A 118,018-nucleotide genomic window follows, 5' to 3' on the forward strand; every position below is an offset into this window, starting at 1 on the left:
TCGATGTCTTTCCAGTCACCACATAAGCTTTGTCGTCATGTGTGATGGAAAATCCATCCAATCCCTTTCATCTGATTGACATCAGAGGTATCTATTTCTAAGGATTATTCAAGGATTACCCGTAAATCTTCAGAGCCCAATCCCAGTGAGTTTTAATCTCTGCTGCATTTGGCTTAGATTTTGGTTTTTCTTTAAAAAACAAGCAAACAAACAAAAACCCTTCTATTCTTTTTCTATCTATCTTACGATTGATGTTATCTTGTTTAACATTTGGTCAGCCCTTATGTTTGCAATCGCATGGATAAAACAGATCTGTATTGCAAAGACCAGGCTAGGTAAGCTGTGGGGCTTTATTCGAAAACAGAGAATTACTCAAAATAGAGAGCTTGTCCTACCTTGAGCTTCAAAAACCGAAATTTAAATAAAGTTTAAAAAAGACAGCTTTTATCACTGCTCCCAAACCCCATGGGAGAGAGCCCTCACCAACTAACTGGTCAGGTGGGCACTCCTGAGACTGCAGAGCGGAAGAGACCACCAACACTGCCCACCCCTGCCCACATCCCTGGCCCAAGAGGAAACTGTATAGGGCTTCTGGGTTCCCGTGGGGGAGGGCCCAGGAGCAGCAAGTCCGATGCGTCTGAGACACCACCAGAACCTGAAGGGACCGATCAGATAAACAGTTCTCTGCACACAAATCCTGTGGGAGAGAGAGCTAAACCTTCAGAGAGGCAGACATGCCTGGGAAACCAGAAGAGACTACACTCTGCCCACATCTCTGACTCCAGAGGAAAACACCAAACACCATCTGGAACCCTGGTGCACAGAAGCTCCCGGAAAGGGCAGCACAGATCTTCCTGGTTGCTGCCCCCACAGAGAGCTCATAAGCAACACCCTACCAGCAAACTTGAGCCTCGGGACCACAGGTAAGACAAAACTTCCTGCTCCAAGCGACCTGCCTGGTGAACTCAAGACACAGGCCCACAGGAACAGCTGAAGACCTGTAGATAGGAAAAACTACACATCCGAAAGCAAAACACTCTGTGCCCATAACTGGCTGAGAGAAAACAGGAAAACAGGTCTACAGCACTCCTGACACACAGGCTTATAGGACAGTCTAGCCGCTGTCAGAAATAGCAGAACAAAGTAACACTAGAGATAATCTGATGGCGAGAGGCAAGCACAGGAACCCAAGCAACAGAAACCAAGACTACTTGGCATCATCAGAGACCAATTCTCCCACCAAAGCAAACACGGAATATCCAAACACACCAGAAAAGCAAAATCTAGTTTCAAAATCATATTTGATCATGATGCTGGAGGACTTCAAGAAAGACATGAAGAACTGCCTTAGAGAAACATAGGAAAACATAAATAAACAAGTAGAAGACTACAGAGAGGAATCACAAAAATCCCTGAAAGAATTCCAGGAAAACAGAATCAAACAATTGAAGGAATTAAAAATGGAAATAGAAGCAATCAAGAAAAAACACATGGAAACAACCGTGGATATAGAAAATCAAAGGAAGAGACAAGGAGCCACAGATACAAGCATCACCAACAAAATACAAGAGATAGAAGAGAGAATCTCAGGAGCAGAAGATTCCATAGAAATCATCGACTCAACTGTCAATGATAATGTAAAGGGGAAAAAGCTACTGATCCAAAACATACAGGAAAGCCAGGACTCAATGAGAAGATCAAACCTAAGGATAATAAGTATAAAAGAGAGTGAAGACTCCCAGCTCAAAAGAACCAGTAAATATCTTCAACAAAATCGTAGAAGAAAACTTCCCTAACCTAAAAAAAGAGATACCCATAGGCATACAAGAAGCCTACAGAACTCCAAATAGATTGGACCAGAAAAGAAACACCTCCCAACACATAATAGTCAAAACACCAAATGCAGGAAATACAGAAAGACTATTAAAAATAGTGAGGGAAAAAGGTCAATAACATATAAAAGCAGACCTACCAGAATCACACCAGATTTTTCGCCAGAGACTATGAAAGCCAGAAGATGCTGGACAGATGTCATACAGACGCGAAGAGAACACAAATGCCAGACCAGGTTACTGTATCCTTCAAAACTCTCAATTAACATAGATGGAGAAACCAAGATATTCCATGACAAAACCAAATTTACACAATATCTTTCTACAAATCCAGCACTACAAAGGATAATAAATGGTAAAGCCCAACATAAGGAGGCAAGCTACACCCTAGAAAAAGCAAGAAACTAATCGTCTTGGCAACAAAACAGAGAAGAAAAGCCCACAAACATAACCTCATATCCAAATATGAATATAACAGGAAGCAATAATCACTATTCCTTAATATCTCTCAACATCAATGGTCTCAACTCCCCAATAAAAAGACATAGATTAACAAACTGGATATACAATGAGGACCCTGCATTCTGCTGCCTACAGGAAACACACCTCAGAGAAAAAGACAGACACTACCTCAGAGTGAAAGGTTGGAAAACAACTTTCCAAGCAAATGGTCGGAAGAAGCAAGCTGGAGTAGCCATTCTAATATCAAATAAAATCAATTTTCAACTAAAAGTCATCAAAAAAGATAAGGAAGGACACTTCATATTCATCAAAGGAAAAATCCACCAAGATGAACACTCAATCCTAAATATCTATGGCCCAAATACAAGGGCACCTACATACGTAAAAGAAACCTTACTAAAGCTCAAAACACACATTGCACCTCACACAATAATAGTAGGAGATTTCAACACCCCACTCTCATCAATGGACAGATCATGAAAACAGATATTAAACAGAGACGTAGACAGACTAAGAGAAGGCATGAACCAAATGGACTTAACAGATATTTATAGAACATTCTATCCTAAAGCAAAAGTATATACATTCTTCTCAGCTTCTCATGGCACTTTCTCCAAAATTGACCATATATTTGGTCAAAAAACGGGCCTCAAGAGGTACAGAAAGATAGAAATAATCCCATGCATGCTATCAGAACGCCATGGCCTAAAGCTGGTCTTCAATAACAATAATGGAAGAACGCCCACATATACGTGGAAGTTGAACAATGCTCTACTCAACGTTAACCTGGTCAAGGAAGAAAAAAGAAAGAAATTAAAGACTTCTTAGAATTTAATGAAAATGAAGGTACAACATACCCAAACTTATGGAACACAATGAAAGCTGTGCTAAGAGGAAAACTCATAGCGCTGAGTGCCTGCAGAAAGAAACAGGAAAGAGCATATGTCACCAGCTTGACAGAAAACCTAAAAGCTCTAGAACAAAAAGAAGCAAAGGCACCCAGGAGGAGTAGAAGGCAGGAAATAATCAAACTCAGAGCTGAAATCAACCAAGTAGAAACAAAAAGGACCATAGAAAGAATCAACAGAACCAAAAGATGGTTCTTTGAGAAAATCAAAAAGATAGATAAACCCTTAGAAAGACTAACGAGGGGACACAGAGAGTGTGTCCAAATTAACAAAATCAGAAATGAAAAGGGAGACAGAACTACAGATACAGAGGAAATTCAAAAAATCATCAGATCTTATTATAAAAGCCTATATTCAACTAAACTTGAAAATCTGCAGAAAATGGACAATTTCCTAGACAGATACCAGGTACCAAAGATAATCAGGAACAGATAAACCAGTTAAACAACCCCATAACTCCTAAGGAAATAGAAACAATCATTAAAGGTCTCCCAACCAAAAAGAGCCCAGGACCAGATGGGCACAGTGCAAAATTCTATCAGACCTTCATAGAAGACCTCATACCAATACTATCCAAACTATTCCACAAAATTGAAACAGATGGAGCACAACCGAATTCCTTCAATGAAGCCACAATAACTCTTATACCTAAACCACACAAAGACCCAACAAAGAAAAGGAACTTCAGACCAATTTCCCTTATGAATATCGATGCAAAAATACTCAATAAAATTCTCGCAAACCGAATCCAAGAGCACATCAAAACAATCATCCACCATGATCAAGTAGGCTTCATCCCAAGCATGCAAGGATGGTTTAATATACGGAAAAACATCAATGTGATCCATTATATAAACAAACTGAAAGAACAAAATCACATAATCATTTCATAAGATACTGAGAAAGCATTTGACAAAATTCAACACCCCTTCATGATAAAAGTCCTGGAAAGAATAGGAATTCAAGGTCCATACCTAAACATAGTAAAAGCCATATACAGCAAACCAGTTGCTAACATTAAACTAAATGGAGAGAAACTTGAAGCAATCCCACTAAAATCAGGGACTAAACAAGGCTGCCCACTCTCTCCCTACTTAATCAATACAGTTCTTAAAGTTCTAGCCAGAGCAATCAGACAACAAAAGGAAATCAAGGGGATACAGATTGGAAAAGAAGAAGTCAAAATATCACCATATGCAGATGGTATGATAGTATATTTAAGTGATCCCAAAAGTTCCACCAGAGAACTACTAAAGCTGATAAACAACTTCAGCAAAGTGTCTGGGTATAAAATTAACTCAAATAAATCAGTAGCCTTCTTCTACACAAAAGAGAAACAAGCCTAGAAAGAAATTAGGGAAACGACACCCTTCATAATAGAACCAAACAATATAAAGTACCTCGGTGTGACTTTAACCAACCAAGTAAAAGATCTGTACAATAAGACCTCCAAGACTCTGAAGAAAGAAACTGAAGAAGACCTCAGAAGATGGAAAGATCTCCCATGCTCATGGATTGGCAGGATTAATATAGTAAAAATGGCCATTTTACCAAAAGCGATCTACAGATTCAATGCAATCCCTATCAAAATACCAATCCAATTCTTCAAAGAGTTAGACAGAATAATTTGCAAATTCATCTGGAATAACAAAAAACCCAGGATAGCTAAAACTACTCTCAACAATTAAAGTACTTCAGGGGGAATCACTATCCCTGAACTCAAGCAATATTACAGAGCAATAGTGATTAAAAACTGCATGGTATTGGTACAGAGACAGACAGATAGACCAATGGAACAGAATTGAAGACCCAGAATTGAATCCATACACCTATGGGCACCTGATTTTTGACAAAGGAGCCCAAACCATCCAATGGATAAAAGATAGCATTTTCAGCAAATGGTGCTGGTTCAACTGGAGGGCAACATGTAGAAGAATGCAGATCGATCCATGCTTATCACCCTGTACAAAGCTTAAGTCCAAGTGAATCAAAGACTTCCACATCAAACCACATATACTCAAACTGATAGAAGAAAAATTAGGGCAGCATCTCGAACACATGGGCACTGGAAAAATTTTCCTGAACAAAACACCAATGGCTTATGCTCTAAGATCAAGAATCGACAAATGGGATCTCATAAAACTGCAAAGCTTCTGTAAGGCAAAGGACACTGTGGTTAGGACAAACGGCAACCAACAGATTGGGAAAAGATCTTTACCAATCCTACAACAGATAGAGGCCTTATTTCCAAAATATAAAAGAACTGAAGAAGTTAGACCGCTGGGAGACAAATAACCCTATTAAAAAATGGTGTTCAGAGCTAAACAAAGAATTCACAGCTGAGGAATGCCGAATGGCTGAGAAACACCTAAAGAAATGTTCAACATCTTTAGTCATAAGGGAAATGCAAATCAAAACAACCCTGAGATTTCACCTCACACCAGTGAAAATGGCTAAGTTCAAAAACTCAGGTGACAGCAAATGCTGGCGAGGAGGTGGAGAAAGAGGAACACTCCTCCTTTGTTGGTGAGATTGCAGACTGGTTCAACAATTCTGGAACTCAATCTGGAGGTTCCTCAGATTATTGGACATTGAACTACCTGAGGATCCAGCTATACCTCTCTTGGGCATATACCCAAAAGATGCCCCAACATGTAACAAAGACATTTGCTCCACTATGTTCATAGCAGCCTTATTTATAATAGCCAGAAGCTGGAAAGAACCCAGATGCCCTTCAACAGAGGAATGGATACAGAAAATGTTGTACATCTACACAATGGAATATTATTCAGCTTTCAAAAACAATGACTTTATGAAATTCATAGGCAAATGAATAGACCTGGAAAATATCATCCTGAGTGAGGTAACCCAATCACAGAAAAACACACATGCTATGCACTCATTGATAAGTGGCTATTAGCCCAAATGCTTGAATTACCCTAGATAATGGAAACATAGAACACATGAAACTCAAGACGGATGATCAAAATGTGAATGCTTCACTCCTTCTCTAAAAGGGGAACAAGAATACCCTTGGCAGGGAATAGAGAGGCAAAGATTTGAACAGACACAGAAGGAACACCCATTCAGAGCCTGCCCCACATGTGGCCCATACTTATACAGCCACCCAATTAGACAAGATGGATGAAGCAAAGAAGTGCAGGCTGACAAGGGCCAGATGTAGATCTCTCCTGAGAGACACAGCCAGAATACAGCAAATACAGAGGCGAATGCCAGCAGCAAACCAGTAACTGAGAATAGGACCCTGTTGAAGGAATCAGAGAAAGAACTGGAAGAACTTAACGGGGTTCAAGACCCCTTATGAACAACAATGCCAAGCAACCAGAGCTTCCAGGGACTAAGCCACTACCTAAAGACTATGTATGGAGTGACCCTGGACTCTGACCTCATAGGTAGCAATGAATATCCTAGTAAGAGCACCAGTGGAAGGGACAGCCTTTGGTCCTGCTAAGACTGAACCCCCAGTGAATGTGATTGTTGGGGGGAGGGCGGCAATGGGGGGAGGGTGGGGAGGGGAACATACATAAAGAAGGGGAGGGGGAGGGGTTAGGGGGATGTTTGCCTGGAAACCAGAAGGAATAACACTCGAAATGTAAATAAGAAATACTCAAGTTAATAAAAAAAAAAAAAGACAGCTTTCTGTAAGCTTCATCCGTGAGAATTCCTAGAAAGTCTTTTCTTTTTCCTTTTTTTCCTCCATTAAAATTTCTTTTGGTGATTTCTTTTTTTTTTCCTTTATCCTTTATATGCGTTGGTGTTCTTTTGCTTGTCTGTCTGTGTCAGATCCCCTAAAACTAGAGTTACAGACAGCTGCTAACTGCCATGTGGGTGCTGGGAATTGAACCAGATTCCTCTTGAAGCTCTTGACCTCTTAGCTCTCTTAACCTCTGAGTCATCTCTTGAGCCCCAGGAAGTTTGATTGTTCTCTGGCAGCCATCCCTGTGAAGCCTGTCAATCATACATTCTTACCCCACCCCTCTGAAGTTTCTGTTGTCTTCTGGTTCTCTCCCTAGTAATGCCTTTCTACTTTGTTGGGAATGGAAACCATCGACCCAGGGGACCAGATCCTGCAGCTGTCTTTCCATCCTGTCCCTGTCATTTCTTTCTGTCATTTCCCCTTCATTGTTCAGTTGATGTCAAATCAGACACAGGAAAGCTGGCCACTGCTTGTTTAGGGTCTCCCCCTTCCCCAACAGGGTTTTTCTGTGCAGCCTTAGCTGTCCTGGAACGAGCTCTATACACCAGGCTGCCCTTGAATTCACTGAGATCCACCTGTCCTTGCCTCCCAAGTGCTGGGATTGAAAGTTGTGCCTCAACTGCCTAACTGTTTTACTTAGTCTTTCAAACATGTTTATTTTCATGTAGCATGTGTGTGTGTGTGTGTGTGTGTGTATGTGTGTGTGTGTGTGTCTGTGTGTGTGTGTGCCTACCTGTGTGTTTTTGCAGGCACAAGCACGCATGAGGAGGACAGAGGTCAGGTCTCAGGAGTTCCTGCTCTTTTTTCCTGGGTTCTGGGCCACTGAACTCAGGTTGTCAGGCTTGTGCAACAAACACTTTTACCAGCTTTGCCATCTTGACAGCTCTTGCATTATTCTGTTTATTTTTTAGTTTTTTCATTTGTTTCTTTTATGTGTATGAGTGTCTTTTCCACATGTAGGTCTGTTGCACCACGTGGGTGCCCGGAGGCTTCAGAGGTCAGATGACAACCAACCCCCAGCCCCAAAGTCCTTCCAGAAGTCTCTAGCTCTGATTCTCCAGCAGAGCACTGGTTCATACAAAATTCTCTTCCCTTTTGCACTTTTTACTGAACAGTATCTCTTAGAAGTCATTGCAAATCCATGGAGACAGCAATAGTTCCTCATCTTTAATCAGCAGACAGGACTTTCTTAGCATTTTTATCGTTTTGTTATCTCTGACTTCATCCAGCCTGTTGCAAAAAAAAAAAAAGATTAATTAAATGGTCTGGATCGGTGCTTTCCTCTCTCTAGCTGAACTGAATGATTATGTAGATGCAGGGCAAAGGGAAAGTGGCCCCTACCTTTTCCACTGACTTGCTGGAATGAAGCAACAATGAGAGATTAATAGGAGAAAAAGATAAACACATCTATTAACATGCTTGAGGAAGAACCACAGAAGTGCCATTACTCAATGAGGTCTACATAATTATACTGTCTTCTTCGTGGGAGGGAGATGGGGAAGATGACCAATCTGAGGAGTCGAAAGGAATATTAGAGGAATAAATGAACCCCAGGCCTAGACAGCAGTTAGTGACGGAGTGTGTTTGGGAATTGAATGGGCCTAGGAGATAGTCCATGGCTTGTGAAAAAACTGTCCCGTTGTGATTACATTCTTTAGTCTTGATTCCCGACTATATGGGGTTAGTTAATGAAACCTAGGGAAGGAAGCAAAAATAACTGTGTTCTTTGGAAATCTGGATTTAGGTAGATGAAGGAATGTCAAAGTAAAAGTGTCCTCCCAGAGCAGCTCTTCTCGAGGGATCTCTAGTTTAAATAATTAGCTTGTTAAAATGCCATATTTCAGGATCAGCATAGATGTTATTTACATTCTTATAAGCACAGTGACTGTTAGTCGATGTTACTATATTGCTTTCAAGCAGATTGGACTGGATCCTACTGCTCCCAACATAAACACAAGCACTCTACTACAGTAGCTGCTGCTGGTGTTAATTTTTTTCTCCCTAATAACTACAGAATGACATCTCATTCCCTGAACTTCCATTTCTAGGATGCATCGAGTTTAATGCATTGCCTTTGAATGAGAATTTGGACATTTACATTATTTATTTTACCACTGGATAGAATGTCTAAGAAATTTTAGGGAGCTGGGGCTACCAGTTAGTGGCACAATATATGTTCAGCATGCATGAAGCTCCTGGTCCAATCCTTATCATCATAAACATATAGTCAAAGTAACTACTTACATTTAATTAAAAACATTCCATCTAGGGACAGGCAGGGTGGAGAACACGTTTAATCCTAGCACTCAGGAGGCAGAGGCAGGAGGATCCCTGTGAGCTTGAGGCCAGCTTGGTCTACAAATCAAGTTTCAGGACAGCCATGGCTGTTATAGAGAAACGCTGTCTCAAAAAACAGAAAAACAAACAAATATGCTTCTATATCCTATTTAGACTCCATAACCAAGTATACTTCCTTTGCTTCAAATTTTGGTGAAAAAGGTCATCATCACCATATCCAGAAGAGATTGTAAAATCTAGTGATATATATATATATATATATATATCATATTGTATATAGTATATCATGTACCATACATCATACATCATATATTCTATTCTCTTTATAGCCCTGGCTCACATCTACCCATGACCCCAGCTCCAAAGAACCCTTATATCTCTGTGGACTCCAGAATTCACTACACACACCACCTCCCCTGTTAAAATTAAAATAGATCTGAAAAAATATTTAAAGATTTACAGTGCCATTTTTGTTGTTATAGCTTTTGGATACAATTTCTATGATCTGATGAGCTTTCTTCTTATTAAAAATAGAGAGAATTTAGGGGAAATGGCTTAGTGGGTAAAATGCTCACCACAGAAGCCTGAGGACTTGAGTTCTCCATATTCACATTAAACAACAACATCAACAACAACAACGAGTACAGCTGTGATCTCAGTATTGGAGGTACTGGGTAGAGGATCCCAAGATCCCAAGATTGGCCAGTTATTCTATGAGCTTTCTGCTCACTGAATGAAGGTGGGTAAATGCTCTTGTTGCCAAACCAGCATGTGATCCCTGTGACCCACATGGTAAAAGAAAAGAATCAACTCCCAAAAATTGTCCTCTAACTTCCACACCAGCATCATGGTGTGAATATCCCTTCCCCAAATAAACAATGTAATAATTGTTCTAAAAAGGTAGAAAGTGATGAGGAAGGTACTTACTTTTGACCTCTGGCTTCCACAAGTGGGAGTACACACACACACACACACACACACACACACACGCGTGCACACACACACACATACACACACACACACACACACACAGAGAGAGGGAGAGAGAGAGAGATTCTTTTGAAGATTGGGGCATGTGTATGTGTGTGTTGAGAGAAAAAGAAGGAGGAGGAGGAAGAGAAAAAGAAGGAGGAGGAGGAAGTGAAAGAGAGAATGTGTTTATATGCAATATGGGCATACAGGTGCCTGTAGAAGCCAGAAAAGAAAATCTGATGTCCTGGTGCTGGAGTTACAAGACACAGTGAGCCACCCAATCTGGGTGCTAGGAGCTGAACCCCAGGTTCTCTATAAGAGCAGCAAGTGCTTTTAACCACTGACTCATCTCTCCAGCTCCTAATATCTTTGAGTGTCCAGTAAAATTGAGGCACGATCTAAGAAATCTTAAGTCTAAATTGTATTGTAAATGGAGATTTAATTCTAAACTATTTTTATAAGTCCCTTAGCTTATTATAATTCTCAGAAATCTTAAGACAGCACTCTTGCCCTCTTAGGGGTAGAACATGCCTTAAAATGCACATGTTTATAGCAAGCAGCTTAATAGTGTTCGGGATCTGTACACATCGTGAATCTGTCACTGCTGTCAAGGAAGTGAGCACACTTATCCCTAGTCAAAGTTTTCTTCTGAATTTGTTTAGTCCTTCCCCTGTCACCCTCACTGCCCAATCTCTGACCTGTTTCTTATCACTACTAATCTGTTTACATTTATTTATCTAATAGAATCCTGCAGTGAGGAACATTGTGGAGTCACGCTGGCTTTAGTTACCATCATCATTTTGAGGTTAATCTTGGTATTGCATACATAAACGTTCATTTGCCTTCGCTGCTTAAAAAGCACTGTGTTGTATAGCTACATAACTCCCTTTTAAGTGTTCATCAACATCCCCATTTGGAGTTATTACAAATAAGACTTTCAAATGTTTAGTTATTATTTTCAAATGTTTATTATTTCTTTTATGTGTATGCCTGACTGTATGTCCTGCACCATGTGTATCTGATGGCCTAAAAGACCATAAAAAGACTCCGAATGCCCTAGGACTAGAGTTACAGATGGTTGTGTCACATGGGTGCTAGGAACAGAAACTGGGTCATCTACAAAAGCAAACCATGTTCTTAACCCACCTCTCCTTCTCTAAAACCCTTATGTATTGAGACGGGATCTCACGATGCCCAGGCTGGTCTCAGCTCCAAATATAGCCAAGGATGACCTTGACTCCCGATTCTCCTTCTACTTCCCAAGAATTGGGATTACAGGCATGTGTCACCCCACTGGGCTACAATCAGACTTTTATAGACATTCATATACATGCCTTTATATGGACATGTACTTTTGTTTCTCTTTTGAAAATGTATATATAGTAGCAGGCCTGGGGCACAGGGAAAGTGCAGGTTTAAGAAGTTGCTAAATGGGGGCTCACATAGATGGCCCTGCAGCTGAGAGTGCTTCTTGCTCTTCCCTGGGACCTGAGTTTGGTCCCCAAGCACTCAAGTAGGGTGAATCCCTGTTGCTTTTAATGCCAGTATCAGGAAAATCTGGTCAGCTGGGGCAGCTGTACTCACATGAGCATTCACACACACACACACACACACGCACACACACACACACACACACACACATACACACACACATACACACACAGACAAACACACACACACATACACACACAGACACACACACAGACACACACAGACAAACACACACACACACACACAAACACACACATACACACAGTCACACAGACAGGCTCCTAAAAATAAATCTTTTAAAAAAACTTTTAAAAGGTGTCAAGTGTTTCCTAATCTGTCAGGCCATCTCATGTTCCTCTGGTAGGGTACTCTACCTTACCTGCCCCGAATCTTTCTCGGTATTTAACATGACCAGTCTTGTGGACATTTAACAGGAATCTCTCTGATATTTCCCAGAAAAAGAACTGGGCTTATTTTTATTAATTGCCAACATAGACTGTCTCTCTGGAGAAACCTTGGTGCACGTATATTTTCTGTGGTGCTCTGTCTGTCTCCTTTGCATTGCTTACTGCCAAGTCCTTGCATGGTTTGGTTACTTAGACTTGTCGAAGAACGGTGAAGGACGGAAGACAGACAGATGGGCACATAGACAGAAAGCTGGGATAATGTGGTCCAGACTCACTGCTGGATAAACCTCAGCACCCTGGAAGCTCAGTCTGTTTAGTATAGAGTTGAAGAGAGGCAGGGTGACTGCATTCAGCTGAACAAGGACTGGGCTATTGTACACAGATCAAGGTGGCATGGTTTATGGGTTGCGGCTGTATCAGGCAGACAGGTTTAGCTAGTCTTGGTAGGAGTACTCTCTGTAGGGGAGCAGTCTTCCGGCTATAAATATCCAGGGACAGAACATTATGGTGGACATTTTCTGAATATACTATTAATATCCACATACAGATACTAATGGAGGGATTTGCCATTTCCCTCTGAACCTCACCCAGGGCTGGAGAAGGTTTTGACATTTTTCCATGGGTTTGGGGCTCTGGGTCCCTAAACATGGCTGTCACAAGTCAACACCACTCATTCACTCAGAACTGCACACACTTGGGGCTTCCTCCCCCCACACACAGTTTGTGTGAAGTCCATCTTTCTGGTTCTCTATGTGACTCCTGTATATCAAATATCCTGAGTTTGAATTCCCATGTATGTCTCCTCTATCCAGGAAATTTGCCTATCCGCACCCCACCCCCGCCATGCACTGAAATCTCTCTAATTCTCTGTCTCTCTCTTTTTTAAATTTATATATTTTTATTATGTGTATTGGTTTTCTGCACGCATGTATGTCTGTGTGAGGATGTTAGATCTTGGAGTTACAGACAGTTGTAAGTTGCCATGTGGGTGTTGGGAACTGAACCCAGGTCCTCTAGAAGAGTAGTCAGTGCTCTTAACCACTGAGCCATCTCTCTAGCACCCCCTCTCTAATTCTAATTTTTGGTTGCTATAAACAAAAGTCTTGTGAGCATCCATGTATGAGTCTCTAAGGGTCTCAGACCTTCATTTCTCTGGTTAATGCTTAAGAGTACAAGGCTGAGGTAACACGAAGTGATCAATGAATCATTCAAGAAGATGCCAGACTTTCTCCAGATCGATCTTGAAATTCATATAAAGTTGAGCTGCATCGTAGAATTGTACACCACTATGTAATTTAACTGTATGAACATCTCTCCTCTGTGGCTTTCTGATTTGAACGGGCCCAAGGCTCTTATCTTTATACTCTCATCCTCATACTCTGTGCAGATTCTTTTAGGAATTGTTTTTATGAAACAATGTCTTATTTATATAGTCCATACTGTCTTCCTGCCTCAGCCTCTCCAGAGCTGGAATTACAGGCATGAATCACATGTCTTCTCTCTCTCAGAGGGGAGCATAGGAAGGGAGATTCCCTTGGAGATGGTACCTGGAACCCCATGGTGCTAGCTGAGAGCTCCCCATCACTGGCTGGATCACAGCACTCCCACTTCTTTCAGATGGCTCCACTCCAGATCTTAGAAGTCTACAGAACCCTGTAATGAAGCAAGATTTGGTACATACTTATCTCTGAGGGTATCTTCCTTGGCTTTAGATCTCTCTCTCTCTCTCTCTCTCTCTCTCTCTCTCTCTCTCTCTCTCTCTCTCTCTCTCTCTCTCTCTCCCCTTTCTTTCTGACAAAGTGCCAGAGCTACAAGCCTGTGTCACTGCACCTCATAAAGGCAAGACTGAGGATCAGGAGTCTGTGGCTTTGTGCATTCTAGGTGAAGGGCCTCTGGTCACCTCAAGTATGGCTGTGAGCATGGCTCTGGCAGGCCTTGCCCATCTCCCCAATTCTCTGTGCTTTGCAAAAACCCCTTAGATTGCATTCCTAGAGCTGGCCACCAAGGCCTAGTTCCTTATTTGGCCACTTCGTCCTCCTGAGGCTGACTATCAAAGTCAAGCTATCAAAGTATTGAAGTCCAGCATTAAAAAGCCCCCCTTGGCTGCCCCATTAACACAGCCCAGTACAACTAAACACCTCATCCTAACACGAGGGAGTTCCCCTGGTACCTTTATAAACTGTCATTGTCTATGGGCCTCTTTTGTTTCCTCTCTATCCTTTATCCCCTAGGACAAATAGCCCTGAACCCTTCCATCTCCCTGTCCCTTCAAAGTGAGCTCCAGCTTCTGGGTAAATTACTTTGGGTCTCTTTTTCTCCAGTGAAAATGCCTGACCCCAGAACCTCATTCAGGTGAGGCTGGTTCTCTACCAAGGAGTCCATCTGTAGCAATCTCTTTGCTTCTTATTTTGAGACAAGATCTCACTCTGTTCTTAAGGCAGGTTTTGATTTTACTCTGTAGTTAGAGCTAGCCTTGAACAAGTCGTCCTCCTTCCCCAGGCTCCTGAGTAACTAGAATGGCAGACCTATGCCAGGAAGCCTTGCTAAATCTCTTTTGAAAGAGGAGCCATACTGTCCTCTAGTGGGGGCAGGATTGGGAGGGGAACTTCCATATAAAATGGGAGGGGGAGGGGCTAGTGGGATGCTGGCATGGAAACTGGGAAAGAGAATAACAATTGAAATGTAAATAAGAAATACCCAATTTAATTAAGATGGAGAAAAAAAGGGAAAAAAAAGAAAATAAGGAAATGAAAAGGATGAGGACAGGAGAGAAAGAAAAGAGGTAGAAGAAAAACACCAAGGGCAAGAGAAAGAAGAAGGAGGAGAAGGAATTAAAAAGAAGAAGAGGGAGAAAACAACATGCTAGAGAATTCCCCATAGTGCCCATCTATAGAATGTGTGGTGTGGCTCAGAAACACAGGAGCAGATCACAGACCTGGAGTGGATCAGCTAAAAATGAACCCACACATTAAGAGACAACTAATTGTATACAAAGATGGTGGTACAAATCTGTAGGAAAAGGTGCACCTTGGTCAAGAAATGGTGCTGGGAAAAGCAAATTTCCATATATGGGAGATTGAAGTCCCTCTGACCACACATGAAGATTATTCCAAATCAATCATGGCCACAAAGTTAAGACCTGAAATGCTTCAGAAAACACAGCACACAATAGCACATAGCCAAGGGAGCCTAAAACTGTGAAAGTCATATTCTTAAGGTGGGAAATGTTCTCAGGAAAAAAACATGAGGGCTTCCGTGAAAAAGAACAACATAACTAATCTACGCTTTAAGAACAAAATAACCAATCAGCCCTTTGACAGGTTAGGGAGAGTGTGGAGACTAAGAAAGATATCTCCAGAGTTCACCTGGCTCATGTGCTGTTCTGAGATGGTGAGGAAATAAAGAAAGAAGACAGGCCCTCCGCTCACTGCTTCTCCTGTCCACCACCCCTCTCTCTCTCTCTCTCCTTCCCTCTCCCTCAGCTTTTGATTCCCCACGCCTAGTCTAGTGGTATCTGGAATGATGGGAAGAAAAGGGGCTTTGGATAACTATGATGTTTCAGAGGAAGCAAAAAGACCAAGGTATGCAGGAAGAGGAGTGTGCCCTTCAGTTGGATCTTGATCAACTCTGCCTCCTGCATTTGTGGGAGCCTCAACCCCCACACCTGGTGCCTGTGATGGTGTAGGACTGGGAGTTGGAATGGCAGAGGAGTGGGAGTGGGGATGGCATCCCTGAGCAGTCGACAGACCCTGCCCTGCAGGCCCTCCACCCCCCACCACCACCCCAGGCAGCCAGGACTCCAGATTTGTGGAGGTCAGGGCCTCCCAGACAGCAGACCCAGCTGTGCAGAGGATCCAGCAGCCCAACACCACCAAAGGGCAGAACACAGCAAAGCTCGGAATGGACAAAGATGCAAAGCTTTGCCTTAAGGCCACCAGCAACACCAAAGCGTGCATTCCAGTGCTCACATCTGAGCGAGTGGAGGAGATCGTAGATAGCCAAGGATGATGGATTAAGGCTCTGAGGGCCAAGACCAATACCCATATTGAGACAGATGTGTGAGATGAGGAGCCAGTGTTCATGGTGACTGGGAGGCAGTAAGAAGTGTTCACAGCCTGGCAGGAAATCATCTCCGAAGTGTGGCTTTAGTGTGCCCCCTGCTCTGCCAGGCCAAGCGATGATCCCTGTATGAGCCCTACCATGTGGTGATGCTGGTAGTGTGCCCAAATTGTATCCAGCAGCAGACCAACACTTACATCATAACTTCCAGCCAGGACTAAGACCTGGTGTTTGAGGTCAACAGTGCCTGGGTAACTTGGAAAGTAGACAGCACCGCAAGGAAGGAGATAGCAAGGTACATTACGCCACACACTGGCAAGATTCTTGAGTAGAACAGGGATGGTGACTTCCTGGGTGACAATAAGATTGACTTCATGGCTGTCAGACTCCATGCAGCCCTGGATAGCCTCTACTCAGATGCCTGGCCCGTGTTTGCTCCAGGCTGTAAGCCACTCTCCACCTTCAGGCACAACAACCTGGGCTGTATATTTGAGTGTGGCATGAACTCATCTTTGAGGCCCAGCACTTAGGCTAGCAGGGCAGGGACATCAGCTAAGGTGGATATCTGTTTCCAGCAATGGTGTGGGCAGGCAGGAATTGTACTATGGAGTGAGAGGTAAGCCTGCCCACCCCCACTGCTGATGGAGTTCTTACCAGGAACTCCATCTTCACACTGGTGCACTTCTCTTCTGCCTCCTACTACTTTTCTTCAGCCAAAGCATATGCAGAACCCCCAGGTGAGCATTGATCTCCTGCCACCAATGAGGGGTCCTGGACAGGCTCACATAGATGCAGTCCAGAGAGACACAAAGAGTTTCTCTAAAGTGGGAGTAGGAAGGCCTGCATCCTCTGCTTTGAGAGAAAAGTGACAGCAGCCCTGGTGTCCAGAGGACATAATCTTGTCTGGATGGAGGGTGCAGTATGCATCTGTGAGAGGACAGACCAAGATTGTCCTGTCTGTCACATCACTGCCACACAAGCTATCTGAATATTTTTCCAAGTTCCATGTCCCTGGAAAATCGGTCTGCTCCCTAGGGTACAGCCATGGACCTGCAGGGATTGTAGCAACTACAGGGTAAGTTTCTAGGCAATAATCATCTCAGTGGGATGGAGAAGGAGAGGAATGAGTGGCTACGGGTGGGGCAAAGTCCAGAGCCTCTGGTTACACTTTGGGAGTGGGCTATAAATTTTACTAATGTTACAACTCTGATACATCAACAGACCCTTAAATCAGGAAGCAGTTAAGAGAAGCTTTTCTTTAGCTTGAAGTGGCCACCAGGACAACCTGACCTTTCCCTTCTCCCTATCTATGTGACATTAGGCATCTTCCTCTGCGCAGTAAGAACAGGGAGAATTGCTGTCTGTAGCTAGAGGTGCTCTTAGTGATCCCCAGTCATTTGGTTCTGACCTCCGATCTCGTAACGTGACCCCTTACCACAACCCACCCTTTTCCTGAGTTCCCAACAGATAAGGAGAGGGGACCTAATAAGGTTCTACGTACATCTTCTGGGAAGGAGCAGGATGTCAATCAACAAAGGGCTCACAACTCACCTGTCTCACACGGCTGGGCTAGAGATCTGAAGGAGGCTTCTCTTTTCCCTCCAACTTTTTGCTTGTCCCTTCTTCAAATTTTTTGCTGTGGACTTGCCCATTCCTTTTTTTGTCTTTGTTCTTTTTTCCTATCCCTTCTATTCCCCTTTTCTATCCAGCTGTTACGTGCAGTCCCTGGTTCCTCTTGCCTCTTCTAGCCCAGCTTTGGGCATAACATCTTCCTGGGAGAGAAGTCTAGAGAACATTTTGATAGCCCCCTTCCCAGGTTCTGATCCTGTAGTGGACAGCCCCTTCCCCACTCCTGCAAAGACTCAATTCCAATTCCTGATGGAATGTAGATTTAGATCCAGACAGTTTGAGACTGGAAACTAATAATGGGTACATAGTGGAAACTAGTATCAGGGTTCATAAAAGTTTGGAAACCAACCTTTATCTTCTGTGGGCATTATGCTGAGGGTGCAGCATGTACGTATCACAGATCACCTGCCCGAGGGAAGGGGAAGCAGATTGTAGGAAATATCCTGGATCTGGAGAGGTGTGGTTGGGAAGTGTCCCCTCCCGCTCCCTAGCAGTGGCCCACCCCTGACCTCTCTGCACCTAGCTGAACCACTATTGAATCCTGATTAAACACAAATCATTATGCTATGTCTTCCCCACTGCCTGAGGAGAGAGCTCAGCTTCTTGGTGATGGGTTACGCCAGGGCAAAGCAGGGTTGGGGTGCAGTGGAGCCTCTTCCAAGAATCAGGCATTGTGATAGGTCTAGCACCCTTTGTGCTCCTCTTGCTCATTTATGTCAGTCAGCAGCCTCCTACCCTCCTGGTTCTGCTGGCTGGGCCAGGAGCAGGTGGGAGACCAGGAGGCCAGCAGATGCTTGTATGTAATAGGGAGGGAATACTCTGAGCTCTAGCTCAGGAGTCCCACTCTTCCTGGCTGGAGAAGGGATGTGGGAGGAAGGCAGACGGAGGTCTCTCTCTTTTGCCTCTTGTCAATTAATTTACCTCTCCACAACCTCACCCTCTAAACCACCAGCCTGAGAGGGGAGATGCAGGAGGTCACAGCCATTTCACTGACAGGAATGAGTTCCAGTCAGGACCTGTCTCTCTGTATGGCTCTCTAGAGTGGGAGGTCAGAGACATAAGCTTCTCTCAGAACTGTGACAGACAGATCCCATCCACCTAGTGAACACTGAATTCCATCCTTCAATCCTCCAGCTGCAGGCCCTCCATTCTGCTTCAAATAGGTCTTAATACAGCAAGATAATAGGAACAGCCAGCTGCTTCTAATGCTTAGACATTCTAGCTCATGTTCTGTCTCTGATGACATTTCACCTGACCCTAGCACTGCAATTTTTATTTGTATGGTGCTCATGTGTGATAGTCAACTGGTCAACATCAATAGCACAAGAAATCCAAATGGAGGAAAATGTTACTGAGTTAACTCCTGTATTAATAGCCTATAGGAAGGTATAAGGGGAGTTTCTTCATCAGTGACTACTATGGGAGCATGGTGTCCCATCTGGAGATGTGCCATTAGAAGGCATCATTATCTGAGCAGGAAATTCAGGTCAGCATGCCAGTCAGCAGCTCTCCTCTGCCACTCTGTCAGCTCTCTTTCACTTCCTGCCTACAGGATCATGCCTCGTCTGAGTTCCTGCCTTGACTTCTCATCACAGATGGACAACGGTCAGGAAATAGGAGCCACATTAAATCTTGACAATGGTCAGGATATAGGAGCCACATTAAATCATTTGTGCTCCTTGTTGCTTTTGGTCATAATGTCTGTCAAATCAATGCAAAGTAACTTATGCCAGACACACATTTTTGTACACTGGTCCACATCAGGCAGTGGTTGTTTTGTGGCAGAGCAAGAAGAAAGGGAGGCTGATAGACCCTCCCCCCACTTTTAGAAAGGGTATTGTTGGGCAAAACCTTGGGGGATGGGCAAGCCCTAACTGTCAGAAACTGTAGTTTAACTTACATTGCCTACTTTACTGCCAGATATGAGGTACTCAGATACTCTGCCTTTATCTCCACAAGAGGTTTCTCACTTTGGAGCATGGAGGTCCCAAATCAAGGTTTCTCTGTGTAGCCCTGACTATCCTGGAATTCCCTCAGTACACCAGGCTGGGAAGTAACTCAGAGATCCACCTGCCTATGTTGCTGGAAGTAAAGGTGTGCACATCCACCACAAGGCTTCCTCCTGGCATTTGCAATCATTCAACTACCAAATGTGGAGGGTCTAGTGACCATGCCCAGGCACCAGGCACAGGGATAGCAGCTAATGGGAAGCAGGCCCAGTACCCAAGCGAACAAAGTTCAGAGGGGCAGGAGGAATACATTTAGACATTCTACACAGTAGAGTGATGGTCTTGCTACAGCAATCTCTCCTAAGGTGATCAGAGGAAAGGATTCCTTGGCCCCTAGCACCTAAAGTAGACAGCATGGATAGCCATAACCCCATGGGTTTGAGGGACGTGGGAAGGGAATCAGCCATGTTTGGATTCTTTTCAGAGTTAAATCCTAATGGCTCCATATTCTGTGTGCAGGCCCCAGCCTATTGGCCTCCACAGTTGAACAGTGAAGAGGCAGGAAGGACTGAGGCTGCAGTTGACCTGGCCCATGGTGAAGTCCTGCACTGGATAACAGTCACTGAGAATACCTTGGGAAGGAATATGAAGGTGTCCTGAGGAAGCAGATCTAGGAGTGCACTTTTCCTTTCTAGAAGGCTGTCAACAAAACTGAAACAGGACTCTGGAGACATTCCTGTCTCCTATGATTTAGATGATGGAAACTGAGTGTACCAAATAATGAATCTTCACTAAGAGTCTGGACAGAAGGTGGCTTCTGTACCAGGTGTCACCACACCAGTCACAGAATGCAGGGGAAACAACATCAGGTCTTTGACATCAGGCTCTAGAGAGTAAGGCTGTAAGGTCAAGTGAAAGAATGCTGACATAGGTGTACTGTCCTACCACCCAGAAACACAGCTGTGACTGAGACATTTCTAGTGCCCAAAGTTTTGATTAATGCACAGCTCCATGCCTCTGAGAAATGTGATACCTCTGTCCATGGGAGGGAGTCCTGGCTGAATTGGACAGCTCCCATAATCTGTTTTATGGGAGGCCATATGCAAGCACAGACTTAGGACAGTCATAGTGGCCTCAGAAGATGAGGGAAAGAAAACACAGTCCTCAGTACAGCTGGATCAAGATACATCCATGTGTAAGGAAGACATTTAGGATGTCTTTTCTGTGATTATGAATTTGATCCTGGCAACTTGGTAGTCCTTAATAAAACTAAAATTCTGTCTTATTTGGCCCTTTCCAAGTACCCAGAACTTCTTTTTTCCTGTTCCATGCATGGGTCATAAAAATCAACCCTTCCTTGAGGCAGAGGCTTACAGCCAGACCCTGAGGCTGTGTGACGCCTCATTGGCCTTGGTAGAGGTCACACAACAAGTGAGATTTCTGGGATGCTAGTGGTATCCTACGTCTGCTGGGCCTATAGAGGGAGGGAGGAGTATCTCAAGGAATGACAGAAAGGTGTGTTTTCCTGATTGGCTTTTGCCTCCAAACAATGGGGTGAGGACATATCACTTCTAAGGAGACATAGGCGCTCCATCATGAGTTCCACTATAGGTTTCTCCCTCAGGAGAACAATTAACCATCAAGGCAGGATGCTCCCCATTTGGAAGAAGACAGACAGAAAAGCTTTCAACATCCTCTGAGGCTTGCCCTACAACTTTCCAAAATTACTTCCCATAAAGGGATAGGGCAGTGTCCCTGAAGGAAGGAGGGAGCACTGACATCGGATCAGCCCTCCAGTTCATCATATGTTCCACAGCAAATATTCATTCATTCATTCATTCATTTATCTGTTCATTCATTGTGTCAGTCATTCTGTTTCTCTCCCACCACAATCCTTCACTCTTCCCTGAAGAAAAATGTGCCTACAATGTCCCTAGTGGCCCCTGCCCATGAACCAATTTTCCAAATAACACATTTGGTGCTTCCAGAGAACGATAGCAGGATTCTTTTGGATTTAGTTCTTTGAACTCAATTCTCTGTCATGACAGTCACAGAAACGTTGGCAGACGGCTGCCTCCCAGAGCACCCAACTGCCATGCAGTATGTTTACCTCTTCTGCACTTGAGTGGTCATGGGTTCTTTTCTTTTGTTGGGATCCCTATTCTGCAGTTGTGCATTGTTTCTCCTTCAGTGAGCCATAGACATCATTAAATTCACTAAGGTCCTATTGTGCTATACAAAGACCCTGGAAGAATTGCTAAGTGAGTCTTCACATATTACTGAGAACTTGAGAGCTTGGAATAGCTGGGACGCCTCAGGAAAGCAGACAAGATTTTCTTGCAGATTGCCCTCTCTAGACATGAGGAGACTCAAGCTGTATTGCAAGGGCAGAAGAGCAGGGCCTCCTTGTGGACACCTAGGAAGATACCAAGGTCAAAGATCCCACTGTACTCAGGGTGTGCCCAAGAGTAGTGATATTAGTCCCTGAGAATCCTTTTACATGGGTCCAGGTTTAGCCCTCATAGAGGATGACATAGGGACACTCAGGAAGAAGTACAGGGTTACACTGAAAATAAAGGGAGGAAGCCTGCCCTGAAATGCTGTCTCTTAGCACTTGTAGGACAAGAGGGAGGAGGGATTACTTAGAGTCAGTGAGTGTTTAGGACTGAGCTGGGCACTTCAACTTCTGGGTTTGAGTATAAACACAGATACTCAGAGACATTCTCTGACTTTTATGTTCATAGTCCACCATAAAGAGATCATTGACATTGCTCTACGAATTTCAAGGGAGAAAAGCAAGCATTTTTGAAGAGTAATGTACATTCTAAAAAGTGCAGGTTCTGATCAGTGTCTGGGTAGAGGTCACACAACAAATGAGATTTCTGGGTCTCCTCATTCAGCAGCCTGCTGCCCCCTTTGATCTCCTGAATCAATTATTCCTCCCATTGCATCTTCCCAATTCTCTTTTAAAGACTCCATACTGTCTCTGGACAAATCTCTATTACCATATTGTCTACTGCGTTCAGGAGGCTGCTCATACTCCAGTATGAGATGGATGTGACTTAAAATGCTATTTTAATCAGTTATGATGTGTACATGATATGCTAGGATGTAAGCCTGGGAACACTGCTTTTTCAAAGAGAATCTGTACTTTTCCCTAGCTAGAGTCTGACTTATGTCCACAATAGAAATCACTTTGTCTGTGGTAGGCTAGTTTTGTAGACTGAAGCACTTTTTAATCTCTATAGGACTCCTTCTGAGTGTGGGTGGGCTTTGTTCAGGCATCTTTTTCCCTCAGGTTTTCTCCAGGGACCAGAGGAAAATGCATTTGCAATTAGTACTCATCAGGTGACACATGAGCCGATGCCCAGGGACATCCCTCTCTGGACTACAGAGGCTGTCCTTCTCTTGGTTTTCATATGACGGGGGCTTCATTCTATCAGCACTTCAGTGCATGCTAAACTCACAAGCTACACACAGGAGGCCTGTCTCTAAACACAATTCCTAGGTGTGAAACGGTTTGCCATTTCAATCTTTGGAAGAATCAAGATGGAACTCTTTTGAACTGCAAGAGGTAAAACAACCCTGAGAGTCCTGCCTTCATTCTATCCTCTGCAGTTTGCAAACAGATTGCAAGCACCTTATTGCCAAAACGGCAAGGGATCTGCTCCTGAACTTTGCTGCGGCTCGCATAAGGGACAGCCACAGAGTGACACTGGGAGGCCTCACTGTATCTAGGGCTCCCATTCATGAGACAGCAGAAGAAAATGTTAAGCATGGAGACAGTTTTCCCCATGACATTTCTTCAGATAGGTGTGGTTCTAAACACAGCAGCCTGAACAGGCATGAACAGAATCAGTGCTTCTTAAATTAATGGGAAAAATTGAAAGAGAAAAAATTGTGGGGATAGAAATGTATGGTCATGGACAAAGTCTTTGTGAAGGCCTTCAGCCTACCCCACATTTATGGCATGATCCAGTAGTATTAAGTATGTCTCCATTATTTTCTCATACTGTCACTTCTGCACATATGATATGTGTGTAATAGAAGTCACAGCATGTGGAATGCTGAGGTGATGTGGGCTGCATAGTTCTCACTTGGAAGAGTCTGTGACTTTTCCTCACTCATATTTGGTTTCTCAATATCTTCTAGCAGATGCCTTCTCTGGGGCAACTGTCAAAATTGGTACATGAGAGGGTTTATCTGGCAAGGTAAGGGACATGGAACTTTGTTAGGATGTTGTCCTGCAGCTCACCCTGTTCCCTATACAGAGGATGTGCCCTGTTCTCTTATCCCAGAGAGCTTCCTGCCCAGACTGCACTCAACATTACCATTGCATGACTCCCTCAGGACAATGTCTGGGGCCCAGAAGGGTTCAGGTTCACAAGTTACGGCTCTAGCCTTTGGGAAGGACAAAGTCAAACACTTGATACTGCTGTCTACATAAGCAGCTGGTTTGGGCTTTGTTTGGGGGTTGGGGATAGGATTGAATGCTACTGCAGTCTCTTCAGATAGTTTCTGTTCCCTTTCCTCACACAGTTAGCAAGGTTCTTCTGCCAGGATTAATATTCATTTACTTTTTTTAAGAAAACAGATGTTCTCATGCCACAACCCTTGAAAGTTGAATTCAGAGATACTGGAGAACAACAATATCAAAACAATGTAGTAAGATGCTTCTCTGTGCCTTCCTCGCAATATATTTATGCTTTTCAGGTCCCTGCAAGGCCATGGTAGGATAATTTACAGAGTCAAGCCTTCACAGCTATACAGGAAAGCAGCATGTACTGAATGCCTAGGTTCTTCTTTCTGAAGAGGATGGCCATCAATTGAGGTTGAGTATTTTCCTTGACCTCTGCTGAGATATACAGGAAAAATCCCACCATATGGACTTGAAATTGAGCTAAAATAGGTACATAGGAATCATTTGGTTTCATGGGAAAAAAAAAAAACACGTCTCCCGGGACTATAGGGACCAAACCCCAGTCCAAAGCACAAACATATTCACAGAGTGTTTTCCTTTTTTTTTTCCACTTATAATTCCCTCATGAATGATCCATGAAAACAGGACCTGGAGAGGTGGAGAGTGTCCCTCTCAATACCTCAGCACAGTACCTGTCTTGACTGTTGCCTTCAGAGCCTTTTTCTTCCTAGTGAAAATGATCAGCACCTATGTAGGAGATTGAATTAGGTTGGTCCCCCTAGGGTCATGTGCTTCAATACAATTCCTAGTTGGGACAACAGTTTAGGAAGAATTAGGCAGTATAGTCTGGGGAAGAGCTGTGTTCCTGGCGCTGGGTTTACAGGTATCAAAAGCCCAGGCCATTCCAACTGATTCCCTCTCTGCCTCCCACTTGTGGTCCAAGTGACTCTCAGCTGTTCTGTTCACAATGGTTTTGATGATCCCAGTAGATACTCAACTTGTAAATGAGTTTAAAGCACACATTCACTTTATACGTTTGCTGCCTGGGTCCTGGTGTCTTTTTGCAGCGAATGTAAGGAACATGCAGACCTTAGTAGCTATTGCTTTAGTGGATCCAATGCACTGAAATTTACTCATTCAAAAGTCAAAGCCAGTGGATATTTTAGTGCCCTTTGCTGTTGAGTCTATACCAACATTTGGGAATGCTAAAGGCATGTTATTGTAGGGAAGGGCGATCCACTGTCCTGGACACTTGGAGTACTTATAAATCTCAACAATGAAAAGCATGAGCGGTGATCCTGCTATCAGAGGCTACAGAAATGCAGCTTATCCAAGCTGAAGCCAGTGCTGGCTGAAGCACATAGAGAACAACTGCCCGAGTAACCCCTTCTTCTAAGTGACCCCACACGCTTTCCTGAGCATGGAGCACCTGTGAAGTCAATGTTGAATAAGATAGACTCAGGTAGACTAATTCTGTGGTCTTTTGCTGATTCCACATCTGGGTTACACAGGTATTTGTTTACGTCTTCTCAGGCAATGCCACCTGGGTGCACATATAATGCTTTAATGTGAGAAGATAGAGGAATATTAATAAGAATATTTGATTTTGATCCTGGTAAACAAGCACTATTACCTTCATATATCAGTCTGCAATTTGCAAAATGTATTGATGTTTAATGTCTCAATAAACAATGTCAAGATAGTGGCAATACTTTATGTCTGGCACTATCTGCCCAAATAAAATTCTTTGACTCCTCCTCTTGCAGCAGCCCCTCCTCCATTCTGAGGTCAAAGAAGTTTCCCGCTGGAACATACTGAGTATCTAGCTGGAAAGGATTTGATGTTACTAGGACCTAGAAGAGGTTAATGGTAATAGGATGGTGTAGTGTACAATGTCAATGTTGTGATGAACACTCCCATACAAGCATACCATTTCATTTCCTACTGCGTCCTCCCTGCTTTAGAGGACCTAGGTTCTTGGAAGATATGGGTGGGTGGGGGGTTGTGGTTTATCTTCAGAGACTTTTGAAATAACAGAAAAGGAAACAGGAAACAACAGGGAAGCTCTCTCTTATGCCCATTCTGATGAGACACCCAATTTTCTGAGAGGGTGATGAAGGTTTCCTTGTCCAAGTCTTCCTTAGGCGACAGTGGAATTTCCTGTTCTGATGTGCTCATGTGTTCACAGGGGCGGACCCATCTACAGAATACAGGGCACAGGCAGTATCTGCTCCTCCTCTTGGGACAGTGTAGAGCAATGGAAAGCATGGGAGCTCTTCTTGCCCTCCTGTGCCCTGACAGAGTCAGGGCAGCAGGTCCATGCTCTCATGAGGGCTGGTAAAGGAGGAGGGCACAGTTGGGCTCACAGGCCCTTCCGTTGGGTGGAAGACAAGACATGAAGTGGTGTGCAGGAGTCGGGGTGGTGGAGCACCTGGATCCACAGGCTTGGATGAAGTCTTAGATCCATGCTCACATCTTGTGTCTGTTCTTCTAGAGTAGTTAGGGCCCCATCTTTTCCATTTACTTTTTTGGGGATTCCAGTTCCTTGACATGAAACTCCATGATTCAAAGCCTGTCCATAATGTTAGAATCTGGAGAAGTCACAGTCTTCATATTAACTTCACATTTCATTGCCCAGGAAAGTCCTTCAATGTTTTCTATGGTGGAACTCAACTTTGGGGAAAATGTGAGTGTCTGGGGATTTAGATTTCAATTTGCCAAGAGAAGTGAGTTGCAATGTTATAGGTCCCTGTGACAATATTTGTCTCTTCCATGGTGTTTACTCTCAGTGCCTGTGAACATGTGGTCAGGTAATATAAGAGCATGCCCAAACTGTCCGCATCTGCCTTTTTTGCCATCAAATGGCTCATCTAGTGTGAGGTCTACAGCATAATTCCCTTGGACCCATGCTGCCTTTTCAGGAAGATGCAAAGTCTGCATTGAGGTTCAGGTCATCTCTGTCTATTTCTCATCAACCTCTGACTCGCTGAGGATATTCTGGTGTTTTATGTTTGCATAGACAAAGTCAATGGTGTTTCAATACTTTATGACTGTCACTATTTGCACAAATGTTTTTGCCCCGTCTTCCTGCTTGGGGACTCCTCCATTATTAGTTCAAGAAGTCCCCTGCTGGAGCACACTCAGTATCTACATGGACCCCCTTTGATGTTAGTAGGCCCTAGAAGAGGCTAATGACTGTAGCATGGTATAGTGAAGAAGGTCAAGAAGTGATGCACAATCTTGTACTTGCCTAGAAACTCATGGGGTTCTGGGTCCTGCTTCTTTCATAAGATCCATATTTTTGAAAGTTATATACTAGGCTTTCATCTTCACAGACTCCTTAACACAACAGATTCTTGACAGGAAAACCCTGATACTCTTGTCTAGTCCCTTGAAGCACTCAATCCTCTGAGGGTTTACTTAGAGCTCCTTGTCTAAGAATTCCTTAGATTGCAGGGGCATTTGCTCTTCTGGTATGCTGATGTGGACTCAGTGGGTAGACACATCTCCAGAATGGAGGGCACAGGCAGTCTCTGTGCTCCTCCTCTTGGGACACTGTAATGTAGTGGCAGGCATGGAAGCACTTCTTGCCACTACTGGCCTTATTGTGTCAGGGCAGCAGGCCAATGCTCTCCTAGGGCTGGATATGGATGAGGCCAAAGTTGGGGTTACTCCCCTTTCTCTTTGGTGGAAGAAGAGAATAAAGGGATGTGCTCATGATTTGGGTGGCATAGGGCATGTAAGCCCAGTAATGACAAAAGTCTTAGATCCATGCTCAAGTGCCCTCTGTTCCTGTTCTTTTAAATTTAAATATGTCCCCCATCATTTTACTGTAGTTTTACTTGTTCAAGGATTTAATTTCCTGCAACTATAAAATTCCATACCTCAGAGCATGTCTACAGTTTGAGAATCTGGATAGGTAACAGTCGAGCTAAGTACTTCACATTTCCTCTCATTACACAAAAATGTCTCAATGTTCTCAATGGAGGGCCTCATCTCTGGGCGACCTGTAAGGATTTGGTGGATTAGGTTTCCGGTTGCCAGAAGTGAGTTGCAATGTCATAGGGCCCTGTGACAATCTATTTCTGATCTCTTTCGTGGTCCTTCCACTGAAGAAATTGGACCCTGTGGTGATATAATGGAGTAGTTGGCCCATACTCTACGCATCTGCCTCCATGCCATCCTGTGGCTCTCCTAGTGTGAGCTCTGGAGCATAAAATCCTTGGTCCAATGCTGCCATTTCAGTGAGAGGCAGTGTCTGCATTGATGGGCTGGTGAGGTCTATGAACTTTACATTATCCACTGCATCTTTGTGGATATTCTGGAATTTTATGTGTGGATGGACAGGTTGAATTTTTGTGGCAGTACTTTATTGATGCCCATAAGTGTCCAAGTATTTTCTATGATCTTCCTTCTGCAACATGCCCCCCTTCCACTCTTTGGTCAAGGACGTTTTCTTCTAGAGCATTCTCAGAAAGTAGATGGATCTGAATTGACGTTCCTAGAACCTGATAGAGGCTCTTGATATTAGAATGGAATAGTGTTTTCATAGTTTATATTTGTGACTGGATCCTTCCAATGAGATATTTGATGACCTCTATAGTTTTATAATCACTAAGGCCTGTGTTTTTATGTGGCAGGCAGGATTCATGATCTCAAATGCACCCTGGCCAATTGGAAAAAGTATCATGTACTGACTCCTGAGTTGTTTTTTCCTGTGGTGCTGGCCGTAAGGTTAGGTTTCTTGGATGACTACACTATTTAACCCTTGCTTCCCACGCCTTCTTCCTGCTCTATTAATTTTTCAATTATATATGTTCTCATCATTGAACTTTGCTCATTTGTCAGACAGGGTCCCTCAGAACTGGACATAATGTAAAGATTCTATCAGATACTCCTATCTCTACACAAATATCTCCAAGTCACTACCTGACATACCCCTACCTAACTTTGTAAGAAACTGGGGATAATTCTACCCTGATTTAATCAGACTGAATTTTCCTATCTTCTACTGTCTTTACAGTTCATCTGAATGGTTTAGAGAGATGTCAATTTTGAGATATTGGTTCTGGGCCCCAAGACTATTTTTCTTCCACTTAAGAATTTTAGATGCAGTCAAGGGATGCAATTGCTCAGAGTTACTCTATGTCCTCGGAGGAAGGCAGGTTTCGAGAGATGCCCTCTATTTGCGTAGGAACGTAATTGCAGATAGACAGTTTATGTTCAAAAAAGATGGCAGTTGACATCAGATTCCATATGTACAGGGAGGTAGGCAGTTGGAGAGAGATTCTCATTGTACAATAAAAAGGCATTTGGAGAGAAATGCCAATGTACTGATAGGATGGCAGTTGGTGTCAATATTGTATGTTCTGAAGCTCTTCTCAAACAGCTGGGCTCATCCAGAGGTCCAGTGGTGACTCTTGGATTGTTGCTAAGTTTGTCTCACCAATGGAGGCATCGACCAAGGAGATGGGAAAATACCCGTGGAGAACTGCCACATAGTAAAAGACTTACTCCCACTTTTAGGAGCTAAGTGCCCTCTGTATTCAGATATTCCTAAATTAACCCTCCTAATACACATAACCTGCTTTAGAAATCCTTCCATGTTCCTGTAGAATGTTTTCCATTAGACAGACACTGGGACCCCTGAAGACCTCAGGGAATATACAGGTCTGATTTTCCTTGCCTGAGTTTAAGGGACTCAAAATGTATTGAGTAAAGTTCACTGACAATTCTGACCACTCATTTCCAAACATTTGAATACATGAACCGACTCTTTATGGAACCATAATATAAATGATGTTCATTTTGAACCACATCCCCCCTAGGCAGGCTGGGGCCTCCCTTACTCCAGCAGAAATAGGCTTGAGGGGTTGCTGGACAAGGCAACATCTAGTGCTCCTGTTCTCCATGGGGCCAAATGGCTGCATCCTTTATGGAGCATGAGCTGAGGCCACAGTATCTCAGCTCCACGTCTCAGGTTACTGCCTTACCTACTCCACCCCAGGGTACTTTACGTAGCCTTGTTAGAACTGAGAATGGAGAGACACAACAGTAAAGAATGGCAACTGCAGACCTCAGCCCCTGTGAACAGGGCCCATTAGGAATAGAAGGGTAAACATGGTGGACAGACACAGATGGCTCAGCAGAGTGTTTACTTTCCTCCTGCCATTTCGGTCACAGTGAAGAGAAGGTGACTGAGGGAGGACAACAACAGGTGAGCTAGGGATATTTCTCAACAACAACAACAACAACAACGACAACGACAACAACAACAACAACAACAACAACAACAGCAAGTGACTTTGTGATAGGCAGAGGACTCTGAAAGTATGGCAAGGCCTGTCTGCTGAGGCTAGGGTACATGTATTGGCTCTGGCATCTTCTCAGCTGGCTGAAGAAACAGGATATGGTTAATTGAGGAGAGAACAGAGTTCATGCAAGAAAGATCCAAATCCTCCTGGACTGGGACAGGAAATAAAGCTTGAAATGTGACCATCGCTGCCTGTGATGAGACTGAAAAGACAATGAGAGCTAACTGCCCCTAGAGAGGAGAGCAGAGTATGTGTGTCTGTCTGGCAAAATGTCCAGCAGCCTTCTATGTTGGGAGAGGGGATTACTGGAAAGACAGAATAAAACTCTCAGAGACAAAGGTTACCTCTACTGGGCATATACACAAAAGTCCCCTACATATAGCAAGGACACATGTTCCACTATATTGATAAATCCCTTATTTGTAACAGCCAAGCTGGAAACAAACCAAAAGTCCCTCAGTAGCAGAATGGATGCAGAAAATGTGGTCCATTAACACAGTAGAATACTAGTCAGTTATTAAATACAATGACTTCATAAAATCTCAGGCAAATGGATGGAGCTAGAAAATATCATGCTGAGTGAGGTAACCCAGTCACAAAAAAACCCACACACTTTGTACTCACTGAATAGAGGATATTATCCAAAAAGCTCACAAGAGCCATGATAAAACCCACAGACCATATGGAGCTAAGGAGGAAGGAAGACCAGGGTGTGGATGCTTCAGTTCTGCATTGAGGAGGTTACAGGATTATTGCAGGAGGTGGAGGAATAAGGGGACCAGGGAGGGAGACAGGAGGAGGAGGAAATAAGGGGGCAATATAAGATAGTGGAGGAGATGGTAAAGAGGAAGAGAGGTTTAGGAAATAGATAAAAATATGTAACAGGGATTACAAACTGGAGATGGCCACCAGAGGGTCCCACAGACCAGGAAATGAGAGGCTCCTAGGACCCACTGAGAATGGCTTTAACCTAAATGTGCAGAGAAGAGGGACATAGATCCTGAAGAGACCACCTCCAGTATATAGGCACAGTCCCCAATGGAGGGCTGAGCCTGCCCATCTCAAAAGTATTTTACCCAGAAATGTTCCTGTCCAAAGGAAAAACAAGGACAAAAAATGGAGCAGAGACTGAAGGAAAGGTCCTCAAGGAACTTTCCTACCTGGGAATCCACACTGTGTGCAGACACCAAACCTGAAACTGTTGTCTTTGTCATGAGGCGCGTGATAACAGAATCCTGGTTTGACTGATTCTTGGGAGACCTGGTTATCAACTAAGCAATGCAGATGTGGAAGCTTGGAGCTAACCATCAGACTGAACTCAGGGACCCTGGTGGAGCAGCTGTCGCAGGGACTACAGAAGGAGAGGGTTATTGTAACCCAATAGGAAGAAAAACATTGGCCTAACTAACAACCCAGAAGCCCCTGAGTCTTAATCACTGAACAAGGTGTGTACAGGGAGAGATCCATGGCTCCAAATACCTATTTATCAGAGAAAAGAATTGACTGACAGCAAGGGGAGGGTAGCCCCTTGGTCTTCTAGAGGTTTGATTCCCCCAGCACAGGGGTAAACTTGAGAAGTGGGAGGGGGTAGGGGGGTGGGCGAGCACCTACATATAGACATAGCAGAGGGCTGTGAGGGCAGATGTGGGATGGGGCTTATGGAAGGGTAACCTGGATGTGAGATAGCATTTGACATGTGAATGAATAGAATGCTTACTAAATAAAATAAATTAAACAAAGAACAAAATGGTTAGGGCTGCTCAGTCCATACTACATGAGTTTCCAGGTTCTCCTGGACTTGACAATAGTCTATAGAATCATGGGGAACAAAGTTCCAAGCCCACAGAGACAATGCCTTATATATATTCAATATTACTTAGCATCTCAAGGCTCATCTATTCCTTTCCATTCCTTCCTCTAACATTAACAAACATTGATCCCCTCAACATGAGCTTCAAGTGTGTCCCTCATAACCTTCCATGTATCAGCAAATCAGGAAATCTGCTAGTAGACCCCGGTCTCACTTGACTCTACCAGACAGTCAGGCATTCATAAAAGAAGGCAAAATGACTTCCCACAAGGAAGATGGGTCTTACCTCAGAAAAGGCACAAAATTCCTGCTGAGACAGCATCTTGTATCGAGACAGAAAGCTAAACCAGAGCTGGGCACTATGGTAACAATCAGTCTTGGGGTATGAGATGCCCTCTTGGGTTCTGAGAATACATTCTCACCCACTAATCTGTGTCCTATCCCTTCTCCAACTTTCATGACCCCCTGGATGTCACTATGGAGTTACCACTTGGAATGGTTGCTTTAGGTTAAGGATCCAAGCCAGGGTGAAGAGCAGAATACAAAGCAAATCATGGCTTCCTACTTCTCTATATACAGAGACAGATGGAGATGTTTTCCAAATAATCTAGCAAAAGAAGACAAAGCCCAAGCAGTCCATATGGTTACTGACCCTATGGATGCCTTAGCAGGTAGAGCCCAATCCACTGAGCCCTTGCAGACATGTGGATAGAATACCTACAGGCCCAAGTCTTCAAAGAGGGTAAACTCTTCACTCAGACTCTGTTTAAAAATAGATTAGAACAAAGCCCCTGTAAGATGGCCTTCTGAGTGAGTGCAGCCCTATTGGGGTGAACCACACCAGGTGTCTGTGAATCATGGAACTGTTTCGAGGTGACAGGCACAGTAGATCTCTGGATCCAGTCTCACAACCATCTCATACTTAGAATATCCCATCAGCACCTGCTCTACCTGAGTTGTTGTCTTGGGATTTAGAACATCTGGTGGGAAAAGATTAGGTCACCCAGCAAAAGGCTTTAAAAGACAGGGTCTTATGGCTTTGACTTTTTGAAAAAAGCCTTGGTATTAACATCATGGAGGGAGCAATAGGCAATCCCCACACCAGTGGCTTATATCAACACTTCGTAGATTGAGGACCTGGGAGAATTCAAATCATGCCAAGTCAACAAGTTAGAGGATCCCTATGAAAAGCTACCAGAAGCATTGTCCTCTTAAACAGGCAGAGGCACACACACCTTTTCCTTGACAAACATGACAGCATGTCAGTCTTGTACCAGTGTGCATATACCTAGGGAGGAAGTATTCTACCTCTTCAGATCCCATGTTGCATGAGGTACAAATAAAGGGGTCTGACTTTTCCACCTGGAGCCACCAAAGAGATATTCACTGAGAAGTCCTGTTGCTCCCAAACAAGCTGAAGCTGAACTCCTAGTGTTCATCTGGATGTGCTTATCTCCAAGGTCCAGCAGCTGGAACTTAAGTGATAGGGCCTGGGAAAGAACCGAGAATGCACCTTGCTTGTCCTGGCTCAGATGTAATGATGATACAGTATCTCATGGTGGGAAAAGCAGGGTATCAGCAGAAAAAGCAACTGATTTCCCTGTGTTCATGGTCAGGAATCCCAGGCAGTGGATGGTTGAGAATCTTGTTGCTTTCACAGTTTGATGCAGCTGGAAATGCACCCCGAGGAAATGTTCCAAAAATCATGCCGTGCGGACCTTATGTTCCTTAGAGAAAAACATCTCAAAAACACTCACAGATACTTGCCCAAATGTTTGCACCTAAGCGCCTGTCACAGTCACAAAGAAGGTTGATTTCTGGGAAGGTAAGGAGCCCATAGAAAGAAGTACTTTACGTTCAGAAAGTTCATTGTTTGATCAAGACAAATGCTGACCAAAAAAGGAGCTGGGAGGACACAGAGCACAGAGCTTGGAAACTGCGTGTGTTTGTTTGTACTTGCATGGCAAATGGAGGGGCACTATTGGAGGTGTGTGCTTGTTTGAATATGTGTGTCACTGTATGCATGTGTTTGGAGATTCTCCTCCTATCTGCCTGGAAGGAGTTTTCCGTTTGCCTTTGGAGCATGATGTACAACACTCAGCACCTCAACTGCGCTGCCTGTCTAGAAGCTGCCTAACTTCCCACCATAATGATTTGGATGGAAACTCACAACCATTGAGCCAGCCACAAGAAAATATTGTACATGACAAGGCAGTAATATATTACCTTTGTCATGGCGTGTTTTCACAGTAGTAGAAATTCTAACAGAAATTGCAGGGGAAGTAAGCATCATCTCTTTCCAAGGGAAGAAATTATTGAGAGATGCAGAGTGGATCACAAGTAGAAGGCTGCTCTGTCGCTCTCTCTCCTTTGCACACAGTTGGGGGACTGGCAGACCTGAGTAGCTCACACTGAAAAATACCAGGAAACTCCCCAGTGCATCCAAGTAGGGAGAAGACAGGGCTGAGGAGAGCAAGGAGATGCTGCCAACGCAAGCAAGAGGAAAAGTAGAAAGGAGAAGCCAAAATCGAAGACAGAAGAAGCAATGAAAGGAATGGAAAAGACTTGTTCCTCCAGAGCAAAAGCAGTGAAAGAGAAAGGGCCTTCTGAAGTTGATGTGTGTTCTGCTAAATCCAACAAGGCCAAGAAGGAGGATGAGCCTCAAGACCACAATGCTTGTAAAAGCAAAACATCCCAGAAGAAAAGGAGTCCCTTGAGAAGAAAACAGCCAATGGGAAAAAAACAGAGATAAAAACCAGGAAGTTTCTGAAGCAGAGGCAGACATGCCCAAGCCCAAGGAGAAGAAAGGGAAAGAAGTTAATGAGACAAGGGAGAGAAGAGCCCAGGCTCAAGAATGTCCTCTCCCATTCCGAACCAAACTCCAACTCCAGGGATGCTCCTGGGGAAGAAAATAGTAATGAGATAGAAAAGGAAATACTCATGGAGAAGAAAGGATTCTCTCTAATTTTCCCATACCCGAAGAGACCGTCAAGCTTCTCAAAGCTCAAAGCTTGAGGGGTTTACTTCCCGTTTTTTCTAAAAACCAAGACATTCCATCATGTATACAGTGAGACAGACTTCATTGCCCAGGCATGGACAGTAAGCAGGAAGACCTTCTCCTTTGCCGTCCCTTTGATTGGGTAACTTAAAGGTGGACTTCAAGAGAGGAAGAGAGGCCAAGCCAATCAGATACTAGTGCTGCACCTACAAGAGAATTAGCAAATCAAATGAGCAAAGACTTCAGTGACATCGATAAAAGCTATCAGTGTTTTTTTATGGTGAAACTCCCTATGGTGGTAAACGAGAACAAGTGCAGAGTGGGATTGATATCCTGGTTGGGACCCTAGCTCATATTGAGGATCACTTGCAGAATGGCAAGCTAGATCTCACCAAACTTTAACATGTTGTCCTGGATGAAGATGACCAGATGTTAGATACTGGTTTTGAAGATCAGGTGGAAGAAATTTTATGTATAGCATACAATAACGATTCTGAAGGCAACCCGCAAACATTGCTTTTTCTCTGCAACATGGTCTCATTGGGTATTTAATGTTGCTAAAAATATACAAAACCTACGTATGAACGGGTGGACCTGATTGGGAAAAGACTCAGAAAGCAGCCTTAACTGTGGAGCACAGGAGACAGAGAGGACAGTGGTGAGTGGGGATGTGTTCCAAGGCTACAGTGGTCCTCAAGGGGACATGTTCAACTTCTGTGAATCCACGAATAGTGGCAGGAGCTGTCACAAAACACATGCATAAAGCAGGAATGCCCAGTCCTTACATGGGGACATTCTGCAGAAGCAAAAGGAAATCACCCTGAAAGGTGCTGAAATGGCAGTTTTGTGGGTTTACTGGCTGCAAGTGGGTTAGACATCCTGAGGGTGACCTGGTTGTTCATAGATGTACACCAATGGAAATGGAGTCTTTGATCTTTCAAGAAGAACAGGCAGAGCTGGAAGGATAGGGGTTTGAACTGCTTTTACCAAAGAAGAGTACCAGTTACCCCAGGTGGAGCGGAAAGCCAGCACTAAATTTGAATGAATAGGTTTTCCTTCTGAAACAAATAATGAAAGCCTCCAGCAAAGATGCCATCAGACTATTGGACTCTGTGCCCCCACTGCCGTTGGCCATTTCAAGCGGTCAGCTGAGATGCTGACTGAGGAGAAAGGAGCTGTAGAGACCTGGCAGCTGCTCTATCTCCACAGATCAGGGGCCACATCGGTCGACCAGTGCTCCCTGATCCACTGCCCAGCAGCCTTTGAGACCATGATACTGCAGTGCTTTGTTGAGATGTCCAACTGAGCTACACTTGGAAGGAACTCGAGGAGCAGCTAGGCAAGAACATCGATGCCAAAATGAAGGGGATGGTCTTCCTCAAAGGAAAACCGGAAGTTTGTTTTGATGTCTGCACTGAAGCAGACACAGAAACATAGGTGAAGTGGCATGGTTGGAGATGCTGGCAGCTCACCATGGCCACTGAGGAGCCAGAGCTGAAAGGACCCCCAGAAGGATATCAAGGGGGCAGGGGCAGCAGATGGCAGCCATGGTGATTTCATGGGACAGCAGGGTGGAAGCAGGAACTTCCTGGATCAGGGCAGGGACAGCAAGGAGGAAGTAGAAACTTCAGAGGACAATGACCAAGAGGTGACAACAAAAGGTACCAGATCCACAATCAAAGGCCAGAAGTGGAGTTTATAGTAAAGTATTGGGTCAGTGAGTAGAGCCAAGAAGAAACTCTTCACAATGGGCACCCCAGGGTCCCTCCTGCTCTCAAAGTCCCCAGTGCTTCATTCCTTTTAGATGATTTACCAGCTCCCCTTCCTTGCAGAGAGGCTTCTGACCTGTCTGAGTAACCGTCATTCTGTCTTCCTTTTGGAAAGAAGTAGGAATGGATGAATGAATGAATGAATGAATGAATGAATGAATGAATGAATGCATACATAATGTGAGGAGGACAAAATAATCGATCAGATATTGGACCCTCAATGCACTTCCCAAGTGCTACTCCTCTAACCAGAGCCTCAGGAGCCAATAGAGCATCTGGAGAGGTGATCAAAGTCTCTCTTAGGTTACAGCTTTTTTTTTCTTTTTTTCAGAGCTGGGGACTGAACCCAGGGCCTTGCACTTCCTATGCAAGCACTCTACCACTGAGCTAAATCCCCAACACCAGGTTGAAGCTTTAATGCACTTCCCTGTGCAGCACAGTACTGCCTGTAATTGCTAAACAGTAAATACTGACTCTTTGATCTGCTGAAAGAAGCTCAGAGAGGCTAGTTTCCTTTTCACAAGAATGGAAAGTTCCCTGAGGCCCAGAGTGGAGACACTATGGTTTACAGCCTTGTCTGTTTGGTGCATTTCATGCTGTGACCTCACAAAGAACCACTGTGATGTAAGAATGAGTGTCCTCTGTATAAGACAGTGGGCCAGCCTGTTGAATTTGTCCATAAGGACCAGGGAGCAGGTTAACGTTGACCTGTGGGACTCCTTGATAGCTGTGTATTTTGTTAGTTGACTGGTTATTGTAACTCACAACCTGTGTTCACCAGATCACAGGGATGGACATCACTTCTATTAAGAAGACTTTGGGCAGTCAGTATAGGGTGGCATTCTTTCTTGGCCAGGGTTCATATGGCAGTGTGAAATTGGCCTGGCACCGGAGAACACAGGCCCTGGTTGCCATCAAAACGGTAGAGATCAGCAAGAACACCATCAGGGCAATCCTGTCCGAAATGACCACTTTGGAGTTACTGCACCATCCAAATATAATTTCCCTCTTCCAGATCCTGGTTACAGCGAACCAGATTCATTTTATTTTACAATATGCTCCAGGAGGCAACTTAGTACAACTAATAAGTGAGGAGGGCCCATTGCCAGAAGAAAAGGCTAAGAAAATGTTCGGACAGATCGTATCTGCCATAAGACATTGTCATAGTCTGGACATTGTCCATCGCGACATCAAGCCACAGAATATACTGATAGATGGAGAGGGCAATGTTAAGCTGATCGACTTTGGCCTGGCAGTCAAATGCAGACCTGGTACATTACTGAGTAGGCACTGTGGAACCAGGGGCTTTAATGCCCCTGAACTGGTATTACGGCAGCCATATGATGGCAAGAGTTCTGATGTGTGGAGTTTGGGCGTACTCCTATATTTCATCACCACTGGCTACTTTCCCTTCAGAGGAAACACCATCGATGAGATTGAGCAAAAGATTACAACGGGGACCTATACCGTTCCACATCACCTGTCTGGGCAACTCGAAAACCTGATACATCAAATCTTCACGGTTTCACCAGAAATGAGGCCCTCTATAGAGGAAATTGAAAATCACCCATGGATCAAGAAATGTGAGTTAAAAACCCCGCCCATGTCTGACCCAGATTACAAAATTATAGAAATGCTGTGTGGCATGGGGTATAATGCCAAGGACATCTTGGAATCCCTCCAAAAGAAAAGATACGATGAGCCAATGGGGGCATATTTGAGCTTAAAAAATCACGTAAGCGAAGGGTATGATCTTGCATCTATCACTCCAACCAAGCCTGGGGATCCGTGCCCTCCGCCACCCCCATCACCAGCACATCCCTCTGTCTTTGGCCTTCCTCTCAGGAGAAGGGCCAGTGAGCCCAACTTTGGCCTCCTCCACAGACAGCCCTCAAGGGAACAGAATCCTCTTGACCTCATTCTATCAGGACTCAATATGGGCAGGTGTGTCTCCATGCCTCCTATTGCGGTATACTATCCTAAGAAGCAGAGAAGCACTTCTACCCGTGCCCTCCACTCAAGACCTGTAGCTTCCCCATGCGTCTACAACAACATGTTGGGAGTTGAAATAATCCTGCCACATAAGCAGGACATTGAGATGAATACATCATCTCCCCCTCAGACGATGGGATGGTTTAAGAGACTCCGCAAAGGAATCGGGGACTGTTTTTCAAGACTTTGCTGCTTCCCAAGGGCTCCAAAGAAAAAAACCCAGCATAGATCCTCCAAGAGAGTGGCCCCCCTGAAAAAGGCAGCAAGCAGTACCATATAAAAGGGTAAGCTAATGTGGGAGGGTGCATCTCCACTCTGAATTTTATTGTCTCTGTCTTTATTCATGTATTCTCACTGGAAATATCAGAAGAGTATACATGGGGTCTCTTGGGTTGGGGAGAAGTATGTCTACTCCAGCTGGATAAAACCCTGCTCATTTCCGTACCATCTGAGGAAGAAATATTTTTGGAGAATGCCTAGGTGGTGCTGATGTAACCGAACTAGCAATAATCAGCAAGTGAGTATGGGTACAGCCAGTCTGAAAGGCGGCATATAAGGCTGTTCTCTATGGGGAACATATTCAGATAGAGACTCTGCTTAGGGACCTAGTGCCTGGCAGAGTGACAGTGGTCAAAGTACTAAGGGGCCACCTCCATGTCTCCCTACAATTGAACTGGACAGGCGGAGTATACTGAGTCCTGTGAGGTCTGACAATGCTGCTTGAATGAATACATTGGGATTCAGCTGTGGATACCCAGTTCTTATGTATCCTGCATGCAGCAGAGAGGGGTCAGTGTCACTAGAAGTTCCAATCTGGCATTCAGAGACTGGTCGTACAGTGTCATGCTAGTCTTACTTACCATCTACTAACCAGGGCTGAATAGCTCCTAGAGGATCTTTCTTGCTACCAGGCTCAAGGCAACTAAACCTCAAAATGAATGTCCCAGGACACTGACCCGTGGGCTCCTAGGTTTCTTTCCCTCCCATCATTTGCTATGCTACCAACAAGGAGACCTATGTTCCCTGTGAGTACAGCAAATGCCTGCTCCATAGTTCACAAGGAGCAGAAATGGGAAGTTTCAGTCCACAACTCTGTTCTTGCTGCTTTCCCTAAGCTGCAGTGCATGTGCTGGCTTGGTCAGCTCCTGATCAGGCCACTGGGCATTCAAAGTGACATCTATTCACGTTCCTACACGTGCTACATAGCTAGGACACTCCTTCCCAGTCTTTCATACAAACCAAACTCACTGAGGTCTCACTCTAAAGCTCGAATTTCTTTGAACTAGCCATCCTCTTGAGAATCTACTGTAGTAGGCTTGGGGCACTGTATGCAGCAGACAGCAGCAGACTTGAGGGACATGGGAAGTGGGCTTCAGGTGTGAGAGCTTAAGTGCCTCCAGGATGTGATCGTGAACCACATTTCAAAAGTGCTCCAGCTTTGGAAAGTCCAGACTTCTGTCTACCATGTCTAGTATGAGTCTCAGTGCTGGGCTGAAGGATCCCACACGGAGATTTAGAGAATAATACACAGTGCTTCTATCATGGAGATCACCCGGCTTGTGTGACATGCTCTTCTGTGGGAAGGATAAGAGTAGGCACCCAGCGCATCTCTCTCACTGTGTCCAAGAAAGATGCAAAAGTTGTGAGTGAACCTCAAAGCGGCTAAGCCTGGGAAACTAGAAGGGTTGCTCCCTAAGCATTTGCCATCTTTCTGACACTCAGTCCTCTTCCACATCTGAAGAGCCTGGAGCTGGGACTCTCCTCATTTGTCAGAGGTTAGCCTCATGACATATGTCCCTGCATTTCCATGGGATTTTGTTGGCAGGATGTGGGTTCTTCGTCATGGTTAGGGTTCAGTGTCCTAGCCATCCAGCTTGCTCTTTGCATTCTGGGCAGAGCATGTTCAAGTTCTTCCCCTACAGCATCTGTGTGTCCAGTTCATTGCTAGAGTTAAGTCTTCTTTCATAGGCCTCACGTCATTCTTTCCTAACTGGAACAAGTCTTCCAGTGTCAAAATGAGATCTGAGATTCAATCCTGTGCTCTAGGTTTACTCTGTGTCATGCTATGATCAGTTATCCAGTCAGAAGTCATTGAATAAAAATGTGCTCTGTCCCAAGCCTTCACTCACTCCTGGGTCCAGGGATCTTTAGGCCTGAAGACCTATCTGTCCCCAAGCAGCAGATAACCTGGCAGAATCCAGGAAATCAGGAAGACAAAAATGATGGTGTAGTTCTGCATGCAAACAACTAACTTGGTAAGAGACAAAAGAGTATGCATGGTAGTCCAGGGCATCAGAAGAGACACTTTTGTGAGAGTTACAGCAGGAGAGACCCTGGAAGAAAATAATAGAAGGCACAGAGGGCCATGGCGGAAGCTGTGTGACCTACAGCCAGCATCAATCTCTGTATATGTTGCATATGATGTTGTCTTTTTCTGATACTGCAGTGTTTTGAGTCACTTAAGAATAAACTGTAAGTTTCTCCTTTAGGTGAAAACTCCTGAAATTCCTCTTGACTTTCAGGCTCTCTCAGTCTTGAAGGTCCACACATGGAAAAGACCTGAGGGGTGCACTCTCCTGAGTCCTGAGGATTGGAAAGGTCAAGATAGTGAAGAGAACAGTGGGAAGGAACAGAGTCAAATAGAAATGGGGCTCATGGTGGCATCCCAGAGTCTAGAGGCCCCGACCTTCCTTCACATGCACCTGTAGGCGTTTCAAACTCAGTGGTGGTTTTAAGTAAAAAGTGTCACCAGGCACCTCTATGGATCTGTGTGTGTGTGTGTGTGTGTGTGTGTGTGTGTGTGTGTGTGTGTGTGTGTGTTCATGCTTCCTATCCAAATCAAAGGCTCCATAACCTCGAGACAACATTTTCAGTGTCATAGGAATATCTTTCTACTCTAAAATATAGCTGAAAAGCGGCCCAGTTATACTGACTTGGCTTTTTCTCTCATGTTTCACCATCTATCCCTGGTCTCCTTAGATTTCTCCAGCTGAGAATTTTCAGTAAGTTAGGAAGCTACTATGAGTCTTCTGGGATTAGGCTGCCCTGAGCTGGAGCCACAGTCCAACAAGTGTTCACCAAATGTTTTTGTCTTCATTGCTGCCAGGAACAGAGAGCAGTGGGTCTTGCTTGGCTCTGGAGGAAACTGTTGTGTAATTTAAAACTGATGTATGTAAATATAATGAGGGAAGTCATAGTAACTGAAGGTAGATATTTAGAGGCAGAAACAAGAATAGAGGTCATGACTGGTACTCTTTACTGGCTTCTTCACAATGATTTCCTTGACCTCTTTCCTACTGCCAGATGAGCTACCATCCATACATCCCTACATACTTAGTCATTAATCAAGAAAAGGTACTATAAATGCAGTGGACAATTAGGCAGTGGCATAATGTAAACAAATATTTCCATCCCAATGGCCTAAAGTTGACCAAATTTCCAGGAAAGTGTCCAACCCATATGGGGAGGGGCAATCCCTTTCTGGCATGTCAGTCACATCAGGGTGTGCACTTTTCCTGTCACTTGGATCTGTAGAAAACTTGAATTTGTCTTATGTCACACTTTCACTCGGGTATCTATTAGGTGTCTCAGCCACTCACCATCTCCTCATCAATTCTATCCTCCATTTGTTTAAGTTCTAGGATTTGTAGCTGCTGTGTTTATCTGCAGATGATGGTCAATAGAATCCCTCTGGAACCTAAATTCAGACAGTACATAGAGTGTCTGCACTCTCTGTATCCCAGAGTCAGCATGAGACAAAGCCCAACAACACATGTGAACTCTTCCCTCTCACCCTAAAGGACATGGTGATCCATTAGCTTCCTGATACACAACATCCTGACATCCAGCAGTCAATGGCCTTAGCAGTTCTTAATGGCCTCTGGCTCTCTCAAGTGCAGACTTTAGTCATTAAGGAAAAGGGAAAGGATCCATAACTTCTCCCTTCTCTGTACTTGCTCTAGTGTCCTTCCCTCCTGAGTGCTTTCGCAGTTCCTCTAGTTATAATCTACAAAGGGAGGTCTCATTCAGTCGGAGGTTCTGAGAAATGATTATTCTGTCATTGTCCTGGAAACCTGGGTTTCAGTCCCCCTCACAACTAATTTCTTTCCCTCCTTCAGCTTCCCTCCTGCAGATAATGGTGCATTTGAGGCCAGGATAGTCATGGATTCCTGAGTACAAGGACAGTGGCTCATTGTTGCTAAGGATCCCAACTCAAATTACCAACACTGGACTGAAAACACAAACTAAGCATTGTGACGTGTAAGGCTCTCAGGAGAAGCCAGATCCCAGTGGCATTAGTGTGACAAACAAGCTGTGCCCAAGGAGCTGACACTCTGGCAGAGTCCAGGACATCCAGGAAGACAGAGGTGGTGAGGTAAGTCTGCATCAAAACAGGTAAAAACAGTAATAAAACTGTCAGTTCCCATCCTTGTACAGGTTATTGGGAAACACTGTCCCTGAGAAGACAGCTCTGTCGAGCTGAGCCTGGAGAGAAAGAAGGCATGAGAAGGAAGGCAATGGCAGTCATGTGACAGGCAGCCATCATGAATGACTGGACCTGACGAGTGTCTGTGATACTGTGATAGATATTTATGGACACCCTAAAAGGAAATTTATTGTGTTTCACCTCTTAGTGAAATGCTGTTCTCCACGCAGATCACAGACCCTGGGAGTGTTGGGTATTGCTACCTGCCAAAGGCCTGAAGTGTGCACTACTGTTGTGCTGGTGGTGGGATTGTCAGAAGATGAGGAGGCCATCCTGATAGAGACAGTGTAGGAATCCCAGAAACAACAGGCCATGTTGCTGCACGTGGCTAACCATCGTTGATTTTGCATGTCAGTTTCTAAGCTGGTAAGGAGTGCAGATAAAAACTGTCACCAGAGGTAATCCTGAACCTTGGTTGTACACCAGCACTGTAGTTGGCTTTATCTCCCATGCAGACACTCAGTCTCCCTCAGCACACCCTCTTACTGTCCAGGAATTTTCTTAGCTATACAAATAACACACTGTGTTGTTACAGGTCGAATGACCTAGCTCAATCCTCTGTTCTCTTACATTCTGTCCCTGTCCTCTTTTTAGATATCACCAACTATGACTCTGACATACAATGAAGCAGTCGAGGGCCATGAGGCTTTTCTGACTGAGGCAACACAGCCTGGAGCCCAAATCCCGAGGCTGTGCACCAAAGTCCTTCCGTTTGTCACTGGTGAGCAGAGTCTGACCTGAAAGTCTGGACCTGATCTCTCAGTGAAGGCAAAACCACTTGACCTCTGATTTTGAACTGCAATTGTAGCTAATGCTGCTATTGATTTAAAAATCTAGTTCAATATGTGAAAAAATACACTCTTCAATCTCCTGGAACATTCTGTCTCAGAGAGGACCATGTCTACACGTCAAAGGAAAGACCAGGTGAGGAAGATGGGGAGGTCCCATGTGGATTTCTCACTATGTGATTGATCTCAACCCACTTCCCAAAGTTCCTTTAGTTCCAGCATCAAATTAGTAGGCCTAGGATGAATAGAGCCCTGAAGTGCTGATAGAGACTGAGGGCTCCCTGGGTGGCGTGTCCCATGAAGAGACCCTTCAGGATCTTTGGTGTGGGCAGATTTCTCCTCACTCTTTGAACATCATAGGTTATGAATGCTCTCCCTGAACACTCCGATATTCACTGGTCAGTTTACAGTCCTGCCTACCACTTCAGGAACGTTCTCCCACTCTGATTGACTTCTGGGATCCAGCTTCCTTTTCTATAGAGGGTGCTTAGTGCTGTAAAACGGGAATCTGACTAACACAGTGTGTTGAATAGCTGGCCTTCTGTAATGCCTAGAAGCAGCACAAGATGGGGCTAATGGATCCAGTCATCCCTGTATCCTTCAGCACCATAGAATTTGTGATTAGTTATCAGCACAGAAAACCACTTTTCTTTGATTCTATCTTTTCTAATTCTTTTCTAAATACTAGAACTAAATACTCAATACCAGAACTGACCTGATTGTGTAGGAACATGGGAATATCCTCTAAAGTTCTACCATCTACACACCCTCTGCTGTCCTCTACTTCTGGGCACTTGATCCCTGTGACTGTCTTCCTGGGATGTTCACCCTCTCGTCTATTTACACATCTTCTCTCCAGAGTCTCAGTATAGTGTCATTATGTGAAGAAGCTATGGATGCATCATGACCAACGTAGTGGGGACTCTGTCCTTATCATCCCATGGTATTCCATACTCTCAATTGTCACTTGCAGATCCTGGTGCTTTCCCACAAGAAGTTGCTCAATGTGGCTACCAGGCAGGCCAAACAAAAGCCTCTGTCTGCAGACAGGAGGGCACCAACAATGTGTCAAGCAACCTCATCTGCATCGTCACAAGCATCTGCAGTGTGGATATCTGGTCAACATGGTATGGCCCCTCCCTTCCCTGGCTGCCACCATCAAGTGTCATATAGGTCATCCATTTCAGTGCCAAGACCTAGAGTTCTTCTGCTGGTTAGGGCTTGGAAAAGGTCCAAGTGCAAATGTGATGGCGTTTTGTGTTATTGGTTATTCCTTAAATGTGGGAAATCTGTGTATCCAGCTGTTACAAACTGCCTTCTTCTCTTGGTTTTCTTAGAATATGAATGGAGATCAGACATTCATAGAGAGTGAAGCCATGTCCACCTGGTCCTACCGAGCAAGAGTTGGTAGCTACAGTTTGATAAATTTGACTAAGAGAACCAACAGATAACTTCCACTGTTGTCTGAGTTGTTGTTTTTTAGTGTCAGTGTGATTATCTGAAACAAAATATTTTTAGTTTCATTTCAATCCAGTGACTTAACACTTCCTGGTATACTGCATTAGCACAGTGTAGCTAAGGCACTACAAAGGGGCTACCCATGTTCTATCCACAGGCAGGAGTGTGAGAAATTAATGCATGCATGTATTCTTGCTTGCTAGTGTTCATCTAAAGGCCTCTGCTCTTATGAAGTCTTTCCCAAAGACTAGGGAGTGGCACTGCTAAAATTCTTGTTACTTCCCATGTCATTTAAGATCATAAAATCGATTCTCTACAGACTTGCTCACAGGAGAAGGATCATCTAGAGGATTCCTTTGTGAAGACTCTCCCTCCAGGTCACATTTCCTGTACTAATTGACAGTTATAATTAAAGATCATGAATTTCTCCCAGTGGCCACCTCGCCGCTCAACATTGAAAACTGTCAGACTTGTGACTAGAGGCTTTAGCTTCTCATTTTACCTAGGGTCAAAGCTGATATCTTGTAGAGTGTCCTTTCTGGCCTTCTCAGTTTCTCCCCATATTATACCTGACAGTGTTTCCATTCAGCCATCAGCTCAACACTATGATGTATGTACTGTATCATTGACTAGTACTTTCTAGGCAGAGATAAAAATTTCACAGCAGACTTGTTGGCCTTCAGGTTGATCTTTTTCTTTTTCTGTTTCCTCTTCCAGGTCTTTTGACAGTTGTGGAGCCCCTCTCACCAATAAAGGTTAGCAACTTGTCGGGCTTTCATGGCATTTATGGCAGTTAGATTGTGCTTCTTAGACTAAGTCCAAATCAGTGCTGCTAGGTATGTATGATGCTTATATACTTTACCCTAATTTAAACAGATGGTGTGGGCACTGAGAACATGTAGCCCTGCAAAGCATTTTAAATTATTTACATATTTTCTCATTTACCTATTCACTCTCCCCTACATTCTGTCTGTAGTCTGTCTCTTCTATCTCTTCTCTGGTTTTTATATCTTTTGTTCCGTCTTTTTCTCATTCTTGGCATCTGTTTCTGACTCTCTCCTGTTCTCTTTCTTACTGCCTAACTCCCGCTTTGTCTATCAATCTGTCTCTCCCTTGCTCAATCTCTATCTCTTTCTCTGTCTCTCTCCTCCTTTCTCTCTCTCTCTCTCTCTCTCTCTCTCTCTCTCTCTCTCTCTCTCTCTCTGTGTGTGTGTGTGTGTGTGTGTGTGTGTGTGTGTGTGTGTGTGTGTGTCCATGCATGTGGGGGCAGGTAGCATGTATATTTCCTGGAGAGCCTGTGAAGGTCAAAGTTTAACTCAAGTGAGGTCTTTCTCAAACTCATAAAGGACCTAGTAACTGAACTCTACTACCTATTATTGGAAAAGCTTTTGTAGGTGAAGAACCTGAAGGATCTGAGGCTGTGCCAGTACATGCTGGAGAAATACTTGACTGGACTCGGGAGTAGGAGCCTAGACATTGGCCCACAGAAGTGCTGTTCTCCTTCTTTGGATACCCGTCACAACAACACAATCTTCTCTGTCTACTGGAGTTGTCTTGGTTGTAGATTTGGAGATCCTCAATATCCCAGCTTAGTTCTCTAATGTTAAGTCATATCGACTCTTAGCATAGTACTTTATTTGCCACTGTTCTTTCTACCTTTATTTTGCCAGAATTTTCTATGGGTAAGTTATTCCATCTATAACACTTTATGATGTGTAAGCCCACACGAAGGTACCCAGAGCCCCTACACAATGTGCTCTTATTTACCTGTGAGAAGTCCAAGCCAGTAACCCCAATCTTAACTCAGTGGTGAGAAGGAATTTAAAACTTAGAACAGGACTTGTTTTCATTCCTTTCTTGTTAGTATCATTCACAACTTCTGTAGAAGTTGGGAGTCCAGAAAGCAAAGGGCGGGATTTTCTCACATGATCTTGACCCATGTTGGGTTTTTGTCTTCCATCTCCACCTTTAACATTTAATATACCACATCTCTCCAAAGGTCATGCCTATTCTAGTGTGCTGCACTCAGTGAAGAAGTTGGAGGAAGTGTCAAAAGAGTGAAGGCCAAGCTCTGACTGTGACAGAGAGTTTGAGATGGACAAATGATGCCTTGAAAAACACGTGACTTTTCGCTGTGACCTCCATCTACTGTAAATAACCAACAACCTGTTCAAGGATCAATGTGCCTCTGAGATGAGGACAACAAGGTAGAAGGGAGTCCACAGAAGGAAACGGGTCTGAGGGCTAACACCATAACGCTTCCAATTCTGTCTTCTAGGCATCACTAAGAAATCTATATAGTCCTACCTCCCAGAAGATGAGTGAAGGTGTTACAGTTAGGATGACTGTTGACATGAGGCTCTCAGAGGTTCACCACAAATCGGAAGGACAAGATTGAGATTGCCATTCTTACGGTCTTTCCATAGTCTCCCCTTGCAATTAGAATTGACCATCACTGGGGACCTCATCTATTAGATGAAGGTAAGATGATCATCTTAGGAAACCTAGTCTTTGCTGCTGAGATACTGGGATTCCAAACAACTCTGAGAGGAGAGGGTACAAAGTGGAGCTCAGTTCTGCCTCTCATACCACACATAGCTGATGTCCTGGGGTTCTGTTCTCAGGAGGCATGGAGGACATGTATCTATTTCATGAAAAAGAAACTGTTACGAGCAGTCTGAGGTCCCTGTACTTAGAGCAGAGTCTTTGATTGTACCACATCCTAAGCAAGAGAGGTTGGAGACATTTTTGCAAATGACAAGAGCCACCACTCTCCCTGCAACTGTTGTAAGGGATGTTCCCTGTACATCTTTATCCTATGTGATGCAGGTGTGAGTTAGATACTCTGACTAGAATAACAACTCAATGATTCTAAATTATTGATATATGGAAGGACAGGGTATTGGTTGTGTCTTGGTAAATGTACCCATGTCTGTCCATGACTGAGTTAAGTAATACACTGTGTCCTTGTGTGAAGGGGAAACCAAGGCCCTTCTGAGGTCTCTCCTGACAGTGACTGCCCCAACAACAGAGAAACTCATCAAGTTTCTCAGGATCTTTCCTTCCTCCTGGCTTATTTTGAAAACAGTCTCCTCCCCAGACACACCCATTTCAGTCATTCTCACAGCCATGACCTTGACACAGTCTCGATATCTTCCAACTCATAGCACTCTCTTTGTGTAACATGGAAAGTTCTTGGTCATGCCCAGTGTCCTAACAATTCTAGAGTAAGCCTGCTTTACTGCACATTTAGACTTGTCACAGCAGGCTTCATTCTTGTGTAAAATGGGCAGATGTCGGCCATGCCCTGTTTCCTAACAACTCTAGAATGAGCCCACTTCACTTCACAACTAGGCCTGTCACAGCAGGCTTTACTGTGAGCCATGTGGACATCTTCTTCCTTCTGTATGGTTTCCCTGTATAGTAGACAAGGGAATGATATCTCAGGATATCCCTCCACCATGTTAGTCTTCACAGCTTCTCCGTCATGTCCTTGGCCTTTTGAGGTGAGCCAAAGCAGCAATTCCATCCATTGCAAAAGGCAGTAACTCATACCCCATTCTTTCCAGACATGGCCCAGATCTCACCTCCAAACTATTTACAGCACTTAATCCATCTCTCAATTCTCTGAGGTCCAGATGATGAGCTGGCACTTGAAGGGAATGCAGAGGTGACATATCCTCTCATGATGATCCTCAGAGAATTTAGCTATTAAGACCAAAATAGAGGGAGACCATGACTGCAAGCTGACCTTTGTGAGCAACATATCCTCTCAGGACATGAAGCATTGACATTGGGATGTCTCTAAAGAGGCAATGGCCCATACTCTTCATAGCAGAGGCTTCTGTCTATTTAAAACTCGAGGGAGAAGTGGGCTCCTTCTCCCATAGATGTGAGCAGGGTTGTCAATTTCTTCTGTCCCAACACGGATCCGTGGATCACATATCTGATTCTTTCTGGTCCCTGGAAATCCCAGGATCCTCTGAGTTTAACATAGGCAGCCACTGGGATACAGGTCAGTGTGGTCTCTAATGTTGCTGTGCCTCCATTTGCTGACATTGTGGATACACTGCAACCATGCTCTCTGGGTTCACAGAATGCTATGCTGTACTCTAAGCTTTCCCAGTCTCAAGGGTGGACTCAATCTGGCTTGTTACTACCACTTTTTTTGGAGGTTGCATCCTGAAATGCCATGTGCTCTTCATAATTCCATTAAATGCTTTTACTATTGTTTGGTACATATGAACATTCGTGAAAATCTACATAAAACTCTACATACAAGATGTATTCACAAACAGTAAATGCTGTTTTTCTAAGCCATTATATTCCTGAACCACTGCTCCAACCCCACTAGTTATCAAACCCCCAAGATTGGCTCTGTCGCATCTGGCCAGTGATTCCTGGGGATGTCTCCTTCTGGTTCTTAGCAATGACCCTGCTGCTTTAGGCAGGCAGACTATGTCATTTTTCTCAGATGGTTGCTGTGAAGACCCTCTCACTTGTATTGTCTGATGTGCAGTCAGTTTAACATAGCTTGCAAGAAGTAGTTGAAAAGACCACTTGCAATGTTGTGGTCATGGGCTTAATTGTCAAGGAAACTCGAACACATGAGACTGACGTGGGTAAAGAAAAAAATTGTGAAATAGTCTCAAATTCTCAGTGATGTGTTCAAATATGTGATGCTCAAGATGGTGCTTAAAATTTGGAGAACTCATTTGTTAGTGTAGAGCCTAAATAGTCCTTTTTAAAAGGCTAGGCTAAGGCATAGCCAGGCAGAGTCCATACTGTTATAGTGCAGTACTGAAAGACAAATCTACTAACAGCCTTTGGCATTCCCACAACTGTGTAAAGATAGATGGTCCTACTAGATGTCATAAATGATCCTTTTATTGTAGGTAACTGTCATCTTTTAGGATTTTATCCTCCTTATCTGTCATGTGTCCTTGCTGTCTCTAAGACTATGTCATGTTCTTTTTTTGAAGTACCAGCCTTCCCATAATCTGGAACATTACAAAATTTGGATGATGTTGCAATGAGGGGTCGGCTGGCATATGCCCTAAGTAGAAGCTGAGTGAGTTGTGGGGTTTTCCTGAGTTCAAGGTACTTGAACAGAGTGAGGCAGGACAGGTACCCACAGTCTGGAATCACTGGTCAAGCTTTATGTGTACACTGCTCTACTGTGGGTGGCAGTGCACAATGAGAACTGGACGCTTAGCTGGCTTTATCCTCACTACTCTCTCACAGGTTTTCATCTTGGACCAAACTGGTTCTGATCAAGGCACAGTCTAGTATGTGATAAGTTTCTATTTATGGGTTGGTGGATAAGTTAGGATTCTCAATAGATACTGTTTTGTAGACCACTGTGTGCCTCTGTTTTGAGCCCTGCCTGTGGCATCACCAAGTCATGTGATCCCTCCAGACTTCTTCCCAACATTTATCATCATGTATAAACCTTCCATCCAGCTCTGAGAATTCATTTTCCAGAAAGTAGATCATCCTTGGATGGCAATGACATCTTTGGGCCCTCATAAGCCAATCCTGGTGGAGAGTAGAGATCTGTCAGTCATTGGAGGAAAGAGTCTCTTCTGGTTCATGATGAGCAGATTCCAGGCGACTTTTATCAAGTGTAATAAGGTGATCTAGACCCTTTGTTTGTTAAGTAACTGCCCAGAAAATTTATTTTACCCTCCTCCCCCACATTTGCACAAAAGGCATAAGAAGTCTACTGGAGTCTTTTGGGTCATTAGGGCCCTGCTTGTATCTTTAGCAAGGTACTGCTCTGCGAAGAAAACTCTGGACAGTGGCATATCTGCAATGTGTCCCTACATTTTCATGATGCTCCTATGAGACCAGGAAATAGAGAACACACAGTAACATCAAAATATAAACTGTTGTATGACTGTTGGGCTGTGCACAGTAGACTGGGCATTCTTCAGAAGTACCATTTAGACATTTTTCAGCTATGGAGAAAGAACCCTTTGTCCATCATCTTCACCGCTGGTTGTGTTTATATTTGTGTCGCAGACCTTGAGCTTTTGAGTCTCCAGGGGGAATCTTGGTCATGTCACTGCAGGATGTGCAGTGGGTCTCCTTGCTTGTCTTCTGTACATTGATAGCACAGGTGATGCTTTCTATAACTCGGCGTAGGTCCCTGAAGGTGTAGTTGTGTCTCTCTCCCTCAGTACCCAGGATCTTCATGTTCTCTGTGCTCACCCCATTCTCAAAGTTTTGTAAAACTTGATCCCCAGTCATGGTCTGTCCACAAGTGACAGGGCATTTGATGTATACTTGAGGACACCCCTGACAGGTTGTTTCCAGTTTTTACCCCATTGTAGGGAAGAGAACAAAGACCTGCAGATGTCATGTTGTTCCCTAGTATGGGCCATGCAGAATAAAATTGGGCAACCAACAACAGAATTGCTGAGTGCTTGACCCTGACATTTTCTACAGGATGTCTAGAAAGCCTCTGGACAGGCAGCATGGCAGAAATCAACTCTTTCCAAAAAAAAAAAAAAAAAAAAAAAAAAAAAGGCCTGCTGCTGACACTGGATAGAGCACAAACAAGCTCTCTGACTGACTCCTTCAGCTCTTGCATATCCCCTTGGCTAACATTTCAGAGCTTCTGATTCTTCAGACATCAGGTTAGAGGGACAGGAATGGCAATGAGGGTTTTCTTATTCATTGGTAGAGTGCTAGAATGTCTGGTATGTTCAAAAATTATTGGGAAAGAGCTGGGAACATATCTTCTGAAAAAATATTCCCTCCATTTACACAATCTCCTTCCTTTTGTTCTCCACATCCAGCTTTTTGATACTGAAGAGATTGTTCTACCTGATGAGCCCAGGCCTAGAAGATGGACTACATCCAAGAAGCCTGGCCCATCTAAGGCCAAGTCACATCTTTAAGAAATATTTGAAAGCATTTGTGCACGGGATAAAGGTGCAAGGACCAAAGTCTCCTTAGACATTCCAGCCTACAGAGGGTCTGACAGACTCAGGTCAAAGGTTACGTCTGAAGCCTAGATCATGAAGAAGGCCCCACTCCACAGGAGAAGCCTGTGGCTGATGCTGTTGCAACCAGGACTATGATTGTGAAACTTGTGTCTGTGGATAGCAGATTCACGAATCTTGTGCCCAGGTATCCACAGGCCTTTTTTCATACATTCCTTGGTATAACTTTGCAAGTCCTGACTTTGGAAGTGTTGGGTCCTTCTGCTATCTCACTTGACATATAGTCCAAGAAAGATTTTTACCCCTTTAAGGGGCTGGAAATAGACTGGACTCACAGTTACCATTAAAACTGAAGTTCTGTCCTTTATGGTTATTGGCCCTTTTAAAACTTGTTTGACTGGGAACAAGGCTCAGAGCCTGATATTTCCAAGATTCTCCCCTACAAATTCAGAAACGCACAGCTCAAAGCAGTACAGATAACACTCAGAAATTAATCCAAGGACAAGGTGTCTGACATGAGAATCTTACAGATTTATTTAAAGGTCCAGGACTCACCAACACTACACCTACGTGGAATCATTCAGGGATTCCACCGTTAGAATTTGGGAGCTGCCATTCACAGAAATGACCACTGGAGACTCTTATTGACATATCATGGCCTCCATGACCCATAGTGCTGTGACTGCCATGCTCTCTGTCAAACTCCATAGGATGTCACCATTAGTAGAATACTAGTGCAGGGCAGCAGAGCAGTACAGTGGTCCTAGGGTGGTGTCATGGTTGGTTCTAGGAGATACTGACATCACACCACCCTCTACATCTAGAATGAAAGGAAGGGGAACACAGGAGGGAGTGTGTGATTGAATTCATGGCCCAAAGCAGGCTAGGTGTCAGCTATCAGTCTGAAAGAGCACATCTGCCTCTGTATGGAGGATTCAGATCAGGAATGTGACCGGGACCAGATGATTCAATTCTCGCAAGAGAAAAGTCCTTTACATGACATCTTGCACCACAACAGAACAACCACAAGATAGCTTGTCCTTATAGGAACTGACACACCAAGGGCATAGGGGAAGTCTCTGGAATATACAGGATTGGTTGAGTACCACACAGGATGGCTGACAAGCTAGCAGAAGTGTAGGACACACACTGAGGTCAAGTGCCAGGTATCATGACCTATGTAGCCACACAGCTGGACTGAAGGGCTTTATTGCTCTGACTGAAGCAGAACCAAAGCAGGGCCTGCCTCAGCCTCCATCTGTACCTTGGCTCTAGTTGCTTCTTTCTCTTGCAAGTCACAAGCATCATGAGGCAACTGCCTTGGTTCCCGAAATCACATGGTCTTTGTTCACGTTAAAGACAGGGCATTCAAGAATGTATTCTCCTCCTACCTATGTGCTGGACTAGGGACAGGAGATCAGATCCCTAGGCCTGGACTTCTGACCATTCCCATAGTGTATCAGTGAAATATTTAACCTTGGATTTCCTGGTCTTAGAGGTCAAAATAAACCTGTCAGTCCGGGAGTCTTAACAAGAATGATACTCTGGGATTCATCTAAGCCAGGCCTCTTACTCAACCCTTCTGCTGCCTATTTCTTGGTTCTAAGCATGGACCTCAAAGTCACCCTAAGCCTGCATCCTGAGTTCACACCCTGAGATGCACTTAAGACTGACCTGAGAGCTGCTCAAGAGGACACACACGGGTTACACCACAAAGAAAACTCTATCAAAGCTGACATAGGCCAGGAATTTGGTTCCTGACTCGACAGTGCTTGTCCAGTGAGTGTTTTACAAATTATATGGATTCCCAGGACCAGAGCCAGAGTCACAAAGTCAGGAGCAGTGTATAGTGTGAAATTAATAGCCAACAGAATCTTCGGTAGCAAGCTAAGAACCTGCAGAGAAACCTCAAACCCAGCCTGCTGGATGGTGCCAAGATCCAGTAAGGAACACTTCCTAAGAGAAAACTCTTCCTGGGAGAATTGCAGCCCAATAAATGGATGCTCTCATGATTCTCGGTGAAATAACTCATGGACCCTTTTTCCTTGTGAACAGGGAACTTCAAAACATCATGGGGTGAGGTGAGGTGAGATCCAGGGAAGAAGGCTGCCCTTTGGCTCAATCTGAGAAGTTAGGATGCTTCATTTGCAGGGGGGAGGATATCAGGTGTTGTCCTAAGTGACATCATCATCCTGGTGAAATGTCATGTCACTTGTTCTGAGACCAGTAGGCCTGAGTTGTAACTAATGCCTACACTTTTCAATTAGGAGAATTCCTGGAATTTTTTAAACCTATTTCATCCATGCCAGCTCTTCTGTCTTGTGGCAGACACCACTGACCCACATAAAACCACACTCGTGAGTGCGCATGTGGACACACACACACACACACACACACACACACACACCCCAACCCTGTCATCAAATGAATACAGGGGCTACAAAACTAAAAACATGGTCCTCCAAAGAAGACCCTCAAAGGTAGATACTTAAACAAGTGTTCCCCATCCTCATCATCCTGGAAGAGGAATTTAAAGTGCTTTATGTGACCTGTGCCCTGTCCACCATGACAGGTAACAAGGAAACCAAGGTCAACAAACGATGGGTGGGACAGGGAGAATCATGGTTGCTTACACACTGATAGTGGGAAGTGAAACTGGGGCCACCCCACTGGCTGCCAGCCATTTTGTCCCTCAGAATGAGTAAAATAGGAAGGCTGTCTGATCCATCGATGTGATGCAGGGATCCTCAGACATGCAGCATCATTGTTGCATTGTTCACTATGGCTCAGAAAAGGAACCAGGCAGAATGACACCTCATTAATGTCCTGTTTACACACACACACACACACACACACACTCACTCTCCATCTGTGTGTGTGTGTGTGTGTGCGCGCGTGTTTGTGCAAGCTTCTGTGAATGCACTTGTGCATGCAATGTGTCTTATTTGCTTTCTCTTACCCATGGCCTGTTTATTTTCCTGACACTGTTTTGTGGGTCTCCATCCATTCCTCACTCTAACCTTGGGTCATAAACATTAGACACTATGTCTACTGATTTTGGCCACTATATCTCTTGTCTTCCCCTCTCAGAACTGGTCCACTCCTTACTGCTCTAGTAAGTGTCCACTGTTTCCTGCATTTAATAAGTGGTTTGGGCTTTATTTGGGGGCATTATTTGATGTTAGGTTCTGTTCAGATACTTTCTGGTCATGTTCTTCACAGACGTGGCAAGAATCTTTTCCCAGGAGGAGAATTCAAAGATTAAAATAAAATACAGATGTCATCAGGATATGGAATGTGAACATTAAATTTGGATGCTCTTACTTTTGGAGAACAGTAATATCGAGACAAATGTTGTACTGATGCTCCTCTGTGTTTCCAGGGTGGTAGGATTATGCCTGTCAGGTCCCTGCAAGGCCAGGACAGGCTAATGTTACAATGTAAAGCCCAGGGAGCTATGATTACTCCTGAGGTTTGTCCTTCTGAAGAGGCTGGCCATGCAGCGAGGTTGAGTACTTTCCTTGGCCTCTGCTGACAGGTCCAGGGAAAATCCTGACACATAGACTAGAAATTAAACCAAGACTGGTACATAGGAGTCCTTTGGATGCAAAAAACAGCTCCCTGGACAATAGGGATGAAATCCCAACCCAGACTACAGACTTATATACATGGTGTTCCTTTTCCCTTATAACTTCTGCAAAAATGCTCCATGTGAACATGAAATGGACAGTGCCCTCAGCACATCTCCACAGTGTTGGTCTAGACTTTTGCCTCAGGGCCTTTTCCTTCCTTCTGATGATGCTAAGGATCTCTTTAGGGGTTTGGTGCCCATAGAACCATGTGATTCAGTATTTGGTTCCTAGTGGGTAAACCTGTTTCAGAAGGATAAGGCAGTGCTTCTTGGGAAAGAGCTGTGTCCCTAGGGTTCGTTTTATAGATTTCAAAAGCCCAAGTCATTCCCAGTGATTTCCAATCTGCCTCCAGTTTGTGGCCCAGAGAGCTCTCAACTGTTCCTTTGCTGTACCACAATGTACTAGTTCTGTAAATGTGAGTCTGAATCACACACTATCTTTTACAAATTTCTTGCCTTGGTCATGAAGTCTTAAGGAGCAAAGGAAAGGAAGATGTAGAACTAGAAGCTCTTGCTTTCATGGATCAAGCAGGCTGACATTTATTCATTGAGTCAAAGCCTATAGGTACTTCAATGTCCTTTGCTGTTGAGTTTATCATCTCATTTCAGACTAATGAACAGTAAGTAGTTGAAGAGAGAGGCGATGCATAGTCCTAGCCATTTGAGATGCCTATGAGCCAAAACAATGACCAGCATGGCTAATATCCGGTTACCTGAGGCTCCAGAAATACAGAATTTCTAAGGTGAAACCAGAGCTGGGTCAGGCATTTGGACATCAGCAGCCCTTGAGTCACTCCTTCTCATAATTGACTCCATGTGCATACTTCAGCATGGAGCTCCTGTGAACCCATTGGATGAGTACCCCAGACTTAGGTGGAATAGCTCTGTGGCATGTATCTGCAGTTCAGCCTTATACAGGACAGTGTTCTCAACTAGGGGCAGGGATCCCTGCAATGTACTGAAGGAACACAGGGCTCTGATCCATTCTTTCTCCCTGCATTTCCTTCAGATTGGAAAAATTAATTCCGTGTTAATATTTTTGAGATGAGTGGGTGGCCCCATGCCTGAGGCGCAAACCATGCCTAAACTCTGGATATGCTCTCTACAGGATCTTGCAACCCACTGTTGGGTATTTCAACTAATGTGATCCCCATGTGTCCTGGGAGCCTCTTGCTTTGCTAGAATCTCAACTTTCTGGTGGCTATCCTAGTTCCCCACTCCGCATTGCTGCACACATTCTTGTAATTTTCTGATCCTCTGTATGTCTCCCTGTCTCTCTTCACACCTGATCCTGCTCCCCTTTTCCCCACCCCCTCCCTCTCGCTCCGAAGTGCCTACCTCTCTCTACCTCCTGTGATTATTTTGTTACCCCTTCTATGTAGGAATGAAGAATCCATACTTTAATCCCCCTTCCTTTTGAGCTTCACATGGTCTGGTAGCTATCTCATTGGTGTTCCAAGCTTTTTCTCCTAATATCCACTTACTGAACACACATGTGATCTTTTGTGACTGGTTTACCTCACATAGGATGATATTTTCTGGTTCCTTCCATTTGCCTGCAACTTTCATGGTCATTGTTTTTAATAGCTGAATAGAACTCCATTGTGTAAATGTACCGCATTTTCTGTATCCATTCCTCTGTTGAGGGACATCTCAGTTGTTTCTAAGATTTCCCACAACAGTCCTGAGCATATTACTACTGTTTTTAGGGAGCTAGCCTTTCTGGCCCTACTGGAAAGATATCCTTGCCCTCTGAAGGCTGTAACTCAAAGACACCAGAGATCACGTAGTGGGTCTCTGGCTCATAGATATTCTTGGAACATTTCCCCTGTACTTACTCAACAACAAGGTAATCAGAGCAAACTGAACTTAAAAAGGTGAACAAGATTCAGTGGACTAGAAAATTTAGCAGCAGAACAGGCAAAAGCCTCTCACTGCTATACCCTCAGGCACTCATGTGGCATAGAAGATTGGTGGCCACATATACCAAGACTCTGCAGGAAAAGATACAGCAAGAAAGTTAGATGGCCTGGAGTCATCTCCAGCTTCTTCTGACGAACAGAGGATGGTTTGAAAAAAATGATAGGATACTGAGGTGTCAAGACCTCCATTTCTTAGAAAAGTTTTCTCATTAAGTGGTGTCCTATGCCCAAGAACAAGATTGTACATATGAATAAATTCTACAAATAAATAAATATAAACATCGTACTATGTTGGAAATTGAATAATAACTGCATTAGCTTTGGCTCGAAGTTTTTCTTGGGCCTAATGACAATTAGTACCCTGCTCCACTGCTCAGGACATGACACCCAGGCCGGCATCGATGCTGTTCTGTCCAGTGCTCTGGAATCCACAATATCCTAACTGTTGGGTTCTGGGGTTAAGGAGGGACGATAATTGTAAAAGATAATTCTGTTCTGTCATGATTTATGAATGTTGCCTAAACTTCTGGCCAAAAGAGATAAAACGTGTTTGGGGACAAAAATGATATTTTCTATGTTTTGGAACGTGAATCTATCCTTGCCTACTGAGTTCTCTATAAAGAAAGAAGCAACCAGACTGCCAATCAGTCAGGCTGCAAGATTCCTCCAAACCACCATGACTGACTCACTTCTTTCTCTCTGACTCCCTACCTCCTCTGTGGGACCTGGTCATCATCAGGGCTGGCCTCTGAGAGCTTAGAGTGTATGTGTATGGTCAGAAGTCCAGGATGTTACACAAATGCATAGGACAAAGATCTATATGTCATGTATAAGCATTGGAAACAGTCATGGACATCATATACGTTCATAAGAACCAGCTCTGGATATGTTGGACTGTTAAGGCAAGCTGTCCTCAAATTTATGCACTCACATGGGAAGTAATTGCCGATATCATGTTACTGTGTGAGAATCATTCCTCAATATTGGTACATGCATGGTAGGGGGTGCATGGGAAGAATTCATGCAATACTATGTATCATGTACCTGCAATGGAAGGAAAAGAGGTCTTGAAAATTTGGAACATATATCGATAAAAACTCTGGATATCATAGTCCTACATAGGAAAAGCCATGCATATTATGCACATATGTAAAAAAACAATCCTGGATATGGTACTTTTATTGAAGGAAGCAACAGATATCATCCAAAAAGGTGGGGCACAATCCTGTTTACTTCAAACCCAAAATGATAAAGTCCTGTATACAGTTTACTTGCATGAAATTAAGTCTTGGATCTCACTCACCCACAGTGAAAGAAGTCCTGGGAATACTATACCTTCATGGTAAGAGGCACTGGATATTATATTCCCACATGGAAAGAATTCCTGCATATCAGGGACCCACATAAGAAGCAGTCTTGGGTGTTTGCTACATGAATATTAAGAAGTTGTTTATATGGTGTGTGTGTGTGTGTGTGTGTGTGTGTGTGTGTGTGTGATACTCCTAGATATCACAAATCCACATATCAAAAATTCCTGCATGTTGTAGATGAACATCTACCCGTATAGGAAGTAGCCTTGTTATTGGAATCCACATGAGAAACATTTGATATAATGAAACATCAGGAGAAGCAGTTCTGTTTATTGGATACCCACATGGGAAGAAGTCCACATATCTTGTTACTGTATGGGAAAAGTTCATGGAAATTATGTGGCGTGACGGGAACAAGTCCTAAATCTCTAAAACTATGTTGTGACTCTAGGGAAGTTCTTGTTTATACGGGAGGTTCCTGACTCTGTTCTGTGGCCTGTTCTTGGGTCACTTCTGGTACGCTGTTTAAGAATTTTTGACTGTTAAGTTGATGTGAGGGGAGCACACATGCATATATGTCTTGAGACAAGATGTTTCTTTACTGTTTTTTTACAAAAACATATATATATATATATATATATATATATAGTGTTTCGTGAAAGAACAATGTACACTGACGTTTTAAGACATAACAGAATAAGGTGTTGGGTTCCATAACAGACGGTTGTGAGCCTCAATGTGGTTTCTGGCAATTGAACTAGGGAACTCTGGAAGAGCAGTCAGTGCTCTCAGCATTTGTCCACCTCTCCAGTCCCTATTTTCATATCTTGAAGAAACAGATCTTTACAATTTTCACTAAAGGGGAAAAAGGAAACTTTCTTAAGGCTGGTGGAGCCTGTCCAAGTTTCTGAAGATGCCGATATGACTGGCAGGAACTAGTAAGATAAACAATTCAAAGTATTTAGGGACCAAGGAGATCTATAAACCTATTAACTAGCAAAGCAATTTATACTTATGAACAAAATGAATACCGATAAACAAAAGAAAACATTTTCCTACAGAAATGCTAGCTTTTATGAGAGAGAATTGCATCCACAGAGCCACATTTGAAGCCATGAATCAAGTTCTTGAGCTCATCTGCCTGAAAAATGATTGCATTATTGACATCATGCAGGGACACTGGCTATACCTGGAAGACAATGGCATTTTTTTATAGTCCTTTAAGACAGGGTAAATGAAGACAATCATGTAAGCTCTACTATGAGATATATTCCCCCCATGGTATTATTGTTTCCTACTTCCTGCATTTTTGTTAATTCACTAACATTATAAGACAAAGTCTCAAGGTTAATTAAAAGAGAAACAGATCCAAGTTGCCCTAGGCATTGAACGTGCCTGACCTCATTACACAAATCAACATTCTTTCTTGACTTTCAATGCTTATTGGATTTGATCCTGCCTGATTCTGCCATCCAGAGGAAGGTGATTCACTCAAAGTGAGCATGTCAAGCTTTCTCTGTGGACCTGTGTAATCTGGTCGATATCATCCTGTCTGGGTGGTATATTTTAGGGGGAGAATACCCAGAGTTCACAGAAGGAAATTTTCCATTTGCTTCACAGCTCTGGTACATCCAATTAAAGCAGTCATGAGAAGTATCTTTGGAAAAGAAAAGGTATGACATATATTTAATCATGCATATCCATATTTATGACACTCATCGTTGTAAGCCTTTCCAAGGGACTCTGTTTTGAAGTATGTTTTCTCTAAGATCCCTTCAGTAATCATTTGGATTCTAGCGCCTATTAGCTACATAATCATAAAAAGTTACTGATAGTTCTAAGCTTTGGTGACCCTATTCATATGCTGAGGACCCTCACTGAGACATTTTGAGGGATAACAAGACTATTTGACATTACGTGGTATCATATAATGGTAGACTAAAAATGAGAGTCAACTAAGAGAGTTGGACACATTTCTGAGGGGAAAAAGAATGAAGGAAATCTCCATATAGGCAGACAGAATTTTCTTTGTCATTTTAATGAAATTCTCCAACTCTCCTATCCTTTAAGATCAAAGTATGTGGAGTGGAATCTGGTTACAGCACATTCCTGTCATATGTCAGCTACCATGTTTCTCGTCTTGCTTGGCTATCATTTCTAGATTATAAAGAGACAGCTTAGTCACAAGATATTGTAACCACTATTTTGATATAATCCAATATACTACATGGATAAATACTGCAGGTATTTTGTAATGGTTAGTAAGACAGGTTCATTCATGGTCTAAACAGAAATTCTAGTTCCAACACTCATCTGGGTCATTTGGGAAAAGTTATTTAAGATGGTTAATTATACTAAGGTTTCAGATAAAATAGTAGCTGTAGTCATTTGAATGAGAACAGCCCATAAAGGCTCACATGTTTGAATAGTTGGTCTCCAGGCAGTAGAACTGTTTAGAATTAAATCAGAAGGGTGGCCTTGTTGGAGGAGGTGTGTCATTAGGAGCCAGTTGAAAAGTTTTTAAAGCCTAAATCTTTCCCAGTTAGCTTGTGCTTCAAGAAATATTTTGTTAGCTACTGTTCACATGCCATAACTGTCTTCCTGTAGCCATACACCCTGACAAGATGGTCAGGTACTACTCTCCAAAACTATTAGCCACAAAGAAACTCTTTATGCTTTAAATTGCCGAGGTCAAGTGCCATATTATAACAATGTTAAAGTAACTGAGTCAGAGACTGACCTCTGAACATATTCGTGAATTTGCATTCAAAAGTGTTTGCCTGAAATAGAAACATCTAGATAGAATGCAAAGGTACCATTCCATGGAACAGGGTCCCAGACTGAAGGAAAGGGGAAATAAGTAGATTTATCTTTCTGCTTCAACCACCCAATTAGACAAGATGGATCAAGCAAAGAAGTGCAGGCTGACAGGAACCGGATGTAGATCTCTCCTGAGAGACAGACCCATAACACAGCAAATACATAGGCGAATGCCAGCAGCAAAACACTGAACTGAGAACAGGACCCCCGCTGAAGGAATCAGAGAAAGGACTGGAAGAGCTTGAAGGGGCTCGAGACCCCATATGAACAACAATGCCAACCAACCAGAGCTTCCAGGGACTAAGCCACTACCTAAAGACTTTACAGGGACTGACCCTGGGCTCCAACCTCATAGGTAGCAATGAATAGCCTAGTAAGAGCACCAGTGGAAGGGGAAGCCCTTGGTACTGCTAAGACTGAACCCCCAGTGAACGTGATTATTGGGGGGAGGGCAGAAATGGGGGGAGGATGGGGAGGGGAATACTCAAATAGAAGGGGAGTGGGAGGGGTTAGGGGGATGTTGGCCCAGAAACCAGGAAAGGGAATAAAATCGAAATGTAAATAAGAAATGCTCAAGTTAATAAAGAAAAAAAGAAAAAGGAAAAAAATAATTTTACACGGAGGTTTTGTTTATTAAAAGTGAAGTTGAGAAAAACTGCTTAGAATGTTATCTGGTATACAATAGCACCAAAACAGATCATTGAAAAAAGCATAAATTTTATTTTCCCGAGAGGAAGCATCATTTCTGTAGATCTACTTGCTATTGAACGGTGTCTTGCATAATTGTCCATCTATTCTGATAATATCCATTGGGAAAATTATGTCAATATTCTTATTCCACACTACAATGATGCATGAAACCCTGCAATTTCGTGGAGAAGAAAGAGGTAGACAAGGTCCTATTGAAAGAGAAAGATTTTCTGGATACAAGGATGAAGACTGAGTACATGAGTACAGGGGCATGCAGCCCAAGCATGTACTCTCTTCCAGCGTTTTCATGTGCTAAGTTCAATCTCAGAGGATTCAACGAGACACATTCAGTCCCTGGTGACATCATTCCCCTGCATAGTTACACAATATGACTCACCACAGTTTTAGATAACGGTTGGTAAGAACTTTAAAAGGGAGTAGGAGGGTAGACAATGAAAGAAGCTCCTAACAGGAATGGAAGTAGTCAGTGCTGCCCTATGAAGGTTGGGGAACACTGTTGGCCTGGCAGTCTGAGGGCTATGTTCTGTGATGCTCACACTGCTCTCCTGACACACACACACAAAGGAGGCAATACTTAATAAGTATAGTGTGGGGACAGTTTTAATATTTTCTAACTTGCATTGTAAGAAAAATAAATCTTTTCTTCTTTATTGCTTTTTCTTTTTTTTATAAAAATTTGTCCAGAATTTTTGGAGTTTGACTTGTGGTTGCACTTCTTATAGATTTATTATGCAAACTCAAAGGAATATAAAGGATATAGAGCTAGGAACATAGATTGGTGGTAGGCGGCTTGCTTAATATATATGAGGCCGTAAATTCAGTTCCCAGTACCAGAAAACAACATCGCCAAACCCTAAAATACTTGGATTAATGAGATGGTTCATCACATAAAGACATTCACTTCTTACAAAGCCTGAAGACATGACTTCAATTCCCAGGTCTCAGACAAAAGGAGGGAACTGATTCCCAGTGAATGACCTCTAACCTCTGCACCTGCAGCTATACAGCAGTACACAAAGTCCCAGTCCACAGTTTCTTATGCATACCAGGAGGTCTGCTCCAACCCAAGACACCAAGTTCAGCCACCAACACAGACAACCAGAGAGAAACAGGCAAGTTCAGGAAAATAATCCACAGAAGCCACTGCAATATGCCACCACTGGAATACAATTCTCCTACTTCATCAAGCCCTGAATATCCTAACACCCCTGAAGAGCAAGACTATAACCATAAACCCCATGTCATGAAGACGATAGAGGCCTTTAATGGAGAAAAAAGAATTCCTTTAAAAAATATAGGAAGGCAAAAAGAGGTGTAAGCCTATAAAGAGAAAACAAATAAATCCCTTAAAAATACAGGAAAATATAAATAAACAGGGAAAGGAAATGAATAAAATGGTCCAGGACCTAAAAATGGAAATAGAATCAGAAAGGAAAATAGGTATGGAGACAACCCTGGAGACAGAAAACCTAGAAAAGAGAACTGGACGTACAGATACAAGCAAAAGCAACAGAATACAAGAGATGCAATAGAGAACCGCAGGCTTACAAGATACTAAAGAAATGATAGATTAGTAAAGGAAAACACAAAATGTAAAAAGTTCCTAGCTCTGGGGCTGGAGAGATGGCTCAGAAGTTAAGAGCAGTGTCTGCTCTTCCAGAGGTCCTGAGTTCAATTCCCAGCAAACAACTTGGTGGCTCACAACCATCTATAATCAGGTCTGGTGCCCTCTTCTGGCCTGCAGGCATACATGCAGGCAGAAAGTTGTATGATGTATACATACATACATACATACATACATACATACATACATACATAAATGTAAAAAAAAAAAGTTCCTAGCTCAAAACATCCAGGAAATTTGGGACACTTTGGAAAGATCAAACAAAGAATCATAGGAGTAGAAGAGATGAAGATTCTCGGTACCAACTGCCAGAAGATATCTTTAACAAAATCCTAGAAAAAACATTCCCAAACTAAAGGAAGAAATTGTACCAGAAAGGAAAGTCCTTCCACCACATAATAATCAAAAATGGATAGAACAAAGAAAGAGTACTCAAAGCTGCAAAGGACCAAGGACAAGTAGGCAATAACAGTATCAGAATTACACTTGACTTCTCCAAAGAGACTCTAAAAGATAAAAATTCGGGACATATTTCTTGCTGATCCTAAGAGAAGGCAGGAGCCACCCCAAAATACAATACTCAGCAAAACACTCAATCATCATAGAAATAGAAACCAAGAAATTCCATGACAAAACAAATTTTAAACAATATCTTTCTACTATTCCAGTCCTAAAGAGTGTACTAGAAGTAAAACTCCAACACCCGAGGATAACTACACCTGAGAAAATACAAGAGATTAATGATCACACACACAGACACACACACACACACACAAACACACACAAACACTCAGACACACACAGAGAGAAAGAGAGAGAGAAAGAGAGACAGAGAAACAGAGAGAGATAGAGAGAGACAGAGAGAGACAGAGACAGAGACGAGAAGAGAAGAGAAGAGAAGAGAAGAGAAGAGAAGAGAAGAGAAGAGAAGAGAAGAGAAGAGGAGAGGAGAGGAGAGGAGAGAAGAGAATTACATAAACACACTAACACCCCCAACATCAACATCAAAATAATAGCAACTAACCATCATTGGTCCTTAACATCTCTCAATGTCAAATCACCAATAAAAATAGACACAGACTAACAGACTGAAACCTAAAACAAGATTGAGCATTCTACTGCATACATGAAACAAAACGCAGCAAAACAGTGGACACTATATCAGACTATAAAGCTATAAGATGATTTTCCAAGCAAGTGGACCTCAGAAATGTGATGGAATTACTATTGTAATATGTAATAAAATAGACTTCCAACCAAATTTAATCAAAGGAGAGGAGGAAAGACACTCCACTCTTCAAAGGAAAAATCTACCAAGATGAAATCTCAATTCTGAACATCTATGCCCAATTGCAAGGGCAGCCAGATTCATAAAAGACACTTTACTAAAGCTCAAATACACACTGAACAGCACACAATAATAACGGTGAACTTCAACACACCACTCTCATCAATAGACAGGTGAGTGAAACAGAGAAACAATGAAAATTACAGAGACTATAAACCTAATGGATTAACAAATACTACAGGACATTTCACCCGAACATAATGGAATGTACCTTCTTATCACTCACAGAACCTTCCCAAAATCTACAATATATTGAGCATAAAAGGAACCTCCATAGACACAAGATTAAAATAACCCCATGCATTCTATCAGATCAGCACAGATTGAATGTGGACGACAACAACAACAGAAACAGCAAAAACACACACCCAGGGTAACTGAACGACTTTGTATCCAATTATCATTTGGTTAGAGAAAAACATTAAAAAATGAAAGACTTTTCAGAATCCAATGAAAATGAAAGCACAATATACCCAAACTTACAGCACACAGTAAGAGGTGTGGTAAGAGGAACAGTAATAACACTGTGTGCCTTCATAAGGAAAATGGAGAGATCTCATACTAGCAATGTAAGGGCACACCTGAAAGCTCTAGAAGAAAAAGAAACAAAAAGAGCCAAGAGGAGTCTATTGGTTCAGGTTCTCTCCTCAGCGATTCTTATGTGTGGTGCCCTTTAGGATATCTGCCCAGTTTGCTTGATAACAGAGATGGAGACACTTGTCTCTCTCCTCTGTTAGTGAAAGAAAACAGCAAAAGGGTCAGGAATGTTTATTTAAGCTTCAGGAAGAAAATTTAAGGAGAATATACCGAAATACTCAGCTGTTTCCTGACAGGCGTAGGAGGCATTTCACCACAAATTTTATATCCTGTGAGGCAAAGTGCTGGTTAGAAGATGACCTGTTTCAATCTGATGACACTTGACATCATGCTCCCACCATTGGCAAAAATATGAACTCTAATGGCAGTAAGTACAGATCCCTTGAGACCGCTGCAGGGGGGAAAATCTGATTATCTTCTATGTCCAGAAATGTCTATGTAGATAGAGTACTGTCAGGGAGTTCAGCTGAAAACGGTCTAGACACAGGGCTCTCTTGAACAGTATTTACTGCTCGGGCCTGTTGAGGGTTGAGTCAACAGATTATAGATTTGTGGATTATTAAATACAGCCTGGGACAGGCGATGCTGAACAAGAGTTGGGAATTAACATGAAGAGAGTCAATGCTACACTGATGAAAACTGAGGTGATAGCAGTTCACATGGCTGTTTAGCGAGAGTCCACCAACAGCAGGCCAGCACCTATCAAGTCATGCTTCATATCGGCACTTCCCGAGAAGTGTTTTCAGAAACAGGCAGCTTTATACAATGACTCTGGAGTCCTTCAGTCAGTGTTGCCTGCTTTTCTTATCCCTATCACAAGGTATATGACAAAAGCCCCTTAATGAGGAAGGATTTATTTTGCTTCACAGTTTCAAAAGGTTCAGTACTGTGTCAGGGAAGACACAGTGGTTAGAGCATGTGGCCTATGGTGATGGGAACCAAAGCTTAGGAGATTGTTTACCTGAGATTTGTTTACGAAGCAGAAGGCTCAAGCTGGCATCAGAGCCAGGTTATAACTCAAAGTCTATCCTCCAAGATACCTGTTTTCTCCAGCTAGGCTCTGGTCCTACATATGCCCCAACTTACCAAACTAGTATTGTTATGGTGTCCCCTTGTATCTAACATAATGTAATCATAAAGTTAATGCAGAAAAGTTTATTGTAATGAGCCACTGCAGAGATGCAGACAGGAATCTGGAGATAAACTCTGACCCTGAGTCAGAATGTTATACAATTTTTAATCAAATATCAACAACGGCTGTAATCATATGTGCCACGTTAGAGTTCCATTGTCTGTCAATCAGGACTGTACTAGGAACATTTCTTCGTGGTACATTTATGCTTGTCTCATTGGTTGGCTTGCTCAACTGCGGGAGAGTGGTTTGCCCAGCATTCATATCTCAACTTGCCAACCAAGATGACACTCATTCAGGTAGGGCTTGGGAAGTGAACCTTTGACACCTGTTCAGAATGCAAGTTTTATTCAAAATGAAATTGCGGTCTGCAGCTGGAGCTGACCCTGTGCCAGAGCTCTTTGTACCCAGATCCTACCGGGAAACAGCTGGTCTCCCAGGAGTGCTGACACACAGGCTTAGAGGAGGGCCAAGCCACTGTCACAGACAGCAAGAAAAGACCAGCTAACACCAGAGATAACCAGATGGCCAGACAAGTGTAAGGACCTAAGCAACAGAAACCAAGGTCACTTGGCATCCTGAGAACCCAGTTCTCCCACCACAGAAAGCCTGGATACCCAAACACACTGGAAAAGCAAGATTCTGATTTCAAACCACACCGCATAATGAAGGTAGAAGACTTTAAGAAGGATATAAATAATCCCTTTAAAGAAATACAGGACAATACAGGTAAACAGGTAGAAGATTTTAAAGAGGAAATACCAAAATTCCTTAAAGCAAGACAGGAATACACAACCAAACATGTGAAGGAATTGAGCAAAACCACCCAGGATCTAAAAATGGAAATAGAAACAATAAGGAAATCACAAAGGGAGACAACCCTGGAGATAGGAAACCTTGGACAGAGATGGGGAGTTATAGACGTAAACATCACAGTAGAAAAAGAGACTTGGGAGAGAAAGGGTTCATTTTAACTAGCAATTCTAGGTTAAAGTCCATCCTTGTTGCAAAGTCTTAGTAGCAAGGGCTTTAGACAGTTGGCCATGTCTCATTCACAGCCAAGAACAGACAAATGGATTTGTGTGTGGTCAGTTGCGCATTGGCTTGACTGTGCTCAGTGCAACCTCTTGACTAAGTAGTTCAGTAGCCCTTGCCTAGAGAATGTTGCTACCCTCAACGGGACGGATCTTCCTACACAATTAATTTCATTAAAGCACTCCCCTTAAGTCACGCTTCCAGGAAAAACCAATGGACCCAGTCCCTCACTGGCATGCTGTCCTTCTTGGGTGATTCTGTGTTGTGTCAGGTGACAAGGCTGATGGCACATCACAAAGATATTACTTTGCAGGTAAAGGACCCAAAGCCTGGAGAAGTGATGAACGTTAGCCCAAGATGACACAGTGACACAGTAAGCTCTGGATATGGACTCTCTCACTCGGGGTTCCTCAACATTGATTACATAATACTGATTGTGGTAGATTGAATGAGAATGGCTTCTGTAACCTCATGTGTTTCAACACTCACTCACCTATCAGTGGAACTATATGGGAAGGATTTGGAGGTGTGGCCTTGTTGGAGGCAGTATTGCTTCTTACAATGGGCTTTGTAGGTTCCAAAGGACCATACATTTCCCGGTGACCTCCCTCTGCCTTGCAACTGTGGATAAGGTTTTAGCCCTCAGCTACTGCTCCAGCACCATCTCTGTCTGCCTTGCTGCTGGGATTCTCTCCACCATGATGGTCCTGGACTCTAATCCTATGGAACTGTATTCCCCAATAACTCTTCCTTCTATAAATTACCTTGGTTGTGTTGTCTCTTCACAGCAACAGAAAAGCGACTGACTCTGATAAAATATCTACCTGCTGATGTCCTGGCCACAACCCTGTCAGTTTATTTATTTGGATGTAAGGAAATGAGGAGTCCATGCATCTTGCATTTTAAACGGGAAGGTGGTTGACATGTGCAGCCTACCACGGGAATGAATCTCTGGTAAACTATTTCCATCTCCTGTCCCATAGCCTTGGACTCCCCCATTTACCATGCTGGAGCTGCTTCTGCCTGAGACCTGGAGGACAATTTCTTAGACCTTCAGAGGGACATGATCATCTGAGACTTCCTAGCACCCTTAATGACACAGCCATTCCCACTGGCATCTGCCTTCCTTGAGGGAGACTGCAAGAACTCAGAAACTTATTTTACTGGATGCCATGGCAATTCTTTGCAGTGTCAGCAGAAATACTCCACAAGACACACACGCTAGCAGAAGCCTCCCCCAAGTCTTCAGCTCAGAATCTCTCTCAGCCCTAGCTTCAAGCATTGTATTGCAGAGCCTTGACTCAGAAATTCAACAAAATAACCACACACTATGGGATTCTTTGCTATACCCTCCTCTTACTATGGCTCAGAGGTGAAACATTGTAACCAACTATCCATCTGGAAGAGGCATGGGGGCAGATGGAATTGAAAAGTTCTTCCACCACTGATCATCTTTGAATAGACCCCCCAAACTCCTGGCTTCTGTATCCCTCCAATTGCTAAAGCAACTCTAATCCTCCAAGATCCTGACCAGGTTTGTTTACAATCTCACTGTTTTCCAAGCTCTCAATTTGAGTTTTATTTAATTTCCTGTGACGATATGGACACATGGAGTTCAGGGGATAACCTAAGGTGTCGGCCCATATTCTCCTTCTTCCTTGTTTGAATAAGGTCTCTTTGTTTTTTGCTGCTTCACATAGGCTAGATTCTGGGTCTGCTCCAGTCTCTACCTCACATCTTGCCTTTGAATACCTGGGATTGCAGGAGTGCTACCGAGCCTGAACTTTTACCTGAGTTCTGAGCATGCTGATCCAAGTCCACACGTAAGCGCTCTATTCATTAACCCAATTCCCCATCGCATAATTCATCTGTAGTCATGTAGATCTTTAAAATAAATATTGAAAAATAAAACCTTCCTATCATCTTAAAACTCTTGCCATGTATAGAAAACAGAACAGTCCTACCCTTTCTAACAAGCAAAGCCAAGCTATAGCCCAGTAAACCCAGAGCTGTTGGGAGTCAGAACCCAGGATCCAGTCACAGATCTCTCAATTGCAAGCTGTGCATATGAAATGTGAAATACTTGCAAGCTCTAAACCTTACACTAGAGAGCACATGTCTGGAATAGTTTGTTGTTAAAGCGCCAGCTCACTTTTTAGACCTGATAAGAACAGTTACTGGGTTCTATTCAAGGTTCTAACTATCCTTTTCAAATGCTACTGCTACCACCATCTTTTGGGGTGTGATTTTTTATGGAGTGAGGATGGGATGTGTACACCTGTTACCAGGTAGGCATTTGCCTGTGCACAGATCCCTGTTCTAAACTGTTCATTTGCTATTGTATGAGGCAATCTTTCTTTCCTGAATCCATCAAGGTCTTGGAACAAAGCAACAGAAATGATTGGGTGACTAATGCAAGAAAGTGGATGCAAGCACGGATGGAGATTCAAAATATCAATCAATCAAACAAAGAAACAAACAACAACTGTACTGTGAGGAACAGGGGTAGCCAGAAGGATGAACGTGGAGAAACAGGCAGGAATCATGGGAGCACTGGGTCTGGCCACCATGATTCTGGACTACATGGTCCAGTCTCTTTAGAATGCTGCAGCTGTCACTGTCACCCTGAGCATCCTCATGTCCAATCTCTCTCCCTCTTTTGTTACTATTGGTTGAGCAATCATTCTGTTCCTGTGGATTGGCTGTGAATGGTAGATGGGCAAACTGTGGAGGGTTCTGTCCCATTGGGAATTGCCAGTCTTTCACACACTGAAAATTCACCCTTAAGAAGATGTGGAGGTACAGGGACTGCTGATACAGTTCAGTGGTTAAGAGTCCATACAGCTCTTGCAGAGGCCCTGAGTTCAGTTCTAAGTACCCAAGTGTGGTGGCTTACAATGGCCTGTAACCCCTGCTCCAGGGAACTCCCTTCCTCTGGTCTCTGCAGGAACCTATACTCAGGTTCAGACACCTACATACACGTAATTAAAAATAACTAAATCTCCTTTGTAAAACATATGGAAATAAAATATAAGGGGCATTTTCTAGAAAGACATCTTTTAACTAGTAATCTTTTTCCTGCTGACAAAGTTTCAGAAGCAATGACTTGTCCTCTTCTACCTCAGAAGTCCTTGTACAACCTACAGGTCCAAACCCAGTGATTTCTAAAATCTGCTGTTTCTCCACATTTAAACACCCTGTCAGGTGAGAACAGTAGGAATAAAGTGATTGTTTCTTCTGAGGGTGATTACTGTTTGCAGACCCCTTTCCTTATTTGAGTTTAGTAGATAAAAATAAAAATTCTAGGTGGTGCTGACCTCCTGTGCATAATGGAAGAATAGCATTAACGCAAAACACTTTGTTATGTGTACTGGACACTGGACACCATATATTGATAATTCAATGCAAACCACCACATGCTGCTACATCTAATCTCTACCTTTTAGATTTATAGTGCAATTAAACATGAATACTTGTGCAGGAATTTGCCTGGCTTCTCATCTAAACCTTTGCCCCGTTCCTTCTATCCTTAGAAATGTAAGGTTCTTTAGAATTACCTGTTCTGGCAAGAATTCCCCTTCCAGTTTTCCCCAGCATTTTAACTACTCATTTTGAACACCAGTAGTGTTTTTACAAATAACTATATTTAAAGGTCCACATACTGAAGTTAGAGTTGGATGTGGAGGCACGGGTCTTTTAACTCCGAACTCAAGAGACATAGGTAGGTGGATCTGTACGAATTTGAGTCTAGCCTGGTCTACATAGTGAGATCCAGGCCAAATAGCTACATAGATAAATCCTGTCTCTAAAGTCAAACAAAATACTGGAGGACAGAGGAACCTTGAGCGAGATCTGCTTTGGCCTTGTGTAGGACCCTCAGACACAGAAATGACACAGGAGATAGGGCCCTGTCAAAGCCCTCCTAGTCTGTTCTAGATAAGCTTTCCAATTGCCTTGTTTTCTAATACGAAATTTCTTTTAACCTTGTAGTCTTAATTCAAATCTCACAAATCTCCTCTGTACAGAGTCCTGTCATGGTCCGGGCACCACTTTTGTGTTCTTACTACACATCCCTCTCGTTGATATTATCTTTTGTTTGTGTCTTGTATGTAACCAACTCCCATGCCATCCCCATGCCAGGGTAAGATCTTTGCTCTTTGTTGACCTTGTGCTTGTACTCCTGTGAGTTTTGCTCACAGCTGCCTCACTGGTCTCTCAGAAGCCCCTACTAAGGACCAGGGAAGTCAGGTGACTTTCTCCAAGCTGGCTTCCTAAAATGCTGAACTGCATTATTCCCACTCCTGAGAGGCATCTCACCCCTCTGGGGATGGAGAAAAACCATTCATTTGGCCACTCCCGCACAAGGAGACCAAAACATATACACTGTAGCAACTTTCCCTGCTTGGCTGCAGAGGGAATGCCTTCAGGGTGAGAAAGGAGGGGCTGGAGGGGCGGGCCTGGGTTCAGGGCCCTTGTCGCCCCAGCCAATGGGCTTTCCAGCATAAGGAGACCTGGCTGCCCAGTGGAGGTGCTCTCATACTGTGCAGGGCAGAGACAAAGCTCTGAGGCTGCAGCACTTCCACTGATCCTGTATTTGGCTTTGCCAATCCGAGGTACATGCGGGCCACCGTAGCTGGCATGGTCCGTAAGCCACAGCAAAGTCGACTAGGTGGGTTTTCTGGCCATACAGAGCACCGACCTCGAATTCGAGCTGCAGGCGGGCCCTCACTTGGTGCCAAATCCCTATAAGCTCATTCTTTTGTTAGAAGAATGTTGATAGTGCATGTTGGCAGGATGCAGGTTCTCCCTGGGCCCGGAATGCCATTCTCAGGTCCCAGGCTGATGCTGCCTGGCTCTAGTTCTATTCCCTGCAGAGCTCCGGAGCCCCAGGGCTCACAAAGCTATGACTTCTGAGGTTTTTAACCCAGCATCCAGAACTGTCCCCAGGAAAACCTTCCTCTGGAAAACTGAGACCACAGCAGGTGTTGGTGATCTGCACTGGATCCCTGCACCTGCTGTGTGCTGGTCCCTCGGGACCTGTTGCCTTGGGTCTGGGGCTCAGATCTGTTACGCAGTCTTCTATGTCCAGCTATCCGGAAGCAAAGGAAGAAACCTTGGAGCGTTTTCCTGGCCAGACTAGGAACACAGACTAACACCGATAGAGAGACCTGGTTATTTATTTTAGATTTACTTGGGTATAGGCCAGACAATATGCTCATCTGTAGGGGCCTAAAAGGAATCCCAGGAGATCCTGAGGCCTAAGAGGAATGACAGAATAAGAGGGATTGCACTGAGGTGTTGTGCAAACTGCAAAAGGTGGGTGGGTCCTGATGTAGCCTGAAAGACTGGGAAGTCTCTATTCAATACAGAGATGCAGTGACTGGAGAGTTTCCAGCCTGAAAACTGTGGAGGCAGAGGCATCAGGGACAGAAGAATTCCAGGTAGACTTTTTATATGCAGATGAAAGAATTGAAGAAGCCAGAATCCCAGCTAATCCAAGAGCAAATTACCAAGTAGAACCAGGACTTGCAGTAAGGACATATAGTGCAAGGGGGAGGGGCTAGCCAAAATATGCACAGGTCTAGAGCTCAATGCAACCTTACAAGTTTAATCCTAAGAAGAAGGAAGCTGGGAAAGAATTCCAGTTGGTCTCATGGCCATTCTGCTGGTTCTCTTGATAGTGATGGAGGCTGGTATCTACAAGCTAGGAAGTTGTAAAAAGTTGGTTTTAGGGCAACTTTGCTGCAAAGACTCTGGCCCCTTAAGGCTGACTGTCTGGCCAGAGCCCAGTAACCCTGGCTTCTGGGCATGGATTCAGGCAGGGAGATGCTGCCGGGTGATGCTTGCTTCTAGACTTTCCTGTCATTGTATTGGAAACTGTGACCTCTATCTTGTCATCAGGGAAAGCCCTTGTGGAGTTTCATAGAGCAGCTGTGCTCACTTTCTGAGGCCCGGTCCCTGTGAGAACTTCTGCCTTACCTGGGCTTATCGTTCTGTCTCCCAGGGCCCGGTGGGTACTGTTGGGGTTGCCATAAAGAGACTGGTATAGCAGCAATATAGAGGCTCATGGGACGTTAGAGCAGAAGTCACTTCATCTGTTTGCCTTAAAGACATTATTGGCCTTGTGAGATCTCTCTCTCTCTCTCTCTCTCTCTCTCTCTCTCTCTCTCTCTCTCCAACGTTCTCTCTCTGTGTATGTTGTTTTTTTATTAAGAGATTACTGTACCTAATTGTCACAAGCAAGATTCCTCAGCTAAAATGTCAGAGACACTGACCTAATTAATTTTAAATTGTTAATTTTCCTCAACCTAGAATTACCAAGGAATAACATCACAATGAGGGATTGGTTGTCTAGATCAGATTATCGTGTCAGTAAATCTGTCAGACATTGCATTTCTTTATAAGTTGATTCAGGGGAAGACCTAGCTCATGGTTACCAGTGCTCTTCTCTGGAGTCCTGGGTGGTGTAAGTATGGAAGAAGTGAGCTGGACAGTAGGCGTGGGATTATTCTTTCTCTGCCTTGTTCCCTCAAGTTCCTGCCACCTTGACATACCCGTAAACTATGAACTATAGCCTGAACTTGTGAACTTAAATGAACCCTTTCTTACCTAAGTTGCTTTGCGTTATTTTATCACAGCAGCTGAAATGAACACAGAAGTGGTGCTAAGGTTTCTGTGTAGAAGGGTCCTTGAGAACATGCTTTACTGTTCAAGTGAGTACAGAGTGCTGGCAGTAGGACCAGGCACAGGTTGATGCCAGTCCATGATGCAGAGGAAAAGAGGATTCACGCCATCTACTGAGGGTTTTGAAAGCCACAGTGACCAGCCAGGAAGTAGAGAATGCTCCCAAAGAGTGGTGCAACTTAAGCTTTCCCTCAACCAAACAGTTTCTAAGTCAGGACGCAACTATGGGCTATGCCCACTCAGTACTCCTGCCTGCTGGGCTTTAAGATGTAACATGCATCTGGTTCTTGTCGGGAGGACACACATGCTTTTCCACAGCATGGATTCTCTGTGTCACTAGACGGCTTTGGGAAGAAAATTAGGATTGAGAAAGACTCTTTGGGCTTTCAAGCTCTTTATGCCTCTGAAAATAAATGTTGGGCTTGAGTGCTTTCTAATGTGAGACACCATTATTAATAACTCGAACGACTGGAGAGCCCTATCCAGTGCTTTCTAGGTGCCTCTACCCTCGCCTAGTTGGCCCACAATATGCAGAGTTATTCTCAAGTTTTATCGAAGAAAGCACTTTCATTATCAATTTTTTGTCATCTCAGTGATTCTCAAGCCTAATCGAGTCTGTTCTATGACAGGAGCGACAACATCAGTCACAGCGTCTTATACTTCAAGAGATGCTCTTACTGATTAGTCACTCGTTAACACAACCACTGACTAATCCACTCAGTCTGTTTGGAAGGCTGTCCCAGGCAGGGAGATACAGGTCTACCTGCTAAGAAAATATAAAAGAAAATACTTTAAAAAGAAAATATCAAAGTATGGACCTTTGATTTATATGGCGTATAGGAGAGGAAAAGGGGTTTTGCCCCTGTGTGATTCTTGTGTCTTGCAGTTCAGTGCAGACTCCGTGAAAAGACAATCCTGAGGCATATGGAAACCTTCCTTTCCTTTCCTTTCCCTCTCCTTTACAGAACTTTTAATTTTCATTCTCTTCTGTTTGTTGATTTTCCTCATTACAGCACAGGCTCCAGACATTCGAAAGCTGTTTCTCCCTGGGGCCTATAGAGTTAAGCACCTTCATTACATGTATGTGTGGATGGCTATGGTATGAAGAGTGAACCAGAGATTCATCCATGCTAGCCACAGCACCTACCCCAAGCTGTACCCCTATCCTGGCACATATATCTTGAAGAATGAAATGAACGGTGGACGTTTTTCACAGGATTATGAGAGGAGCGACCTCTCTGTCTCCATCTCCCCTCCCCATCCCCCTTCACACGACCCTCCGTCCCTCCATTCCTCTCCCCCCTTAACTCTCTCACACTGTGTGTGTGTGTGTGTGTGTGTGTGTGTGTGTGTGTGTGTGTGTGTGATGTTTAAATTGATACATGATACTGAGCAAAGCCAAGATCAGGAAACAGAAGGAATAGCTTTTCTGTGGACCATGAGGCAGAGGAACACATCTCACTGTAGCGGGAGCATCACTCAAGGCTTACTTCAAGCCAGTGGAGATGCACTTGAAGTTCCTTGGCTTTGGACGCATATTGAGTGCAGATTTTACTCAAAGTGCAGTGAAGCTAGAGAAACGTTTCCACCCAAGTAATGGTCTGATATAATATCATGTTATGGGTTTCTTGATTGTTTTGCATTGTTTCTAGGAGACAAGCTCTGTAAAGAAAGGCCAAGTTACTAGAGAAAGATGAATGGATTGACGAGCTTTAGTTTTCTAAGTATCACAGTAGCTACATCGAGAGAAAATAATGAAGTGTACACATCAGCTAGAAGTTAGGCGGTTAGTGAGATAGGAGTGTCTGTGCAAGCAGAGAGAAGAACGGAAGCATTTGAACTATATTTGGAGAGAGAATACATAAGATTTGATTCTATACATGATTGGAGGTATATAGAAGAGAAAGGTCAGAAGTGACTGTTAGACTTATCGTTTAGGGTTGGATGGATGGAAGATTTCTGTCACAGGGGGAATGGATGAATGACATGTGTCACATGGACACAGTGACCTGTGAGAAAGTAATTAAAGAAATTATAATACATGCTACAGTGTAAATGGTCCCTTTAAGCATTACAAAGTCTGCATAAGCATAAGAGAAGGCAGACACAGGACTGGGGAGAGAGCTGAGTGAGTACAGTGCTGTTGCTCCAGCATGAAGAGCTGAGGTCTGATCTTCTTCTCCCATGTAAATGGTGAGGGTGGTGGCCTGCACCTGTCACCACACATTAGCAGGTAGAGACCATGTGATTGGTGGTGAGGCAGCCAATCAGAAGCAGTGAACGCCAGGCTCAGGGAAAGAGTCTATCTCAAAAGAAGGGAGAAAGCCATCCCACCTTCAGTCTGTGGACTCTGAGCATTCAGTCCTGAGTGTGCAGATACATGCTTGCACACACACACACAGACCGTGGGCATAAGAAGCCAGATGCTGCACAGTTCCACCTGATCATATGTGTGAATCCACAGACAAAAGAAGGAAAACAGCGTTTGTCACAGGCTAAGGATACGCAGGAGGGGTGAATGGTTTCCTTTGTAGCAACGATGAGGCCTTAGAACTCGATAGAGGTGGGTGTTGTTTCCAGTATGAAGGTGCTAAGTGCCACTCGACCATGATCTTTAAAGTGCTTACTTTTGTACAATGTAAGGTCAATTCTTTAAAGATTAGAAGGATAGTGTGAGTGTTTTGGCAGTGGGGAGACTGGGGAAAGCAGGCTGTGTGGGGCTGGACTACTCCAATGCAGCATAGATCCATGAGGAGCGTGCATTTGATGTGGGTCTGTCGTCGAGCATATAAGCCTACGCTGAGATATAGGAAACAGTTGTCAGCTCTGAGATGTCAATCATGAAACAGGTGAACTCTTGTGACAAAAGATATGGAGGAAAACATAGGACGCTGGACCATTATAAAGTGGTACTCATAGCTACCCTATAAAGAAGAAACTGTGGTCCTTTTCAGACAGTGAAACCAAGAATAAACCTCCTACCTCAATCAATATGACCAAGATCAGACAGTTAATTTATGTGTGCCCAGGCTTCCAGCCTTCTGCCTTTCTCATGCCAGCATGATGATGCCATTTAAAACTTCATCACTGCCTCTCCCTCTGGCCCCATTCTTCCTGTCAGCCACGACTAAGTATTCACACATGGCAGGCACTGTTCTGGGCATATGTGGTTGGAAAGTGTAGACACAACTTTAGTCTCACCAAGGTGATCCAGTAAACAAGTAAGCATATCCCCCAGATACACCCTTGAGAATCACAGAGCAAAGACACCTCTCCAGGTTTATAGGTAGGAGGGAGATTTCCAGAGAACACGATAGTGAGGCTGAGGTTTGCAGTAGAAGCCGATGGAATGAACATGAGAGAGACAAGGATTTCTAGATCATCTGGCTGCCTCTGAGTATACCTGTGTGAGAATTCACTTTCCTGTCCTCTGTTCTCAGACTCTCGCATTCCTAGCTCATTACCTATACCAATATTTTCTGAATTCTTGCAGACCATGCAAAATGCAAATGAAATGGCCTGAACTTCATCAACTTGAACTTCATTCTGGATACAGAGTTTAAGGTCCATAGTCACTACAGTCAGAGGCAGGTGGATCTCTGTGGGTTCTAGGCCATCCTGATCTACATAACAAGTTCTGGTGAATCCTGACTTTTAAGAAGTTCAGAACTTCACATGCTATTAATCGAAGGTACATCAGTCTGGCCTTCAAAGTGAGCCCCAGCCCTTGAGCAAATTACTTTGGTTCTCTTTTTGTCCGATGAAAATGACTGACCCCAGAACCTCCTTCAGGTTAGGCTGGTACTCTACCATGGAGCCCATCTGTAGCACTCTCTTTACTTCTTAATTTGAGACAAGATCTCACTCTGTTCTTAAGGCTGGTCTTCAGCTTACTCTGTAGATCAAGCTAACCTTGAACAAGCCATCCTCCTTCCTCGGACTCCTGAGTAGCTGGAATGGCAGACCCGTGCCAGGAGGCCTGGCTAAATGTTTTTGTGAAAGAGGAGCCATAATGTCCTCTGTTCAGAGTAGGACATGAATGAGAAGAGGCACTAAGTGTTGAGTGTAGTATATAAGCTCAGAAAAAGAAATGTCACTGCCCTTGGCAAGGAAGGATTCTGAGTGCACTGGGTTCCCTGTTTTTTATACTGTTAAAATCGTTACCTACATACACACTAAAGGTTGTAGTGTGGGTAATTTGAAGTGTATGACTATAAACTACATGTTTAGGATGCGCTTCAGAGAAAACATTTTTTAAAAAAAGAACAGATTAAGAAAGCTTTGGTATAAACCAGTTTTTTGGTTGAAACATAGGAAAGAGTTAAACATCTAGAAATAGGTTTTTGCCTTTTAGGAATTACTAGCCAATCAGGGAGCTCAGTGGTGATGTAATGCCTGAGGCGGGCACTGCATTAGTTAAGTGTATTGTTTCTCGGGCTTCAGTGAGAAGGAGAGCTGGAACAGAGGGGTTAATCATTATCATATTCTCTCTCTCTCTCCCTCCCTCCCTCCCTCCCTCCCTCCCTCCCTTTCTCCTCTGTGAGGAAATAGCAGAGCTCATCACACTGTTGGCACTTGCTTTCCTATAAAAGCTATACTTGCCTCCTGCCTCCCTCCCAAGCACAGCACATGTTCCAGTAGTACTACAGAGGAGGACCTAGGAGGGGGCTGGGAAGAGTGGGAGGAGGAGCAAGAGGAGGAGTTGTTCTTTAGTTGAAAGAGCCCCTTTGCTGGGCTGTGGCCTCTCCATGCCACCTGGGATGGGAACTGCTCTACACACACCCCATGAATTATTTAACAGCCACCTGCTTCTGAGCATTGTTCAACCTGGAGGGATCCTAGAACTAGGAGGTGAGCCCAAGGATCTGGAGGAGGGAGTGGGTCTGGGAGGTGAAGGGAAAGTCTCTGGGTGGAGGGAAGCAACAGCCCTAGACTGGGACAAGCTCTGGCCAGTGGCTGCCACTGGCCTGTAGTGTGATCTCAGGAAGGCAGGTCTCCCTTTCTGAGTCTGTGTGCTAAAGTGCACATGGTTCTGTCAGGTGCTGGCAGGCACTGTGCTCAGGAGGAACTGGGAACAGACTTGTCCTTGGTGTAGCTTTCTGTGAAATGCTCCCTAAATATAAAGGCTTGGCTTTGGGAATCAAGCCAGGCTGGGAGCTGATGTGCTAAGGATCCAGTTATAAAGCAGCCCCTTCCTTGTATTGTCTGTGCTCCCTCCTTAGTGTTCCACCCCAGCAGACTGTGGAGTAAAATTTCTCCAGAAATCACTGAATGCTCTCAGAGAGATTCTCTTGTTTGCCATGAACCCTCAGGTCGCTGGCCCCTGAGTTACTGATGTGCCTGAATGAATCTGTAGCAGTCTCCAGCTGTCTTTGGTGGGTTGTCAGGGGATGGGGAATGCCTCAGTTCCTTTTGTACTGTAGATGGCACCACTGTGATGCTTTTCTTGTCTGTGTGTGGTGGGCTGTAGGCTGTTCGATTGTTGGCAAAGCCAGAGACCCCTCCCTACCGATCCCAAAGGGGTTCTAGTGCACATGTGTCTTCTTCAGTGCGTAAACTAAAAAGAGCAGAGGTGGGCATACATGAGGGGAGCATCTGGGAACTGCTGCTTGCTCAAAACTTTGACTTTCACCTCATCAGAACTTCAAGACTTTCTCCTATCTCATACTTTCATCTCAGACACACACTATGACACGATCTCCCTGGTACAAACCCCCCCGAATCCTAAGCAGGGGGAAAAGTTCAGCTACTGCTTAGATTTTGGTAAAATAGACGTTCCACATGTCTGTAAGGTGAGTGGGACCTACAAAGGGTCCTGTCTGTGTCTTGTGTAGCCCTTGGTGTCTGTCACCCTGCTTCTAGACCAGGCTTTGTTGATGAAGTACTTGCATATCTGTGAGCTAAGTCACCAGTTTTTTTTTTTCTAAGCCTCAGTCCTTTGGTTTTCCCATCATAGAGGTTGAAAGGGAGGAATGGATTTTCAGAGACTTTCCAGTTCCAGGTGATTGTGCCTTAGAGGGGAATGAGCTTTAGAATGAGTGGGTGGGTTCAGTTTGATGGGTAAACAATGTTTAAATAAAGGGGCGTATCACCTGTGTTCCCTGGGTCACAGGGGCTTCACAGTAGTTAATCACTGTGTGTGTGTGTGTGTGTGTGTGTGTGTGTGTGTGTCTGTGAATGAACACACTGGAATGAACAGACAATGTCCACTGCAGAGATGTAGAGACTGCAGAGTTTCCAGCCTGAAAACTGTGGAGGCAGAGGCATCAGGGACAGAAGAATTCCAGGTAGACTTTTTATATACAGATGAAAGAATTGAAGAATCCAGAATCTAGGAAGCAACGAAGCAGCAAATTACCAAGTAGAACCAGGACTTGCAGTAAGGACATAAAGTATAAGGTGGAGGGGCTAGCCAAAATGTGCATTGGTCTAGAGCTCCATGAAGTCTAGAATGTTTATGTTATGTGATTCAGTATTTGTTCCTAGTTGGTAAACCTGTTTCAGAAGGATAAGGCACTGCTTCTTGGGGAAGAGCGTGTTCCTAAGGTTGGTTTTATAGTTTTCAAAAGCCCAAGTGATTCCCAATCTGTCTCCACTTGTCCTAGAGACTCTCAGCTGTTCCTCTCACTCTGCCTTTGCTGTACCACAGTGGATTTGTTCTGTAAGCATGAGTCTGAATTATACGTTATGTTTTATAAATTTGTTGCCTTGGTCATGAAGTCTTATTGGAGCAAAAGAAAGGAAGATGCAGAACTTAGAATCTCTTATCCTACGATGAAGGAGGCTGGGAAATAATTCCAGTTGGTCCAACAGCCACTCTGCTGGTCCTGTGGACAGTGATGGAGGCTGGTATCTACAAGCTAGGAATATGTAAACAGCTACATTTTGGGCAACTTGAGTAGCAGGACTCTGGCCAGTTAAGGCTGACTATCTGGCCAGGGCCCTGTAACCCTGGCTTCTGGGCATGAATTCAGGCAGGGAGATGCTGCCATGTGATGCTTGCTTCTAATCTTTCCTCTCACTGTACTGGAAGCTGTGACCTCTATCTTGTCACTGGGGAGAGCCTTTAGGGAGTTGCCTAGAGCACCTCTGCTCACTTTCTATGCCAGGTCCCTGTGAGAACTTCTGCCTTACCTGGGCTTATCCTTCTTTCTCTCAGGACCCAGTGGATACTGTTGGGGTTGTCATTGTGGTACATCTACCCAATGGAGTACTATTCAGCTATCAAAAACAATGACTTCATGAAATTCATAGGACAATGGAATGAACTAGAAAATATCATCCTGAGTGAGGTAACTCAGACACAGAAAAACACACTTGGTAGGTAATCACTGATAAGTGGATATTAGCCAAGAAGCTCGAATTACACAAGATGCAATCCACAGACCACAGGAAGCTCAAGAACAAGGATGACCAAAATGCAGATGCTCCCACTCCTTCTTAAAAGGGGGAAAATATCCATAGGAAGGGATATGGAAGCAAAGTTTAGAGCAGCGACTCAAGGAATGGCCATTCAGAGCATGGCCCACATGCGGCCCATATGTAGACAGTCACCAAAAGTAGGTAAGATTGATGAAGCTAAAAAATGCATGCAGAAAGGGACCGGATATAGATCTCTCCTGAGAGATACATCCAGAGCATGTCCAATACAGAGGTCAATGCTAGCAGCAAACCACCGAAGTGAGAATTCCCTTGGGGGAATTAGAGGAAGGATTGAAAGAGCTGAAGGAGCTTGCAACCCCATAAGAACAACAATCCCAACCAACCAGAGCTTCCAGGGACTAAACCACTACCAAAAGACTATACATGGACTGACCCAAGGCTCCAACTGCATAGGTAGCAGAGAATAGCCTAGTAAGAGACATCTACCAGGAGGCTTAGCCAAATCTTTTTGACAAAGGTGTGTCATAATATCCTCTCTACAGAGTAGGACATGAATGAGAAGAGGCATTAAGTGTTGATTGTACTGTATAAGCTCAGAAAAGAAATGCCACTGCCCTTGGCATGGAAGGTTTCTGAGTACACTGGGTTCCCTATTTATACTGACAATATGGATACCCCTAGAGCCACTAAAGGTTGTGTACAGATAAGCTGAAATGTATCACTATAAACAACATGTTTTTAGGATGCTCTTTTGGAGAATTAAATTGAAAAAATAAAACAAGTTGAGGAAACAGTGGTATAAACCAAATCCTCTTTGGTTTGATACATAGGAAAGAGTTAAGCATTTAAAAACTGGACTTTGCATTTTAGCAATTATTAGACAATGAGGAAGCTCCCTGGTGAATGTAATGCCTGGGGCACTGAGAAGCAGAACTGGAAGAGAAGGGTTAATCATCAACATTCTTTCTCCTTCCTCTTCCTCCTCCTCCTCCTCCTCTTCTTCCTCCTCCTCTTCTTCCTCCTGTCACCCTCTCTCTGTCTCTCTCTCCCCCCCACCCCCTGCATCCTGTTCTCTCTCCTTTCTCAATCAGTCCTGCTCTCCTCTCCTCTTCTTTGTCTGAAGAAATAGCAGAGCTCATCACACTGTTGGCACTTGCTTTCCTATAAAAGCCATACTTGCCTCCTGCCTCCCTCCCAAGCACAGCACATGTTCCAGTAGTACTACAGAGGAGGACCTAGGAGGGGGCTGGGAAGAGTGGGAGGAGGAGCAAGAGGAGGAGTTGTTCTTTAGTTGAAAGAGCCCCTTTGCTGGGCTGTGGCCTCTCCATGCCACCTGGGATGGGAACTGCTCTACACACACCCCATGAATTATTTAACAGCCACCTGCTTCTGAGCATTGTTCAACCTGGAGGGATCCTCAGAACTAGGAGGTGAGCCCAAGGATCTGGAAGAGGGAGTGGGTCTGGGAGGTGAAGGGAAAGTCTCTGGGTGGAGGGAAGCAACAGCCCTAGACTGGGACAAGCTCTGGCCAGTGGCTGCTACTGCCTGCAGTGTAACCTCAGGAAGACAATTCTCCCATTCTTACTCTGTTTGCTAAAGAGCATATTGTTCTGTCAGGTGCTGGCAGGCACTGTGCTCAGGAGGAACTGGGAACAGACTTGTCCTTGGTGTAGCTTTCTGTGAAATGCTCCCTAAAGGTAAAGGCTTGGCTTTGGGAATCCAACCAGGATGGGATCTAATGAGCCAAGCATCCAGTTATAAAGCTGGCCCTTCCTTGTATTGTCTGTGCTCCCTGCTTAGTGCTCTATCCCAGCAGACGATGGAGTAAAATTTCGCCAGGAATCTCTGAATGCTCTTATCTCTTTGCCATGAAACTGCACTGGTCTCCTGCACTGTCCCCTGTGTCCCCAGTGCTGCTCTTGCTGCACAGCTCTCTGAGGCTCCTACACTGGCCTCCTGCACAGCCCCCTACAGGCCACAGCGCTGCCCAACCCTATTCTAAGACATCCAGCTGCTGAGCTGTGGGTCAGAGTCACCCTTGTTCTGCACAACTCCTAGACCCCCAGGCTTGCTGTTGGACTGTAACAGCTACCTGAGCAGCTCACTGAGGTTGGGCATCCTCAGTGGCTCCGAGTCTCACAGCCTGGACCCTGTCCAATGCCTCAATGCCTGCCCATCTTCTGCTACCTCTCCATCTCTGAGGACCAAAGGAAGGGGCGCCTGCGAGGGCTTGGGAGAGGTGCTACAGTGCATATTGGTTGGTGGGTGACACTGCAGCAGGCCTACTTGCAGGCCAAGCTGAGCACTTATACTGGAACTCTTTCAGGAGGGGCTCCTTCGGTTCTCTTTGTTTCCCAGTTTCTTTTTTATATCATCATCATCACCACCACCACCATCATCATCATCATCATCATCATCATCATCATCATCATCATCATCATCATCATCATCATCATTGCTGCAAAGTGTCGTTCTTGTTGAAATGAATGCCAATGAACTTTTATTTTGAATGAACAAAATATCCACAAGAGGGCAGTTGTGATGTGGAAAGAACAGAAATTCCAAACACTTGTTTAGGTTTCAGATGAGTTTGAAACTCTAGTTTTAGCTTTAAAAGAAAAGAGAGCCAAGCACCAGCAGCTATCAGCCACCATTCCATCTCTTCTCTCACCTGACAGCCTTAGTTACAGTCCAGATGTGAGAACTCTTACATTGGAAGGGTTTCCAAGACCAGTGTGAGCCAGCGGGCTGCCACCTCCCTAAACTATAAGTTTCTAGAATTGAAACTCAGTCCAACTCTTAAAGTATCTGCTAGTGAATAATACAATAAATAATCATAAGCTTGAACATTTACTACATTTCCTGGGCTCACCATTTTGTTAATTTGCCTTTTTCTGTTCCATATGCATTTTTACCATCATCAGGTATAATGAATGGGTCTTAGCAGATTCCACTTGGGTGTTCTACTGAATTCTTCTCTCTCTCTCTCTCTCTCTCTCTCTCTCTCTCTCTCTCTCACACACACACACACACACACACACACACACACACACACACACACACACACAGAAAATGCTTTCTTAAGATGATGTCGGGCTGGAGAGATGGCTCAGAGTTTGAGAGCACTGACTGCTCTGCCAGAGGTCCTCAGTTCAAATCCCAGCAACCACATAGTGGCTCACAACCATCTACAGGGGGATCTGGTGCCCTCTTCTGATGTGTCTGAAGAAAGCTAGTGTACTCATATAAAATAAAAACTTTTTTAAGGATTTATTATTTACTTCATGTATGAGTACACTGTCACTGTCTTCAGACACATCAGAAGAGGGCACAGATCTCATTACAGATGGTTGTGAGCCACCATGTGGTTGCAAGAACAAAAAGACCGAAACGTAATCTTCCTGTGCTCAGGTGTGTAATGATTATGTGTATTGTGTACAGTTTTGGTTTTTAATAGAAGAAAGATGTGCATAACTTTGGAACAGACTCAAACACATCAACTAAAAATATTCAGAGGCCAGAAAAGAAGCCATGTGGGCTTTATCCTACGACGTAATCATGTAAACTGGTACTAATGAGCAAAGCTCACACACTATAACAAAAGCAAAGAATTGGAAGCCATCCATGAATACACATCTGTATAATGAACTCACCTCAAAAATAGTTAAAGAAAAAGGCTGAGAAGTAGGGACAGGCTGGTATACTTCCGTGTTCCTAGTAATGTTCTGAGGCTGAGACTGGAAGTTCAGAGTTCAAGGCCAGCCTGATCTATGTATCCAGACCTTACTTCAAAACATTAGAAGGTTCCTTTATAGAAAGGTTTCCAAGATGTATTGTTAAAGGAAGCATGGCAGCACACAACTTGTGTGTAAGACGCTACCGCTGAATTAAAAAATGAAACATAGGGATGGGAGGGTGGGCAGGGAGACTGCCTTGGGAGTATGAGACACTTCTTGTCAAGCCTGACAACCTAAAGTCCTCCCTAAGGGTCCACATGGTAGAAAGAGAGTATCAAGTCTGACAGGTTGACCTCTGACCTCCACACACTCACATACACACATGCAAAACCAAGTGCAATACCTACTTTTAGTTAAAACGGGAGTCTTTGCAGTAGAGTCCTTGTTTAGAATGTTTGAGGAGAAAAGTGAAAGTAGGAGAACATGTACATTTATATCCCTGCATGACTGAGATTAAGTCTGAAAGTATACATACGAAATCATTAATCATGATTTTCTGTTAATGGGGTGGGTCGGGACAAAACGAGGAGGTATAGAAAGAGAAAGGGATGTTTTCTTTTGTAGCTCTGTATACCTTTTTGACATTTCCTATTGTGCTATTTATTTTAAAAACCAAATAAATAACATTAAATGAGGAGCATTAAAGAACCACTATGGAGAAAAATGAGGAGAGGAATGAGGGCTGCATTGTGTCTGTACTTAGGAATGGTCCTTAGTAACTTATCTTATGGGCATCTACACAACCAGTGTAAATTACCACACACTTAACTCAATTGTAAAGTGCCAAATAGGCACTTATTCCCTCCACTTTGAGCAATTGTGAGATTCTGTGTTAACCACTATTGACTATCCAAAAACAAACAAAACAAAACAAACAGAAACCCTTATCTGTAGAGGTCTGACAACCATTCTAGAATATAGAGAATGAATTACAAATTAAAATGTCACCTGGTTCCAGTGAAATACAAATAATTAAGATAGAGTTCTTAAAATGTTCATCTGTAGTCATCAGTGAAATGTAGATTGGGAAAAGATCTTTACCACTCCTACAACTGATAGAGATCTTATATCCAAAATATACAAAGAACTCAAGAAGATAGACTGCAGGAAGACAAATAACCCTAGTAAAAATGGGGTTCAGAGCTAAACAAAGAATGCACAGCTGAGGAATGCCGAATGGCTGAGAAACACCTAAAGAAATGGTCAACATCTTTAGTCCTAAGGGAAATGCAAGTCAAAGCAACCCTGAGATTTCACCTCACACCAGTGAGAATGGCTAAGATCAAACACACAGGTGACAGCAAATGCTGGCGAGGATGTGGAGAAAGAGGAACACTCTTCCATTGTTAGTGAGATTGCAGACTGGTTCAACAATTCTGGAACTCAATCTGGAGGTTCCTCAGATTATTGGACATTGAACTACCTGAAGATCCAGCTATATCTCTCTTGGGCATATACCCACAAGATGCCCCAACATGTAACAAAGACATGTGCTCCACTATGTTCATAGCAGCCTTATTTATAATAGCCAGAAGCTGGAAAGAACCCAGATGCCCTTCAACAGAGGAATGGATACAGAAAATGTGGTACATCTATACAATGGAATACTACTCAGCTATCAAAAACGATGACTTTATGAAATTCATAGGTAAATGGATGGAACTAGAAAATATCATCCTGAGTGAGGTAACCCAATCACAGAAAGAAATACATGGTATGCACTCATTGATAAGTGCCTATTAGCCCAAATGCTTGAATTACCCTAAATGCACAGAACACATGAAACTCAAGAAAGATGACCAAAATGTGAATGCTTCACTCCTTCTTCAAAAGGGGGAACAAGAATACCCTTGGCAGGGAATAGGGAGGCAAAGTTTAGAACAGAGGCAGAAGGAACATCCATTCAGAGCCTGCCCCACATGAGGCCCATACATATACAGCCACCCAATTAGACAAGATGGATGAAGCAAAGAAGTGCAGGCCGACAGGAGCCGGATGTAGATCGCTCCTGAGAGACACAGCCAGAATACAGCATATACATAGGCGAATGCCATCATTAAACCACTGAACTGAGAACAGGACCCCCGTTGAAGGAATCAGAGAAAGGACTGGAAGAGCTTGAAGGTGCTCGTGACCCCATATGAACAACAATGCCAACCAACCAGAGCTTCCAGGGACTAAGCCACTACCCAAAGACTTTACAGGGACTGACCCTGGGCTCCAACCCCATAGGTAGCAATAAATAGCCTAGTAAGGACACCAGTGGAAGGGGAAGCCCTTGGTCCTGCCAAGACTGAACCCCAGTGAATGTGATTGTTGGGGGGAGGGCGGTAGTGGGGGGAGGATGGGGAGGGGAACAACAATATAGAAGGGGAGTGGGAGGGGTTAGGGTGATGTTGGCCCAGAAACCAAGAAAGGGAATAACAATCGAAATGTAAATAAGAAATACTCAAGTTAATAAAGATAAAAACAAAAAAGGAGAAAAAAAAGATATTCCACATACCTAGCACATTGTAGGGATTCAAATCCCTACAATGAGAGAGCCCTGAGCTATTAGAATGACCAAACTACTTAGCAGGCCTTACCAGGTGCTGATGTGGAGAGATCACTTGGAACACTCAGGCATTACTAACTGACTGGAAACCAGCTCAGCTGCTCTGGAAATAGTCTGACAGTTTCTCACAGAATTTTACAATGCCTTAGAGCATGGAACTATCAATCCAAAACTATCTGTGTCCACACATAGATGCCTGTGCTATAGGTATGTACAGGTGTTGGTATCAGTGTGCACTTCTGAGTGTGAGCAAGTGTGCATGCCACCCACAGGTTGACTTTTACATTACTTACCACATCACTCTTCATGGTTTTAGTTGTGTGTTTGTTAGAGACGTGATCTCTTACAGCACCTTGAATTCACCAATTCAGCTAAACTGACAGGAGAGTAAACTTCAGGGACCTCTCTCACTCTCCCAACCCCTGTCTCATGCTGGGATTATAGACATATACTGCTTTTCCAAACTTTTCTTTAATGTTGGCAGTCATGGTGATGGTAGAAGTAAGGTTCTGCTAGGAATCCAAATGCAGTTTCTCCTGCTTGCACAGCACACACTTTACTGACTGAAACATATCTGTGCATATGACATTTTGTGGTGACACAACATTGTGATAGAGATGAAATCTATGGTTGCAGTTGTTAAAGGTGAGATGTTTGTGACTATGGCAGGATGATAGCAGGCATATTGTGAGCATAAATGGAACTGTTCAGTATATTGATCATGGATCATGGATCTGAGAGTTACACACACACACACACACACACACACACACACACACACACAAAGAGAAGTGGAGGCAAACAGAGACACAGAGAGATATTGAGACAGAGAGTCAGCCAGGCATAAAAGCATATCCCTGCAATCCCAGCACTTCAGAGGCTGAGATAGGGGAATTTTGAGTTGGATGGTAGCCTGAGATCCTGACTAAAATTAATAGAAAGCTAGTTAGTCAATCAGTCCACCCATGTTGCCTCCTTGATTAAAACTTCTAACATGGGATGGAATCTAATCTCCCTTGCTCAGAGCACAAATTCCTAACAAATCCAGCTTCAGGGACCCGTTAATGACATCTTCTCTAACTTCCCCTTATTGGCCACTCTACCTACTCTGAGGCTCATTTACTGTTTCCAATTTTTCCCAGATCTTTCCAGCTACGACTGAGCTTCAAATGAAACTGACTATCGGTTCTACAGAATGCCACTAAATGGTTAAGAATGCCTCAAATATTGTTGAACCGGATAAATGAATAAACCCAAGAGATCAACTTTCAGTCCTGAAATTTCCGGTGCTCTGAACCTGGCCTTACGTTTTAGTTTTGTATTTTCCCCAATCTAGAAATAATTAATTCAGCCCTTGGTATTTAAAACTGTATTCAGGCTGACATCTTACTGTAGCTTGCTTGAGCAGGAACAAGATCTAGGAGACACAAAGGCTGAAAACTCATGTTTTCTTAAGAGTGAGTCTACATGAATCTTAACCAAGAGAAAACTACTTAGAAGCACTACCACCCTAAGAAAATGAGATGTCCCTGTAGTATCTTTCAAAGGAGGATTAGCACCTAGTTCTGGGTCTCCTACAGGTTCATTGGGTCATCTCAGAGTCAGCAGAGTGAGCCCTACGACTGAAGGACACAGAGTGTCAATAACAAACTCAATGTCACACAAAGGTGGGTAACACCTGGCGTACTTCCACTCAGGTGTTTACAGCCTTCAGCCCCATTCTTTTTCCACTTGGGATTTTGGAAGTAATGTTTATTCATGATAATAAATGTCAGAGGTGTCAAGCAGGATGCACAAACTCAAAGATGGCCTAGTTCTCCTCTGAAGTTTCTGAAAGACTGGCATAGTCAAGGCTGACAGAGCAAGAGTCCGATGACTGCACATATTTATTGAACATCTGTTCTGTAACAGGTCTTGGACTGGGGTTTCCCCCAGGTACTGTCATTTGATTGTCAAGATTGTCTAAACAACTTTCAGCACCCATGCACTTGTTGGCCCGTTTATACACAGAGAAGGACATAAACCCTTCAAGCAAGGATGCATTGGAACTCCGCACTCCCAGCCAGTCTGGCTCATAACCTGTTAGTTCCCTTGAAGACAAAAGCAGTATCAGCCCTGTGCAAACCCATGCAGATTTTGATTTTCTATTTCCTTTAGGCTGGGCCAGCATCTTGTGCACTGATCAGCACGGGCACTGCTGTTGAGGGTTACATACACAGAAGCCATACATAGTGCATGCTCTTGGTGACTAAATTCTTTTCAATGTATTTTTGCCTATACAGCTCTTCATTTCCTACTATGGCCTTGTGACCTAGAGAATATGAGTGTTCCTGCTGTACCCTTGTTTATTCTTCAGTAAGAATAAACAAGGAATCTGAGATCTAATGGGAAGGTTGAAGGCTATAGGGTTCTGTTTATTGCCAGGATTTCTGCCCACTTTGAGTAAGAGCATGGAAGGTGAACTCTACTCTGCGGGACAGCTCTGTCTATCCCTCTATATTCTGGGTCTCCTCCCTACTTCTACCCACTCCTGTGAACTGTGCCCTCTAGTCCTGTAGAATAATGACTGTTTCTTTCCTACGATAACCTTTTGTAGATCTGGATGGTGCTTTCTTAAAAACACCACGTGGGCTGGACAAAGAGTCACGTGTCTGCACTCTTTAAAGTTGACTTCATGTGCTTAGGTCTGGCTCTAAATCTCAGGTGTCATACAAGGTAATGAGACTTGCCTCCTTGTTATACAGTACCAGAAACTAATTCTGTTCAATTTTGGAAGCTGCACTCATGAATCAAGCAGCTTAGTTGGGAAGGCAAGGAACAGAAAGCTTATGTGAGGGGATCTGGTGTAGTTGCCTGGATATATACAGCCACACGTGCAGGGAATGGGTCTCAATTCACCCATGAGAAACGATTGCTCACCTGGGAAGCAAAGCCCACATGAAATAGTGCTGGCCCAGCTCCAGTGGAGCCTGTCTGACATGAAACAATCGTGGTCAGCAGGCCAGAGATATGTGTTCCTCGGAACCTGGTCTCCTGGAGACACTTGGCCACTTCCTCTCGACTTTCTGCCTACTGATTTGAACAGACCCCTTTGTTCCTTTTTCTACTAATGGGAACATCGAGACCTGATTTGGGCTTTACGGACCATGCCTCTTTTGAAAGCACTAGCAAAAATTAAGTAGAATCAGAATGGAACTCTAAGAGATGTGATCAATAACTTATAACAGGAAGAATGAACTGTGGATAATCCAGACCTCCTAGATAGTGAAAGAATCAAGGCACTAGCAATTAGAGGGGAAAGTCCCGTCAATTATAAAAAAATCCATACATTTAGGAATTCCTATCAAGTAGTTACATGGAAGAAAACATTATTTAATTAGAGGAAGGTGGTGGGCCCCTCCTCCAGGTAAAAACAGCCTGAGTAGATACAGGACCGCTGCACAGCCATTGCCCTACACAGGGACATATAATGAAGAAGGTGATAGATGGGTTAATATTGATGGAAAGAGAGTATTATATTTTTCTTTAAATTTTATAGAACACTTGGCCAGATCACATCCCCCTGCTTGCCTATTATCAAAAGGAATTATCCTACCTTTAAAAAGACGATTACATGAATTTTGGCTAAGAGAGAGTAAAAGACTAAAGATTCCTTACAGCTGGCTGTCCTGTTGTTATCCGAGAGATGATATTTAGAGATGGAGGTAAATGAGGTTTATGACCACCGTCTGGCACCAGTCCGATTCTCAGGAAAGTTTATTTCCTGTCTTGCTTTCTGTTCTGAACTTCATTTAAACTGTTAAACTTTTTCTTTGTTATGGTTTGACTGTACCCTGGCAAGGGGCCAAAAATTAGCTCCTGTTCAAGCATTGTATATAACCACTAAGCAGAAATTTAGTAAAATCGCAGCAGATTCAAATCACCCTGAGTGTGTTGTGTCTGTCTGTCATTGCACCAAACCTGTGCCTTCCTGAGTACCAGAGCCCTCCTTCTCCCACAGTGGTATCCTCTGTCTGAGTGGACCGTGGCACCAGTGGATTTAATGAAGTCTATGGCTCACTTAAACAGGATCATCTGGATTTTGGAGTTGATTAGGAGAAACAATGCACAACTGCAGAATAGGGATCCCAACAAAAGAAACGAACCCATGACCACACAAGTGCAGAATAGGTAAACATACTGCATGGCAGTTGGGTGCTCTGGGAGGCAGCAGTCTGCCAATGTTTCTGTGACTGCCATGACATTGGGAATGGAGGTCGAAGACCTAAATTCAAAGTATTCTGCTATTGTAGGCAGGAACCACAAACTGTGTTATTTGGAAAACTGGTTCAAAAAGTATTCTGCTATTGTAGGCAGGAACCACAAACTGTGTTATTTGGAAAACTGGTTCAGGGTAGGAGAAACTAGGGACGTTCTAGCCACATTTTTTTCAGTGAAGAGGGAGGGAATGACTGACTCAATGAATGAATGAATGAATTTTTGCTGTGGAACATATGATGAACTGGAGGTCTGACCCTAAGTCAGTGCTCCCTCATTTCTTCAGGGGCATTGCCCTATCCCTTTCTGGGAAGGACTTTTGGAAAGTTGCAGGAGAAGCCTCAGAGGATGTTGAAAGTCTTTCTGTCTGTCTTCTTCCAAAAGGGGAGCATCCTGCCTTGATGGTTAATTGTTGTCCTGAGGGAGATTCCTATATTGGAACTCATGATGGGGCACCTATTTCTTTTTAGAGGTGACAGATTCTCACCACATTGTTTGGAGGCAAAAGCCACCTTCCTCTCATTCCTTGAGATACTTCTCCCTCCCTCTATAGGCCCAGCGGACTTAGGATACCACCAGCATCACAGCCGCCAGGAGGTTTCACACATCTTCAGGGTCTGGTTGCAAGTCTCTGCCTCAAGGAAGGGTGGATTTTTATGACCCATGCATGGACCAGGATCAAAGGCAGTTCTGCAAACTTGGAGAGGGCCAAAGAAGACAGAATTTTAGTTTTATTAAGGACTACCAAGTTGCCAGGATCAAATTTATATTCACAGAACAGACATCCTAAATGTCTTCCTTGCACCTGGATGTATCTTGATCCAGCTGTACTGAGGATTGTGCTTTCTTTTCCTAATCCTCTGAGGTCACTGTGACTGTCCTAGGTCTGTGCTTGCATATTGCCTTCCACACAGGAGATTCTGGGCACTGTCCAATTCAGCCAGGTCTGCCCTCCTTTGGACTGAGGTATCACATTCTCAGGGGCATGGAGCTGTGCATTAATCAAAACTTTGGTTACTATAAATGTCTCAGTCATAGCTGTAATTTCTGGACGGTAGGACAGTTCACCTATGTCAGCATTCTTTCACTAGACCTTACAGCAGTACTCTCTAGAGCCTGATGCCAAAGGCCTGATGTTGTTTCCCCTGCATTCTGTGACTGGTTTAGTGACACCTGGTACAGAAGCTACCTTCTGTCCAGGCTCTTAGTGAAGCTTCATTATTTGGTACACTTAGTTTCCATCATCTAAATCATAGGAGACAGGAATGTCTCCAGAGTCCTGTTTCAGTTTTGTTGACAGCCTTCTAGAAAGGAAAAGTGCACTCCTAGATCTGCCTCCTCAGGACACCTTCATATTCCTTCCCAAGGTATTCTCAGTGACTGTTATCCAGTGCAGGACTTCACCATGGGCCAGGTCAACTGCAGCCTCAGTCCTTCCTGCCTCTTCACTGTTCAACTGTGGAGGTCAATAGGCTAGGGCCTGCACACAGAATATGGAGCCATTAGGATTTAACTCTGAAAAGAATCCAAACATGGCTGATTCCCTTCCCACGTCCCTCAAACCCACGGGGTTATGGCTGTCCATGCTGTCTATTTTAGGTGCTAGGGGCCAAGGAATCCTTTGCTCTGAATACCTTAGGAGAGATTGCTATGGTATCCTCAGGGTTAGAGCAGCTTAGCCACTGGCCTCTACTCTTTTATTCCCCCATACTTTTCTCCATTCTACAGGGCTCAGGGGCCCATCACATCACCCTGCTGTGTAGAGTGTCTACATGTATTCCTCCTGCCCCTCTGAACTTTGTTCGCTTGGGCTACTGGGCCTGCTTCCCATTAGCTGCTATCCCTGTGCCTGGTGCCTGGGGATGGTCACTAGACTCTCCACATTTGGTAGTTGAATGATTGCAAATGCCTTGAGGAAGCCTTGTGGTGGAGGTGCACACCTTTACTTCCAGCAACATAGGCAGGTGGATCCATGAGTTACTTGCCAGCCTGGTGTACTGAGGGAATTCCAGGATAGTCAGGGCTACACAGAGAAAACCTGACTTGGGAACTCCATGTTCCAAAGTGAGAAACCTCTTGTGGAGATAAAGGCAGAGTATCTGAGTACCTGGCTCTTGAACCTTGTAGCAAGGTGAACCAAGGTGACTTCAAGGACTTTGTCAGGGTAACCTGGGAGAGGCTGTCTTCGGTGTCTTGGACAGTATGAATAGAGGTTTCCTTTTAGATGGTCAAGCTCTCGGTCCTGAATCACCGAGATTCAGATGACCCTTGCAAATGCCCTGGGACAGAGCTCTCATGTACTTGTCCTGTACTTAAGCCTAAGGATTCTCAGAATCAACCCCAGCAGACTGGAAGCTCCCAACCCTAGTTAACAGCCTGCCCTAGCCCTGTCCTCAGGGTTAGGGCAGCTTAGCCACTGGCCTCTATTCTTTTATTCCCCCATACTTTTCTCCATTCTACTTCGCTCAGGGGCCCATAATGCTACTAAACTTTAAGCTCTCTGACTATCCTCTACTAAGTAACTAGTAATTCTTTTTCTTTCTCTAGGATTATATGAAATAAATTTCAATTATTTTGTAGTATTCTCTTCTTTTAAATCCCTCAGTTTATCCTCTCATCTACAGAAAAAATTGTTAAAAAAATCTATTTCTTTACATCTCACACCTCTGAGGGTTTCTCCAGGCCTGTTAGACCTGACTTATCCCTACTAACTGCCAATTGCTCAGAGAAGGGGAAAGAAGGAAACTCTAAGACCCTCAGTTTTTAGTCCCACACTTCTTTTCTGTTTAATCCCTTCCTTTGTTTGGCTCTGCTTACTCTCCTGGGGGTTGGGTTCAGAAAGGGGGAAGGGGATCCCACAGAGTGAAAGCAAATCTATTGTTGGGGCCCTAGGAGGGACCACCTCCCATCCCCTCTCTACTCTCCATCCAGAATACTCCCATAAGAAAATCAAATGATATTTCTCCCCCGAAAATGTGGGGGGCAAAAAGAGCTTAAACCCAAACATATATTAAAAAATTAAAATTTGAATCTGAATAGAAATGTATTTTCTTCTCTCCCTACCTACATAGTAAACTTTCTAAAGTTTTTTTGGGTCACTTTCTCATTGAATATAATTTTTGTATCATAATTACCTAATAAAACTCATTTTCATATTAGCCCAGGCTCTTTGCTACATTTATATGGTAATAAATGCCTTTATTGAAACAGAAGATTAAATTATACTGAAATGCTCCTTTTCATTATTGATTTTTTTTCCTCTCCTCTCTTGGTAGCCCATCTCACTCCCTCAGTGCTTGCTTTGCTGCTAGATCCCTTTTGTGCTTGTTTCTAGGAAAGGCTCACCTAGCAGGGATGGATTGGATCTGTGGAGCCCCTAATGAAAGAGTCTTTTGCCTTTGTGGGTGAAAAGGGGAGGGGGGAGAGGATTGACAGACAGATTTCTATTCTTCTGACCCCACTCCCATGCCCTGCCCCTGGGCAACCCACGATGCCCATTTGGTTTGGTTTCTATCCTGCAATGATCTCAAGATGGCTCACATTGGTGGAAAGGAATGAAGCACTTATAAAAGAGGTGCATTCTTTTCTTCCCAAGAAACATGGAAAATTATGCATAAAATAAATCCTCTGCCAATTCAGAAGCAGAAGTACCTGATTTTTTTTTTTTTGACATGCCACTTTAGGGGTAAAAACAAGGTTTCTGCTGCACACATGTGTCTAAAGCAGCTTTTGGAACACAGCACCACCCAGAGTACAACAGCTTCCATGAGGTGCCCTCTTCCTCAGTTTTTGTTGGCTGGGTCAGCATAGACTGGCAGATAGTACACTGGTCCTCGGCCACGGCAAGCCTCTGGCTGTCCAGGACAGGGCAAATGCTCAGGGGGCATGCTGTCCCTACCAAGGCAGGGGACGAAACCAGGGCATTTGAGGAAGACTTTGAATGTGAAGTGAAACTTTCATTCAGTGACATTGAGAAAACTAGACTGTGTCATTCCATGAAGTCGTTCTATCTGAAAGCTCATTAGTTGATTCCATAAGACTTTTTTGAACTTTTTTTCAATTACAAATCCCCACATCCTGTCATTGTTTTCCTTTGGTTTTTCTTTTTCCTTTAAAACTTAAATAATAACATTGGGGGTTGCATGGCAGACGGTGAACAGATGAAGGAGCTGTAAGGAATTGTCTGAAACCTCCTATGTGAGGTCACGAGCTTCTGAATACATTGCTGTGGTCCACAGAGGCTGGAGAAGAATAGAGGAGTTGCTGGATCAGCTATGGGAGACTTTAAAATTGTTTCTAGGCAGATCATTTTAGTTTTGTTTAATCAAATAAACCGTGAGTTTTCCCATGGAGTAGGGACAACTTAATAAGAAACTAATTAGTATAATGCTGGGAATACAGGCATGAACCAAACCAAGCCCCTGATTCATAGGACTTAGAGGCTTAAAGATAAAGATGAAGCAGAACAAAGTGAACCAGAAGGTAAATAACTTGCACTTTCAATGGTCATAGTTGCTACAAAGCAGAAGTATTAGCGATATTAGATATTAGATATGAAGATATTCATGGTGACAGAGCATCTACTGCAGGGTTCCTTAATCCCAGCAGTAAGTGCATGTGCAAAGGTGGTATGGAGTCCTCCACCTGAGAGAAAAGGTAAACAAAACAAAGGTTAGAAGCAACATCAAACCCCTTTAGGAAGCAGGAGAGCAAGCTATATCTGGTTGGTCAAGACTTCATTGACAGTGAGTTCACATTTTATCTCAAAGTATGACCAAATCCGATTTGTCTCTACTACCTGTTATCTCAACCAACCTTAGCAACAAAACTCTCAGATTCTAGACAGGGACATGGCTGCCTCCAGTAGAAACTACATTTCCCAGAATCCTAACTGATTTGGTTCTGCCCAATAAGATATAAACAGAAGTACTAGAAGCAAGTTGGGATAAGTGTCTTTAAAGCAGAGAGTGCATTCTTAGACTCTCCAGTTGATAGGAAGGCTGAGGAGATCTTAGGATTTTGCCCCTGAGCTGTGTTGTAGGAGAGCAGCACCAGATGCCTGTCACCATGGCACGGGACACAGAGGTTCTGGGTAGAGACCTGGCCTTCTTGAGAGAAAATTACACTTAGATTTAAATTAAACTTATTTGAGGCTTATATGCCTCATTACTAAGCCAATTCTAAATCAATGGTAACACTTAAAGACTATTTAAACAACAGTTAAAGAACTGTGTTATGACTGTTAAATTCAAATATAATTTCTGCAGTTTTTATAAGATTCCTGACTAGATACTTAGCATAAGTGTAGCGGTAAATATTAAAAAAAAAATCTCTCAACCCACACCAGTGCCGGCTCCAGCAGGTCACACGGCATCTTAATCAACAAAGCATCTCAACCCAACTTGCTACCTGTGGCCCTTTAAGGCCACACAGACCTGGGTTGTCCTTCTCCTCCTCCATCTTGGTTCTTCTCCTTTCTCACTCTCCTCTCTTCAAATCTTTGTGCCCTCCTTACTTTTTCACTGCCCAATCACAGGCCTTGCCTTATCTTGTGCCTGCCCTCATCTGCACATAGACATCAATCCACCCATAAGAACCAAACCCTGAGAATATTTGTTTACATTTTGTTTGTTTTCTCATTAGCATAGTCATTTGGTATGGTGTTGTTTGCAAAGTACATTTGATATTATAGAAGACAAAAGTCACCAATAATGAATTCTGACTGAGGGCTTCATGGTGAATGTCAAAGTGTGACCTGTGGGGAGAGGAATGATCTATCTTGTTTAAGGAAGCAGCAGCAATGAGACAGGGAAGGAGAAAAGAAGAGGAAGGGAGAGGAGGATGGAGAGGGAACGGAGAGGGAACTTGGGTGAAGCCAAACTCAGGCTTTTATATCTACTCTGTCTATACATCAATGGGTCTCTTGAGGAAAAGATCCTACACTTGGGTTACTTCCCCAGTGACCTAAAGATCTCCCACCAGACCCTACACCAAACTATCTCCTACAGTGCAATCCTTGAGAGCTAACTGAATTCATAATGGATCTTTGTGGGTAACACATATCCAGAGTAAAGCCTGTTAAGTCAGCTTTGGCTGAGTATGTCTCCATGAAGTAGTCAGTCAACCACATCCAAGAGTCATGAGATTGCCTATCTGGAGCTGTGAGGTGGACGGGTTCTCTAAAGGAAGGTCTGGGCAAGGAGTAAATGATACGCATTTCTCCAGCACTACAGGAGGATGAGGAATAATTAATAGCATGCTATGGAATAATCTACAGTCAGGAAGTCATCCTTTCCATGGATGTCCAACACCATGAACAATGGGGCTCAGAAGGCTAAATTTCTCATAGGCAAAAGAGTGAAGCTGGACCCTTTCCTCTTATCATATACCAACGTATGCAATAAAACTCAAGATGGAGATAAAACTTAGAATATGCAGGCACAAGTCTCCTTGACTTAACATTTGTCTGTAATTTCTTAAATATGGCAACAAAAGGATGAGGCAGTGGAGTGAAAAAGTAAGAGACAGCCGTTGTGGCACATGACAGTTCTCTTCAAACACATAAGAGGCAAAGGCAGGAGGCCCACTACCAGTTCGAGACAAGCCTAGTCTACTTATTGGGGCCCTGCTTAAATGAATGAATGAATGAGTTGGACTTACACCCAAATGGAAAAGTTTGTGATGTAATGTGTCTGCATACTGGAATATTATCCAGCCTTTAGGGGGGCAGAGTTTAGCCATGAGTACCTCCAGAAACAGCTTCAGTGAGACAAATCAAGTGAACAAGGTAGATCTTGGGGAGTGGGTAGGGATTTCCAGGGTAGGTCTCCATTATTGGCTAGGGCTGGGACAATTCACTTACATGAAGAGGAATTCCAAGAACCAACTGGCAAGTTCTTATCAGGCAAGAGGAAGCTGAACCTGTAATCTGGCCATAGGCTGTGTGACTTTCCTCAGAGGTTTTTTTGTGGAGTGGGGTGGGGGATTTACAGGCAGGAAAGGCTGATTGGTCATAACACAGTACCTAATTATTATATGGTGGAAAGGACTGAGTGGGACTTCTGTGCAGTGGGACCATGTAGCACTTGCAGGAAGCTTTGTGCAGTGACCAGTAGGTCAATTATCTTAAAATCACAAGAGGTATTAGTATTAGCTCATTAGTCTGCAATTTGTCTGTCAGCTCCATCAGGTCACTGGAGAAGGTCTAAACCTAGAGGGCAAGAGCAGCCTGTGTTACTCTCAGGTCAGCAGCTGATGCTGGCTGACTGCCATTAACGTGGACCTCAGCTGGAGCTATCTGCTAAACAGTCATGGATGACCTCTCCATGTGCTCACTTAGATTCCTTACAGCATCGTACTAGGTCAAAGGAGTTTTGGAAGAGTCAGGAAGATGCTATCCCTTGTCATATCACCTAGCCTTGAAAGTTACCTAAAATCCTCCTGAAGGTCACTGACTTAAAGTCAGGAGGAACCGTGACTCACAATGGTGGGTTGAAGGAAGACACTCTGGCTGAGACCCTTGGTAGCTTTTGACCAACCCTTCAGCTCCTTTCCCACTCAGCTGTCACATTGTCATATTTTGAGAGAGTAGGCAAACAAGGCAGAAGTGAACTACATCCTCTGTTATAAGAAGATGGTGTAAAAAGACGAAAATGCTACCATCCTGGGAGAAAGGGATTGCTCGTTCAGCAAAACGCACATGAGGACAGTGCAAGGTGGGTGACAGCATTGGGTGTGGCCTAGTGCTCTGTCACTAAAACTTGTCCTAATGCTCCCCTTATTTCTTAACCATAAAAGTACTTGGCCACACTTTTACTACTTTAAACTATCTTTGTGAAAGAATGGACAAGTGCACATCAAGATATGGGGTCTCTCATACACACATGCATTATCACATATCTTAAATACAAAGTAAGAAAGGAAATATGAAAATATGTTACGTTTATATTGGGCATCATCAATATTCCTAATTAAAATACAAGATCCAGTTATAAAATGGGAACTATGGAATCCAAATATTGATTTCTCTGTTGTTAAATGAATATTAATTAATCAAAGGAATGGTTATAGTCTCCTGAGAGATAACCTTGGTAAAACCGTTGCTCATAAAAAAAGAGAAAAGTATGGTATGTGTGTATGTGTGTGTGTGTGTCTGTGTGTGTGTGTGTGACAATTGGTTATAGAACAGCATTGGTTGTTGTTTCTCAGGAGCCATTTACCAAATGTTTTCTCATTTGTTTGGAAATCCAGAATTTGCTAGTGCGGTGGCTAGTGGAATGTGGGATGGTAAAACAACACCAGAAAGTTTGCTAAGGTGGAGCAGGTTGAGACCCAGAGAGTTGGTGGGCACACACCTGAGACTTAGGTGACAGATTCCTGGCCTGGAACATGTGCCACATTCCCCACATAAGGAAACCTGGCCTGTAGTCTTGTGGGCCCAGAGCAGAGTTCTCCATGCTAATGAGGTACCTAGAGGCCCTGAGGACTTAGCCAATAAGCTTCCCTTCCAGACATTCCTCCGTCCAAAAGGTATTTAATCTTGGGTCCACCCTGAGAAGTAGGGTATGGATCCATTTTCTGCCATGAATAATGAATGAACAGTTTAGAAACATGGGCTGTCTTTCATCAAGATCCACCAGGGCAGCGTGGAAAAGGCCTACAGAACCACAGCTAAGTCTCCTGTAGAAGGCTCATCTGTACTCCCAGACAACCACCACCAAGCTAAGGACAGTCACAGCAGCTAAGCTGGAAACCCTCTTCCTCCATCCCTACTCCACCACTCCTGCCCCAGGCTAGATGCTGTCCTCAGCCTGCAGGTCCTCTGACTCAGTTCTAGGCTGTTCCAAGACTCCCAGCAGCATCTGGATGTCGGAGAGTCAGAGGAACCCCGCAGCACCACCCTCATTGCAGGCCAAAGACCTCTGAACCAGCTCTGGCTTTCACACATCTCAGACTGTGCTTTCCCTCACCTGGAGCTGAGTCTTCCCTGAAACCCAGCACCCAACTGGCTATGGCTGGATAAGCACAGTCAAACCCCTCCCCAACCAAAGATGTTTTGCCTCCTGAGCTGCCATCCCTACCCTGAGGTGAGCAGAACGCAGACCAACAGTGGCATGCAGTTATTCTCTTGCCTCCTCTTCCCTATCTTGGTGTTAAAAGCATGCATCACCACATCTGACTTTATTATGTGAATTTAAGGAATCAAAATCAGGTTGTCTTCATTCTTGGAAGGCAAGCAGTCTACCAACTGAACTATCTCCCTCATCCAAGAAAAAGAATGATCTTCTTTTTAAAGTATATGACTTGAATGGTTTTTGAAAAATCATGAGGAAATACTTGCTAGAAATAAAATACCATAGCCAAAGTATTTATAAACACATGAGTCATTTAAAGAAGTTTGGAGATGCCTAGAAAACATCTATAGCATTTGCACATGATAATAAAGTAAAAACGAATATCGGAAAGGAAAGGGTTTTGACTCACCCGCGCTAGGTGGCTGAGTGGGCTGAGTCAATGAACAATTCTATTCAAGTTTTCCTCCCTAGAAGGAATGAGAGGTCCAGGTAGCTGGGATGTGATTTTTGTGTTAAAATAAAAGGTTCACAGGAGACAGGTTACCTCTTTATTGCCCAAGTTCTACCAGGCAAAAAAATAGAATAACCCAGAGTGGGGGATAAAGTATTATTTGGGGAAGCAATAATTGGCCCCAGTCATGTGGTCTGAGCTGTAGAAGTTATGAAGTGTTCTGTTTGTTCTATAGGAGCATAAATATTACAGACTGTTTTTCAAGATGAAAAATAAAAGCAAAAAAAAATTTTTCTGGTTGCCAATCATCTATCTTGGTGGCTTTTCCTTTGGCTATGATAAAAATACCCAACAAAAGCAACTTAAGGGTGCAGAGTTCAAGGTTATGTCCATAATTAGAGAAGGCTCAGCATCAGGGGCTTAGGGCAGCTGGTCACATCACAGCCGCAGTCAGGAAACAGAGAGCGAGGAAACGGGACAACGGCTCTTTTACACCTTGTCATGTGCTCTACCATTGGTGCTAGACATGATGCAAGATCACAGAATCCCCCACAGGCACCACCCATACTCGATCTCCCAGATGATTCCACATTCATCAGGTTGACAACTGAGATTAAGCATCACAACACCTCATGGAAAAGCACACCATAATCATTTCCACTCACCACCCCCACAGAAATATTAAACACAGAAATTACCAGCAATTCTACTTCTACATATATGCCAAAGAGGACCTTAAGGGTTGACAGCCGAGCTAAGCATGACGGACATAGTTTGATCCCTGAGACCCATATGGTAGAGAGAGGAAGCTAATTCCCTTTAGTTGTCTTCTGATACACACATGCACACACACCACACAGACCCAGACAAAGACGCACACAGAGTAAATAAGTAAAAACATAATTAAGATATTTGTAAACTAATGCTCATATAAAAATAGATGGAAAGATGTCAAATAGGTGTCATCCAACAAATGGACAAACAGAAATGTACTGGATCCATTCAATGGACTATTATTAATCAGCTCTTTAAAAAGAATGGATTTTTATATGAAACCACAACATGGGTAAATAAGTGATATATTAGTACAGAACAAATGTTTCATGATTTCACATGTATGAGGAACAGGCAAATCCATAAAATGTAAGCAAGTGGATCAGGAGCTCTAGAGGAGAAGCACTGAGTTACTCTTTAACTAATACAGAATCCTTATTTCTGGTGGTGCACATTTTAGGAATGATGGTGATGGTGGTTTCACAGTAGCGTTTAGTCACTTAATGTCACTGTATCCTTAAAATAGTTAACGTTGTGACATCTGTGTTTCCTGAATTTCACCACAGATCAGCTTTAACAGTCCACCTCTCTGACTTCCCTCTCTTCCATGTACTTTGTGAGAGACAGACACACCTGTTTCTTTCCTACCCACTACTGTGGTCCTGAGGCAGGCTCTGCCCACTGCAGTCATTAATTAACAAACTGAATGTAAGAACATCTAAATCCAAAATTAGGGATAGAGGTATTAGAAATATTTTGAAATATTCATGGTATTATTTTCCCTATCTCCAAGGTTAACGATCTTCATCTAAGAATCAGACTTAAGGGATTCAGAATCAGATCTTGCCCTGTAGACTCAGACAATATCTCTATTTTCCTCTGGGCCAAATTTCCCCATAAAATAGAACTATAAGAACAGTGTACCATGCTTGACCACACGTCCCAGGAGTAACATGAACCTAACTGGGCAGACCTCATTCTGTGATGAGCAGGATAAAGAGTCAGGTGACTTGTGGATGACAGCCTGGAGATCACCTGGCTCTCCCTGCCTTGGCAACTGTAGATTTTCCTTTTCTCATCCTCCTATCTTGGAAAGAAGAGAAACACTGGGTTGGATCCCTGAATTTGCTTATATGGCTAGATCTTTACTATTTTAATGATTCCCTCTATGCCTTTCCTGGGCTTCTGTATCATTTTTTTTATCCTACTGCCTACCAGCAACAGCACCCACAAGGGAGACCCAAAAATATCCTTGCTTAGTTGGTGGAGGAGCCCATCCTGGCCCAAGGGACTGAGTTTCTACAGTTGAAGAAGGGCTATAGTTAGCATGTTGACATTATATTGCAAGTAATGTAAACAGTTGGTTTTGCAATGAAGGTGTTCTGTAAATACACTGTCAGTTATGAAGAAAGAGTAGGCATGAGGATACTGTAACTGACACTTTTTATTGGTGCATGAAACCCAGCTAGAGAGACATTGGTTTGGTTGTACAGTTTGGTTTTTACCCTGGGTATATAGATCCGCAATGTAACAGAGGTTGGGGAGGGTGTTAAACTTTTCACTCTTGAAAATGTAAGCTGGAAATGTACTTGTCGGAGGGGAAGGAGCAGCCCATGGACTGTAGGGTCTTTAAAGGTGTCCTGGTGTTTACTTACTGAGCTATTACTGCCCAACTCTCACGTTAGCTGTGACAAAATAGCTCTAGATCTTTATCGATCTATCTGGAGGAAAATGATTACCCCAGTAGAGAGACACTGCTCTTTCACAATCCTATAAACTGCAAGATGGACAGTGGGTGTTCTCTACAGTGGTGATTGTATCCTACTAGGAAACATATCCCAAGTTACTCAAGAAAAAAAAACAAAACAACAACAACAGAAAAGCATGAAGTCAACAATTATCACTCCCTCCCAAACTGTGACTTAGCTCCACTCAGGCTGCTCCACCTTTGTATCCATGGTTACACTACAGACGAAGCCACAGGAAACAACTAGTATATCCATTATGCAATCAATAGAAAGAGCTAGGGTTAGCTTAGGGTTTACCGTGATCTCCTGTTATTCTTGCTTATATCTGAATGAAACCTAATTGTTTCATTTAGGTAGTTTAAATGGATTTAGTTTTTTAAATACTTAGACTCCTATTATGCTACTTGGTCTAGTAACGTGATTCTCCAGCCTTACTACTTACCCTGCTCATCACAGAGTGAGGTTTGCCCCAGTTAGAAGGCTCATGTACACCTGCATCTGATGGTCCTTTGACTCTCTCCCTAACACCAACAACTAACTTAATTTGCTTAGAGCCTTTCTGTATGGAGACCTGGAAGGTGGCCTCTGTCTAGCTGCCTTCTGAGCTGTAGCACTGTGGCTTTGATTTTGGCTCCAGTCATGTTTCTTTATGCATCCCATTTATTAATAATGTCCTTTGACTCTGTCTGGATGATTTTTAAAATTTATTTTCCTCTTTGCTTATCCACTGTCTTGTAAAACATCCTGAGCTTCTTCACAATGGGTTCAACAGTGCATTTTCCTTTAGAACAGGCCGTGAAGTTCTTAGTCCAGAATAGGCCTAAGATTGGCCCAATATGAAGACTTACGTAGATCCTTTCTCTTAGTTTAATTTCAACTGCATCCTTTGTAGGGTGCTCCACAAGCTAATAGACCAATAGACATGGGAAACCTTACAAGGTACCAACCTTAGACAAGGAACTACAGCTAGCTAAGGAAAGCTGAGAGTGAGAGAAAATAGTCCTCCTCATGACAAGAACCCTAATTGGTTATCCAATACCAGGTGGTTATCCCTGAAAACATTCATACAAATAACAGAAAACAATTCTGCTACTTGTATTTATATATTTATGTGTTTTATGTATCATATATGCATATATATGAATCATCAATGATATAACATATGATATATATATAGATATGTCTATCTATCTATCTATACATACATATGTACATACATATGACAATCTTGATTAAAGAAAAAGAGGATGTGAATTTGAGATGGACCAAGTGGGCATGTGAGGAGTTAGAAGAAGGAGAGGGGAGGGAGGGGGTGATAAAATTACATTTTAAATTAAAGTTTACATAAAAGTAGCTAGAGGCTAAGTCTTAGTCAGCATCAGAATTGACCCCAGCATTTTCCTTTCCATCCACCAGCTATGACAGATAAAAATGACTAAGAGACTATACATCCCATTTCTTTCTTGTTCCTCTTCATTTCCTACGCAAGCAGTGAGACAGCTCCTTAGGACTATGGTGTATCACTTTACAATTGCCCTGGAAAGGTCTCCTAGTAACTGACACAGAAAACTGCACCTCCACATCACAAGTAACTCTGCATCCACCCAGAAATCAAAGTTTCCCAAACCAGCCTGGTCGTGTTTCTTTTTCCCACTAGCGTGCTCTAACAAGTCAGGTTTGGGCTCACAAACCCTGCTTCTGCCACTACCTGTCGTCTTTCAAAGCCAACTACAAGATTAGAAAGTACAAGACACATGAGAAGCCTAACTACTGATACCTCCTACAAGTTCACAGTCTTCCCTCAATCCACATCCCGCTTTCATAATTTGCTATACTTACACTTCACTATAATCACTGAATCACACTATTTATCATGGAGAAAGTGTGCAGATCCAAACCAGCCAAAGTAGGAAAACACAGGACAGTCTTCCTGAGGAGGTTCCAAATGAGTTTTTCTTCTTCCTGTAAGTGCACGTGAACAACTCCGGGCACTAACGAGTAAAAATCACAGAGCACACACAGGCAAGAGAGTACATCTAAGCTTCTATTTTCAGAGTCTGAACTGGGTCTTTATTACATGCACAAGACTGACTAATTGGTAACATGATGGAAGCTGGTCTCTAGATCAACTGAACCATGTGGCTCATCGTCCCCAGCCTGGTTTACATAGTTGGTTTTCTGGAATGGTCAGACTCCACTTGGAATCACATGAGTAGCCTTTTAAATGTGGTCAGTTTCTACTGAAATACGAGACTCCCATCATGTGTGGCATAGACTACCAAGGTGAGAAAAGAAACTAGCTATCTTTTTGGATGAAGTCAAATTGCTTACCGTGTAACCTACACCTCACACTTTAAACACATAACTAACTTGAATAAGTAACTGAGTCAAAGTTAAGAGCTAAAGTTATGGGCTGGAGAGATGCCTCAGTGGTTGAGAGCACTGACTGCTCTTCCAGCGGTCCTGAGTTCAATTCCCAGGAAACACATGGTGGCTCAGAATCATCTGTAATGGGGCTCTGATGCCCTCTTCTGGTGTGTCTGAAGACAGCTACAGTGTACTCATAAAATGAATAAAGCTTTTTTTACGTTATAAAAAGAGCTAACATTATAAAACTCACACATTAAAACATAGGTGTAAATTTTCATGACATTGTATGTGGCAGTTTTCCTGTCTGTGACTCCAAAACTGCAGTATCAAAAACAAAATAGATAAACAAGACTTGACTGTATTCATGTTTAAAATAAAGTTCACTGTCAGAGCCAAAGGAAACTCCAATTCCCCTGACTCCAAGAGGCAGTCCAAATATCCAGGTATGAGCTCAGCCTGGACTACAGGAGGGTTTCTGGTGGTTAGATAATAGCCAGCATCCCTCAGGAATTGTGAAACTCATTGCTATCTATGAAAGGCAGAGAGACAAATGGCTACCTGTGGTATCTGTCAGCACACCAATGCTCACGCTGGCCTTCAGGCTCCTTCAGTATAACAAGTACCCATCCCATATTTCCCAGTCCATGCGAGCATACTAGCCCTTCCCAGCTCCTCCTCTGCCCTAAACTTTCTATAGGTACTAATTCTCTTTTTAATACTGCTATTCCTCTCTTCCTCTCTCTTCTTCCCCCCCTCACTCCCTTCCCTCCCTCCCTCTCTCCCTCCCTCCATCCCTCCCTCTCTCTGAAAAACAAAAAGAAACACCCAAAAAGATGAAAATCAAAACAAACAAAACCAAGACAAAATGGCCAAAATAAAACAGAAACTATACCAACACTGAGTTTGTTTTGTGTTGGACAACTACTCCTGAACCTGCTCTTAAGTGTGGTTGATATGCCCAGTGACACCTCACTGGAGAAACCTGAATTTCCCCTTACAAGTGGGCATTAATTGCAAATAGCGTCTTGGTTAAGTATAGGGCTGGAGAGATAGTTCAGCTGTGAAAGGCTAGGTTCACAAAGAACTATATATTTTGAGTTTTGATCTCTTTTTAAAAATCAGGCCATTAGTCCCACCATGAGGTCTCAGAGCCCCACCCTCTTTACCTCTTTAACTTTCCCTCAAATGATATCACATCAGGGATTACAACCTTAACCATGTGAATGCTGGAGAAGACAGCACTTGGTCTTCCCACCTTTCAGGGAAGCTTCCTTCTGGGCCAGCCACACCCACCCCAGGGTGCATCCTGGGCTGGCTTCCCAGCACAGTGTCTTGGGCATCAGCTCAAAGAGAAGCCCAGGAAGGACTTGCAGTGGGTCTCACATTGCTGCTGACCTCCAAGCGATGGAGAGGAGGTCAAAGAGAGGGGAAGAGCTGGACCACAAACTCTAAACGTACCGTAGGAGGACCAGAGATGAAAATGGGTATAGTGTGTGAGTCACTGAATGGACAGTTGGACAGACAGGGACAGGCTGCAACCTGCTCTGTGTCTTCAGGGCAGAGTGAGAAGGACACAATAACCTATGTGCTTACAGAGTTGATCACAAGGAGAGGAAAAGAGACACTGCTATTCATGAAGGTAGACCTCTGGGACAGATAGCAGTAATCCACTTAACTTGACCCCAGGTTTCCCAAATTTACCTAAGGACACCTATTAACCCCCTCAGGGAACCTTCTTGTAAAATTTAGTGCAATCTTCCTATTTCATCGGCTTAAATTTCCAATATTTATACCTACAACCCTGCGTGAGTATCTGCATTAGTAACAGCTGGATTCTGGAGCTTTAAGTGTCAAGAACCTCTACACCTCTAATGCCTTTCTTCCCATAAGACATAATTAAGGCTCAAACTTCCTATAGTGAGATTACCAAGCACCACTGTGGATTGACTACTAGCCACACTGTTAAATAAAGTGCTTTAAATATTTTTTTAAAAATATCAATTAAAGAAATGATGATTGACTGCCCCCTGGAGTCCACAAAATAGAAACAAATGGAGCACTATCAAATTCCTTCTATGAAGCCACAATTATGCTTATCCTAAGGCACACAAAGACCCAACAAAGAAAGAGAACTTCAGACCAAATTCCGTTATTAATATCAACCCAAAAACACTCAATAAAATTCTTGCAAGCTAAATCCAAGAACACATCAAAACGATCATCCATCTTGATCAAGTATGCTTCATCCCAGGGATGAAGGAATAGTGCAATATATGAAAATCCATCAAGGTAACCCACTATATAAACAAACTCAAAGAAAAAACAGCATGATCACTCAATTCACGGCTAAGATGCATTTGACTAAATTCAACACCCCTTCATGAATAAAGTCCTGGAAAGATCAGAAATTCAAAGCCCACACCTAAACATATTAAAAGCAATATAGAGCAAGCCAGTAGCCAACATTAAACTAAATGGAGAGAAACGTGAAGCAATCCCTCTAAAATCAGGGCCTAGACAAGACTGCCCACTGTCTCCCTACTTATTCAATATACTTCTCGAAGTCCTAGCCAGAGAAATCAGACAGTGAAATGAGCTCAAAGGGCTACAAATTGGAAGGGAAGAAGTAAATTATTAAATTTTAATGTTACTGAGTATGTTAAATCAAAAGCATATTAAAACTCCAAAGTAAACAAAACACCTGTTCAAAATCCCAAACAGAAAAGTATCGAATTCTCAAATCAGTCTTTTATCTTTGCCCTTCTGTTATCAAATTAATATAAATCTTAACACTCCCACATTAATGTCCCACTGACTTTAGAAATACATGAATTCTGTTCCTATTCCTTAACACTACCATGTTTAATGCATGTTCTCAAATAGCTGTTTCCTGAATAATACCATATAAGCCCCACTGCCATCTCGAAATTTTCAGTGGTTAATAGAAACAACACCATCTTTTATTTTCAGATATTCTACGCATACAACTCGTTTTTTCCTGATTTTGATCCAAACTCTCTTCAATCAACATACAGTAGATTCTTAATTGGTTAACATGAATTTTTCTAAGTACAACTTATTGGGAATGTGTGTATGGAAGAGGCAATACAACAGAGCACAACAGAAATGGACTTAGTCAAAACACCTACATTTATGCCTCTTACTAAGTTAATTCATAAGCAGCATGCTTACCAGAGTGTATCTCTGACAGATTGCTCTGATAATGACTAACATTGGTTAATCTCATTTTATAAAGTATAAAGTAGCATGCTGTATTTGAATTTGTTTCAATGAAGTTAGAAAAGTCGCCCCCACTAGATTTTCCTATCTTAGCTGCCTTTATTCACTGAATTGAATTGTAGTAAACTATTATGTCACATCCACTCAAAATCGATTCATGAAACATAATATTAAGGAAAAGCTAGAATACATAACTTGTTTATATGTGTGCATACATGTTAAGAAGCTAAAAATGTCAGTTAGTTTTTAAAAGATTAACTTAATAAAAACTTTAGAAATGAAAAATCGTCAAATCATGTTTTGCTTTTATCTACTTAAAGCCATATTTGCTATTTTGTTTCCTACATGAGAACTACCTTATTCCTTTGAACAGTAAATCCCCTTTGTGTTATTTCATGCTAATGAAATGGCAGGGAGTAAGATTATTAAATTTTTTCCTTCTTTCACTATCTTACAATTTCAGTTTTATTCTAAATGGAACTATTATATATGCTATGCATCTTCTGGACTATTTAGAACCTGACTTGATTTGATTTCCTAATAGACAATCTATCCATCTCTACTCAATTTTTTATTCAAAAATAAACTCAAAACAAAAAAACATTAGTTCTCTAATTTTTATAGGATTCCATTTCTCAATATCCCATTCTTGTATGGATGAATTTACAATATATTTACATTTGATGGTTCTTTTTACTGGTGTCTGTACCATAATACATGGATATATTTCAACTTAGAAGTGTAATATTTCACCAGTTAACCAGAGTATAAGTTATAATGCACCGATTCTCAGTACTGCAGGGGTACTATTAAATGTCTAGAACATTTCTGGATGTCACCAGTGAAGTAAACTTCTGGCATGTGGTAGGCAGCCAGGGATATTTCCATAACAATGGATTCTCATAACAAAGTATTACTGGGACCAAAACCTCTACAGGGATATGATGAAAAATCCTGTAATGGGTACCTCTAGAACTAAAGATCAAAATAATTGTTTGGGAGAACTTGCTTTTCATTGTTCATAATAGTGGTTTGCTTGCTTACAAAAATTAGAAAAAAAATCTCAAATGTCTTCTAAATGTATTCTGTGTACAAAAGTAAAATGAATGTTTGAGAAAAGTTTACTGAGAATGAAAATAAAGCAGTAAATATTATAGGATGCTTGATTTGGGCTTAAACTACCTGTTTCACCAGAGTAAATATAAAATCGGTTTCATCCTAATAGTGTAAACTGTATTAAAGAAAGCACACCATATCCTGGTCCTTATCCTTGAGTAGGTGGCACTCAAAACCAAGAAAGCAAAGAACTCCATTTTAATAAGACCTAATGTCTACAGTATGCTCAATATTGTTGTATTTAAAACACCCACTACTGATAAACGCTTTAGTTACTTCTTTTAAAATATGATCAAAACCACTCCACAACCAAATACTTGTAAGTCAAATTTTGATATTCAAGAAAGTGTTAAGTTTTAAACTTAAGAGATAGGGCCTTATTATGTAACTCTGGCTGGCCTGAAGCTTGCTATGAAGACCAGACTGGCTTCAAACTCATGCCTCTATTTCTTGAGTACAACAGATTTTAAACGACGTCTTATGTTGCCAAAGTTGACTTGAATTTCTAAAGGGCTCAAGTGATCCTCTTGCCTTGGCCTCTGGTCCCCACTCACCCCAATAGTTGAGATTTTCCACACATCTACATGCCCACTACTGACACTGGTGGAAAAGTATAATCTTACCCACCAATAGACTGTAATAGCATACTGAAAACAAATTGTAATAAATTTAAGGCAGATTAATTATATCTCCAAATGTGCTATGACTTAACGGGAAATATTAGAATACCAGCAATGAACTTGGAGGCTAGCACACACAAACTTTGCTATTATGTACAGTAACATATTCCATTATATTTGAATATCCACATAACAAATAGTGCTAGAAGCTGAGAATACTGTTATTAAAGATTTTAGGATAACGTTTTTGAAATGCAATTAAATCACTGTACTAGGCAAATTTCCATGTATGTCACAAATACTAGCTAATATAAAGTCTGAAGTCCTCACATTTCAAACACTAATGTAGTGAGTAACTGTCCGGTATTGTGCGATCTTAATTACTGTAATAGATAATTCACAATTGTGATTCACAATTATTGCAAATGTTTACAAAAGTCCAACTTAATTTTCACATCTGTCATAAACTGTATGAATTTCTTCCTTTACCTTTAAAGTGCAAAAAATTATAAACAAGATGCAATATACAAGGGATTTGTGACTAAATGGCCATCAACGTTTACAGTACTGATTCTGAGGCAGAGTCTTACTGTAGCCTAAGTTATCCTGGAAGCTCTAAAGCTAGCATCCTGTAGTGGGGTACAGCACGTGTCCTGTCTAGCTATCCCCTCCTTCACCCTTTCCTCAACCCAGCTAGGCCTCTGGCTCTCCCCCAGCCCATGCACACCAGAAGTTAAACACACAGCTGAGGCAAAGCTGCCTCCACCACTCAGGCACCACTGTCCACAGAGCCTGACCAATGGCAGCCTGTGAAGGCCCGCCTCCAGCCTCCCAATAACCATACTTGCTGAGTCACCCTAGACACAGCAGCTAATCCAAAAGTCCACAGGCTCTGAGGCTGCCAGCTTAGGCGCCACCTGGCAAAGGAGCCCACACTGACTCCTACCCGGAAGCTGCTCCAGACAAGGGCCTGTGCGGCAGGGTGGGGCGTGGGAGGCCGCGGGCCTGACTCAAGGCTTACTCCTCTGGGCACCTCCGCCCAAAGGCGGGAAAGGGCTGTCACAGGATGCCCAGGTCCTGCACATGGCCCACCCTGGACCAGCCCGAGGTCCCCAGGGCTCCCATTGGCCACCGGCCGACCGCCATCTTCCCGGGGCCCCTCAGTGCTTGTGTAGGCCGCAAAGTCAGCAAGGCCACGACTCCCGCCCTCCAGGCCTAACCCTTGGGGCTGTCCAGTGGGGGAACTGGACAATTCGAAGGAACCCCTTTTGCCCTCTCCCCATTTCTTTGTGCTACACCTAAAAACCGAATTTCAACCCCGTGTAAGGAATCTGCAGCTTAGGGCTGGTCTTCACTGTCACCCGGGACCTCCCCTCGACTCACCATGATGGCGGCTGGAAGTCCGGTTGAAAAATAACTCGAAGGTGGCACCACCGAAGCCATGTGGTTAGCAGCTTCTCAGGGCAGCTGCGGAGTGGCAGCCTGGCCGCCAACGGGCAAAAAGCCAAGGTGGCTGTGGAAGGAGAGCCGAGGGCCTCCAAGGCAGCTGAGCAGACTTGGCGGGAGTCTGTGAAACACTGAGGTGTGGGTGGCTCGCCCTAGGGAAAGACTGTGGGTGGCTGGCCTTGTCCTGGGCTTCAGCCAGTGGGCGGCAGCCCTCGGCCCTCGCCGGGGGGCCTGGGGACCCACGTCGCCCACCCGAGTATGTGAGGTGTACGCATGGGGCATGCGCGAGGAACAGTGCTCAGTGCAGAGCTAGGCCGGAGCCTCACAGATGTACAGACTTGCGCCACTCCCCTGCCCCCCAGAACCGTGTCTGAAGACCCTTTGAAACAAGTCCTGTGCAGAACCGTGGTCAGAGTTCTGTCAGGAAACCATTTATTCAGGTCATTCCCTCAAAATGGCGCCTGCAATACATAGGGTTATCCTGTCTGAAAAGCTCGGCGACCAAACTGAAAAGTAACAAAATGCCCGTAGAAAGAGAAAATAACAGGCCCGTCTAGAAAGAAGGCCTTGCCTGGCCTTGCCCCTTTACCCCTTTCGCCAGCCACATTTAGCAGATGAGTCCGGTTGCATATTGGAGGACATAGTCACAGACTGGCCCTTCAGCCGTCAGGACTTATGTTTTTCCTTCCGTTTTTTTCTCCCTTTCCGATGATAAGTGCCTGAATTATCAGGTACAAGGGACATACAGCAGTGAACACGCAAGGGAATATTTCTCCCCTCGTGGCACTTAAGTTGCAATGCGAGCTTTTCCTTGTAAACTTTACAGAAACCAGCTAGGCTGTGAAAATCTCATATCACAGAACCCCTTAAGCGCCTTATTCCGTCATGACTACCTTTTGTACTGAAGAAAAGTATTACGTGTTTTTCTTTTTCTTTTTCTTTTCTTTCTTTCTTTCTTTTTTTTTTTTTTTTGAACTGGCAAAACGAGAGACTTAAAATTGCCATTAATGATACAGTAATGCTGGATAAAATGATAATAACATAAAAAATAAAAAAATATTAGGGATGATGCACCCATTTAAAAGGGGGGGGGGATTCCAAGGTCCGGAAAATGAAAATAAATTGGAAACTGCAGTGGTGAAGATCCGATTCTCCGCTGGCCTTTGATTGGTGACTGCTTTGTGGTGTGAATGGTCTAACAACAGGCCTGGACTGTCCTAATTTTAGTACAGAGAAAAAAAAAAAAACCACCACACCTATCTGGAGTGGTTGGTTAAAGAGCATGGACAGACGGTTCTAACCTCTAGCTCTAGGCATAGTTGTGTGGGCTGGAGGGAAACTTTGAAATAGTGCAGACAGATGTGGAACTGAGCACCCTGCAGCATACCAGTACTCTGGAAAGGCAGCACCCTAAGGAAATGCATGGACTTGAGGAACGGAGAGCACGGTAGAAATTAGAGCAAAACACCACATCATTTAAGTCCAAATAGAATCTGACGCTCTACACCTGCATTTCCGGAGTTTGGCATTTATATTTATGACATGTTTATTACCAGAATCTCGAAATGAAGAAATAGGCCTTCCCAGCTCACTATCCCCTTCCCTGCAAAAGATTCTTAGGCATGGTATTTTTAAATGCTCGGAAAAAGGGAGCAAAAGACAGTCTGGAGAGATGGTAAGGGATCCTCACAGAAAAGGACTTTTCAAAGAGAACCCTACTGGAAGTGGGGCTTAGAGGTACAATCTCCTAACCCCAGCTGCTTGGGAGGAGAGGCTGTGAGGCAAAGAAAACAAAAAGTTCAAGGGTGCCCTGACGATTTAGCGACACTGTTTGTACATAAATGGAAAGGGAACTACAGAGGATGCTACACAGGAGAGAGTTCTTACCTAGCATAATAGAAGGATGTCCTGGCTTTAATTCCCTTAAGCACTTTCCCCCTCTCCCCCTCTCCCCCTCTCCCCCTCTCTCCCTCTCCCCCTGTCCCCCTCTCCCCCTCTCCCCCTCTCCCCCTCTCCTGCTCTCTTCCCTCTCCTCCCTCTCCTCCCTCTCCCTCCCTCACCCCCCCGTGTGTGTGTTTGTGTGTGTGTGTGTGTGTGTGTCTGTGTGTGTGTCTGTGTCTCTGTCTGTGTCTGTGTCTGTGTCTGTGTCTGTGTCTGTGTCTGTGTCTGTGTGTGCATGTGTGTGGGCACTCCTGTGTGCATGTCTCTCTTTCTCTGTGTCTCTGTCTCTGTCTCTGTCTCTTTCTGTGTGTGAATGTGTGTGTTTGTCTCTGTTCCCCCTCTCTCACAATACCCCTCCTGAAAGATTACAAAGCCTTTACCAGGAATAGGAATGGCATGTTTGGATTGCATGGACTTTTGTCTTTTTCTGTCTCTGCCTTTGGTCTTTTAAAACAGACTTTCTCTGGGAGGCCAGGAGTTCTCTCTGTAGACCAGGCTGGCCTTACAGAGACCCACTTGCCTCTGCCTCCTGGGGAATGATCACTTCTGGTTCTTTTATTGCTTTCACATACACTTTAAATAGAAAACCTGATAAATATCTTCCCTCTTAAAGAATTCAAAGGCCTCTCAGGGTGTTTTTACTTGTAAAGTTCTTCTCCCAGTTTAAACTGGCCAGTTTTCAGGTTCCTTCTGTTAGCCTCCTATAAGTCAGCCATGGTGGTTTTTAGACCAACCCGCACAAAGAAACAACTCTCCACATTACTTCCTGCTCTACCCTGCTCTCCTAGCTCCCTCCCAATTTAATCCCCCTATTCCATTTTGCCTTTTATCTCTCCATCACAATCTATCCTATTCCCCTTTTCTTGCATGATCCCATGCTCTGCCCTGGTTTCTTACTGGCTACTTATGGATGGTTATCTGGATTGTAGCAAACATCAAAAAACTTCTTAAAGCATATAAAAGCTAATGCCTATATAAGAGAAAATATGTGATTTTTTTGAGGTCTGGGGTGCTTCACATGAGATAATTTTTAGCTCCATCCATTTACCTACAAACTTCATTTTTCTTAGTAGGTGATTAATAGTCCATTGTGCTTCATCTTTTGAGAATTCTCTGCTTAATTCTAGATCTCCCTTTTCAGCTGAGTTCCGTTTCTTGGTATTTAGGTCGTTTCATTTTTTTTTTTTTACATATTCTAGCTATTGACCCCTTCCCATGTTGTAGGCTGCTGGTTTGCCTAAATGATGCTGCCCTTTCCCGTGAGAAGGTTCTCACCTTGATGAGGTCTCATTTACTACCTCTTGGCCTCCATGCCTGTGATATCAGTGTCCTGTTCAGAATGGCCTTTCGAGTGCCAAAGAATCAAGCCTGTTCCACCCACTAAAAATAATTAGAGCTAAACCCGAAGCCTTCTTGACACCACTGTCCCACAAAACAAGCCCAAAGTGTTGCTGTATTCCTCCTAGTCCTTTAAGGTCTGTGGGCCATTGGGGCTTCTTCTTTGTGTGCTACTCTCCTGAAATCATATGGGTAAGAGTCCACAGACTTCTTTGCACTGAAAACCAGGCATGCAGTGCTGCTGTGTTGTGCATTATTTCTCTGCAGGTCAAGGAAGTGAGTGTATATGGAGACAACAGAACGGTTTACAAACATCATACACTACTTGGTGTTTGCATCAAGGGTCAAGCCACGAAGCGTAGTAGATGGTGCAGCAGGCAAGTCTTGGCACACTGGCAGCAGGGGATGTGGTGGGAGGGGTCCAGGCACAGTACCCCCAGCATGG

At 43.5% G+C, this 118,018-nt stretch overlaps 1 long non-coding RNA gene and 3 pseudogenes across 3 annotated transcripts; 3 read left to right on the plus strand and 1 right to left on the minus strand.

Moving 5' to 3' along the window:
- Positions 1–7,786: 7,786 nt before the first annotated feature.
- Positions 7,787–114,650, minus strand: LOC120093789 (uncharacterized). Its single transcript, XR_015624509.1, has 3 exons — positions 114,232–114,650; positions 13,636–13,741; positions 7,787–8,150 (listed from the first exon to the last, which is right to left on the minus strand). It is a non-coding gene; the product is annotated as an uncharacterized LOC120093789 (long non-coding RNA).
- On the plus strand, positions 15,639–20,385 carry LOC134479626 (RNA-binding protein MEX3A-like; annotated as a pseudogene).
- On the plus strand, positions 30,066–36,903 carry Ddx21-ps2 (DExD-box helicase 21, pseudogene 2; annotated as a pseudogene). The gene is made up of 3 exons (XR_015626097.1): positions 30,066–30,199; positions 34,766–36,044; positions 36,172–36,903. The product of XR_015626097.1 is annotated as a DExD-box helicase 21, pseudogene 2 (transcript).
- On the plus strand, positions 37,719–53,077 carry Smokl3 (sperm motility kinase like 3; annotated as a pseudogene). Its single transcript, NR_172051.2, is given in 8 exon segments — positions 37,719–38,619; positions 43,147–43,403; positions 44,109–44,438; positions 45,276–45,429; positions 46,478–46,515; positions 47,146–47,967; positions 48,039–48,241; positions 52,564–53,077. The product of NR_172051.2 is annotated as a sperm motility kinase like 3 (transcript).
- Positions 114,651–118,018: the final 3,368 nt, after the last annotated feature.

Source organism: Rattus norvegicus, chromosome 7 (genome assembly GCF_021556685.1).
Source record: "Rattus norvegicus strain SHRSP/BbbUtx chromosome 7, alternate assembly SHRSP_T2T, whole genome shotgun sequence".
Taxonomy (NCBI): Eukaryota; Metazoa; Chordata; class Mammalia; order Rodentia; family Muridae; genus Rattus; species Rattus norvegicus.